General features: G+C 40.1%; 5 protein-coding genes and 1 long non-coding RNA gene across 16 annotated transcripts; 4 read left to right on the forward strand and 2 right to left on the reverse strand.

Annotated features, from left to right (window-relative positions):
* Positions 1-9348: 9348 nt before the first annotated feature.
* On the forward strand, positions 9349-17751 carry SLC24A5 (solute carrier family 24 member 5). The gene is made up of 9 exons (XM_066196745.1): positions 9349-9442; positions 9699-9878; positions 11170-11253; positions 11342-11445; positions 11760-11860; positions 12616-12899; positions 13841-14047; positions 16756-16857; positions 17399-17751. Exons 1-9 carry the CDS (start codon positions 9349-9351, stop codon positions 17719-17721), a joined length of 1479 nt encoding a protein of 492 aa, XP_066052842.1. The 3' UTR covers positions 17722-17751.
* A 321-nt stretch (positions 17752-18072) lies between these two features.
* Positions 18073-35466, reverse strand: MYEF2 (myelin expression factor 2). Of its 2 annotated transcripts, XM_066196743.1 has the most exons (17): positions 35206-35466; positions 30497-30726; positions 29237-29289; positions 27955-27962; positions 27750-27843; positions 26685-26876; positions 25887-26040; positions 25428-25477; positions 25278-25341; positions 25026-25127; positions 24778-24828; positions 24636-24704; positions 24258-24356; positions 21934-22005; positions 20510-20712; positions 20348-20399; positions 18073-18597 (listed from the first exon to the last, which is right to left on the reverse strand). In XM_066196743.1, exons 1-17 carry the CDS (start codon positions 35403-35405, stop codon positions 18434-18436), a joined length of 1857 nt encoding a protein of 618 aa, XP_066052840.1. In that variant the 5' UTR covers positions 35406-35466; the 3' UTR covers positions 18073-18433. The 2 variants fall into 2 exon arrangements, with proteins under 2 accessions (XP_066052840.1, XP_066052841.1); XM_066196744.1 differs by lacking the exon at positions 21934-22005.
* Positions 35467-43661: 8195 nt separating this feature from the next.
* On the forward strand, positions 43662-48901 carry CTXN2 (cortexin 2). Of its 5 annotated transcripts, XM_066196017.1 has the most exons (5): positions 43662-43876; positions 45546-45811; positions 47126-47212; positions 47609-47745; positions 48454-48901. In XM_066196017.1, the coding sequence occupies exon 5, from the start codon at positions 48508-48510 to the stop codon at positions 48754-48756; it is 249 nt and encodes an 82-aa protein (XP_066052114.1). In that variant the 5' UTR covers positions 43662-43876; positions 45546-45811; positions 47126-47212; positions 47609-47745; positions 48454-48507; the 3' UTR covers positions 48757-48901. The 5 variants fall into 5 exon arrangements, with proteins under 5 accessions (XP_066052114.1, XP_066052111.1, XP_066052115.1 ...); XM_066196014.1 differs by lacking the exon at positions 45546-45811; XM_066196018.1 differs by lacking the exons at positions 45546-45811; positions 47609-47745.
* Positions 48902-50880: 1979 nt separating this feature from the next.
* SLC12A1 (solute carrier family 12 member 1) lies at positions 50881-95676 on the forward strand. Of its 5 annotated transcripts, none has more exons than XM_066196009.1 (27): positions 50881-50969; positions 52816-53415; positions 57879-58013; positions 58205-58280; positions 62792-62887; positions 64207-64346; positions 64807-64917; positions 65854-65965; positions 66456-66583; positions 69286-69370; positions 70761-70912; positions 72497-72604; positions 73374-73497; positions 74417-74518; positions 76371-76526; positions 78213-78312; positions 78397-78508; positions 80952-81092; positions 82904-83010; positions 83845-83927; positions 86080-86223; positions 88138-88269; positions 88503-88614; positions 91033-91119; positions 91558-91693; positions 93621-93688; positions 94452-95676. In XM_066196009.1, exons 2-27 carry the CDS (start codon positions 53005-53007, stop codon positions 94585-94587), a joined length of 3294 nt encoding a protein of 1097 aa, XP_066052106.1. In that variant the 5' UTR covers positions 50881-50969; positions 52816-53004; the 3' UTR covers positions 94588-95676. The 5 variants fall into 5 exon arrangements, with proteins under 5 accessions (XP_066052106.1, XP_066052108.1, XP_066052109.1 ...); XM_066196011.1 differs by lacking the exon at positions 62792-62887 and adding an exon at positions 63524-63619; XM_066196010.1 differs by lacking the exon at positions 50881-50969 and adding an exon at positions 51011-51118.
* LOC136296693 (uncharacterized) lies at positions 55907-91656 on the reverse strand. Its single transcript, XR_010722986.1, has 5 exons — positions 91522-91656; positions 66390-66577; positions 65788-65929; positions 64798-64894; positions 55907-55977 (listed from the first exon to the last, which is right to left on the reverse strand). It is a non-coding gene; the product is annotated as an uncharacterized lncRNA (long non-coding RNA).
* A 4829-nt stretch (positions 95677-100505) lies between the features above and the next one.
* Positions 100506-107291, forward strand: DUT (deoxyuridine triphosphatase). Of its 2 annotated transcripts, none has more exons than XM_066196130.1 (7): positions 100506-100607; positions 101232-101394; positions 102878-102969; positions 104046-104090; positions 105454-105528; positions 106454-106524; positions 106947-107291. In XM_066196130.1, exons 2-7 carry the CDS (start codon positions 101234-101236, stop codon positions 107001-107003), a joined length of 501 nt encoding a protein of 166 aa, XP_066052227.1. In that variant the 5' UTR covers positions 100506-100607; positions 101232-101233; the 3' UTR covers positions 107004-107291. The 2 variants fall into 2 exon arrangements, with proteins under 2 accessions (XP_066052227.1, XP_066052228.1); XM_066196131.1 differs by lacking the exon at positions 100506-100607 and adding an exon at positions 100706-100782.
* Positions 107292-111536: the final 4245 nt, after the last annotated feature.

The following is a 111536-nucleotide window of genomic DNA, read 5'->3' on the forward strand; positions in this document are numbered from 1 at the left end:
CCACTAAGAAGATTCAGTATTCAATATCTCAGAGATGATTAACTGGAATATTTTTGAAATCTATTTATGTTTGCATCATTTTCTTTATTACTTCAACATTGAAAGAATATTTAAATTAGAAAGCACTTTAAAAAATCTTTTTTCAAGAAGAGATTTTAGAAGCCTTAAGACCTCTATTGCCAATCGTCTGTCCTATCTTAAAGTTTAGAGATTTTGCTAGGTATCTTACCAAGAGCATCACTCATTAGACAGGACATAAATACAGCCCTCTCCCATAGAATCAAAATAAGCATCATAAAGAATTTTTTAAAAAAGAAAATCAGTTTCCTCTAACTAGAAAATTATGGTTTTGGTTCCAAGGCCAATTCACAGGAAAACCCAAGAACCCATCTAAAGCCATTCCTTATTCCAAGCGCTTTTGACTTGGCTTCAGTGGGTATAAACACCAGAAAAGTACGAGGCTTCACAGAGTCTTAACACAGCCCAAGTTCTTCAAACACTAAAAAAATCAAGATGTATTTCCAGCCAAAAGTGTGGAGACAGTTCACAAAGCTGAAGCTCTCATTACTGTTCCTCTTCAAAGAAATGGGAAAAAATTCTGGAGAAAAAAGTGTCCATTTAACTACAAATTCCTCAGAGTGGCAGGTGAAATCCAGCAGCAACAGACTTAAGAAAGCAAAATATTAGCTCAGCATTTACAAAAACCTCTGAGCCAGCTGCTCTCATTCAAACTGAGTCTGAAGAGGGTCAAGGGTGGGCATAACAGATAAGCGCCAAAGCATCTGAAAGCCAATCCACTGGATTCATGTAGTTGTTACTAACAGAGTATCTATTCAATTTCTACCTGATTTACTTATATCCCCACCATAATTTAGTCCCAGCTGGTGGCTTTCAGTCTGTTGAGCTGAATCAGCTATTCATTCAGGCAAATTCTAGCTCAGAAATCTTTGGCAATGGATGGGAGCATCCAAAAATCATCCAGGAAAAGGTAAGTCATAGTTGTTTGTAAAAAATTATGAGTAAACTAGTCAGTACTAGAAACAGCTTTCTTGGATAGCAGAAAGAACACCAGTGGGAGACCTGGCTGCCATTTCCATCTCCTGCTTACAAGGAAAATATAAGCATGTACAGGAAACTTGCATATACTTATATACGTACTTATATAAACTTGCATATATTGCACACATTGTTTCCATGGTTGTTGATTATGTTGATCAGTGACAAATTGCTACAATGAAATTATGTTTCTAGTGGCCAGGGAACAGATGTGTAAGCTAGAAGCTTTTAGATTTCATGATATGTAAGAATATGAGATTTCCGTTTTAGCAACAGAAGGATATAATAATTGTTGTATCCTGAGGGAAAAAGTTTCAGTTCTATCACATCAGTTCTGTCAGCAGAACATGATTCTTGTGAAAGATACAGTATTATCTATATATTCTGCGCTAGCAATTAAGGCATCAATATGTTCATCTTTTTAAGGTCTGATAGAAACTTAAAAGTTGCCTTAGAACATTGAAAACATTACGCTCCGGCAGATACAGCAATGACAGAATTACTATTAAATGCATGAGGTTTTAAATATTCTCAATTTCACAGTGGAGATTTTTAAAGTTAGCCTTGTGAAGGAATCAGGAGCAACTCAGCAGAAGTTTATGTCAGCTTTAGAGACACTCAGTCCTTTGCCAAAACACAAACGGCATTTCTGGTGGTATCTCATGAGGAAGCAGTGGGGGGCTGCACCAAAGCTCTCTAAAGAGACACTCTCAGAAATTGCAATAATTCTGTCTTTTAGTGGTCTGCACTGCTCAGTTTGAGCAGTAATAGCTCTGTCATCTCTTCTGCAGAAGCACAGAATTGATTTTGTTCCTTTGTCCTCATGTAAAGATTACAGCATTTCCAGAGGAAAGGCAGACATCTGCACATATGTAGAACTTGTATATTAGTCTGGATATAATTTACATTAACTCTATCCAAAATATAAACTGGGAGAACTTATTTACCAAGAAGTTCCAGCTGAATTTCAGCCAGTTTTCATAAACTCCAGGTTCACAGAGCTATCTATCTAGACCATCTTTTTGGCATACAGCCATTCTTTTTTGTTTTACCAGAAGGTTGTTCTCTCCAGTCTGATAACCCAAACACCCCCCTTCATTGCAGCACAGGTTTATGCTTCCCTGTTCCACCAGGTTGCAACACAGGCTTCTGCCCCAGCTCCCGAGAAAACTGCTCTCCACTCTTATTTTCTCCTCCTCAGCAAAAGCATATCTAAAAAGCAACCAAGCTGATTTTTTTCCCTGTCAGCCTCACCTCTAAGGCTGCACAGGAGTGAAGGGAGAAAGAAAGAATTTACAGGACATCTCACAACACACACAAAGTAACACAGGTTTAGCACCACAGTTACTGCACCAAAAACTGAAGGTCCTTTAAAATGAAAGAAGTCTCCTCTCAACTGATGCACAGTAACATATCCCAACACAGGCAAGTAGAATTTTGCAACACACTGCCTTGTAGCAATCCATTTCTGAAACACAGAAACATCCTCAAATCAACAACATCTATTACATTTTAAATAATGTTAGTACATGCTGATGTCACCTGGTGAAATAACTTGGTAGCCTATAAAAGAATTAAATGTGTCCCTTTTCTAGTATGTCATAATTTATTTTTCTAATGCTTGTTCAGTTACAGGAATACATGAAAAGAAGCAATCGCATTGGAGAAAACATGATTTGATGTTGTTTATACAGACACTTATGTACTGAGAGTTTGTTTTATCTCCTGAGAGATCGCTGAGATTACAGAACTTGCAGGCAATAACCATAAGAATAATATTTTAATCATAAGAATAATAATTTCCATTTTATTTATGTAGAATATAAATTCCTAAGCACTTGCAAATTCAAGGTCAGCTGAAAGTTGCCAGAGCAGCTAGATTGTTTCATTAGCAATGTAATGAAAAACAGCAAAACTTCAACAAACCCAGCAGAAGCACTGAGACCACAGAGGATGTGACACACAGCCTTCAACACACATCTTGCTCTCCAAAATGCTTCAAGAGAGGTACACTGAAAGGACAGCAGGTAGCAGATGAAGCCAAGCCTCAAGACAGCCAGAGCAAGAACTGAAGTAAAAAATATCAGAGCAAGCACAGGCTTCAAAGAGTGGAAAAAACAAGCTTACACTCCAGTGTATGTACAAGAACAACAATTGGTTGAAGTGTTTGTATCAACAGGAACAGGAAAGAAAACAAGTGGAAGCAAAAGTCACTGAGAGACCAGAACTCCTTGGTGCACAAAACTGGCACTAAAGAGAAGCTTAGAAATTGCAGGCAAGGAAGGAGTTGTCTGCTCTGTTTCTCTTTTGTCCACAGAAACAAGACTTTGAATAGTTGAGAGAGGGAGGAAAACAAAACACCAGTCAAGAAAAAACCCACCCAAGGTGGTAGCAAAGAAATCCATGACTCACTCATTGTCAGTCTCTACGCCCCTTGACATGTTGTGGTGTATTTACCTGACTCCTTGACATAAGAGTGGAGAAATAGAAGTGGATGTGTATTTGGGCTGTTCATAAACTCCTGGAGGGATGGAACAGAGCAACCTGAAGTGATCATGGGGCAGTATTAGTATTATCCATAGGATGCCCCTCACAAGCCTCCTCATTTTGCTCCATTCTTTGGCCACCCTTCATTCAAACACACTTGCTTGAAAAGCAGGCTGGCCCTAATTTGAAATCTTTTTAGACTGTATGCAATCTTTTGAGCTTCACAGCCTTAAGATATTCTAAAGGCACTATTGAGACACAAAACAATAACTATACAAAGAAGCTCCTCTACAGCATTATTACTGGCTAGCAATAACCCTACTCTCTTGGTATGTATAAGTTTTTATATATAAAGTGTAGCAAGACTTTGTGGCAAGATTTTCTGTTGTGATCAATCTAGTTAACCACCATCAGTTTCATGATAAAACAATTCAGTTTCATATCACAAACACTAACATTCACAATACATTCCAATTGCCTTAATGGGAATTTCTAACCAAAGGAAAGCAGTTAACATGAAGGAGCACTCAAATAATACTGGAGAAGTTCTTACTAACATAATTCTCAAAAACATTTCATCTGAGACATGTTTCATTTTCAGTTTGAGAGATTCCTTCCATGTCCTAAAGAGATGAACAAACTACCTGGTGAGCAAGCTGAGACCATGAGAACTGCTGTAGAACTTTACCACATAGGCAGCAGATGAAGTGATGGAGGTCTTTGGCCTCAAGTCGGAAGGTGCAATTTTGTACACTTAAATTGCTGGGAAAATAGAAATCCCCAGGCACCAAAATGAAGAGATTCAATTTTCTTTGACTAAAAATACTACACCCTCCTTTAAGCAGGCATTCTCTTCAACTTGAATTCACTTGAGAGTCACCAAGCACAAACATTCTGCTAAGGAGTTTTTAGCTTTTTTAACATTGTAGGTACCCATAAGATACACCTTTATCTGGCAATGAGGCACACTGTCACAGATGATGACTGTACTCCACAGCATACATGAAAAATATTCCACAACTGCAATCCCCAGAAGAGCAGTCTCAACAGCCCCTCACCCTCACCTACCTCCCCTTGATTATGTCATCTGAATGCCTCCATGGGCCACATGCCAAAAATAACCATGTTGCTCACTCCTGGTGACTGAAATTCTTCTGAAGGCAGACAGACAGCACTACTGGGAAGCTGGAGGCTCCCTGCATTTAGCTCACATATAATTAATACTGAGGTCTAATAATGGACCACCTAAAAACATAGAGTGTTCACAACTTCACAGCTTAGAGTCAACAAAAACTATTCATCACATGTGCAAGGTCAGAACACAAAGGCCAAGAGACCTAGAACAAATTTCACACCAGCCTAGACCAATTACCACAAATCATTCCTCAGCTCAGCAGCTTTCCTGGTTGTCACCAGGGATTGCAGTTGAGTTCTATCTTCCAGTGGTCTTCAGAAACATTCCCAGCAAGAGCATTTGGATCTTGGAACTAAAGGTCAGAAGTCAAATCCTTCCCTTTGACGTTGCTCTAAAGCCATGAATGAAACTACCACCCCTTTCTTAAGTCGCGAGATTATCTTGAAAATAATGTTGTCTTGTGCTTATTTGCCTCCAGCATAAGATGCTCAGATTCCCATTTTCAAGCTTTCCTTACGACTATTTATTTGAACAAAAAAGAAAGCAAGCTCTGATTCTTGTGTGGCTAATGTACATCAAGCTGATGCTTTAAGAAAAACAGCAGCCATCATGAGAGTTGGCAACTCTCAAATTGGTGGTTATGAAGGAAAGAATATTAAACAGCTATCATCAATCTATCTAGACCCAGGAAGCGAGCCATGAAATGCTGACAAAGGGGAATATCTGATCTGACAGTGACAGTATATTTATCTTTTAAATGAAGAATAATGGAGTTACACTGAAGAGTCTCATTTTAACTTTGCAACAGTATTTATCTCATCACCTTTGGGTAGTATCTGAGCACCTCAGGGTAAGAGACTTTATTCTATCAGCTCTATTAAAGGCCACCATTTTACACTCCAGAGATTCCACAGGAGCTGCACAAACAGAAGAAAAGGAGTGTGGAAACTGACCTTCTGAACAGCCCCAGTGCAGCCAGTCAGTCAGTGCCCTGTCCATCCTCAACTTCTTTTCTGCCAAACAGGGATAACACCAAATCATCACAACAATATTGAGGTTTGGGTATATTTTGAGAATGAAAACATCTTCCCTTATTTTGTTTCCCAGCACATTAGGCCTTATGACTGGGAGCATAAGTGGTGTGTAAGTGCACAGGCAAGAAAAGCACAGCTATGCACAGGTTCTATATCCTGGGGCAGGAGCCATAACACTGAGGGACAGACAACACCAAGCTGCCCTCACACCAGCCCTGGGGCTGTCAAAAAAAAACAAAACAAAACAACAACAACAAAAAAAAAAAAAAAAAAAAAAAAAAAAAAAAAAAAAAAAAAAAAACCAACTCCAAACAAATCCCAAAAACCAAAACCACAAGGCAAGGATGATGCAAACAGTGACCTGTTTTAATCACTGTGATTAAAACAGTAGGTTGCAGCTTGAGTTATAAGAAAGACTGGAAGTACGTTTATAACTAAAGAAGCCAGAGAAACTTAGGTATAGGTGATCATACACAGGTATGATCACCTATACCTAAGTTAACCACAGATTCCTTTCAAGGATCAATACCACCCTTTCCTTCTCCCAAAAAGAATAGACCCCACACCATACAATAATATATTTTTTGCTCTTATTTTAAAGTAGTGATTAATTCATCATGCCACCCCCATATCTCTTTTATCTAAGAACTGATCCTACCAACAAGGACTAATGCCCCCCTTAAGTTCTGATAAACTCACCTGCTTTTCTTCCTCACTATTCATGGTCTGTCTGCTCAAAACGTGAAAAAAGTAGAAGAAAAAAAAACTTTTAAATAATCCTAAGCAAACTGCCTGCTTATAGAAAAACTCCTTGGTATTGTACTGAAGTCTCACTCTCCTCACAAGAAAATGAGTACCTGTTTTGTAGAGATACAACAGCTGATCCCAATTAACATTTTCTCTCCCACCTGCCCCCTAAATTGCACACAGCTGGAGTCACACCTCTAGACAGCCCAACCTCCTTTTGCTTGGTTGGGCAGCTAAGGGACTCCCTGTCCTCAGCTGTGTGGGGCATTCAGAGGCACTGTAGCCAGTTCACCCCGGATTATGATTACTGGGAAAGGAGCTGCAGCTGCTGCAGTTTGAAGCTCCCTTACCCTTTCTGAGGGCTGTGATCAGGTAGCCATAGCAGCCTTTCAGCATGTCCCTAGTGGAGCATTAGTGTTAGCAATCTGACTAGCAGAGAGTCACCCATTTTTCTCCTTCAGAAGCTCTGAAAAATTTATTTGTTCATTATTTTTACTATCAGAGAGTAGAACTTTACCTTAACAGTAGCCAAAAAATGCAGCAGCATGCATTGAATCTGCATTAATGTCTAACTGACCTCAGCTTCACAGAATGCCCTCTCTCACTGCAAGAGCGCAGAGCTGGCAGCAGCAGTGCTGAGGCCAAAGCCCCCTCTGGCCCCCCGTGTCTCTGTGCTGGGTCAAGCATGCAGACAGGCAGCACGTGGTTACTCATGCTGGGACACCGGGGGCTTTTTTTTGTTTCTTGCTCTCTCCAGGGGTGTTCTTGGCAAGGAGGGTGCAAGCACAGCACCCTCACTCGACTTCTCAGCAAACTAAGTAGACTTCAGCCTTCAGTAAAATCAAAGCTCTGGCTTTGCTCCAGCTATGCATGGAGAAGGGGTGCCTACAGAAAGGAATTAGAGCTTGAACACAGAGCAAAAGCAGAGCAGAGCAAAACCTTCAAATCCTGAAATCACATGACTGAGCTTTCCTAACCATGCAGTGAACCTGTTGTTGTACCAGAGAGCTCACTCCCATCAGAGCAGCAGGCGTATTAAGCACTTTAAAGCAATTTTAAAAAGAGCACACCAGCAAAAAATAACTACTATTAAATGAAGGAGCTGATATTAGAAAAGTCTGCTGGAGTTTTAAGAGTAAGCCAGTGATACATTTCAAAGAAGAGAAGCAGTGGCAAAGAAGACACTTACCCTGATAACAAAACCCTTCCTGTTGACCTGTGTAACGGAAGAGCCACGAGTCATTTAGACAGGGAATTTTGCACTGTTTTCTCTGGTGGAAAGTGGGATTCAGAAGAAAATCCTTAAATCTTTCCAGACCAAAATCACCTATCTTCTCCGGTAAAACAAGAGAAGCAGCATCTTCTCTGCTGCAGTCTGATTTTCAGAGAGCACATGGAACTCATTTGTGAAAGTTAGTTGACATCCCTAAAAATCTTGACTATTAAAATAATTCTTGCTCTAGTAAAATGCTGGGCCACAGAGGAACCAGAAATGGGCAACAGCAATTGCTGCAGAAGTTGTTCCAGGGAATTTCTCTCACTGTTCCTACTACAATAGTGGCTGTTTGATTGTTTGATTCAACACAAAAGGAAAATACCCACTTTTTCACCTTATCTCCTGTATCCTAGAGTGGGGTTGATCACATATAAGCCAAACAGCATGGATGCAAGGAACTTGAGGAGTTTAGAGGGATTACATGCAATGAACCAAAACAATCTGTTTCCATTTGAACTTCTTGCTCACAAATTGAGCATCAGCCCTGCTCACACCTCACAAACAAGAAGTAATAAAATGGACACCACAAAACTCCATTTGGTATCACGGGGTTGCAAATGTTTCTGGAGACGTCTGCAAGTGATACAAGGGAAACACAACTCTCCTCCTGAGAAACCACAGACTGGGGAAGGGGCAGGGGTGATGACTTTACAAAGCTTAAAGATTCCATTTTACTCTTTAATCTTCTGTTATACACATGACTTCATTGTAGAAAGGTCACCAGACAAAGGAGTTCAGTGAACTGGGTCTGAAGGGAAGAACTGTGTGTAGGTCTCAGCTTTGCTCTAGCAAACCATTCCCGGAACTGGCATGAACATCTGCCCCGGTGAAGGGCGAGCCTGCTGCTCACACAGCCCGGCACAGAAATCCTGTGCGGGAATAGGTGGGAAAAAGCAAAAAATGTCACAGCAGCAGAAAGGTACTGAGGAGTAAGCTTAAATTCACCTTCTACGCCCCGAAACACCACAGAGCACCTGGGTATCGCGGTCAGCACCTTGCACCAAGGCCGAACTCGCCATGGCCAAAACGTTCTCTCCCAAACACAAGGTAGGACGGGGCAAGGGCCGGAGCGCGGCTCCCTGTGGGCCCGTCGGACGCGGCTCGGAGGCGCTGCCCGCAGCCCCCGGCCCCTCACTGCCGGCGGCGCGCGGGGGAGCGCCGAGACGGGCACGGAGACCCCAGCGGGATGGAGCCGCCCCTGAGGGGCGGTGGAGGAGGGCGGAGGGGGCGCGGCCCCACGCGACGCCCGGGCTCGGAGGCACGGAGCCGCCCTCGCTGGGAGCAGCCCCCCTCCGCCTCCCTCTGAGCCGCCCTCGCTGGGAGCAGCCCCCCTCCGCCTCCCTCTGAGCCGCCCTCGCTGGGAGCAGCCCCCCTCGCCTCCCTCAGAGCCGCCCTCGGTGGGAGCAGCCCTCCCTGCCTCCCTCAGAGCGGCCCTCGCTGGGAGCAGCCCTCCCTGCCTCCCTCTGAGCCGCCCTCGCTGGGAGCAGCCCCCCTCCGCCTCCCTCAGAACCGCCCTCGCTGGGAGCAGCCCCCCTCCGCCTCCCTCTGAGCCGCCCTCGCTGGGAGCAGCCCTCCCTGCCTCCCTCAGAGCGGCCCGCGCTCAGGGCCGGGCGATGCGGGCGGGCGCGCGGCGGCACGCGGCGCTGGTGCTGCTGGCGGCGATCGCGGCCTGGGGAGCGCGGGCGCAGCGCCCCGGGGACCCCGCGGGTACGGGGACACCGGGAGGGCTCCGGGGACACCGGGAGGGCTTCGGGAGGGCACCGGGGGCCGCTCGAGCGCTGCGCGGCCCATCCCGCGGGTGTCTCTGCCCCGCCGCAGGTGTGCGGCGCTCTGGTGGCATCTTTGCAGCGGTCCTTGCTGTGCTAAAGAGGGAAATCCTCCGGAGCTGGAATCCGCAGACGTCCCGCGGCCTGAGGAATAGGAAGGTGTCAGCATGTGTAACACTTTTGCACTCGATTTTCAGAAAACGGGACTAGTTGCGTCCTCTCGTCTTCATCGGAGTTTCCTGAAGGATTCTTCACACCGCAGGAGAGGAAGGATGGAGGAATCGTTATCTACTTCATAATTATACTGTACATGTTTTTGGCCGTGTCCATTGTGTGTGATGATTACTTCCTACCTTCCCTAGAGATCATCAGTGAATGTAAGTGACATCCTAATCTTTTTCCTGTAAATCTGAGCAGCTTGGCATAAAACTTCCTCTCTTAAAAAGCTTCAAAGTTGGAGTGCTCTGTAAGAAAACTGAACAAGTTTCACTTTCCATTCACAGATGTGTCCGTACAATATTTAATTTGATACACCGGATCAATACTTTATTGAAAAAAAACCTACTGATTACACTGCACAGGTGTTAATTTAATATTTGCTTTCTTTCTGCCTGGAGGAAAATCCTAAGAATCCTCAGTATTAACTAAACTGACAATGTAACTTTGAGTTGCACAGTGCTGTGTCCAGGTAACTACTAGTAAAAGAAAACAAAAAAAGGAGGGATGGTGATGTGTGAAACCAAAACTCTTCCTAGGGTTTTTCTTTGAAAGTAGTAAGTATCCGGATGAGCTACTGCTAGCATATTAAAGGTATGACACAGGAGGCAAAGGAATTCTATGGTTACCCACGGTTCTAAGAAATCTAATCAACCTGCAATAATTCCCCTGGCTTCAGCAGACCACTGAAGTAAAGAGATGGTCTTGGCAGGGAGTTCAGCTTTTCACTGCCAAGAATTAACAAAATTCCCTAGGGAAACTCATCCCTGAACTGGAAAACCCTCTCCAAATCAGAACACTTACAGCAAATGTAAGCTTAAACACTGCTGTAAGAGCTGGTGTTTTGTTCATTAATGGTAAGTAAGTATTTGTCAGACTTTTGCCATGATCAGCCATACATCCCTACACTTTGTGTGCAGGACTTGATCCACAGAGTGAATTACATTTCAGAAAGTCAATTTGCTGAACAAAAATCTCATTTCTCTTAAGCAAGATGCAGGCTTTTATACTGTCCATAAAAAATGAAAATTTGATTTTAAGATCACAGCACTGGTTTGAATTTAACTAATGTTTCTGGTATGTAAAGACACAGTAGTACAGATTTCCCTGGAAGATACACAGGCTTGATATGGATCATATAGCAATACCACACTACAGTCCATGGAATTTCCAACAATTATTACCAACAGGAAACACAGTTAAATCCTACATACAAATGCCAATTTTACAAGAGATTTAAAGTAATTTCTGTAATAAAGTTAGAAATAAACTAGTCCAATAGATCAGGCTAATTTTCAATATATTTATGAATCTCATATAAATGCATTGACTGTATGAAAATAAACTTTATTCTGTTAAAGTGTAGAAGTAGCTGACATTGTATACCAATGAGAGTAAAGGCTACTGAAGTATCAAATTTTTTTTAAGTAATTCTTTTTGTTTTATCCTCAGGCCTTGGCCTTTCACAGGATGTTGCTGGAGCAACTTTTATGGCTGCTGGAAGCTCTGCTCCAGAGCTTGTCACTGCTTTTCTAGGTAAGAGATGTGTTTTGTCTCCTTATAAACTTAGAATTCTTTTCCTTGAATGCCAAACTGGAACATACCAGAGTCATTTTCCTTACAGGAGCTTTTGTGACAAAGGGAGATATAGGTGTCAGCACCATCCTTGGATCAGCAATATATAATCTTCTTGGTATATCTGCAGCTTGTGGGCTGTTTTCCAGTGTGGTATGTATCAACTTTGATAGTTCTCCTCCTAAGAGCCAAATAGTTACCTTTCTCATTTGCCAATAAAAGCCGAGAGACTTACTATGACAACTGCCAAGTTTATTATTTAGTAGCAAAACCAGCATGTAATCAGTTTTAAGATAACTTGCTATGAAAGTTTTTAAAAACACTAACTTGTTAAATATCTTACTTAAGTCATTCCTAAGAATCTTTAATTTTTACATAATATAGAAACAACATATTGATGCAGCATTTACAGCACTTAGTGAAAGTATTACAGAGAGGTTTAAGAAAAGTACATGACTGATCTGCAGGTCTCGAGGCTATCCTGCTGGCCGCTGTTCAGAGACTGTCTGGCATACACCATCAGTGCAGCAGCGGTGCTTGCGATGATAGCTGACAACAGAATTTACTGGTAAGAGCACAAGTAGTGTTGAATTCCTGTTGACTGGAGATTTGTGAGACCGTGTTTGGAAAAACAAATGAAAATCCCCAAGCCCCAAACTTCAAGAAGCCTGAACTGCCATTCACTAACAGAAATAAACATCCCGTTGGCTTTTAAAAACTTAAAAAGTCACAATGCTTGTAAAGATTATTACCTAAACATTCAAACTCTGCATATTTATGAAGTTTGATCTGCATAGGTTTGTCTGTACAGACTTCACAGTTTCCATCACAACTGTTCTGGCATAGCAGTTAGTGTTCAACATTTGCTCCTTCTGAGCCCTTCCTTTCACAGCAGCATTGTTCAGAAAAATATCTGTCTGCCAGGAGATCATGAGTTTCTGACATTTTAACTCCTCCATCAACACTGAAACTCCTTTTACCTCAACAAGACAGTCAGGTCCAGCATTAAGTCTCTTGAAGTTTGTAATTTAAGCATCACATGAAGACTCAATTTTGCAAACATCAGGAAAATATTCAATCAGTAAGATCCCCTGAAAAAACATGCAGCTATACAATACACAAACAAGATTCTGCAGGGGAGGAGAGTTAATCAAACTGCTGAAAGACATGGGGACACTCACAGACTTCCATGACAGTAGCCATATGACTGCAAATAGATGCTTTTGTGTGTTCTCCTTTTGCTATTCATGCAAATTTTCTCTCTCTTACGCCAAAAATTGGGTTCTTTTATACACATTATATAAAACTTGTTTTTCATTCCAGGTATGAAAGCGCATCCCTATTATTGATATATGGGTGTTACATTCTGGTACTATGTTTTGATATTAAAATCAACCAATACCTCATGAAAAAGTTCAGTCCCTGCTGTACGTGTTTTACAAAAGCCATGGAGGAGAATGCAGAGCAGCAGCCACTGGTTGGATGGAGGGACGAGAGTGGACCTCTAATTCGTCAACAGTCAAGAACAGACAGTGGAATTTTTCAGGATGAGCTGGACTACTCTCAACTGTCAACAAGCTTACACGGGCTCGATGAGATCTCTGAAGGTACAGGCATTATTATAGTGTCTCTCACACTCTGCATGCCTGTCTGCATCAATTTTGATCAAGAGCAGATTGTATTAGGATTTTGCTCACAAAAGAACTCCAGCCTGGTATTTAAGCAGATCATTACCATAACTTGGAATATAACACAGAGCAAAATCAGTGATGGTTTTCATATGAAGTTAGTTGCTAGAGGAATGCAAGGATAGTTGTTCATTTGTATCGTAGTAGAACTTGTGTCTTTGTTGAGTGTATTTGAAGCTTCTCAGCGACACTGCTTGTAAAATGCACTCTCAGCTGAAAGCCACACAGGTACTGTACTGATATACACTGTTTCCTTATGACAGTGGCAGGTTCATAGCCCAAAACATGCATAATATCAGAAGTAAAGGGATAGCTGTGATGTGGCCACAGGTCATGTTTCCTCTTAGGCAAAAAACAGCAGTTGGTACTTCTCTTGGTAAATGTCATGGGTAAAACCTTATAAAGAAATTCATTTTACATCCAACCTAGTTCTCCCCTGCTGATGTAATAAAAAACATTTTAATCATACAATACCAGGCTGGAAAGGGATCTCAAGGATCATCTGGTCCAACCTTTCCTGGCAAAAGCATGGTCCCAGATGGGCCAGCACCTGTTCAGCTGAATCTTAGAAGAGTCCAACACTGGGGAATCACCACTTCCTGAAGAGATTATTTTACTGATGATTATTCTCATTGTGAAAACACGTTTTTCTTGTGTACAACCAGAATCTCCCCAGAAGTAACTTGATTTCAGACTTTTGCCCAGAGATATGTAGGTACTGGGTCCTACTACCATTGAAACTTGAGGAAGAAGTATTTTTCACCTTTTTTCAGTATTCTCACAAGCAGAGGACAGTAATATAATGTATGCTAGGATTCAAACTTAATGCTACAATTTAAAAGTTACTTTTTCTTCAACAGATCATCCGAATGTCTTCACCATGCCTGAAGCAGATATGAAGAGAATTTTGTGGGTGTTATCCCTTCCTATTATCACACTACTCTATTTAACTATACCAGATTGCAGAAGACAGTTTTGGAGGAACTGGTTCATGGTGACATTTTTAATTTCAGCAGCATGGATTTCTGCAATAACTTATGTTCTTGTATGGATGGTAACAATAGCAGGTAGGTTCCTAAAGTGGTGTTGCTATACCAGTCAAGAATCACTGAAAAACTTGGGAGGTTTCCCTTTAAAAGTCAGTTTAGCAACTCAGACTGTGCTGTAAAAACACCAAACAAAGAAAAACAACAGAAACCTATGTCTGACTGCTTAGTTTGCCACCCTCTTCTATCCAGTGATGGAACACTTTGGAGTTTAGCTGCTTCACACTGCTTACCATCACATAAATGAGAACTTCATGTAGCTACAAAAAAAACCCGGTCTGTTTTTAAAAACACAGTTTCACTAAACTGCTTCATTAAGCAAAACAACTGGACATACAGCAATAAACTTGTCATGCTGAAAACATGACATCCATCAAGACGGGAATTAGAGGTCAAAGTTTTTGGAAAAAAATCAATAATTTCTACATCTGTGTTTTTCACAAATGTTATGGTAAGAGATTGGGCATTAAATTAACTGCCAAAAAACTTGTGTTTATTTAACATTCTCAGAGTGTGCATATGTGGACCTCTTAAAAATCTGCATCATAAGGTGGGGCAGTAAAAGAATTGCGTTTAAGTGAGAGAAGGGGTATGAATTTGTATGTAAAAAACCTTCTCCTAAAAGTACTTTGAGGTATTAAAGGTCTCCTCATTTCATTGTTTCTCCAGTCAGCCTGAAAGACATCCAGTTTTTAATTTTAAGAACAGGCAGAAAACAAAACTAAAACTCTACAGAAATTTTTCAAAGCCTGCCATTTTCACATTATAGCTCACTAATCCTACTCAAGCATTCTACTAGTTCAGATAAGAATAACTCCTTGTTCAGTGCAGAAAAAGACCTACACATTCAGTAAACCTTTGAGAAATTACTAGTAGATCGCTGGATATTATACCCACCGTGTTAACCCCTTGTACCTAAAGAGCAAGGGTTCACTGTCTGGATGCTAGAAGCCTTTGAAACAGGATTCAAGTCAACATTATTGCTGTTCTACAAGACAAAGCATTAATTTATATGAAAGTAGGTACAGTGGAGATTCAGAGTGTATTAGTTCATTTTGAAGAGTCATCACAGGTAGTACTGGGGTCTTTGGCCCACACTTCTAGCAAAATTATATTCTATTTACATGTTAAAACACTACAAGATAAACACACAATATATTCAAGTCCAGGCTCTCATGAAGGTTGACTCAAAGGTTCTGTCATTGCATAATCAGCCTATCAGAATGTCACAAAGGTATCACAGCTGGGCACTAAACTGGAATGGTCAAGAACAAACCTAAGTTAGTACATCTTTTTGTTGCTGGCAAAGAAAATTCAACTACTTACAGCAACACATTGCTACTGATACACAAAATTAACAAGAGTCTAGAAAAATAAGACTATTCTGTCTTTATGGTCAGTTGCCAGGAAAAAAAAATAAACCATTACACATTAAATAGAAGATAAATCTATCTAATAAAAAGAAAAATTAGTTTCTCCTGAGTTTATATTCTGTCTTATAACCTTCAGAGGGCTAGAAACTAATGTTGGGTACATAAAGCTGGTTCATTCATATTTCACCTTGGTTTGAGCCATTATTTTCCAGCCTGGATAGTTTATAAAAGCTGATTTGTTGGTCCCTCATCCTACAAATCCATTAGAAGTGATGGAAGGATAAAGAGAGTACAAATTCTGCAACAGGAGCATGTTAGTCCTTCTGAAACCAACAAACAGTTTCAAACATAAATTTCCTGGGCTGCTCTAGACTAAGCTGGTAAGTAATTGACAAGCATTGCTGACCTAGCTTAGCATACTGCCTCTTATTTAAATAAAATTGCTCTTACTAAATGTGTCAAAATTTTTCAAGTAAGAACTCAATTTTCAACAATAAAAAATACTAAGATACTTTTTAGTGAACAAAACCGTTTAAGAAAAATTAATTACTTCGTAGCTTGACTAGAGGTATCAAATACTTCAGCATATAGATGCTTCTGAATGGTACAACTGCTAAACAGTTTTGAAGAATCTCTGTATTTTAAGTTAGAAATTAATATGCTTACAGGACATTTGGGGCTAAGAAGAATAGAGGTTAGGGAAAAATAAGCTGCCCTTCTAAAAACAGTTTAAAACTATTTTTTATTTGAGTATTTCCCTAAAGGAACTCACACTTCTAAGGGGTTACATGTACTTACAAGTTACATAAAAATTCTGCACTTTGATTCTTCCAAATCACTTTCTAATTGGAGTGAAATGGTAAAGGCATGTAGTTGAGACAGTATTCTCCTAATATCTTAATGACTGTCCTCCTGAAGAAAATTCATGTGCTTTTTCCCCTTTCCCTGAGGGGATCAAAAAGAATAATTGTAAGTTATTGCTTCATAAGACTTCTGAACACTATGAGGGAGATGCCCAAAACTGTAAGAGAAACTGTAGTACTTCCTATAAGTGGAGGGGAAAAAAAAGTAGTAATTTGTTAGATATTTAAACTTCTACTTTATCTGCAAGAAAAAAATCATAATTGCTATTGTCTTGACCACTGCAGACTTGAAGAACAAGAAAAGGATATTTGTTACTCTAACCGCTTTGTGGTTCAGTCATCTCACATGTAGTTAAGTCAGCTGACACATCCCATTTGAAATTACTATAAGATTACTGATTTTTCTCCAGCAAAGAAAGTCCAAAGCACTACCTTTGGATGAACCCTAACTAAAACTGCACTTGCATTTTCTACTGTTACTTCTCAACTGCAGGTGAAACGCTGGGAATCCCAGAGTCAGTAATGGGTCTCACATTACTTGCAGCAGGAACAAGTGTACCAGATACAGTTGCAAGTGTGCTGGTGGCTCGAAAAGGTAAAGATTTTAGTTCTTAGGCTCATGCCAATGGATGTGTTTACAAGGTACTACAAAAAGAAAGAATTCTAATCAACATTTTGATAAATTCAAGGAGTAACCTCAAAATCTGTGCTCCAGATTCTAGAACTTAAGTTTACTAAAAGTAAATAAATAGCTTACCTGAAAAATTTGTGGCTCAGACATTTAAAAACTTCTCAGCATACCTCAGAGAAGTATTCTAGATTGGTTTATTTGTTGTTGATGAAGTATTAAAGTTCAACTGCAGAACACAACTGTAGGTCTTGGTATTTTAAACATAACTGGACTTTATAATAGCCTGTCTAGCTTAATTTTAAGTGCAACTATGCAGATGCTGGTGATTTAGGGAGACTTTTTATGGTGCCCATGTTCTGTAGGATCGTGACTATAGTTCTTCTGATGCAAAATCTGAACAGGGTGCTCTGTGAGAAACTGAGGGCTGGCAGTCTGTTCCTCCAAAACAATTTGGCAGTTTCATGCAATACAATTAAGCCAACTTATTTGTATTTTTTCTTTACAGGAAATGGAGATATGGCTATGTCTAACATTGTAGGATCCAATGTATTTGATATGCTCTGTTTGGGAATACCCTGGTTTATAAAAACTGCCTTCATAACTACATCAGGACCCATAGAAGTGAGCAGCAGTGGTCTGACATACACAGCCATTTCTCTTATCTGTTCTGTTGGTTTTATTTTTCTAGCAGTTCACCTGAATGGCTGGAAAATAGATAAAAAATTGGGAACAATTTGTCTTGTCCTGTACTTAGTATTTACTGTATTATCAATTTTATATGAACTTGGCATCATAGGAAACAATCCTACAAGGGTCTGTGGTAACTAGTTTTAATCAGTGATTATGCTGATGAAAAAAAATAAAAGCAGGAGAAAAAGACCAGTTTCTTCATTTAGTCAAAATAAAATTAAAAAAACCAACTCCAAACTCCCATTGGGCTCTAAATCTTATATACAGAACTAAGTCATGTCATTAAAGTAATATTAAGTAGAACGAAAACATCACAGCCTAATTGGAGCCCTTTCTTTTAGAGTCAAGAATTACAGTATGACTACAACGCACATATAAAACCAAAATTCTGAAAAAGACATCTACTTTTTACATTACAATGTTGATACACACTGGAGGGGAAAAAAAGATCAGAAAACACTAAATAAATCCCACTATGCAATCTGGTGATTAACAGAGAAAATGGCTTATTTTATTAAAAACAGTATAACCATTCATTTAAACTGAATGACTAGAGACACTTGGCCTAATTTTCCAAAGGCACTGAGCATTCAAAGCATCCACGGTCTATAGGGACCTGCAGGTGCTCAGTGCCTCTAAAAAAACAACAAAAATCAGGCAAATTGTCTTTAAAAACCAAACATAGTAAGATTCAGTTAACAAGTATCACAGTATATTAAACACTATACTGTTAAAGGCTGGTGGGATTTAAAAGTTCCTTTTTACAGCTTTTGTAAGCATACAATGTTACTAAAAATGACTAAGAGAAGCTAAACAGACATAGGAATGTTCCTGAACACACAGTTTTAAATTATGCATTGCGATCCAAGCGGACATCAATTTCTCTGCCACTGATTTTTATGCCGTTCATTATCCTACAGGCCTTTTCAGCAGATTCTGGTGAGTCAAATCTGACTGTTCCACAGCCCTTTGATTTTCCATTCTCCATTTTTATTTCTGCAAACATTACATGACCTGAATAAATAAGTTAAACAGCAGTTATTTCAAGTCCTCAGTGTACCAACAACTTAAAGAACTCAGAAATTATTAAAAAAAACCAAACATTTTTAAGCACTATCTAGGAGAACATATGAAATTGGCACTTTCAGGCTGGTGGTGCATTCAAGCAAGGGGACGCAGGACAAAACAGGAAAGAATCCAAATCCAGATCTGCTATCTCAAATCTTTCCTGAAGTATGCCTGTATTTGACCTCGAGTTTGAAATAAAGTGCCCTGTAAGACTCAGGGAAAGGTTTTTGTTTCATACTGACAGAAGTGTGAGTATTGATAGCATTAGTGGAACTGTAGCTTAATCCAGTCCACCATGTTCATCACAAAAACATACCAAGCAATAGTCACAAGCATGCAATTTTGTTAAGTTGCAGAGCAAAATTCAAGCCTTTAAAACAATAAAGTTACCAGGCTGGGAGAGACAGAAAAGTAGCATACACTGTTCAATTTAAGCTGAGCTTCCTTGAGGCTGGACACTCAACTCATATGGAAATATTTTTATAAAGATCTCTTGGTACCTCTGAGAATGTTCAGTTCCCTGGAGCTAATGAGATTTTGCTTATGGTATGCACACCCCTCCTGAGCCCCTGAACGTCACTAGGAACAAAAAACTTTCCCTGAATACAAAGCCTTTTATTTTTAAATATCCTGTAAGGCTGGCCTTTCACTGAAAGAAATTGAACGCTGAGAAACAGTCTTTGTATTTCCTTACTATATTGACATGAACACAATCTGTTTTTTGTAATTTTTAAAAGCAATTGAACATAATTACTACATCCATTAGCTGACAGAGATAATGAAAAAGAAAAATTTGAACTATCTGAAAGTTGCCCAGGAGGTTAAGACTTAAAAAAAAAGAAAGAACCTGTAGCACTCTATCTTCCATCTACCAAAAAAAAAAAACAAAACAAAACAAAACAAAAAAACCTTGTAATTTTTCATACTTGACCTGCGAGGAATAATTTATATCAAATCTGTAAACAGCTGTATGATGTCTTAGGCATCAGTAGTATATTTTAAATTATTTATCTTTTCTGTCTATCCAAAAGAAGAAGCCATCCTGTAATTCAGTTAAAGCTCTCTGTTCTGAAAATGTGTTATCAAAACATGTCATGTATTTCTAAACCCAGGCTTTATTTTTTACTTATTTCTGTGAAAAGACCAACTTTTCTGAAGGAGATAAAAACAATTATTGAATATTTGTAGCAAACCTTTATTTCTTAAGATAAAGGGGAAACATTACAGCCTGCAAATATGCTAATCAGGGTCATCTGCATGTGTAAGAAAACCTGTAATGCTACACTGGCAAAATTACCAACTCTGATTTGATGCAGCACCATTTCTGAAGTAATGCATGACCTGGACAGACCCTGGCTCCTGCATGTATAGGAAACACTACATTATATACTTTTACAGGCCAGAGAGTATGTCAAAAAAGAAAAAATTCAAAAAGTAATTTTATTAACGGAATAGGTTAAAGTTTATACCAAGTGAACACTCAGAGCCAACACAGCCCATAATGTAGCTTGGTCTTGTGTTCTGTTATACCTAAAAATTATTTCTATAAACCAAGAAAGCTGGGTGAAATAAGAAGTATTAAGCCAGCCAGACTCTTCTTCAGAGTCCGACAACGGTCTTCCTGTTGTTATCTAATAAACGCCACATAACACATGAAGTCCATGGAGATGAGCAGGGGTAAGATTCATATACATACCACATTGACTGAATTTCTCCTTTAGCTTCTGCCAGGTCAAGTCAAAAGGAAGCTAGAATAAAAAAGAATTATTGATAACAAAATATTACAATGAGAAAAAGAGCGTGTAATCAAACATACACAAAAGATAAGCTTGTGGTTTCTATATATTTAATTGCTTACATTTCTCACAAATATCTGGTTGCCTTTAGAGCCTAATCTCTCTCTCATGCCACTTCCCATTGGGCCAGGCACAAATCCTCGGTCGATGTCCATGTTCCTGTCCAGGCCTCCACCCATGGCTGGTCCCATTCGATCAAAACCGGAACCCATCCGATCCATTCCCATTCCTCCAGCCATGTTGTTCATACCACCCATTCCACCACCTACACACAGAAAGAAATGGAGGAAAAAATAAAATCTCCTTTTAGTAACAAACACACAAGTATTTAGTATAAAATAAAATTCTTGTATCAGGAGAAGAATAACTTTATTAAAACTCCTGCAATATAAACCATAACTTTTATACATGCACAGTGATTCATCGAGGAGCGTGCCTAGTATAGACAAAGTATTACAGAGTGTCAGTTCTGAAATAACAGTAAAACCAAACTGCATCAAGCTATTGGTCATACCATCTCATGTAGCAAAATGCTGAACACAAGAATTCAAGATTTAAAGTCTGTCTTCTTTAATTAATAAAAACATGATACCCTTTACCAAAAAGATCAAATAAATAACTGTGGCAATACTTAGATACAGATAATTTGACCAGATGCATTACTGTTTATTTGGCTTCCTGCATTTATATTCAGCATTTGTATGCAGCCATACCCACACCTAATTACAAAATCTTCTAGAGAAGGCTTTTTTTTTTTTTGCTGAGAACAGAAAGTTACTGCGAGTAGTGTAAAAAGCATTAACTTTCCTATGTGTCATGGTTTAAACCCCAATAAGAAGTACTTACATGGAATAAATTATATTAATTTTATATAATGAACTAAGAGCAATAGCATTTAAATACTGTAATATTTCTGGATTCATAATTAAAAATTAATGTACAGTAAAACTATCAGGACCATTCATGAGGGACCCTCTCTTTAAGCCTCATGCCTTCTAAGATTGGCACTAGCAAGATTTGAGTTTCTCATCTGCTCTAGCCTGAGGAACTCAGAGTTGCTGCAATGCAAACTCAGTATTGGAGCTTTGCACAAAATTAAACTGAGTGATAATCTGAAATTCAAGGCTGATTTTTTATTTCAGTGATGACAGATTACTGAGGTTCAGCTTCATGAAGTTTACTCTAACTCTGCCTGTCTTTTTTTCTGAAACACAAGTTTACTTTAATCACTTCTCCCTCCAAACTAGAAATTGAAACTATTCCAAATCTAAGATTAAGGGAAAGACTATATTAGCTAGTTTTCCTCTGAACTTTGACCTCGACAGAAAAGCTTTGAAAACTGTTAAGACTTGTGACATGCAACAGAGTTCAACTTCCCTCAACAGCATGACACTACACTACAGCAAGTTCCTCTGATACAAGCAGGTATACACTGTATTGTAACATTGCCTATGCAGTTATGTTCTATTGAAACAAGTTAACCTACTCATTCCAGATCTTACTGGGCCCATGCTAGGTGCTCCCATTCCTCCTGCAAAAACACCAATCATTGCACCACCTAAACAGAGAAAAATAATCAAGTGACATACACTGAAACCACCAGGTAGTGAAAAAAAAACAAACCACACACTAATGAAGTGCACTGTTCTCAATGTTACCTGGCTATATTTTTCTATAAGGGCACTTGAACGTGTGCCTTTACTATACAAACCAAATAGGAACATCTACTAAGTAAAATTAGTTTCTCCTTTTTTACTAGAGGATTTAAGCTACTCTGATTTCTTTCCAGCTTTTCTCCCCTCTGACAGTCTGCCAGCAGCACAAACATGGTAAAACTAAATGGGCCATTTCCCACATCAGGAAGAACAACCTCAAAACTCAAGGCTTCATCCATATGAACTTGATAGTATAAAAAGTCAACAATTCTGCTGCAAATCAAACATCCTCAATTCCACTCTGATACTACAGCCCAATCAAAGACACCTTCCTTGATTTCAAGGTTACTAAAACCAAATGCCTTCACAGTATTTCTTTTTAAGATACCATTATTCTAAATATTGTAACAGGAGTACGTTAGGGCCTTCCCTGATCAAACACAGTATCAATTGAAAGTTCCTACAATTTCCTTCCATTATTCAAGGTTAAGCTGAGTATCTCCAATCTTGGTTCCCATGACACTATTCAAATGGTCAGATCCCTGCCAGATTGTAAACTGAAGCTTGCTGAATCTACTGAATGAAAGACACCCACATCAGTTACTCACAGTGACCTTGTTCACAGATTTCTAAACCAATGTGTTACCAGAAGACTTAGAAGCCTACTGCTTGCAGAAACATTTATAACTGAAGTGGCCTTGTATTTTCACTCAGGAAACAGATATTTATGCAAGCAGCCAGAGTGAAAACATACACTTGATGTCTAACACATTCATTCCAAGGCATCAAGACTAGCTCAAAGGACGAGCTGATCATGTTCTTACCAGTTCTACACAATTATCAGTATCAAAGAGAAGCACACAACAGTTACCCTTTGCTATGACTTGCCTCAACTAATAAAATCTACAAAATACAAAATCAACTTTTACAACAGATGAACCTTATGCTCTTAGTAGATCTTCTCTTTCAAGGAGCTGAATTAAGGGAATGGAAAAGTACAAGAAACAGAGAAGAAGAACAGCTTTTCCCTATAATGCATTTTGTGTTCAGTTTTGGGCCCCTTACAACAAGAAAGAGCGGTGCTGGAGTGTGTCCAGAAAAGGGCAACAAAGCTAATCAAGGCTCTGGAGCACAAGCCTTGTGAAGAATGGCTGAGGGAGCTGAGGTGCTCAGCCTGGAGAGGAGGAGACTCCGGGAGGACCCTTCTGCTCTCTGTAACTACCTGAAAGGAGGTTGCAGAGATATGGGGGTCAGCCTCCTCTACCAAGTAACAAGCAATAGAACAAGAGGAAACAGCCTTGAATTAACCCAGGGAGGTTTAGACTTGATATCAGGAAAAAATGCTTCACATGAAGAGCTGTCAACCACACGAACAGGCTGACCAACAAAGTGGTGGAGTCACCATCCCTGAAGGGATTTAAAGGATGTGTGCACATGGCTCTTGGTGAGCCAGTTCAGTGGTGAACTTGGCAGTGTTGGGTTAAAGGGTGGACTCAGTAATCTTTTCCAGCTTAAGGGATATTGTGATTCATCCAGGTAACAGCATAGTAACCAAGGTCAAGAAGGCTCTACTCTTGAGCTCTTCCACACCTCTGAAGATGGAAGAGTAACTCATTTGAGGGAACCCCACTGCCAACAAGACATCATCTATAAACAAAATAACGCTGGCTCAGTTACAGAAGAGGCCAATAAATACCATTCTGAGCTGTATGAGCTCAGGAGGCAGGACAAAAACCGAGGGCACCAAAATTCAACACTCCTGTCCAGTGCTATGTGATTTGCAGTAAAATCAGTATTACACCATGCATTTGCAAAACAGGCTCATGGAAGTTACTAAGGCTGTACATGGACAGCTTGTTCAGGATTATCAAAAGCATATACTTCAACACCCTAAAGATTTAATACCCCACAAAATAAACAGTATGAAGGTAAATGCTTTCCTCAAATAGTTATTCCATTTATATTTCACAGAGAGAAAAAACCCTCCACACCTGAACCTCTGTCTTACGTGGTGGGTGTAATGAACACTCAGATTACATCCTTACAGTAGTGACATGGGGAGAAGGGACAGAAGATGACCAAATGAAACCAGGTCTCCACTTCTTCTAGCAAAATTCTTCCAATACTATGTCACAGAAAATTTAAGTTACCATACCCATCCTTCCAAAAGACTCTCCAAAGCCACGGTTCAATGCCATGTCACTACGACCAAATTCTCTTTCCATGTTTGCTCCCATTCCACCACGGAACATTTCTGTAAAGAACAAAGCAAAAAAACAGGAATATTCTGTCACTTACATCTAAATTGATGCGCCTACAACACTGGTTTCACAGCTGCTTGTTTAAACAGAAGTGAGTATAATGTACGTGTCAGAGGCACCTACTGCACACTTAACTATCCTGCCAGTTCCTCAGCCTCCAGTCATGAAACTACTTCCTCTGAACTTAGCTGTATTACCCACCCCTAAATGGAGAGCTCTTAATAAACAAATATTAGCAAACTGGTGGGTGTACAGGAACGGTGTTCAACTACCTCCCATTCTGTTGACTCCAAATCCTCCCATGTTAGGCATTCCTTCCATTCCACGAAATCCAGGAAGTCCTGTAAAAAAGGAAAAGTGTTTTCTACACAGCATTAAAGAAATACTTAATGCAAAAAACTTCACTGCACGTACCGCCTCCCATTCTACTCATTCCACCAAATCCTGGGCCGTCTATTCCCATACCTTTAAATCAAAAAGATAAACAACACTTAGTACACCTGAATGGATTTTTTGAAAGTCAGACAGAGTTAAAATCTCAAAAGCACACTACACAAGGCTTGCTTACTCAAAAGTCTGTCATTTTTCCAAACACACAATTTCAAACTTTAAAATTTTTAAACTAGCTCTGCAGAACTTAAAAATGAAGAATATGGATTTACCTCCTGGACCCATGCTCCCCATTCCACCACCCATGCTCAGCTGTGTTGCACTAATGGGCTGTCCACCTGGTCCAAGTCCCATACCAATGCCACCAAGACCACCTCAAAAACAACAACAAAAAAATATGATCAGAAGAGAGATCTTCCTCTGTATCAGAGAGACCACAGTAAGCAAAAGCATTACTAAACTGTGCCAAAACATGGATCACCATATACTAAGTGCAAGGAGTAGAAAACAGAGAGTGCACTCACGAGGCAATTGTGAGTTTTTGCTGTCCACAACACGGAAGTCTTCATGAGGAACTGATTTGTCATCCTGACAGAAAACAAGGATGTTATGCTATGATCCTTTCAGTGTTTTGGCAGAGACATATAAAGTAGAAAGAAACGAAAGCAACTTACCATTTTCACATGCATGGGTCTATCAAACAGGAACTGTCCATTGAACATAGCTGAAGAAATGCAAGTCAAGGAATTTTAAGAAGGCAATTTAACTGTTTCTGAAGAATCAATGAAATAACTTATTATATTTCTGTACAATTACTATAAGACTTATCTTTCCCTATCTTATTGTTAGAAACCCAATTCAAGGGCCAGAAGATGCAATACAAGCTGTTAGGTACATTAAAGTTAGTTCCACACTTGTCACACTGCCAGGTATTTTAATTTTGTTCAACATCATGAGGAACTTTTAGAATTTAGTAGTAAATTCAGTCATTAGAGGTGTAATCTGCACAGTATTACACCCTAGTCCCTACATCGTAGCTACAAGGCACATAAGCACCATTTGCAAAACTAGGCTGTCAGAACCATTGAAAACTGATCAATAGATGATCAATTATTTTTCAAAACCAAGGATACATATTGCTTGAACAGCTTCAATTGCTTGTTCAAAGGTAACTGTTCCCATTCCTCGACTCTTGCCATCTTTATCTTCTTTGATGTCTGCACGCTTCACAGTTCCAGCAATGCTGAATACCTCCTTCAGTTTCTTCCAGCCAACTTTGAAATCAAGCTTAAACACAGAAACACATCAGTGATTTCAGTGCACATCTCTATTCTGCCATTAGATTTGGAAGATATTTTCTGCGTTGCTGTTAACTCTTCATTGAGAAAATGCTTTATAACTGCAAATAGTTGAGATTTTGTAATATCCACACATTGCGTCGAAGTCCAAAAAGTCAACAATTTATTCTATGTACATGTATTTTACTTTAACATATTACCATTGGGGTGGTTCTTGAGAAGAGCAGCTGTAATTCCACAAGACCTCATATAAATACAGTAGTCTTTTGTGCTAATAAAGAACCTGAACCAGTGTATTTGTTGGAACGTTATTGCGTTAGTCTAAAGTAACTAGCAAGATAAACTGAAGTATATATTTAATAAAAAAAGAAATGCAGTTGTAAATAGTGAAAATATGTATAAAATATTTTTGAATCAACAGATGATTGCAATAATTAGAAGTGTGTATCAGTCTCAAGAGTTTAATTTATCTTTCCATGTCCAAAATCTGAAATCATACCCAACATTTTCAATTGAATATACTAACTGTGACCTCTTTCCAAGCTCCCCTTTATATTAAAACTGAACTACACGGGTATAAAATGTCTTACAAAGATCAAACATTGAACTTATAAAACACAGTTTCAAGCTTACATTGGCAACAAAAATCGTGGATCCAAGCCTGCCTGCTTGCAAATTACTGATAACCTCAGGAGGAATGTTTGGATTATTGAGAATAGAAGGTGGTAAATTCATCATTCCAGGCGTTGCATCAGGTCCATGTCCTCCTGGGAACTGCCCTCCTCCCCGCTGGAGTGCCCTACGAGCATGTTCCCCTTCAGGATCCTGAAACATGAGCACAAACAAAGCCAATTAACCATCAACAACTGGACTGGCAACAAACAAAATGGAACGATTTGAAATTCTGCACAAATCCATCACAATTATCAACTAATAAATACACTTGTCCATGTCAGAGGGATCATGAACTGAATTAGCATGGAGACCTAATTCCCTCACCTCTAGAGGTGGGTCCTTTCAGATGAGGGTTGAGGCATATTGGCAAAGCACTTGTTGAGGAAGCGTGCACTGCCACTTCACATGCTGTACCTAGCCTATGGACAAGTAGAAAAGATTTCAAGCTAAAGGACTGTCAGTCTAGCACTTTCCTCTAAGAGCTGAATTAATTGAACTAGGTGGTGGTTTTGTATTATTTATTAATACAATTATTAAAATTGTAACAGGACAGGAGGAACTGCATCAGATACCATCATATACTACAGCACTACAATAGAAATGTTGACATTATCTCACTTTCTAGACAGCACAGCTTCCCTACTTCCAGCCCAGTTTTTGCACATATGTAGTGGTCTAATAAATCAGCTCATTCTGTGCCGTATTTTGAAGCAGGTAAGCAATGGAAACATAGAATTACTTAGGTTGAAAAAGACCTGATGGCACTAAGGTAAGAATATGAAGTAAAGTTGTTTTAACAAAAAACAGCATTAGATTATTTGACTTTAGGACACACTTTTTGACAGTTTACTTGGCATAGTATCCAACCTTCTGCAAGCCAACAGGCAGCTCAGCCCATTAAGAAAATTTCATAAAAATGAAACTGGTAATTACCCATCTAAGATCCTCAAAACACTGTATCATTGTCTCAGCAGCTTTGCTATCTTCAGTATTTCAAATTCAGAACAGCAGCAATAAACATACCTCTTTAATATTCAGGGGTCTTCCACTAAGATCATATTTGTTCATAGTGTCTAATGCCTTCTTAACAAATTCTTCATCTTTGAATTCAACCACACTTAGAAAGAGATCAAAACATTTAGAGTATTAAAATAAAGTTCAACATGCCAAAACTAATAGAATGTTTGAATAGCAGTGTGCTTCTACACACATAAAAAAAGAAACTTACCCACAACCCTATATCCACGAGATTTGTCATCATATGTAAAGAGAAAACAAGCAAAAAAACAAGGAATCAGTCAGCACATATGACAGAGCAATGAAGATTCCAGTTAAAGATCCCAGCTCACTGTTAAGTAACTATAACAAGTTATTTTCCGCTTCAAAATCCGTAATATATGCTCTTTAGTGGTAGCCAATCTGAATTTCTCCTGCTTTCTCAGCATACATACCGTTCAAATGCAAGAGAATACATTGTCTCTTACACTCTTTGAGTCAAACCAGAGTTGGAAAAATGCCACACAGATCCATGTAAGGACAACTGGGACGAGGAGGTGGGAGGGAAAGGGTGGAAAGAAAATAACCCCAAAACATAACCAAAAACCAATCAAGACACTCATCGTGTCATTAAAAGCTGTCCACTAACTACAAGATTCAAATCTACCTACATCAAGTACACCACTACAAGGAAAAAGCAGTCTGCACACCTCTTCAGTACTACAGCAAAATTGAGAAATTACCTTATAAGAAAATAACCTTAATGACTGCACCAGCACCCTTCTAATAAAGCAAAGACTTGAGGATTTCTTTAAGTATAGCAAAGCTGACAGCATGTTTTAGTTTGAACAAGTATTAAAGAAAGTAATTTACAACAATTGATACAACCTCAGTTAAGACTCAAACCTGCATTTCTCACATTCTCACTGCAGGTTTGGAGCTGCTATTGGCCAAACTTTTGACTATTATTAAGACAGAGGAGCTTTAACAATCTTCACTATCAGTGCCTCATTGCAGGCACTCTGTTGGCTACCGACCATCTCCATCCATTTAGGTTTAGGAAAGTAAATACATTAAGACAGTGTTTAAAAGTACCAATCCTGCAAAGCTGTGAAGTCAGGTACTTCACTCCGTGTATTCTTAGCTAACATTTTATACTTATTTGTCGCAAGAAGAGCATACTACACTAACCAAATTTAAATAAAATGAGTGGTTTATTGAACATCCCTTATATGAAACAGATTTGTATCAAGACAAAGTTGTTGGCTAAAAAGAAGAATTCAGTAAATACCATTTGTTAACATTTACAGAAGTACTTTGTCCCTTACAACCAGCTAAGTGTGAGTTGCATGAAGGTGTCAGACTACTTCTAATACAGAATCCTCAAGGCTACCTTAATGAAAATCAGTGTAAAAATGAAACTTACTTTCCAATAACTGGTACAGGTATTATACAAAAATAAAACTGCTGAGGAACTTTTAAACCTCTAGCAGATTGTTGCCCACGGCACTTACCCTTGATTTTCCTTCAGCATCCTTAAACAGCTCCACGTATGTAACCTCACCAACTACATAAGACATACAAAGGGAAAATACCAAGAGACAATGCATTTAAACACCAGTATCTTTCTTTACTGTGCCCCTGTGCACAAGTCTACAGAGAATCACCTATTATTCACCAACAATCAAAACCAGACCAACATACCTCCTGTCAATGGCTATATAATTTAGCTAGTTTTCAGAAATATGCAGCAGCCACATTCTCAAAAGCTAAAAACAAACAACTATATTTAACCTAATTCATACTACAGATCATATTTTGGCCAGTATGATATAGTTGGTGAACAAATTCAGATATACACAGTCCCTTAACCTAACAAATGAAACGTCAACGTTCACTGAAAAGTGTTACATTTATAATCCTACTCACAACACCTGTTTTAAGGTGACTTTCTACCTGAATATCTTCAATCAAAAGTTTGCCTTCAATAATAACCAAATTTACACATCAAATATTTCACAGCAAGCGACTCACTTTCTAAAGTAGGAAGTTTAAGGAAATAAACCAATCAAATAGTCACGTCACCTTACAACAGATAAACCAGCAGTTACAGAAGGGGGGGTCTGGCATTTTTCACAGCCTAAAAGCCAAGTGTGCTTTGCATTACTTTCGAAGAATCAATTTTTCAAGGAAAACACAGAACTAACTTTTTACAAAATCTATATATTATCATTATTTTACCCCAAATATAAAATAAAATTTTTGGGGTAGTCAGATTTCTCTATCAGAACTGCAACAATAGTAACAAGCTTTTAATACAAAGCTCCAGACAAAGTCATGGCAGTAGTGACAATGCAGACAAAGTTAATGCCACAGCCAGATTCCACCAAAGAAATACAAAACAACTTTTGAAAGACATCCCTTATTATTCAGGTTAACACACTTCATGTGTTGCTTAAATACAATAGCCCTTAGAGAAAAAAAAATCTACGAGAACTACAACTAGACAAAACACAATCTCTTTAAGAACTCATGAAGTCATGCATGTACTCTCTACTGTCACACCAGAATGGCAGAAGGTTGTGAGCACTTCATTTACCCAGCCTACCCTGCAATGCAATTGTCTCGGATGAAAGAGGGGGAAGGGAGATAGATGCACCAAGTAAAGGCCAAAATAAAAAAGTCAAATCAAATCTGTGTGGCTCAAAGGACACATCAGTGGCATTTAAGCCCTCTCAGTCTCTGTGTGAAGTGTATTCCAAGGAGTAAGTTACCTTTCTCTCTCATCAGGTCTTTAATAGCTTGCCATTTCATGTCATACGGGATGTTGCTAATAAAGACTCGATTGCGGTTAACGGCCTTCTTGTCTCCAGAGCCTGTGTTCTTCTCCTTGGCATAGGGGTGGAATCTGTTCTTGTTTCCAAGAGAAGGGATTGCCTTCGCTTTTGCAACCAACTTCTCTTTCACAGGTGGTTTCCCTTCTTTTGCTGTCTCATCATTATCCCTACGTTAAAAAACAAAAATCCAAACAAAAACGCTATTAGTCTTATGTTGGATCATTAGACTATCCCACTTCCCAGCTATATAACTGAGTATTCCCTATGCTATTGGAATTCCCAGGATGTCAGCTGCTGCTTCGCAAATTAGGAAAAATAAATTCATGCTACCAGAGTAATTCCAGAATACACTGTTTTATCAAGATGTTACAATATTAAGTAAAGAAAGTACATCTTACTAATTCACTTACAATCCATTTCACAGAATCATAGAATCCTAGAATGGTTTCGGTTGGAAAGGACCCTAAAGATCATCTAATTCCAAGCCCCCTGCCATGGGCAGGGACACCTTTCACTTGATCAACTTACTCAGGGCTCCACTCAACTTTTAACACTTCCAGGGATGGGCATCCACAACTTTGGGCAACCAGTGCCAGCACATCCTGGCTGTCAAGACTCAGAAAGAGAGAACTATGAAACTACTACAAAGACCAAAAGAGGGAGAGTGAAAAAATCAGCTACAGTACCCATGCCTTGGTGCTTTGGAAGTATTCACACCTCACTTGGACAAGCTACACGATATTCACCACAGAAGTGGGAGTAGAAACAGTCTAAGCTTGAGAGTTGAAACAGCTCAGGATACTTCATTCAATGAAATAATAATATATCAAAATCAACTCAAATAGGTTTTATATCAAATTATGTTTTATCTACCCCATAAATAATTTTTATTCACAATTCATGCCAGACTACTGTTAGACAGAAATTAAAATTCAACTAAGAACAACAAATATTTTTTCAGTTTCACTGCTTAACACTAATAGAACTTGAAAACTTGCTAAACGCAGAGGAAACAGCTATATTAAGCCATGCTATGAATCTAAGATTAATTAAGTAACTAGGTATTATCCACAAAAACAACAAAACAGATGCCTGGCCCTCAGTCTTTCACAACTTCACCAATAGCACCAAAATTCTCCTTTTAAAATATTTTTATTTTTTAGATGAAAATGCAAGAAAATTTGCTGTTTCTCTTTTAAGGCAGTCCAAATCTCAACTTCAGTAAGACAATACACTTTTTACAGAATTAGAAGAAATATCTGTAACTCTTCAGCACTCCTGATATTGTTACAATCACAAGGTCATTTAGCTAGCCAACAGAGGCCCAAGGTGCCTGAATTGTTACTTTTAAAAAGGAGAACTGCTGAACTGAAATAATCCACTGAATAAAGCCACACAAATGTGATCCACTAAACAGATGCTACTTAGCATCTTTAACTATACATCACTGTCTACTTAAAGAGAAACTTAAAAAGTACTTTTACACAAATAAATAATTTAAAAAGCCAGAATTAGCATCTTGAGTTAGAGCAATTAGAAGGTGATGTCCGACAGGACTGACAGAAGTGAATGATTGTGAACCCTCCTTAAATTGCATCACGATCTTTACTATATTTGCTGCATTTCAGAAGGCTTAGTTTTTCTCTCATTTAGACGCTGAAAGGTTTCAGGATTTCAGTTTTACAATCACAACATATGGCAAAACCAGTGATTTTGACTAACTGACAGATTTTCAGCTCTCTGCACAGTTAAAAAAACAGTAAGTGGTAGTCCTGCACCCAAAAGCACAGGGAGCTTTTCATGAAGTCAAACGTATCATCTACTCAAGCCTGGGCACTTCTCAGGGAGGAGAACATTCAAATACATCCCTATTTCTCCCACGACTTTTTCCCCAATTTTGAAATACTCCTATGGTATTAACTCCCCAGTCCTTGCGTTTACACGTGGATTAAGAGTGGATTAGCAACTGGGAAATGCATGGATACTCCCCTGGGGCAAGTATTTGTGAAATTTAAAACATCTCAAGTCAACAACATGTTATCTGGTTCAGGCATCCTCCAACGTTCCTCCCTCGGCACGATCCCTCCTCCCCACCACCCTGTCCATGTGACAACACAATCCCTGTGTGGCTGTGCAACGAAGTGAAATGGAGGCAACAAGGCAGGGACTGGAGGGATTCAGGGAGGAGGCAAACAGCAGAGTATCAGCTCTTCCAGTCAGGTCAGTTCCTTCCAGTCCAATGCCATCTGCAAATGCAAAACTAACTCCTGCCCAACGAGATTCCCAGTAAATCTGAGTTCTTCCTTAAGTTTCAGGATTAGAGCAATGGATTCTCTTCAGCCTTTTAAGCTCTTTCCTGCTTAAAGGATTATGAAACAGCCCCTTGGTGCTCAGTGTAGTGCACAGGATGAGACAGGTCTCCAAATATGGAATCCAGAGGCTCTGCAAGTCCTGGCTGTGCAATCAGTAGAGAGCACAGATACAAGCCGGGCATAAACTTCTAAATCTGGGAAACAAAGCAACACTGCACTTGGTCTGGAATCACAGCCAGGCTGCTGAAAATAGAGGATTAATTAAAGAAACAATACTTGCAAAACTCATCTGCCAAAACCAACACAGGCCACTGAACAGGCCAGAGGCAGAGATCCTTTTACAACTCTTACCCTCCTCCTTGAATATTACAAATAATTTCAATCAAATAATACATTCAAAGCAATGTCACATTAGTCACCTACAGACCACAGAAAAGACAGACTCAGAAATTATGAACTGACATTTTCATGGGAGGAAAAACAATAGTAATTTCTAATCTTTACCTTTTGTAGGAGCTACACATCTCAAACACTAAATTAATATTTGCATGTGAAATCACAGACCATCACCATTCCTAAGACTGGAAAAATGATGTGTACTAGTTCTTTTTTTAAAAGTGCATATGCTCATTGATTTGAAAGACCAATTATACCTCTTACAAAAAAAAAAAAAGGCATTTGAAATTTCCATAAAGTTTCGAAGACAAAAGACAAGCTTTCCACATGCAAAACCAGAAGCCTAAAAATAATAAGCCCAAGATCCATCAACATGAAAGTCCTAAAACCTGATTTTTTAAAACAAACTTCTACTCCTCTCCTCCCAATGTCCACAAGAAGATAGGCAGACAGAAATGGAAGAAGTTCACAGCATGTGATTCTAAAGCACATGGATCACTTCAGCTTTGTTGTGCTGAACAGTTCCACTACCCAATACAAAAACCTTAGGGAAGTTCAAACTGAGCCAGGATTCCTCTGCAGTTTAATCAAACCACACTAATGAAATACTTTTTTTTTTTGAAAGTAATACATTTCACCTACAGACTGACAGTTTAATCCTTTGTACACCCGTTTGGGGGAAGATTAGAAACTGCATGTGAAAGAATAAGATTGGTATCTGTTACCAAGAACCCCCCTTTACTTTCAAACTTCAAGTTGTGAATTCTACCACACAGTCTACAAATGACTGAGATTTTTCATTTGCTGTGAGGTTTTGGAGGGAAAAGAAGATATTGTTGACAGGAAGGACACAGAGAAAATACCTCATTTCAACAGTAGCAACCTCAAAAGGCAATAAAATTTATACACCTACAAGGGGCAAAAGGGTGACAATCGTCCGGTGAAAATTCAATTCTAATCTGTGCACCTTGGAAGCTGAGGGCCAGACTAGGGGGGGAAAATCAAATCCACAAATTCTATTTTACAGTAAAGTGGAATTTTTAGCTTGTAAACGAAACTAAATTTTACAGGGAGCCAAGTAAAGGCATGAATCACATCTTTATTCCTCCAACTTTATACTGAAGATGATCCCACATGCATTTTTTTAAACACAACAGTATCAGAGCAGGGCTGCTTAGAACATGTCAAAACTTCACAGACACCAACAGCCTTGATGTACTGTAAGTCTACTGTAAATGTATTTTCCCTCCAAGATGTAAATGAGATTGGAAGAGATACTGCAATTCCAGCGATGTGAGGTCAAAACCTAATTCATGTAAAGAGTGCCAACCCTCAAAGCCTGACATCAAGAACAACCACGCACACAAAGTTATTCATGGTATTGTTCCAGAGAGCTGGTAGTTCCAGCTCCTTTATGTTATATTCCTTTTAGACCTACTATACAATGCACAATTTTACACACTCCGTGTATGAAAATGTTACCGTTTCCAAGAAAACTTCGTGCACATGTGCGGGGTTTGTTTTTAGACAGTAAATTACTACAGGGCTGTCTTACCATTCTCACGTAAACAAAGACTAGTTCACCGGCTTTACAAATAACACTGTTTCGGCATGAAGCGGAAACGCAAACGGCACCAGGAGCGATGCGGAACATTCCTGGCAGAGCATCCCGTGGGAACCGGCCCGCCAGGCACCAGAGCCCGGGGCTCGGAGCGCAGCCCTGCCCGCGGGGCGGCCTCGCACGGCCCAGCCCGGAGCGGCCGCTACCGAGAACCGCCACCGGCCGTGCCCGGGCCGCGGCCTCCCCGAGCCCCGGCCCCGCCGTGCCCCGACCCCGCGGAGGAGGAGCCATGGGGGCGGGGGGGGCCCCGGCCACCTCCTCCCGCCGCACCCCGGCCGCGCTGCCCCCGCCGCCCTCCCGGCCCTGCCCTCACACACATTTTGACGCCATTTGCGCTGCCCGCGCCGCTACCGGGTGCCGCGGCCGCCGCCGCCTCCTCATCCTGCGGCGGCTGTTGCGGCGTCTGTTGTTGCGGTGCCGGCTGCTGCTGTTGCTGCGGCGGCGGCTGTGGCGCCTGGCCGGCCGCCTCCTCGGCTCGGCGCGGCGCGGCCGCCTCCGCCCTGTCGCTCTCCGCCATCTCGTGCCGGGCCGCGGCCCAGCGACCGCCGGTTTGAAACGGGCCCGACCGCCTCGGCCTCGCCGCGCCGCGCCGCGCCAAGTCTCGCGAGAGCGCCGCTCGCGGCCGGGGGAGGGCACGCGCGCCGAGGCTTTGTGCGTTGCCATAGCGACGCGGGGACTGGCTGGCCGCCATGGCCGCCGCTGCGCCTCGGAACAGCCGCCTTCACTGAGTCCCTGGATCACTCAGTCACAGATACAGTTCTGACATTGGGAAATCCCAGATTGAAATGGTTGGGAAAGACCTCTGAGATCATCAAGTCCACCCTTTAATATAGCGCTGCTAAGTACACAACTAAGCCAAGTCCCCAAGTGCCATGTTAACGTCTTTTAAATCTCTCCTCCAATGGTGACATCACCACTTCCCCGCGCAGCCTGTGCCAGTGATTGACAACGCGGTCCGTGAAGCAATTTTTCCTACTATCCAACGTAAACCTCCTCTGGTGAAAGTTCAGGCCATTTCCTATCACCCTATCACTTGTTCATGGGAGAAGAGACCAACTCCCACCCGCCTACACCCTCGTTTCAGGCAGTTGTAGAAAGCAATAATGTCCCTCCTGAGCCTCCTTTTCTCCCAGCTGAACACTCCCTCAGATGCTCCAGACCCTTGACCAGCTCCACTGCCCTTCTCTGGACACACTTCTGCACCTCAATGTCCTCCTTGCTGTGAAGGGCCCAAAGCTGAACACAGGATTCACTGTGCAACCTCACCAGTGTGGGTAGAGGGGGATGATCCCTGCTCTAGTCCTGCTGGCCACAAAATTTCTCATTTAAAAAATCTTATATGATCTTTTGCCAAATATTTCAGTACCCTTCAACATTAAGAAGATCCTGACATTCATTGTGAACTGAAGGCTCCTGAGTTCTGAAGGATTTGGATACAAAATCAACCCTTAACCTGTGTTGAGACAGCTCAGACCAAACACAGAATCACAGACTATGCTGAGTGGGAAAGGACTCATCAGGATCCTCCAGTCCAACTCCTGGCTCTGCACAAAACACCCCAAGAGTCACACCATGTGCTCAAGAGCATTGTCCAAACACTTCTGGAACTTTCTCAGGCTTGGTCCTGTACCACTTCCCCAGGGAGGCTGTTCCAGTGCTCAACCACCCTCTGGGTGGAAAAACCTTCTCCTATCTAACCTAAACCTCTCCTGACTCAGCTTCATGTTCTTTCCTCAAGTCCTGTCACTGGTCACCAGAGAGAAGAGATCAGTGGCTGTATTTCTGCTTCCCCTTGTGACAATGCTGAAGATCCCAGTGAGGTCTCCCCTCCATCTCCTCCAGGCTGACCAAGTGACCTGTCACTCCTCATAAGGCCTCCAGACATTCCACCATCTTTCTTGCCTTCTTTGGACACTCTCTAACAAGCAATATTTTTAAAAGAAAAAAGCATTTATCATTTGGACAAAGTTTAATCATTTTACTAACCACAAGTACAAAAGCATTTCTAAAGGGGTAACCAAATATTATATAAATATCTATTATATAAGGAAAGGCATTCAGTCCTCTGCAATGAATTTAGATTGGTGGCTTCTGGTTGCTGACCCACTGACCGGTGCTAATGTGGTTTTTGGAAGTAAACTCCTTATGAGCTGCTGGGACTCTCTTTTGTCTGTCTTCATGACTGTCATAGCAGGTGTTGGTAATGTGAGATTTTGGAGAAAGCATTCAAAGCTACTGCAAAACACCCCAATAATCTCCATTCCAGATGAAGGTAGAAAGGCATACCCAGAGGTCTGATAAGAGATGTAATTCTGTTCACACATTAACCATAATTAGATAAATATCTTGGTATTTGTGATAATTATCACTGCTGGAATAGTTAATGTTTACTTGATATTGCTGTCATTACATTTTACAGCTCTCACTTCTGCAGGGTGAAGGGGAGTAATTCCCATGTTCCCTGTTTGACTGAGCTTTGCACAGAGCATCTCGAGTATTGGAATCCTGTGCTCCCTAAAGCAGTATTTTGGCACCAAGCAGCTGACACTGAATTCCTGTGCTGATGGGCCTGTGGGTATAACAGGAGCTGCTGACTTTCTTACAGTTTGCCTGCTTGTTCTGAATAATCTACTGCCTGTTTCAATTGCTACCTCCCCAGGTTTGTATGCCTCTTGGCCCCTTGGGTCTGGCTGAGGTGAAGTAGGTTCTCCCCACAGCAGCCCTCAGCACTGTGCTCTGTACTGGTAGCTGGAAAGGAGTTAGTAACACATTGGTGTTTGCTGGGACAGCATCACAGCTGTACCTCCAGCATTCCCCTCTCACCAGTGGGCCGAGGGTGGGCAAGATCTTGGGACAGGGCAAAGCCAGGACAGCTGACCCAAACTATCCAAAGCGATATTCCATACCATATGACATTGCACAGCAACAAAAGCCAAGAAAAAGGAGAGGCAAGGGCGGGGAGAAAGAGTATTTGTTATGACATTTGTCTTCCAGAGCAACTGCTATGTGTACTGCTTCCTGGGAAGTGGCTGGACATCGCCTGCTGATGGGAAACAGAGAGTAAATCTGTTTTCCTTGGCTTCCATTTGCAGTCTTTGCTTTATTCAACTGCCTTTATGTTGATCCATGAGGTTTTTCCATCTTATTTTCTCCCACTCCACCATGCTGAGGAGTGCTAGAGCAACTTGGTGGGCACCTGATGGGCAGCCAAGATCAACCCACCACAGCCCAGTGCACACGGTTTTGTATTGGTAAACTCTGCTGTCACACAATGGGTTTTGCAATAAATTCTCAGAACTGCACAATCCATACACATCCAAAGATAAAGAGGTGTTTTGTATTTAGGCTGCACTGGGGCATAGTCTGGCTAAAAGCCTCGAGGAGTTAGGGTAGCTTTGCCCTCTCTCCCTCACACCACAACTCCAATTTAGAGCATTCTGTTCAGCTCAGTTGCCTGTGTCAGGATTTTTATGCGAGTCTTGCCTCCTTTTCTACAAGTACCACACAAACACTCAGTATTTCTGTCTTCAAAGAACAATAATAAAAAACGGGAGAGCAATGCCACAAAGAGCTGTTAGGGACTTGACGGGGAGAACTGGAATTGAAAAGTAGAATTTCTTTAGTCTACAAAACTGTGTTGAAAAATGTTCAAGGTTTTCCCTAGGAATACTCTTGAGTGTAAAATGGTGGATTTTTTTTTATCTACTTACCATAGCTAAGTGAAAAAAAAAAAAAGAAACCATTGTCTTTCCATGCCATTTCCTGTGCTGAGAAAGTCTGCTTTGTTACACACTACTGGTCCCTCCTGGGAATATTTAAAAATTATCTTTTGATATATGGGCTTCCAACAATTCTTCTGCCTCTCTTCACGTTCTTACAGAAGACAGACAAGATTTTTGAGGAATATTCCTGTTAAAAGGGGATTCTTCATTTAGTATAACACTGTTACAAGTGTTCTTGATCTGCTGTCCTAACAAATTCCTCTAGTCATTCCCTGCTGTAAATAGTTTCACAGTTATAGGTAGCATGTATGGTATAATGGTTCTACATTCTTGGCAAGCAGAGAGTTGACAGCACTCATTTACACACAGAGTTGAGGATAATGGAATATTATTAATGTTCTTGCATATATATGTAAATGTAAGCAACTCTAAAGGAACTCTACTGAAAGTGTCTTGTACAAGTAGTTACTGAGGTAAAATAATTATGTGTATTTTAAGTATCAGCATTCTTTTCAAAACAATAACTCTCCAGTAAATTCAAGTCTCAAGTCCTCAGTGACAAACAAGGCATAGCTCCCAATATGCTAATGAACAAATATGCATCATCCTTTTAGAAAGGACCACTTTAATTTGTCTTTGGTTTATCTCTTTTTTTTTTTTAAATTTTGTTTCTGGTTATGTCATGATCAAAAGCAGTTCATCAATACTTTTATCAGGTGGAACCTGTGAAAAAATTCTATGTTCCTGAAAGTCAGTTTGCACAGAACTTCAGAAAGTGGGAATTTGGAGCCTCATAGCTTTTAACTCCATTTGACTCTTTTTTTTTTTATAATGACTGTTTTCAATTCTCACCTACATGATGCCTGCATGGTGGACATGTCACACATAATTCTTCTTCTTTTGTTTGCTGTGGTACCTAAATGTGTTTAGCAGTTTTTAGACCCCGTCCCTTCTCCAGGAAGCCCCAACTACAGCTGAAGAAGGGTTCCTTTAGCAATATATTTGCTTTGTAAATATTTTTACTTTCATACCTTATTTAAAGGTCCCTTTTTGCACAAGACACAATTTCCAGACCAATCCGCACTGCCTAAGGCTGCAACCAACCTATGCTGCTTTATTTTGTGCTAAATATATATGTATATATATATATAAATAATAACCCTACTCTGCAACTGGCGCCCTCTTTTGCATACTTATAGTGGACCTATAGTGAGGCAAGTATTTCCCCAAAGGCTCTCTTTGCATTTAAGCATCATCTTTCCGGGCTGAGAAACAACATGGTATCAGTCACACAGGAGACCTGCTCTACTTGATCTGCAGGGACATAACTTCTTTCTCCCCCACAGAGGCTTTTATCTCCTTAAGTATCACAATTTTTTTTTCAGTCTTGTGCGACCCTTGACCACAGCTTGAGTCTCAGTCTTAATCACCTATTTTTTACCCCTAAAAGGCTGCATAAGACCAGACTTTTGGAAGTACTTTTACTGTTCCTATATGGAAACAATTCATATTATCCCCTCTTCCCCAGACGTTACTCTAGCTGCTGAATTACAGAAGAAAAAACTGAGCAACCTGCTTTTTGTTGGTCCTTCTTCCACTGTCAGGCTGAGTGCCCCGAACATACCCACCACGTCTGCCTTTCAAGTGAAGCAGCAAACCCCTCCCTCGTGCAGGTCTAAGGGGAACTCCTCTTTCCCTTTGCCCTGTCCCTGGCTAGCCCCAGTGCCGAGCTGGAGGAGCCCGGGACACACCGGGGGCCTTTTGTCTCCTCATGGACGAACTCTCCCGTCCCACCCACACAAGGTGGCACTGTTGGTTTTCACTGTATTCACGCACTCTTCCACCTTCCCCAACACAAAGGGGGTGATTTTCAACCTTCTTCAGTTTCTGAATCCTTAGCTTTTCCTATTTGAAGAGTGGGCCTAGTCAGGCATTTAACATGGGGAGACTGCTTTGTAGGACTTGTTTTTCTGCCTCATTCCCAGCAGTCACCAAAGCAGTGCCCTACAGACCCACAGGGCTGTAGACTCTATCTTGCTGGTGAAGTCAGTGTCTAGTAAAAGCACAGCCTTTGAATAAGCACAAATAGAGATTCAGATCTTTTAAGACCATGTAAAAAAAAAAAATGGTAGAATGAAGATGTTTATTCTTCTGAAAATGCTAAATGCCTTGAATTAAATTATATAAAATAATTCCAAGTTGCAACTGTGATGAATACATAAATTAATATATAATCCACCCACTCATGCTGTGTGCCTCTATTACTACTTTTATCTCCCCTATATACTCTTGCTTTCTGATTATATTCTCAAAAAAACTTGCTTAAATTTGCTTTAGAGGGGAGTTTCAAATTTATCTGTTTCTTCTGTGCACAATACTCTTCACTGACTCTGCCCACTTCAGCCCATTTAAAATTTCTAGCAATTGAAGGGAGAGGTTTTTTTATGTGCAAAGGAGCACTCAAAGAGCTGTTTCAAGCTAAGCTGAAAAGCAAGTTACAAGGGAGTTAGTTATCCCTCAAACCAGTTACATTTTCTTGATACTTACACCATTCCAGTGATCCTTAAACATTAGAAGTATTGACCAGCTAATAGCTCTAAGACTTCCAAGCTGCCTTTCACTCACTGGCACCCACTTGGCTTTCAGTGTCTTGCCCAACCTTAAATTATGCCACTTGAATTTGCTAACTCAACAAATTACTAGATGATTATAAAATCTCTATTTCTGATCAAGGGCTCTCCTTTGAGGAAACACAGCACTCCCTGAATAAGGATCAAATCAACAGCAAATATGATTGAAGTCAGATGAAAGTGATAGTAACAGTCAGTTGAACACAAAAGATAAATGCTGATAAAGAAATTGAAAGCAGAGTAGTGAATGCTCCCTTTGTCCATATACCCAGAATGATTCACAAACACTGCTCTCCCATTTGCCTTACCAAAAAAAATCGATTTTCCCATGCAAAAGCAAAACTTGTCATTTTTAAGTGAAAAAGAAATGAAATGTAGGAAAATATTGTTGTTCCATCACTTTTTCATTTTAAAATATACCATCTTGAACAGAATAGTGCTACTTGTCTGCTGACAACTGGTAGATAAAGGAGACTTATTCCCTGTTGCTAGCTGCCAGTTTCTTTCCCAGTTTCAATTCCAGCAAAGTGGATCTTCAATACATAAAATCAGAACTCCTCAGAGTAGAACATGAGTGTCAGATTCCTAGAAATAAACACATGATTTCAGCAACTTCTGCCATGCCAGAGTACAAGAGGGACAATTATCTCAATGTTAAAAAACCACAATGAATTCTTTAAGTTCAATCCTATAAGAATAACAAGACAAAAGGATAATGTATCTATAAGAAGTAGTATCCCACAAGTAAACCTCTTCCTGGAAAATGGTAGTGAAAGGCCCAGCATCCATACCTGAATTCTGGCAGAAGAGGCAAGATGCACCCCCTCAAAATATGTTTCTATTGTCAATGCTGTCCCTCACTCCCAGCCACAACAGTAAGAGTGGTCCTGGCTACTCCCAAGTCATATTTCCAAAAAGATTCTCCAAGTGTAGCAATGCTCAGCAATTATTAGGAATCCCTGGGCTTCTGTCACTCTCCCTTAACAATTATGCCAAGTTGAGGAGGCACTCTGAAATTCTGCGATCTTGTGTTTGCTCCTCCCAAAATTTCAAACTACAGCTTTCCATCAGGTGAGAGACCTGCATGGGGCCCCCAAGTAAATCAGGGACAGGGCTAAAAAAGAAAACTAGAGCTCCTTAGGAACAGTAGGGGCTCTATATACAAATTCTGAAAGCAGTCTTACACTATTTAAAACTATCTATTTATAAAGTCTTCATGGATCTTTAAATATGACAGGCACTTCAAAAATTAGCTTGACTTACAGACATTGTTTATCACATGACAAATGCTGCAACATTAGAAAATCAAACCAGTAACCATTAGCAAGTACATAGTTAACCATCAGTTTAACCATTAGTTCTAACAGCAGGAGAAAGCTGCATTTTGACTCTGCCCTTTGCTTAGAAGTTCACTGCAGTCACAGCAGAGGAATAGGGCATTAAAATGGCAGGCAAGGCAAACCCCTTTTTTTCCTAGATCATTTCAGGAAGAAGGTTTAATCCATCATAGTGTTATTGCATGTAGCAAGAAACATGATGAGTTTTAAAATTATTTTCTACAGAACAAACTCTGTTAGTAGGTCTACAACAGTTTCAGAAGCCTCATGATGCATGACAGTGTGATACAGTCCTGTTCCACTGACCCACGTGCATCCCTGCAGGAGTGTATTCACCCGGATGATTTACAAATATGGAACCACTATCATTTGAAACAGATTTGCTATTTATTAATGCAATATATACAGATCCAGCTTTGGGAAAATGAATCTTCTTTCCTAATCCAACTTAAACACCTGCTGTTGTGGCAAATAGAAACCTCTCTAATATACAACCAGCATCAGCTAAACGCAGCTAATGAAAGGATAATAAAACGAGGTCTATGCTTTAATCGTTATTACTATTACAGCTGCTGGGAGGACCCGAGGCCACACTGCGGGCACAGGCTAAGAGGCTTTGGGCTCAGCACGCCCCGCTCCGATGAGCGTGTGAAAGCCTGCCCGCTGTTTCACGGCCAGCAGCGGCCCCGCCGCACCCAGCGCGGCTCCACAGGTCCCGCTCGGCGCCGGCGGCGGGGCTGCGCCTCTCGGCCGGTACCGGGGCCCGGGAGGGATGCAGCCCCTCCTGCGGGCACCGCAGCCCCGTCCTCCATCACTGCAGAGACCACCCGGCCTTCGAGGCCCCGGTACCCGGCCTGGGCGGCGGGAGCGGAGCGGAGGAGGGAGGGCTTCTCCCGCCCCGCTCCGCAGCAGCCCCGGCCCGGCCCTTACCGATGCACCGCACGTAGTGTTTTGCAGGAAGTTTCCACGCTCCTGGGTTTAATCCCTGCAAACCGGGGCTGGAGAGGAGCGCGGCTGAATAGCGATGGAAAGGGGCGGGCGAAGAGGTGGAGGAGGAGGCGGTAGCAGCAGCGGCCGTGTTTAATTTTTTAATTAGGGCGGTTTGAGCATCTCCCGGCGGGGTCGCATCGCCGGGCGGCGAGGGGAGCCCGGACGAGCTGCCCCCGCCGCCCCGGGACCACCCCGTGCCCCGAGCCGTCGGGACTCCAACCTGGGCTTTCGACAGCTGGCGAGGCGGGCCGGAGGCGCGGAGAGCCCCGCGCTCCGCCACCATGGGCAGCGCGGGCGCGGAGGACAAGGGTTCGTAGCGCGGGCGGCGCGGCGGGGCCGGCGGGCGGGGCGCGGGGCTGACCTTGCGGCGCCGCCCGGCCCGGCCCGGCCCGGCCCGGCCCGGCCGCACTCCCGGCGAGGGCAGGGAGCAACGGGGGGAGGCAGCCGGGGCGGCGGGGGGAGCAGGGCAGGGTAGGCGCCTAAATCTGCCTCCCCAGGGTGACGGGGCCGGTGGAAGCGAAGGCTGGGCGCGCCATCCTACAGCAACAATTGCTTTGCAGGTGCTCGGTCTCTCTCAGCCTCCATCCCCTGGGAAGCAGGCACCACTTTCCCACATTCCCAAGTTAAGGATGATGCTAGTGAAGGTTTTATTTTCGTGCATCTCTATATTATCCAAATCTAGACGACGTATATGAATTCACAACACAGAAGCTCTCATCCAGTGAAGACTTCAGGTTTATATACTTGCTACAGATAAAATCTTATTTTTGCAATTCATTCCTTGTCGGAAGGCTGGAAGTGTCACTGCTCGGCTACTGCTTCTTTGCAGGGGAATGCTGTTTATGTGGAAAAGTGTTGCTTGCACCCTGAGTTACCATGCTGCAAAAACACTGTGTGGGGCTCTCTTTGCAGAGCTGTGAGCAATGCCTTCATTTGCTGAGCATCCATGTCCTGGCCTTCCTACCTTCACCTCCCTGAATGTCTTAGAACCCGTACCCTGAAGAGAAAAGGTTCTCCCCAGCAACTGAGAGAATACAGGCAAGCAGTGAGCACATGAGTATGACAGGTCGGCTGTGTGGTCACAGTGCTTCTTTTGCAGCATTTCTGGCCGTATGTTGTTAACTCAGTTAGCTCAGACTTTTCAGAGAATTCCATATTCGTGCTGATTTCTATTTCTAGTCTGTTTTATAGGACTTCTCCATTGTTAATCTTTTCATCTTGCCATCTTCTATGACCAATTTCTGTAATAGCATTTCTGGAATACAGTTTTGTTTCCCTGAACAGATAATTAAGGGCAAATGAGGTGCTTCCAAAGCTCTGAGAGAATGCCTATTTATAAGTCCCTTTTCAAGTTAGGTTTGCTGTTACTCAAGCACAAGCTCAGGACTGAAGCTATTCAAAGTACTTTCAGAATGACCACAGCCATGAACCAGCAGCTGGGCTGTAGACATCCAAAAAGAGATGACCACTGTTATGTTGTTACAAACTGTCATTTAGGAAGTGAGTTTTTAGGCACCTAAGGCTTAGTCATGCCAAAAGGATGAATGCTCCCAGCTTGAGTTCGTGTAAAGGTACTAATTTCCTGAGTACTGAGCCATTAGAAAAAAAATCCTATAAGGGGGTTCTGTGAGAGAAGGACTGAAATCCAGAACACCAGGAAGATTATCCTGGTTACTTTCCTGATCTTCTTAAGTGTCTCCGTAAACCTAAGAATAAAGGCTAGGTCTGGAAAAAAATGACACCCTGTCACCCCAAAGCACCAAATAGCTGGAGCTGGGATCTTCAATCCACACCAAACACTGGCAGAGTGGGGCTGATGATTCTGCTAGAATAAGAATTTTGACCTCTTCCTTCCAGCTGCCTCACCATACCTAGTACCCATGGTGTTCCCCCACAGGTGCAGCCAGGACCCCCAGCTCATACCTCTGTTTTTCTTAGCTCAGTATTAAGCTGTTTTCCTCATTCCTATTTTCTTTAGGACTCTGATTGTTTCTTCTGGCCTCAGATGGACTTCCAGTGGCCTTTTATTTCACAGCAGGATGTTAAGGAGCCTTTCTTTTTGACAGTGTTAATACTGGTAACGAATCAAAGGAGGAGAAGAATCCTGACCTGTAAAAAAAAAAGATCGAGCTCTGTCTGGGGCCAGCCCCGAAAAAATGGCTCTGCAGATTATAAATGACACAATGCCTGTCCCCATGATGCTGTCCTAAGGGCTATCTTTGAGGATTTTGGGATCCAGGCCAGGTTAGTTAGCATTCACAGTCCTCTGACTCAATACACTGCAGCAAATGAAAAGGTATCTGACTAACTGGGAGAGGACATCTAACCTGTGTGCAGCACTAAAATGTGAAAGCAATAAAAGGTACTCAAGGTGCCACGAGTTTGGGGATACATAATTAGAACAAAATTTCCTGTGAACTTTAAGGCTTCAATTACAATTTCTGAAATTCAGAACAAGGAACAGAAGAATACAAAGCTGCACATTAGAGTTTCCCAGATCCAGTCCCCCCAGGCAAAATACAGAGTTTTCTGATGCAGCTTTTTCATGCAAACTTTCGTTAAGTAAGACTAAGATATCAATTTCTCCACGTTTCAGCATCAATCAAGCTTTGCACAGAGATTTGTCCCATAATGTCTCCTGACAAGTACATAATGTACAAACAAATCCCATCTAATTCCAGTGTGTAAGCTGCAAAATTAGTAAGACTGGAAGTCATATTCTTGGAAAACTACTCTCTGTAGTGAAGAAATGTTACGTCAAACACAAACATATTTGTCTGGACTCAGCTCAAATTCAGGGTTCTCCATACCCCTAACATTTTTCTCAATGTCTCTCAAGAGAACGGCTGGGGGTTTTTTGGGTCTGGCTTTTCCAGGTAGTGACTATGTATCATTTTCCTGTATAACTCTTGTTTTTAATCGTTATAACCTAGTATCCTAGGACTTTTGGAAAGTATTTTTTTACTGGCTTTTGCTCAAATCAACTGACTTCTAACATAAATTTGTGATATTGATATTTTTGTATTTTTTTTTTCCTGCAGAAGGTCAAACTTAAAAGAAAAATTGGAAGTATGCCCAATGAAAATCCATATAGCAGGCGGGCTTTACCTATGATGAATTTTCAGAAAATAAATATTGCTTGTTGTTGACATTATTTCTAATTCCTATAGGCTGTATCTGGATCTTTCTTCCAGCTTAACAGGGATAAAACAGCATGACACAAAGAGCAGAATATAATTCAAAACAAGGAAGGATCTCATACACAGGTCTATAGAATAAACAGAACATTTGCTGTTAAGCTCTGGCAAATGTGTAAAGACTATCAGGAAACATTATTTAATATCTACTACACTGAAATTTATTGCAAAAAAGAGAAATACTAGTGTTTTGCCCTTTTGATCTTTGTTCTAAAATTTTTGTTCTTTAGGATGGTAGTCAAAAAACCTAAAATTTTGAAGTGAGAAAGGAGACACCAAACAGGATAAAAGTTCTGTCCATTTCTGTGTGCTCAGGAATACCAGAAGTTATTTGTACTCTTTCTGTTGTTTTTTCTTGTAGGCTGACTCAGAGTATGGCTCCTCTAGCCATGGCTGCAGTACAGAGAACAGATACTGGCACTCCCTTTAACCTGGCTTAGCCGTGCAGGTACCTGAAGCAGTGTAGCCATGGCAGCACAGAGCGCTAAGTGGCCTAATTATTCTACCTAGAAATAAATGGATACTGGCAATTCCCTGGGGAAAAAGAGGTTGAATTGTTAACAAAAAGAGTTTCCCCTGAGGCATGTTCGTTAAATAGGTGTTAGCAAGAGCCAGAAAACCTCAAGTTCTAGCCTTAGAATAAAAGTCTTTGTCCTTTGGCACTTTTGATGTCCCAGCCTTCCAATTCTCCTGCTGTCCATAGATACAAAAGAAAGATGTGATTCCAATATCTGATGGAAAACCTAAAAAAAAAGCAATTTATTCCCACCCGCAACTAAAATCTATAGGTAAGATCTCCTTAAAAGGCAAAGATAAGAAGTTTCTCCTTTCTGGAAACATGCAGAGCTCTCCTGGTGGCAGCAGCAGTGTGGAGTTGCTTGAGCATCCTGCTTCCCTAGGACACGCGTCAGGGTCAGTCCCCTGAGCAACGCAAGGAGCACGGGCACATCTCCTGTTTACTGTGCCTGTAAAAATGGCAGGGTATGTATGGGGAAGAACAAGGAGAAGAAATAAATGAGAGCAAGATTCAGGGGAAGGGAATTTAATTCTGCTATCTCTTCTTCCACCAATCTCTGCTCCTACACAACAGTGGACATGTATAGAGAAAGGTGAAGGATTCTTATACAAGCTCAAAATACACAAATAATTTTTTTTTATGAAACTGGAGCCCAAGACTTCACTAAAATTGCACACACAGTCTTTTATTTTACAAGTTGGATCTATTTATGTAGACTCTGAGCTAAATCAAATGAGTAAAATCCACATTGTTTAGCTGAAATTGCCTTTGAGGTCAATGCAAGTTTAACAAGTTTAAGCACAGAGATGTAAAGTCATTTCAGGGAACATACCAGGTTTCTGCATGTGGAGACCTTAGAGAGTATTGCCAAATCACAGTCTGGAGTCTTGTGCCCAGTCTGACAAAATGTTGTTTGCAACAACTGAAATTTCTGTTTTGAGGAGACAGAAAGCCAGAAAATTGTGAGTCTGCTGTCTCAAAACAGAGGCCAGTAAGTGAATGGTGTGTAGAGGCTAATAGTTGCAATTTTATCACATTAATTTAAACGTGAAAAAACAACTGGACACTTCTAAAATCCAAGCTGGTTTTCATTTTCAAATGTTCATATGCTACAGCTCAGATGCATGCTGCCCATTTTGAGCTAACCACACTGATTTGATGTTTCTATGCAGGCAAAGAAGCAAGAGAGGTGAAAATCCCACAGAGCCACCAGGATGTGATGCCCAATGATGAGCAGTAATTACTGCAGCAACACTTCAGCCAGCATGAGTGTCAACGAAATGTCTGCCTTCCCTCTGACTTTAGAGCAAAAAACTGGCTTTGCCTTTGTGGGGATTTTGTGTGTTTTCTTGGGACTTCTAATTATCAGATGCTTCAAAATCTTGCTAGACCCCTACAGCAGTATGCCTTCTTCCACGTGGGAAGATGAAGTTGAGGGGTTGGATAAAGGAACATTTGAATATGCCCTTGCATGAAAACTCACAGAATATCCTGCCTTAAATTTGATGTTGATTTCATTTTGGAAACCAACTGTTGTTACATTTGTTATACATGCCTGCATTTTGGAGATATGTTGGTGGCATCCATTTTGTTAAATAAATATTTGTTGCAAACTCAAAAGGTACGTCATGTTGCTTTTATTTGATGAACAGTGGAATGGTAGATAAGAAAAGGCTAACAGCAAACAAATACACAAAAAATCACTAGAAAGTTGCCATGGCCAGTATTTTAAGGATCGGATGGTACCTGGCTCTTCATGTCTACTGTGTGTCATGACAGGCTGAAGAAAAAGACAGGCTCATGTATGGTGAATGTTTAAGTGGTAGCCCCCTGCGCTCCTCATCCAATACAATTCTCTGAAACTCAGTGTCTGTACTTGGACACTGAGGATGCAAAAGTGGAGGACAACAAATGGTTGTGGCTTAGAGGAGGTGCCTGCAGGAGGTGTGCCCCATGTTTTTATTCCACTTGGTTACAGAAGATAATTCTCTTTAAAGTGGAACTTAAACTCTACTGCTGGTCAACAGCTCCCAGCAATAATTACACCAGCCTGGCATGGCCAGAGCAGACACAATCATGCTGCTGACCCACTTTTACCCAGCCCCCAAGGAGAGATGGGGTCCAGAGCTCTGTACACTCCAGCACTCTCCAGAGCCAGTTCTTCTGTTTGTGCCCCTGCTGTTGTGCACAGTGTATGATCTGGACTGTCACTGATGAACTGATCATGGGAGATCCTATCAAAGCCGAAGTGAAAGAGCAGAAGCAGAGACTCAAATCTGGATATTCAAGGTCACCCTCATACACACAGCTGTTCAGCAAGTGTGACAGTACTTGACAGAAATTCAATTCCGTTTTTAAGAAGGCTGGCATTAGAATTTTAGGCACTGTCACTTTTGCTAAACAGATCTGTTTGCAATGAGGAGCTAAGACAAGGAGATCAGTTACAGCAGTTGTTTTCTTTTTCATGTATTCTGAAAAATACATGTTACTCCTTTTGCCCTATATACTAGGCAGAGGCAGACAGTGGAACAGCAGACCTCAAGTGCCATTTGGAACATAAAATACTCAATTGAACAGAGAAGGACATGAATCTCCTGTCTGAAAAATACAAGAGAGGAACAGACAATATTAATCCACACTGACCCAAGTAAATTATAAAACAAACAATTTTGTGAATGTAAGGGCTTTCAACTGCTTCAGATTATACATAAGAAAAATTTCCAGACCCTCAGAGATTCAGTATACTGCATTTATCATAGTTAATTTAGCCATAAAATCCAAGGTAGATATCTCTACAATGTTTCATGTGATCTGTTATTGCTGGATTGGATCATCACTGCAGAGATCTGACACTTCCATTATTTTTATGTCCATCTAATCAGCACAGCTGAGCTCTGGGCTGTCAGGTTAGAGTGCTGAAGGTACTTAAGTTATCTGGGTTAAATATAGTTCAGTTATCTCTAAACTACACAGCAAACACATCCAAAGAACCCCAATATTGTCTTATTACTTTTGTTCTTGACACAATCTATTGCTGGAAGCAATTATCTAATTCCCTTCTAATTACAAAGCTTCATAATTTCCTGCCTGCTCTTTTCTTCATCCCAAAAAGACTAGGAAGTGAGCCTTCCCAGAAACAATACAGAGAACATAATTTTTCAAAGGCTTTTTAAATATACAGAGTAAAACTTTAAATAGGGTCAGGAGTAAATGGTTTAAAACCGCATGTAGGACAAGAGGACCCCCCAAAGAATGATCCCACTGACTTCACTGAATTTTCCGCATAAAATGCACTGAGCAGATCCTGTCCTGAACTCTTGTTATCTGCATGACTACATATGCAGAACTGAAAGATAGAGTATGATCTGTGCAGAATCAGGCATAGCTGGGAGGGAAATGGAGATAACAAAAGTATTTTCAGGCCCCTTAGAAATTTCGCAATGCCATAAACCCAGTAATTGTAATGGATAGGAACATTTACTGGTTAAAAGTTAACAAGCTAGAATGCCTTTCTAAATCACCATCTAGAAATGTTTTGAAAGAGAGGGATTGGATGGTCAATTCAGTATATTAAACAGGAGAAAAGTCTGGCCAATAAGACAGAGTCTGCAATGCCTCAAAGAGAGGGTCACACTATATGCTTGAATAAGAGGCAGACTGTCCTTCCCTAAAAACACAGGATTGAATGGTAAGTTAAATTACCCTGAATAAGGGAAACTTGATTATTTATGCATAATGCTAGAAAACTAAACACAAAGTTAATGGCAAATAACAGTTCAGAGATCTCTGGAAATACATTGTGAAAACCAAAGTGTTATTTTCAAGAACAGCAGAAAGGTAAGAGACTTTACTTTTCCTAGCAAAACACTTATATGGAAATATGACAGTGAAATGACAGAATCATTTTACTTGGTAGCAAAAGTTTCCTTGTCATCAAAGAATGAGGATTTCATTCAGTCATGGAGATGGAAACAAACATAATTTCACTCACCTCAATGACAGAAGATTTGTTTTTGCTCCTTCATGCCTGAAGATGAAACATTTCCTTGCAACTTTAAAAGGCTGACGGAAGCAGAATACTATGATCATAAATGTGTAGTAATAGTAATAATAATAATAATAATAATAATAATAATAATAGTAGTACAAAGCCAGTAAAAGTAAAATAAACTAAATAAATGTAGTATGTTGTTAGGCTGACACAACATTAAGCAGGAAAACTAACATAAATGTGTGAGGTGACAAAGTGGTATCTTAGCAGAGAAGTGACAGCAGAATATTACCCATAGCTGATGGAAGAAATAAGAAAATATGCTTTTGTTGTATCTTATACTGAAGATGGAGAACATTTGATTATCAGCTCTTCAAATTTGGATATGTGATTTTAGAGAAAATCTACATTGCTGAGCTATAAATATTGATGTCATATTTTATCTTTTAGTGCCAAAGGGCCAAATGCATTTCACAAAATCATTGAGAAATTTAAATTGAAAAAATCTTTGGAGTTCATTTAGTCCAACCTCTTGCAAAAATATGAAGCTTTAAAACAATGTCTGTAATGGGCTTATTTACCCAGATTTTCAGGTCATATATTTGTTTATAAGATAGATTTTGTCTCTAAAACTTTCTGCTTTTACAAATGCTTGCAGAGTTTCAATGTCTAAGCATGTTCTGGTTTAGTGCCTTTGAACAAACGGGGCTCCTACTGAATTATACAGGTCTATAAAACCACACTCCCTAATCTCCTTAGAAATATGTTTCAAGACATATGATTGCCATCATTTCAATAGCTCATTTCAGGGCTTTCTAAGCCATACTTTAAATTGCTGCAAGGGTACTTAAGCCACTAAAAGCCTTAAATATACATGCCCCTTCTTCTCTAGGGAGTTTTCGGTTGCTCCTTTGTTTTCTTTGAGGAGATCTGTGTGGGAAAGAGGAGGTGAGAAGCAGATTATACAGCTGCGTGTTCACCTCTCTATGGGCTGCCATTCAGGGGGACCTAGACAGGCCACAGGAATGGGCCAGCAGGAATCTCATGACATTCAACAAGGACAAATGCAAATCCTGTACCTCAAACAGATTTAACATCTGCACCATACAGGGAGCAACTGTCCTGGAAGGGATTGGGGAAGCAGGCTACAGAGGAGTGAGCCCCATGCGATCCATGTGTTAATTGCATGATCATGTTCCATGGTTGTGTACATGGATGCTCACCACATCACCCTGCTCTTCTGTGGGTTTTCATAAAACAGATTGAAACTAGAGGAGTTCTTGGCCCAGTTACAGCTCAGGCCTTTACCTCCTCTGGAGCTTGTACCAAAATGCTGCTGGTTTGGTTAGAGGGCCAAGTGCATCCATCACAGATGGAACATCTCCACAAGCTCTATCTCTCCTTCAGCTATGTTTTTACTCAACAAGTCATAGGAAGACAGTCTCGTGGATACTTCTTGAGGCAGAGGAGAGGAGAAAGCTTGTGGTGGGAAACTTACCTAACCATGCAAGATAATAGAAATAGTTTATTTATATCTTTTTAGCACAAAACCGGCAGCCAACATCAGGAAGACTGCTTAGATATTCAAGAGAAAATTCTCAGCCCTTCATTATTTGAGAAGCAAAGATCTGATATGCAACAGCACTAAACCCTTTGCCGTATCTGCACCTGAGTGGCTGCAGCCACAGAAGAGTACACGGATCAGTGACCTAAGTCTGTAGCATCCCTGAAGATGTCAATGAACAATGCACCAAATGTATTCTTGGATCCAAACGCAAATCGGTTTCAAGTTAACATAATTAATGAAGACCATGACAACAATGAAACAACCCAAGAGGATGTGGGCTCTGACCCACCACATTATGAAGAAACATCTTTTACTGATGAAACACATAACAGACTCAGAATTAGTTACAGACCAGGAAAAAGAGAATTATATGACAATTTCCGTCAAAATGGGGAGAAAACAGAAGCTAGCTTACATCCCTATGATACTCACAGTAAAATGTATTATCTACAAACTTTTGGCCATAACACAATGGACCCAGTTCCCAAAATTGATTATTACAGAAACACTGGCAGCGTCAGTGGGAATAAGCTCAACAGACCAAGCTTATTAGAAATTCATGAACAACTGGCAAAGGTAAGTAAAAAGGAAAAATAGAATTTTTCTCCATTCCATTTCCAGACTGCTAATTCTGTTTATTAATATGAGAAAGTCTTTAAATTCATGGACCTTGCCCAAGAGAAGAAGTACTACTTACCATATCTCCTTTGGTAGCTGCAGTTTGTTCTCTGCTCTGTACCCTGCTCAAAGAAAATGTTTTTATTAAAAGGTGATTGTAATGTACTTGATAAGCAGAAAAACATAGCTTAATCTTGTCTAAAAGTATGCATCTACCAAATCTCTTCTGTTTCACAAAAGAGTAAGGATGGCAGATGGTAAATGTCAATTCATAACTTAACCAAGCCACACAATTCACATTTACTCTAAACTTGAATTTTACACCAATGCATAACTAATTTTGACAGATTCCTCCATTGTACCCATTAACAAATATAAGTATTATAAAAAATATTATGTGAAACAAATGCAATTTCAGTTAATCAGATATCCAGAGCGCTACCTATTTGTTGCTGTAACAAACCCAAACAGCAAGAAAGAATCAAGAACAAGGGTGTTGAGGGGGTAGCAGACAGCACTTACCAGGTGCTGATTCAGTGAACAAATTTGAGGTTAGTTGTGCACTTATCAGGGCAGGGCTCGAATGAAAACTACCAGTGCTATAGTTAAACTGAGACTACAGGTGTTAATATGCAGGAAAGAACTCCTGTTCTTTTTTTTTTGAGTTAGACAATTGTGAAATGACAAAACTTGAGACAAAACAGGCTCTCATCCCCATTCTATTCAGTTTTTCATACTTCTGAAGTCTGAATAATTTGGACAAGTTTCTGATTTTTGAATGCTGGTCCAGATCTTGTTCAGACTTCTGTTCTTTGAAGATTCCTCTTTCCTATGGAGACTTAATATAAAGTATGAAATCAAGAAAAAACATAGCCATTAGTAAATTAGGACCTGATTCTTTAGGAGCTTTTTAGGGCAGCTTCCTAGTTTTGGCCTGACTTAAATAAAGCTGTCCACAGACCTGTGTAAAATGGCTTAAAAGGAGAAATATTTCCAAAGAGGAAAACAAAGCAGATAGGAAAAGGGAAACATACTAATTTAGTATCCCTGCTAATTTGCAGATGTACAAACTTATACTCAAAAGACTAAACACATTTCCATGCCCAGAAGAAATTTCCTTTTATAGAAATAATTTACTTCAGTAGTGGCCAGATTTGAGTAAAACTGTATCTTGGCTTTCAACATAATGCTGAATGAATATGTACTGAACAGCAGCATATTAAAGGATTTTCAGTTTTGATGGTAACCAGAAAATTCTGGGGTTTTTTATGTTGTATCTCTCAATGGTTTTTATATTTTAAACAAAATTAGATGATTTTTTAGGGTTTTTTTAAGGCTTTCACTTAAAGACTATTAAGAAAAAGGAAGATTACATCACAGAATAAAATGAAGAGAAAATTGTTTCACATGTTGGGCCTCTTAGAAAAAAGAGAAAAGAGTATAATCTAACTTGGAGATTTCCAGACTTTTTCCAGTATCCAGTATCCAGTATCCATCTTACAGGAAGATAATCTTATGCTTCTCAAAATAGGAAGGTGAATGTCATAGGTAATGGGATTTTTGTTACACTGGCAACCTGCTGTGCCTTTCTGTGGGTTGTGGCCCTGGTGTGGGAGCACAGCCACAGCTCTGGAACAAACGATGCCCCATTAGCATGGCTGGAGCCCATTCCTGGCTGTCCCATGATCTCACTTGGTGACCTTGGACAAATCACTTTGCTCTGCAGAGCTTTTGCTGAAGAATAAACAAACACGAGGTCACCAAATAGGAGCTAACTAGGAAAGGGAATTGAGATGTCTGAAAAGGCAGAGCTCCTCTCCGGAGGCACAGGCTGTACGTGCGCTGGATGGGGCTCCAGCCCCTGGCAGGAGGGGAGGAGATGCCACACTGAGCATGGACAGGAGTTACAGGAATAGCCCAAGGTGCACTTCTGAAGCAGATGCTTTATTCCTTTTTTACCTAACCACTAAAATCTGGTTTACCACACCATACCCCATGGCAATCCCACCCCCCTCTCCCCCTATTTGAAACTCAAATTTTTGAAGACAACTGTTCTGTCAGAGCCCATTGCAAGATTCTGATAAGAAGTGGCATATGTTTGACTTCAGATTGCTAAACATCATATAAGCATTCCCATTGTGCTTTGATGCTGGGCTTAACATCAGAAGATAAATATTAATATTTAATACAGTTTTTTAATATGTAATTTTTCAAATGTCACAATGCAAGACAGCCTGAAAGGAACTTCAAATATCTAGTTTTCACACTGCTGGAGCCAAATATGTGTCATCTTTTAGCAAGATGTGTCAGTTTTTGCACACATTAAGCCAATTAAATCCCTAAAAAATAGTCTAAGGGCTATTTCACAGCTGATGGCTGGTGATAATTACTTGGGTTTAATATTTACCCTACATAAAAAATAATCTAACCTTTCTTCCTCTTGGCTATTCTCCACACTTGTTCTGGAGATTTGATGAGCTCATCATCTTTAGCCCCAGGAGAGATGAAGACTAAACCATTCTGAAACAAGGAAAGGAAAATGGTTGGGTTAGTTCTCTTTTTTTTTTTTCTTTTTTTTTTTTTTTTTTTTTTTAGTTAACTTTTTATTTTAGTAGTTTTTCAAAATGTTCTGTCACTTTTATTCCACATCCTTAATGCATGAGTAGCACAGGTACAGCTTCTTGGTAAATAACCAATCATTCACTAAAGCACACCAATTTAAAATGCATTTATGGAAGGTTTAAGACCATAATTTATGATAATGGCATAGAGAGCACAAATTAATTCAAAGTACAGAGGAAACAACTTGTTTCAAGTACAGAGACCAAACCCTTTTAATTTTATTCTTTGAAATTCTAGCCACCGTAGCAAAAAGCCCATCATATTATTCTACTGATCTTCCTTCATTAGCTTCAATCATTTACTGTATTTTGAGCAAACACAGACATTATTATTTCAGGGTAAGAATTGTCAAAATTATCTAAGTATCTCAAAGGAGCTCAAAGTCACAGGCTTTCAACAGATCTTGTATTCCCACTTTTCTATGGGCCAGCAGGGCAATAGGCACCAAGTTTAGCCCATGTCAAGACATATTATCCAGTCACTTATTTTTCATTTGTGAGCACAGCTGGGATTTACCTTGTCAAAGGCATTCTAAAACCTTACACCATTTTGGCTACAGTCCCCATTCTTGAGGGGCAAGTCCAAACATTAGTATAAGAGGCATACACAGTTGGTCTTTTTGTCTGTTTCGGGTTTGTGTGTTTGCTATTTTTAAATTTATGGACAAAATATAGAAACAACCTTGAAGTTAACCATGATTTAAAATCTCATGTTTCACAGAATCACAGATGTCTTTCCTCCTTGACCTGCTTAGTTAATCTGGAAATATCTTCATCACCCTCAAAAGCCTAAAAGCATCTAAGTTCCTCTCCAGGAGTGGTACCTAATACTGACTCTGCCAGACTATGGCAATGTGCAGGCTCCTTCCTGAAGGCCTTTGAGAAGGACCCAGAAAAATCAGGCAATTGCTAACCTAATGCCAATTCCTCACAGAAACAGTGAGAGCTCTGAACAAAAATTTTAAAAAAAAAAAAAAAATTAAAAAACCCACCAAAACCCAATTAAATCAAAAGACAATTACAATGAGTATAAATCTCAGCAGTATGACTAATTTCTATACAAGCCACAAGAAACATATCATGGGGCTAAATTGCCTCAAAGATTCTGGGGCAAGAGAGCTGAAGAGATAAAATACACATTTATGTCTGTAACTGATGTGAGCAATCTAAAATTCTGGGTTACTTAGTCTGGTTACACCATAAATAGGGCAATTCCTAATCCTATCTGCTATGGTAATACCAGTGGTGGCTAAGCCACAGAAAAGATTATTCAATTTCTACATTTCACTGGCATTTCTCTGTTTTCAGGAATATGTTACCCATCTGCTGCTGCAGTTATGTTTGTACTTCATTCAATGGGAAACTCTAGATTTAATCACAGAACTGAACCATGCAGCACTCAGTTAGGTCTCTTTTCACTGTTTGAAATTATCCCTGTTTCTACACTTAGCATTATTCATAAATTGTTGCAAGAGTTTGCAGAGGCTAACCACAAAAGCCTCATTATGTCAGATGCTCTACTAACATGTCAACACAACATATATGTGGAATAGCTTACAATAAGAACAGGTTAGTGTCAGATCAGGTAATAATGTATTTACTCTGCTTAAGTGATTCTTTCATCTCCTCCCCTTGTTAGCAAGTCCACCTGCTGATGCCTGGTGTGAGCACAAAACTGCTCTTTACTCCAGTGACTGTAAAACCTGATCTTTGGAATCTTTTCTATTATGTCTCCCTTATGCAGCCAGGTGTCCTCTGCCTGGCCCAAAAAATGTATTTGTTTTCTGTGTGATCCTCCAGAACATTGCCGTGAGCACCGGCTCTGTCGAGAGAGTGGCAAATGGAGAAAGCTCGGCTGGAGATGAGACAGCAGTCAGCAAGGAAGAAGAAAACAAAACAGGATTTGTCAAATTCGGATGGGTGAAGGGTGTGCTGGTGAGAAACTTACCTGCGTTTCTGAAAAATTAATTAAAAGAAAATAAAATCAGTTCTGTTACATTTAAGTCTCTGAAGAGAGGAAGGCAGACATCAGGGCTGTTTGGGATGAAATGCACTGTATCACCCTTCTGGTTTTAAACATTACTTTCAACATTGAACTAATGCAGTAATTTTTCTTTAAAACCTAGGTAAGATGCATGCTTAATATTTGGGGTGTGATGCTCTTTATTCGACTTTCCTGGATTGTAGGTCAAGCAGGAATTGGTATGTATCTTATTTAATATCATTTTCAGCAGTGATAGGGATAAAGAGGATAAACTATACATGATCATGATTAATATATAATCTGAGATGTGCATTTGCATGTTGAACTAAATAATGATTTCAAATGCTTGCCAGGGTAAAAGACATTAATCCTCCAAACTATTGGAATTTTCCAGACTCACAGCCAAATTACTGCTTAGAGGCATAGATCTGTTAACTATGCATATGATCATCACATTTGAATATTTCTGAGCTTTAGTGAAATTTGTATTTAGATCCTGTAACAGATGTAAACTTTATGACTCGGGCCAATTTCTAATATGTGCGTACAGAGTTAACCTTTAAGAGTTCACACTTTGCTTATCTGTGAAACCCAAACCTTGCCATCTACATATTATAAACAACACTTCTTCACACTTCTCTGCCAAGATGAAAACAGAACTGGAGGGAGGTCTCAGCTCATCAGGATTTTGTTATTTTTAACCACGGAACAGCATTTGATAGTAGTGTACTATGAAAGACTAAGTTTTAAAAACTTTGCTACAGCTTTCATATAAATGAAATAAGTACAATTCATTGTGTGCTCTATCTTTGCTTCTTCATAGTGCAATTTAATTAATACAAATTCCAGATCCCAGATCCCTGGAGACTGGGCATCGAGGCCTCCCTCCAGGATATTGCAGAGTGTTCAGTGAAACCAGTGAGAGAGGGAAGTGCTCCCAACACTGCAAGTGTCCAGCACTGCAAGAGCAGCCCAGTGAGGTGCACTGTCCCACAGCTGGGAGCTACAACTCCCCTTTTAGAGCTACTGCTCTGGGGAAGCACAGAAGCCTGAGCTACCATGGCAGTGTCCCTCTGTGATCCATGATCATACAATTAGAGCAATGGGACCCTGATCTTTGACAGGCACCCAGATGCCATAAAAAACCAGCAAAGGCAGGATGGCCAGTAGTCCAGTTTGGATGATCGCAGAATGGACATATTCAATTTTTCAGCTCTGCTGGGCTTGGATAAAAGCCAGTGCTCAAAATCAGATTGAATATAACTATCATTCACATCCCTGTCAATGGAAGTGAAATGAAACATCTCCAAAATTTTGCATGGTTGAAGTCTCATTTCCAATAAAAAGCAGTAACTTCATAGAAATTTCACTTGAGCAAGACTGAGCTTTTAATAAAAAAAAAAATAATAAATGAAATGCTTATTAAGAAAAGAAAATCACAAACTTAAAGAGACACAAATAGGAAAAGAAAAACCAACCTAACGGTAAAAGACCCAGAACTAAGCGGAAGAACTTTACTACTTCTGCAGTGTTCCATATATGGTTCCAGCACTGTGCCTGACAAAAGGGTGCTTTCTGATTTTATGATGCATACCAAATGAGCACATACAGCCCAGGGCACTCATAACTATATGCCTTGCCATGAAAATTCTGCATCTTAATATTGCCAAGACTTTGCTCTGGGGTTTCATGCAAAATTAGTTTTTAAGGGCAGTTTAGTAACTTATTGAGATCATCAAGAAGTATTACTTTGTTTTGAGGTGTGAGAATAGCCATAGGCAAGAGTAATTTATTTTGGAACAACTTACTTAGGAGCCATATGCCTGGTTTTCAATCTAAACTTTAATCAGATTTTAACATTAATTTGCACCAACATCAGTTACAACCTTTCTGCTTTCATTTTTAATTTTACCATTTTAACTTATTGATAAGCAGGCTCTTCTTTCTTATGGTTTATTGCTCTGCTGTTGCTTTTTTTAATTGCATGTGTTATGAAAGGGGGTTACTTTTACTTTTGAAAATGAGACATCAAATTCTATTTGAATAATTTCTCAATGCATTTTTGGAATGCCTTATAAGCAATAAGCTTTAAGTCCCCAGCCAAGCTGCTTAAGGAGAACAGTGATGGAAGCTCATCATCACCAAGGCTCAGGGATTTCACTGGGTACTGCTACTAACATGGAAATTAAATGAGACAGTTAAAGCACCATCTGGGCACCATTTACGTCCCCATCATTAGAGGGCCAAAGAGAGACATCCCGATTATTTCCATACCCTGATAGGCTGTCTTGGGCAAAAGCTCTTACAGGGGAAAAAATAGGATTCTGCAAGGTTCTCTGGCTGTCATCAGCTAGGAGAAAAGGGACAGTATGGTTCTGACAAGATTCCCCGTCCAAAACTAGTCTGCTATTTCCACCTAATATCTGGGGACTCTCTAAAATGTGTATTTGTACCTGTACATGGAATGGTTAAACAAAGGCAGGGAAAACCACCAAGTTTATGCTACCTGCAAATCTGGCCCCAAGTACTAAAATTATGTTACATTACATTATATTACAATGATGCTTTTGTTGAGTCACTTCATTTTATGCACTTTTCTTCTTAAATGCTAAAATATTTTATTTTTAAATTATCATTAAAGCTTTCCCATGAAGATATTACTATCAGATTAGCAAAATATCTGACCCTATATATCATATACATGTTAACAATATGAATTTTGAAATGCAATAGAACATCCTTGAAAAGTATCCCTAGGATGCACATACACTTAGCAAATAATTTTAAAACTGCTTTGAGAATTATGTGTCTCACTTCCTCAGTTGAAGAGTTAACAGCTCTTAAAGTCATATCCAGCCACTTCTCAGACATGAAATTTGCATGGTTGAACAATATCCTTCTATGTAATGGTAGCTGACCAAAAGGAATGACCATTTGAATTTTTTTTTTTCAGACCTGCACATAAAACACTTGCATGACTAGTTATAGTAAGGGTTCAGAAATCAGTAAGATAAACATGATTTATTAGAGGCTCAAATCACTTCAAATATCCTCCACGATGTTACATATATCATTTATGGCTCACATATTACACTGCTCTGTCTTAAAGGATTGTGATAACATGGCTATAATTTAAGCAGCAAAGAACATTAATTCAGGGACTGGATGTCTATAACCATCCAGTATGAACTGAACTCAGGAATCTGATCTGTAAGTCAGATGGTAGAAATACAGCAGATAAATCAATGAGTTTGTAATACTTCTAGCTCAGTGTCAATTGTAGGATCTAAGTTTCAATCTGGATGAGCCCTGGTCAATAAACACAGCAACAAGCAATGTGTATTCTCCAGTTCCACACTGAATGCCTATGGAAACCCTATGGAAACAAGACAGATATTGCATAAGCCTTAGTAAGTTCAGATAAAACTAAGAACTGCAATTCCTTTTTTTTTTTTTCCTCCTAGTTTTGTCACTCCCTTCTCATAGATAGAAATGAGAATAAAAGCAATAAAGTTGAGAGAAAAACATTGTATTATTTCTTCACCTGACTTGAAAAAAAGGAGATCTGGAACTACAGTGACAAATTCCTCTAGGTAGTGCCAGAAATGTAACAGCAGTGGCTGCAATTGTACCTTGGGAGGTGCAGTTTGTACACAAACGAAAGCTCTTTTATTGGGCAGGTAATCTAGCCCTAGAACATGTAATCCAAAGAGGCTGTGGGATCTTTATCCACAGAGGTTTTCAAGAGCCAGCTAGCCAAGTTCATCACTGATTTAATCCTGTGCTGGCAGTAGTTCTGCTATGACTGGGAGGCTGAGCAACAGACCTTCAGAAGTCACTCCAAACCAATGCTTCTATGATTCTAAATCATGCACAGCACATCCTGCTCATATAACTTCCAGCAGTTTCACAAAGTTAACAGAAACCTAGCCATATAGCCAAAGACTGGAAATATTCTCAGATTTCAGTCTTACACTGAAACCCAGTTACTTATAACTAATCACCTGTAACTGATATTCTGATGTTTGATTATCATTGTGATACCAGCTATATAAAAGAAAAATATTCTAAGTTCTCTATGACTATCCATTATAGCAGGTCACCTGTTAAAGTAAATGGCATCTAAAAAGCAGTATTTCCATTTTCAAGTGTTTGTTTTGTGTTAAGAGTAAGACCACTTTTTGCAGGGAAAGAGGCAGATGAGCAGAGAGTGGGAAAGCCCAGCACCTGATAGCTTATCAAGTGAGGATGTAGGAGGGTCCCACTCAGGCCCTGAACCTCTGCCTGACAGACTCTTTGTCCTCATGCACTGTGAATCTATACAGTCGGTCTTCATCTGATTCAACATTTATTTAAATGATGAAAGACAATAGCATTGTTACAAGAGCTCTGGTTATTGTGTCTCTATTTAAACAGCCAGGGTGTGTGTTAAAGGTAGATATAAGCATCCATGTCAAGGGACACCTGTTTATTTTCTCCATCCTTTGGAAATCATAAGAATTCCTGGACAGGGTACTCCTATCAGAAAGAATCAGTGCTTGAAGACTGATGGGAATAATTTACTATCGTGACACAGACTTCATGAAAGTGTTCTGCAAGCTGCAAGGGGCCAACAAACCATCTTTTCAGTTTATTGCTGATTCTGGCCTGAAAATTCAATTCAAAGAAAGAATGATTTGTAGGAAACATGGAACATGAGTAAAATATTTTATCTTCTTATTACTAACAGGTCTTGGAGTAATCATAATTCTTCTCGCCACGATGGTAACCTCAATTACTGGGTTGTCAACTTCTGCAATAGCAACTAATGGGTTTGTCCGTGGAGGTAAAAATCTTAGGGTTACTAATGCTTTCAAGCCCCAGAAGGTATTTATGTATCATTTTTGCATGAGACAAACCAGAGGGACCATAAACCACAGGGCACATCTAATGGAACTGTAAGGTAACAATTCTAGCCACCTCTCATCACAATTTAAGGTGTGTTTGAGCTGTCACTTCTAATTAACCATGGATTTCAGTTCAGTCCGAGAAGTACATTTCAGATGTTCCTGCCAACTGCTGAGCAAGGGACGGTTCTGGCTTTTCACAGAGTTCTTTCACCTTTCAGCCAGTCTTTCCTATTCAGAGCATTCCAGGTTGGACATTCTTCAACAAACTGAGCATGAGACATCTCTTCCTGTCATTTTGAGGACTGATGCAGATCAGAGGATATCTTCAGTTTAACGCCTTCTTTATGACACTCCTTACATTTCAGCCCCTCCTTGGAAGACGGGTCAATAACTTGGCTGTAAATGTCCACGTCAGGTATTTTGTGAAACAAAGTTTTGGTGCATTTCAGAGCCTTTAAGTTATAACTGGTCTGGTCTAAGCCCTGTGGAAAATGGAAAGTTCTCCCTACATCACTAAAGCAGAGCAGGTACTGGAATGCACTTGCATATACTTTCTTTTTCCGATCTTTCAGGTCTTGGAATCATAGTTATTGCTCTGAGTGTAGTAGTAACAACATTGACAGGTATCTCCATGTCTGCCATTTGCACTAATGGAGTAGTAAGAGGAGGTAAGTGAATATGATCTCATGAAAAATCCAAAAATCTGCAAATTTGAATTAGAAAAGTAAATGAAATTGAGATAACTGTGTTATAAGCAAAGATATAATGTGTGTATTTGCAGTGATTTCTCCCAGTGGATCAACAGCAAACGGAATTGCGTACAGATTTAATGCAAAAACCATGTAAGATTCACTGCATCACTATGATGCAGGAACTTAAACAATGTACCACAGAATGTGTCGTCATGTTAACATTGGGATAGATCCATGTAAGTTAGGACCCTTTTGGTGTGAAGTTCACTCTCCTTTGTGTTACTATATCATTCATCATGAAAAATTGTAACAAAGTCCACTTTTGCATGCTAATATGCACTAAAAAGATTTCTGGAATAAAGGGGCATACTGAAAAGTCTGAATGCAGAACCAGTATAAAGCACATTGCTTTTTTGCAGTGTCCCCTATTAATGTAGGGCAAAGACTGATTATATTTATGAGATTCAAAGCACAGATTTCTCCAGTAACAATTATGTGGGGGGAAAAAAATGTAAAACCTGAGTGTTTAGTTGTGCTGAAATAACAATCATTTCTGTCTGCAGGTGGAGCATACTATCTTATCTCTAGAAGTCTGGGCCCAGAGTTTGGTGGATCTATAGGACTTATCTTTGCCTTTGCAAATGCAGTGGCAGTTGCCATGTATGTAGTTGGATTTGCTGAAACAGTTGTAGAACTTCTTAAGGTAAATATAGATGTTTCATGCATGTGATGAAATTGGTTCAGTTTTGTTTAGTGTGGCTTTTCTTTTTTTTAGGGGGGGGGAGGGGTGGTGATGGTGGTGTTTGTTGTACATAATGTCTTTGCCTAAGTACTGATATATTTTAGATAAAGTTTGAGAGGCATCTTTAGCAGGGAAGAAGCTGGTGTGTCTAAACATGCCACAGAATGCTTCTTCATTATTTCTGCCTTTTGAATATATTTCATACATTTCGTGACAAGAATCTCAAATAGGAACAGACATCCTATTAGATAGCCAAATAACCCCAACTGCAAAAAGCCAGCTGGAACATGACATAGAAACACTTAGTCTCACAAATCTCTGAAACTTTGACAGCTCACTGCTTTCTATTTCACCTTGTTACTTGATCCCACCAGCTGGGCAGAGAAAGACTGGTTCTCATAACATTTCTCACCCCTTTCAGGAGAGCGATACACTGATGGTAGATGAGTCCAACGACATCAGAATCATAGGGACCATCACTGTGGTGTGTCTTCTTGGCATCTCTGTTGCTGGCATGGAATGGGAAGCAAAGGTAAACTTTTAAAAAAATATAAAAGCAAGCAGTATATTAACCTGCTGTACAGCATTAGTATGTGAGGAATGCTATTCAACAGATGGAATTTTCAAAAGCACTCAGTTTCAGTTTATGCTTAATCTTTCTAAAAGCAATAGCAGTTTAATCATTACATTCAATGAAAGCACAATTACTCTAAACTCTTCCTTGAACATACAGTTAAAAGCAAAGAGGCAGTTTGGGTTTTGCAGACAACTTGGTTATATTCGTTTTTATAATTCATGGCATCATTCAGAGCCTTAGCTATGTGCCCCTTTTGCCCTTATTTTTGATGCAGCTTGATAGAATAAACAGCAGCAAAAAACAACATATGGTTTTATCACTGTACTTTCTTAAGCCCTACTCAGCAGAAGAGCTCTATTTGTTACCCATTCCTTAATCTCTAACGATTTCTGCTATTCCTTCACCTGTAAAAAAGGTCAGAATGCAAATTCAAATGGAAATACTTTAAAGAGTAGAATACAGCTACCAAAATCAGGTTCAACAGCACCCTTGTTTTTGCAGTGATGGAGAGTAGAACAACTTGTAAAAGAGATCAGAAAACAATTTGATACTATAATCTTTGAAGTGACACCCCCTGCAACTAAAACAAAAATTATAACAATATAAAAATGTCTTATACTTGATACTAATTCATTAGCAGTTCCATTTTGCCTTTTATTGTAAGGAAGCTAACCTAAAATTAAATTATAACACTATATTTCATTACTCCCTTAGTAAAAAGCATCTGCTGTTGTCATTAGCTGATTCAGCTATCTTGATTCCTGGTATTTTCAAAAACTATAGAAATTAATAACCTGTTATAGGGAACAGATACAGATAACTTACTGTATAGCCATCTCCACAGCAATGAAGTTAAAAACAACAGGAGAATCTTTTTGTTTCTATTAAAAGGCTCAAGTTATTCTTCTGATTGTTCTCCTTGTCGCCATTGCAAATTTCTTTATTGGGACAGTCATTCCTACCAACACTGAAAAGAAGGCAAGAGGCTTTTTTAATTACCAAGGTAAGCAACCTTGCTATCTATCATAGAATTATGTTTTTATTCCTTTGACTTAATAGTAAGCTAAGGATTCCACTGGAAAAGGTCACAAGATCAGAATCTTCTGCCCAAGTTTAAGTGAGCTTGCAAACAAAGGGAATGGATTTCATCTCTAATTTTCAGTCTGTCTGTGCTGCTGCAGCTGACAGCACAGTAAGATGCAGCTTGAGTCAGTTTTACATCAGTAGAACACAGACAAATTTTTAGCACAGAGGTAAGAGCAAGTGCTGCAGTGACACTTCTGTCACTTCTACAGGGATCTGTAGCTCTGAGACCCAGACAAGCACATCCTTCTGCGGAGCAGACTAAGGAAATCAAACTCACTTTGCTTGTGATGTGAGACAGATTCAAATCCACTTGTCCAGATGTGAAAGACTGGCTTACTCACCTCCTTCATTAAGTAACTTTGGAATCAAATCCTGTTGTTATATTTCATTCTCACTTATATTTGCAGGATCAATATTTGCAGAAAACTTTGGACCAGATTTCAGAAGTGGAGAAGGATTTTTTTCCGTGTTTGCCATTTTTTTCCCAGCTGCCACTGGCATTCTTGCAGGAGCCAATATCTCAGGAGATCTGAAAGTATGTATTGCATGAACTTCATAATACTAGCCATAGGTTGGAAAAATAATAAGAAAACCAATAATGAATCAACACTGTATTCAGTTTTAAATCATATCTTAATTTGGGCACCAAAGCTCTCTCTTTTAAGTAGCTGCTTTATTATTTAAAAACATCAATTCACAAATTCTCTCATAATGCATTATGGGTATTTACAGAAATTACTGTAGCTAGATTTGGGTTGCTATATCATTTAAAAACATGTTTCAGTAGCCTGTAATAATATATCATTAACGGTCCATTAGCAGCACACGCTATAAGACAAATACACATGTATCTCTTGGAGCTCATCTTTTGTAAACATCAATTCAAGCATCATCCTGAAAAGCACACCTGGAAAGCTCATTTTTGTACTCACAAGTATCAGTGGAGATCAGCTTTTCGTATTCAGGGTCATAGCAAGGGTAGAGCAAACAGAGCATTTAATGAAAGCAAGTATGTCCCAATCCCATGTCAGTATTGCTGCTCAAAGGAAAAGCTGCAAGCTTGCAGCTGTGACCAAAACAAAGAGTCTGAAGAGAAAGGGAAAGGAGGTCCAAGAGTGCCCAGTTGTCTTGCTGTGGCCATTCTGTCAGTTCCCCATTCTTCTCCTGCAATCTAGCAGTTATAGGAGATGGAATTTCCAGTATTTAAACATACAGGTAAATTAGAGACAGGAATTTAGTTTTGAGTGCCCTCTAGTTTTCATGACAAAAACACTCAAAATCACCAACAGGAGATGGCTCACAGCTTGATAACCCCAGCATGTCAAATGAAACTATTTTGCCTTATCCTATAAATCCATTGCCTTGCAGACCTTAAAGGATTCAACCAAAGGTCTCCTATTTCTGTAATGGCACAACAGTCACAAATTCACCAGATCCTGGACCCCTGAGAGCCAATTCTCTCTCCCTTCCTCACCCTGAGCTGCATGCCTCAGCTCCTTTGTTTTCAGAGGACTGCTTTTCAAGCCAAGCACAGAGAAAATACGTGGAAACTGAGCCACTGATAGCGTCAATGAGATTCCATTTTTAATTAAAAAACCAAAAACCATTGTACTTCTGCCCAGTGAGACTGCACCAGCCTCACACAATCTCCATCCTTTTATCAAACAAAAATAATTCTTTTGCCATATATGGTGCTCTGTCTGCATGGCAGACTCCCAAAGCAGCAGCACTTCTTTCATCAGCTGTTTGAAACAACCCGAGCAGACCTAGGGAAGCAGTTCTCCCCTTGGATCTCTGCAGTTGTTTCAGTCTCACAATAAGTGGACTTCTGTAACCAAGTCCTCCAGCCAGCAGATTCCCCACTGAGCATGTTTAGATGAATTAGACAAGTCTAATTAAATTAACCAGCCTCTCCACAATCTACAAGACAAGCTAAGGAGTGTTTAGAAAGTGTAAAATTTAGCAATTAAACTTTCTTTAGAATTCGTTGCAAACACCTTTGTTTGTGCTCCTGCAGCCACTACTCACTAAAGTTGTGTCCTACTCCAGAGCCTACTTATAGGGACAGATTCCTGGTGACTTCCTACTGACTTCAGTGGGGTTTAGCCCCTAAAGTGCTAAGAGCATAGTAAATATGGGTTTAAATTTTAAAAACATAAAAGTCGTTCAGTTGTAAGAAGCTTTGACCTTAAGATGTAATGTTACAGAGTTTAAGATAACCACAAGATTCCACAAAAAAAAATTACCTAAAACATGCACATCAGAACTGCATAAAGTTACCGTGGTCTGAGTGCAAATGCTCTTTTGCAGCAGAAGTGACTCCACAATTATTTTCCAGCTCAATAAATCTTTACCTTGTTTAAAAATCATATTAATTACCAATCCAGTTAAGCAATTCATGTATGCTTCACAGTAAACTCCAACTTTGTATTTTGGTTTTTTACTCTGCAACAAGCATAGTAATAAAAAAGTCTGTGACTTAAAATGCATTCAAAAAACCTTTGATTTAAGAAACCATGCTAAACCAACTTAAGAAGAAAATTCATTAAAAATTCTTCCTAGTATAAACAAACACACCCTAAATTGTAAGGTTATCTAGCATTAAAAATCCCTTTAAAATGAACAGTGCGGATCTTTAGACTCTTACTTAGAGTTGCATTATCAAACCTGATACTGTTGTGAGCCACTCTGTAAGCATTATAATCCAGCCTCATTAAATTATCTAAATTAAGTCAATACAATAAAAGAAAGTAGCTGTTTTGAAGACCCAACTAACAATTGCTGCTTGCAAAGCACAGAAGTACTGTATTCTGTACAGGGTGACTACATCTGTCTTACCAATTAACCAAAAATGGTCCCATCTTGTCATCCACAAGAGTCTGATGGTTCAGTAACTATTTACCCACTACATCATTAAACATTAAAATAAAGCCAATTGTAATGTAAAGAGAATTTGGAGTTCAAGTAATGCAGACCTCAGGACCCTTGTGTTGCTATAAAAGTGAGCTCTGCTCCTGCAGAATATCCTTCACTACGTGCAGGGTAGGAGTGCTGCACCACAGGAACACTGCTGTGTCTGCATGCTGGGACCAGAAATGTTGGCCCAGGTCAGAGTGATAAAAATCTGCTCTCGAGGGTATCTTCATACCACAGTGTGGCACAACTCCCAGCATGCAAATGCAATCAGGCTGCAGCACACAAACTCACAGTGTTTCTCATGTCGCTGCTTTGTTTAAGGACCCACAAAGTGCCATACCCCAGGGAACAATGCTGGCCATCCTGATCACCACAATTGCTTACATTGCTGTTGCAATATGTGCAGGTAAGTACAGAACCTCTGCTTCACTTGTACAGTTAAGTTTGAAAGCTTGGCATGCAAATGAATGATAAGCCTCACTGCTTTTTCATGCCATGGATTTATTATGTAGAGAGACTGTAGTTTTGATTTTACTGTATGTCAAAACAGTGGTTTAAAATAAGCAGCAATCAGTAGAAACAAAAGTCCCCATCTGGCAGCTGGACCTTCAAGTAACTTGTACGGTTATTTTTGCACAAGATTCAGTGATATGACCACCAGCATACAGCATCCATGAGCATAATAAAGATCAAAGGAACCTCTGATCAATCTGCTGATCTTTTGTTCCTGGTTCACACTGAAATTTCACATGGCTTCTGCTTATCTTCTTACTGAACACATGAGAATCACAGGAACAGGGTAACACACACATTTTATACATTATATGTCAAAGACAGTAATCAGTTGCCTGTCTGAAAGGAACTACACAACTACATGTTCTACAGTAGTAGAATGCAAGGTAACAAAATGGGCATGAGTGAAAAGGAGGCCTGCCCTGAAGCCATGAACTGTGTTGGAGGATTATGCAGTTAAATTCTCATTACAAGCATACAGTAAACCTCTGGTCAAGAAAAATAATTTTCTGTTTGCATTTAACAGTATTGTAAGAAAAAGAGTTGTAAGCAACACTTTCTTATGAGCAAATACCTCAATACCACAAGAAAGCCCTGCAGAGAACTCCCTTTTCTGGGAGATGACTCTCAAGTCTTCTTAACTTCTGTGGTTCTTTGACTTCATGCATAAGGCAGAATACTTGACTCAAGCCTCAGCTCAGGTCATTGCGTTATTTGGATAAAGTCACACTAGGACATAGGCAAAAGAAGAGACAGTATAAATATCAATAAACACAAAAAGATCATAGGTAATCTCTCCTGTTCAAAGTTTTTCTCATCATACTGATCAGTAGGGCTGTGACAATGTGAACAGGATTGAGGATCTGGGTCTCTAAAGTAATTTTGTACACAGATAAAAGGGTATGCCTAGACCTAAAAACCTCACTGACCTGCTTGCTCTGAACAAACTGCTGTTTAAAAGTGGTAACAGGAAGACAAAAGACTTCTGAATTAGTCAAATCATTGTTGATCTCTGTCTGGGTCTCTAATCTCAGAAATATGCTAATCCTTATTAGTTTAAGTGGCTGACTATTTTAAAAGTAACAGAAGCAAATATTTTCTTACAGGCACCATGAGAAACTCAGTACAGGGAAGTAATCCCAGTCCAACACGAAATGTTGCTCTTTGGGATGAGTCTGAGGCAGCAGTTGTATAAAAAGTGCAGTCTAGGAGTCAAAGTGTGGCAAGAACATTCTTTCAATGTCACAAGAAAGCAAAATAAAAATATATCATTGATTCCACAGGCTCCTGTGTTGTACGAGATGCTACTGGAAACGTCAATGATACAATTGTACCTGGAATGAGCTGCAATGGATCATCTGCCTGTGGCCTGGGCTATGATTTTTCCAGATGTGCAAGTCAGCCATGTGATTATGGGCTGATGAATAATTTTCAGGTTTCAATTAGATAATATGTATTAGCATATAAGCATATATTAACATAATAAGCAATACATGAATACATAAGTACAAACATGCAAAACCATTATTTGCAGACAACTACAACAGGACAACAGGTTTTATCTAGAAAAGTAAACTATAGGAATGATGAAAGGCAAAAAATCCCCTGCATTGCACGTTTACCTTCCCCGGCCCATCACCAGCCTTCCTAACACTCTGGTAAGGCCTTTATCTCCTCTTTTAACAAGTACCATGCAGCAGTATATGTTGTAACATCTTCAGACTGAAAGCCCTGACTTAACAGAGACCTCAGGAGCTCCTGTTAGATGAGGAATTCACCTCACTGCTCTTGACACATGGATGTGATTTTACCTCAGGGGTGCTGTGGTCACAGTTAAAGGGTTGTGTCACAGTACAAAAACCAGAGTTCTGACGTCTTAAAAAAAGTGTCCAAAAATAGTAGAGCAAAAAATCAAGTGAAAAGTAATGGAATCTTTCTCCTAGGCCAGAAAGAGACTGCCATTTTTATTCTTCAAAATAAAGCTTAGGCAAAGCATCAAAGTAAAGCAGTTCTGCAGCCTGACAACCACAGGTCCCAGATCTCTGTTCAGCCCCTGTGCTTCATGGCCAGCGAGAGGAATTCACCACCCACCTGCACATGCTTTTCAACGAGTCATTTGTAGCTTTTAAAGTCACTCACTTTTTTCCCAGCTGGCTCTGCTAAATGACAGGGCTGGGTAACCACCTTGAAAGGGATGTGCTGTCCCTTTCATAGACTACTTTCCCTTCCTTCCTTGATCATTTACTATCCTTACTCCCACCTCAGTTCAGCTGCCCACGCTCCGGGCAAAAATCAGTGACCTCCCTGCAGCCAGACAAACTTTCACTTCTTGCATTCACCCCTGCCAGACTAGAGCCAGAAAACAGTATGACTGCTTCTGACAAATCTTCAGCAATCCCTGGTTTCTTTCCTGAAGTACTGCCCACACATCACCAATCACATCTGTCCATCTTTTGGTTTCCTTGTCTAGTGCTTCCCAACAACCCTGTCACTTCAGCAGTCACAAAGGCCAGCCCAGTGCTCCTGGGAGGGCTGAGGGAGGCCTGACAGTGCCCACCATTACTGTTTGCAGCACTGCAGTTATGTCAGCACCACCAGGCATTTTCTCTCATTTTGAGCCATATCAAATAGTCAAGGGAAAAAACCCCACAAACAAAATAAAGTGCCTCCAAACACATTTCATACATTGGTGCTTTTTCCTGCCATTTCCATTTTCTTGTCCATAAGCTGACTATTTACTCATCAAGTAGAGGCTGTTACTTATAGCAATCAGTTAGTTAAGTCAGTGAGGAAATCTCACAGAGTACTCATCTGTCCCAGCAGACAGCTGCATATTTGAATAAAAATTTGGCTTTGCCTCCATTCCTTTTAACTAAACCAGAAATAATAGCACTGTTTTTAGTGGATTAAATTTAGAACCATGAAAAGCAGAGACACATAGAGCACTTAAATGGGTTTGTCATTAAAAAGTGCATCCAAATGCAAGCCTATTCCTTTTACCTTCATTTTTTCCCTAAAGGTGATGAGCATGGTGTCTGGCTTTGGTCCTCTCATCACAGCTGGCATCTTCTCAGCTACTCTGTCATCAGCTCTAGCATCTCTTGTCAGCGCACCCAAAGTTTTCCAGGTAAAATTAAACTATGCATTTCCTTATCCTTGGGTTTACTTCAGAGACAAAACTGAACTCTGTGTGCCAAATGTAATGTATACTTAAGCAACACTGACACGTGTCTGGAAGAGGCAAGGAAAACAATATGTAGAATGTTTTTCAGCAGAAAAAGACAGGTCTTATCATCATGCAAGGGTGATAATGTTCCTTTGGTCAGAGCTAAGCTTTGCTGCAGGAGCAGGGGATACTCATGTGCCTGTCATAAATAGCTTCAAGGGTACTTTCAGGACCACTTCTATCTTCTTACAAAAAGTCACCCTGTAAGCACAGGAGCAGCAGGAGCCCTCAGGTCCGTAAGATTCAGGGGCTGTCAGGTGTGCTCTTAACAGGCTGTCCAGAGGCTGTCTGGGCAGCAGCAATGCGGACAGGCTGGGAGCAGAGGGCATGGGAGAGAGAAGCTGTACAAATTACATCAAACCACTGATTTATGCTTCAACTTCTCCCAATTTAGACTCTATTTAGCTATTTAATTACCTTTTTTTAAAAAAAGCACTGAATAAGCATTAAATGCCTGTGATTCTATTTCCCACGATATAATAACATAGTTGCACATTGTCTTATCACCTTATTTAAATGTTCACATGCCACAGCAGTTGATGTACTTGAAGCACTAAGACAGATTTAACTTTTGTTTAGCAAAAGCCTAGCAAGCTGCCACTCACAGACATTGACTTCTGGTGCAAGAAAGTGCTGCTTTAATAGAATTATGTGCTGATTTTCTTACCAGGCTCTTTGCAAGGACAACGTCTACAAAGGGCTTGAATTCTTTGCCAAAGGATATGGAAAAAACAACGAGCCTATCAGGGGATATGTCCTCACTTTTGTGATCGCCATGGCATTCATTTTGATTGGTTTGTATAATGTTACACAGCTGCTATAATGTCATGTTCTGAAATTATACAAACTGATACTCTAATACAATTAGTAGCTGCGGTTTGCAAAATTTCCAGTCGGGTAAGCTCTGACATCAGCACACTACAAGTCCTGGTAGCAATTCCATTATTCCTAATGAAGGCAAAAAGAAACCAGCAGGGATTCCAGTGACTTAGCACCACCACCACAGCCTCATTTTCCAAGATGCAGAGTAGCTGCAATTCCTGTTCACTCTGCTGGAAGAGGGCAGTGCTTAGAACTCTATCAGATAAGGCAAAGTCACAATCTTTGAAAATGGTTTTCCAGTTTATATTGCACATAGGCCTGAGGTAATTTTGAGATAATTAGGAAGTCTATTCTGGCCAAGTGTTTCCCACAGTCAGCTCCAAAGCAAATCCCAGTTTACCAGCACTGGTGAAAGAAAATCCCAGCTACCACTTTTAGGGGTGCAGGGATTGTTACATCAGTTTTTCCAAGATTTGAAAGTCAATCTGTCTTACACTAAGTAAACAGGATGTCTAGTAGAGATTTCATATTCCTACTAAGTTGTAACTACAAATATTTTTTTCAAATGCATCCATCCTGTCAATTATGTATTTAAAATTCTGAACTTTACATCAGATCTACATCATTAACAGACAGTATGCTGAATCACAGTATCAAGTATACCACTGCACAGCACATAATGTTATTAAAATCAGGATTAGCAGACATAAGTCATATGAATGAAGGTAGATCAATTTAAGGTGGCCTTAAATTAGTAAGACAGGAAAATACCCAAGCTCTCTCTGGATGATAAATGCAGACAATGTTCAGTTTTAATGCATCATTAGGAAACAGCTAGCCAACAGTCCAGGAAACTGATGCCTCTGTCTGACTTGTGTATGTGTCTTGCAGCTGAACTGAATACCATTGCTCCCATCATCTCCAATTTCTTCCTGGCTTCATATGCTTTGATTAATTTCTCCTGCTTTCATGCCTCATATGCAAAATCTCCAGGTGAGTCTGCATTCAGCAGTGATTTAAATATGGGCTTTATAGTCTGATCTCTGGAAGCTCTAGGCTGTATGTCAAAGAAAACCGTAGAATGTGTGAAGTATCTAAGTTATGTGATCTGATGTCTTATTGAATATGATGGCATTTTATTTATCTCCAGAAGATAATGACAGCTCTAGTCTTTACAATGCCTACAGTTGTACAGGATGAGAAAGGCTTTGGTGCATCCCACTGGAGAAAAAACAATTCTCCTCAGGGTGGTATTTTTTCCCTTCACTATTAAAAAACATGTGTGGGTAAAAGCTTATGCCAACTCTGGCAATGAAGCAAGCAGGGTGTAGTGGGGAGTCATCACTCCCTTCTCCAAACCTACAGCAAAATGAACAGGGAGATTCCTAAGCACAGTAACAGTGCTACAAGTGATGCTGCCTGGAGGGGAACATGTGGAGCAAGAGCAGGCCCATCAAACAGCACCAGCACAGCTCTGCAGTGTCTAGAAGCAGAATTGTAAAGCACAACTGTGAAGCACAACGAGGTCCTGTTCAAGGGTAACCTGAGATCCTCCCTCTACATTTGCAGCAAAGGAACATTCTGGCTGTCAGATTTGTGCATTGCCACAGCAGAATGATTCTCACAATCTCATGAATGAAGGGGTGACACCTTCAGGAATAAAGTCAATCAGCTGAGAAACACTGGTTTGGCACACAGGAAAGACAATTTCCTGCTTCTATGAATTAATTATTCAGCTCAAGGAGGAATACATTTTTGATTTCCAGTGTGAAGAAACTGCAGTATTGACATAAATGCCTGCATCAACTTCCTTCCTATAGATCTGCACAGTGCCATTTGTTTAGAGGGCAGAAAAGATGAGCACTTCTGCTAATAACCTGCACAGCTGAACAAACGCAGATCTGCTCCATACAGCCTTGGAGCTGAGGGACAATTACCTCTATAGATTTCATCTGCGTACATCTGACTCTACTCTGCCACTACTTAACATTTCAGACAGAACTGCAGCCATTTTTCTTTTCTCATTTCCTCCAGTTAATTTCTGCCAATTCACAATGATAGATTATAATAATTGCAAGGCTGCAGGACAGAAAATTTCTTCACAGCAGGTCCTTCCCATTCCCTCATTATAAAGATGATCCAGGATATGGTTGCTCAGCCTCTTGTATCTTCTGTGTTTTTTCCCTCTCCAAAGTCTGCTCTGTAGAACACCTGGCAGAGACCTGCAAACCGTGAAGGCTTAGTGCTTGCCTCATCATTTTAATTGGTAGCAGGGGATGGAATCAGTACTGCAGCTGAAGAGCAGCAGGAATAATATCTTTTTAAAGTCAATAGCAGATGAATTTATTTTTCTGCCATAAGATCAGGCAATTTCCAAGTTTAAGACAGGTGCACTTACAGTACTGGGATAAATATTCCTCTCAGCAAGTGTTTAGCTACCAATAATAAATTCCATGTATATGCATCAAAAGTACACAGTCATCAGTTATCTGGAGTTACAGGTAATCTCCTTCTGATGTTCTGAAATATTCTGAACCAGTAAACTTTAATTTTGCAAAAATACATATAAACAGAATAGCTACTCAAAGCCAGGCTGAACAAAGCAGTAGGAAAGAGAGTAAGTGAAGGCCTGTGAGACCCAGTATTGTAAAAATTGAAACATACATCGGCCAACACCTGAAAGTATCCGTACATATGGTGCCTAAGAATTTACAGATATCTCTCCCATCCCTTTTGACAGAGCCTGAAACAAACTGTACTTGGGATTTCATGCACAAAAATCATGGATCACAATTTTATCAATATATTTTATGCACTTCCAATTTCCTCAATTCTTTTCAAACAGGTTGGAGACCTGCATTCAGATATTATAACATGTGGGTGTCACTTTTTGGAGCCTTGCTGTGCTGCGGGGTGATGTTTGTCATCAACTGGTGGGCAGCTCTCATTACTTATGCCATTGAGCTCTTCCTATACATTTATGTAACATATAAGAAGCCAGGTAAGGCCAAACCCCACCATTATTACATGTATATGTTGTGCTGCTAGACTGGATTTTAAAGGAATTAATTCTGCTAACAGAATTAGAAATTATTTGTCTGTGTTATCTTTATTTAGAGGGAAGTCTGAAGCATCCCATTAAACTCCACTTTATATAATATAGATTAAGTTGATAGTCTGGTGGAGTCTGGTGGCTGCCTGTTTAACAAGCAGTTCAAGTGTGGTTCAGTGTTTTCTGTAAACATTCCAGCAGACTGGTTTATTCCCACCATATCTTTATGACATTTGGGCTTTTACCTGAGTATCACTCATAATTTTTTTCCACCCACGCACAAAACCTTACCTGAGTTTTGCAGTGCTCTTAGCTGACTCATGCAGGGTCCTCATTCAAAATGTAAACCTGCTGCCCATTATACAATAAAAATGCAAGCTGAATTACTTATGAAGTGATCATCCTCCAGCACCTCCCTATAATTCCCCCATAAATCAAGACAGATGGGCCCACTTTTACTGCTGGAAAACAACACTTACTAGCTCAGCAAATCACAGGAGCTGTCCTCAAAAACCTATGTGCTGTCCAAGACTAGACAGTCTGGCTATTCATATCCAGGACAAAACTAACCCAGGTCCAGATTTCAGTGCTAACCACCTGAGTTACTTCTGTAGCAGAAAACATAAAACAAAACCAACAAATAAAAGAGGCATGGTTCCCAGCAACAGAGGTGCTTTTATTGGAGTTAGCCTGTGACAGCAACACCTGGTCTGAGACTGTGTTTTGTTGCTGTTGCCTGTCCTCCTGTTGCCTGTGCTCTCTCACACCCACTGGGATGGTCTGTGCTTCTTTCCCTGTAAATATATTATCAGCTGCACACCCATCTCAAGCCAGTTGTCAAAAACATTTCAGGATTTCTACCCTTTCCTTAGATACTGCCTGATGTAAAGTAGCACCTTAAAGCTTGGTTAAATTCACTGAAGCCACTGTACAAAAGCCCTCTGTCTCCTGCTCAGAGAGTGACTTTTGTTCAGTAGTAATTTACCAGCAACTGGAGGGTTCAGACAAAACTAATATTCCTTAGAAAAGGCAACTTTACACAAACCTCCACTTAGTTGCATTTAAAATTAGCTTTGTATCTTGGCATAACAGGACTTGATCTGCATTCATATAGATCTCAAAGTGTAGAAAGACATTTCTTACATGTCTCCACTGACCAAACAGCTGCACAGTAATGAGAAAAGATGTATATGACAAAATGGGGTTTGGAGAACAATTTCTGGCCTATACAGTAGAACAGCAAACTGGCACTAGCAGTGTTCCTTCCTACTGGTTTCATTTGCACTTCCTGAAATTTCACACCACATACATAACTCAGGGCTGTCCATTTTCTAAATGGGAGAAGGACACAAAGTTAATGGAACAAATAAGAAAATAGTTTGTAAGAAGGGAAGAACAAATGTTTAAATAACATTTAAATAAGAATGAAGCTGTTTACATGCATGGGGTTTTCTGCATCATACAAGCAAAACCAATTCATTCTATTATGAAGCACAAAGAACAACAGGTCTGTATCAATGAAGTACAAGAGAATATACTCTGCTTTTCATAGATAACACCACTGCTGATTTTTGCAACAGAATATAGGGAAAAGCCTGTGGTTTAATATGCATTATTTATCTTTATTATATGCAGAAGTAAACTGGGGCTCCTCTACGCAGGCTCTTTACTTTGTTAATGCCTTAGACAGCGCTCTGGCATTAACGACAGTGGAAGACCACGTGAAAAACTTCAGGTAAGATTTCCAGCGAACAGTAGAATGGCTTGCCATGAATCTGTACATCAACCAATTATCCACAACCTCTTTTTTCTCTACCAGACCCCAGTGCCTAGCATTAACAGGAGCTCCTATGGTCAGGCCTGCTCTGCTAGACATCACCCACACCTTCACAAAGAACAATGGGCTGTGTATCTGCTGCGAAGTGTACACGGTAAGGGAACTCACCCAAATCTGCACACCCAGCACCAGTGGGGGCTGCAGGTCTCCCTTACACATCCCACTCTCGCTCAGCACACAGTGTTCCCACCGGTGCTGATTGGCAGCTCTGCATACCACCAAAGAGATTTGCACTGAGAATGAATTGCATAATTCCTGACACAAAGCTATCAGCTGATGCAAAGCCTGCTGCTAAATGCCTCACTGAGATGCATTTCAAAGTTCATAGTAGGTGAACCAAAAAATGGTTTGGAAGAAAAAAAAAAATTAAAAGAAAGATTTTAGGCTTAGAAAACAGAAAACCCCCAAGCCGCACAAAAGACAAAATTTGAAGGGTTATTGTGTGAGAGTCAAATCACCCAGGTTCTATTTTCAGCTTTGTCACTGATTTGCAGAGTTGAGGTTTGGCAAGTAATTCAGCTCTCTTTGCAGTGGTTCCTCCAAAACTGTTACAATGCTAATTTTGAGGATAAACATGCTCTTCTGAGATCTAAAGAGAGGAGCAAAGTGTATTTCTAGATATAAATACACAGCAAATTATGTCTCTTAGAGGATGAAGATCTAGTCTCTCATTAGGACAGAACAAAAACAGATAGGTTTGTAGTGTAGGGAGAAAATGTATTTTAAATATTACAGTGCCCTTTAAATTTTGAGAGCTGAAAAAACCACCAAAAAAACCCCAGCTCATGGCACTAAATGGGGCCACAGAATCAGGATAATAGAGTCAGTCCAGCCAAGATAATGTATTCCTCTACAGCAGTGTGGGAATAATTCATTTGATGCTGCCACATTGCAGAAGCAGAGTATGGAAGATCCACATCTGATTTTTCCCAAATCAAATTGATCTGTAAAGAATGAATGGTCCTAATTCTTCCCTACTGTAATTATTTCTAGATTTCCCACTGCATTCAGTAAGTGTACAACCAACCCCAACAAGATCCTGAGACTATGCAGCTTCCTAAAGTTGAGTTTCAGCAAGTTTTCTGAATTCTTAATCATGTTTCTCTAATATTAGTACTTTCTAAGGAGAACTGAGATTTCATTCCTGCCTATACAAAAAAACCCCAAAGACTATTTTGTTAGTATAAGCTTTGTAATTGTTTAGGGGGGCTTTCTAATTATTTCTTCAGCAACTTAAGTGAAATTCAATTTCCTTGGTAATAAAAGTGTGACAAAATGAACCTTTGTGAATTGCAAAATTGTGGTAAAGAGCAGATGATAAAATTCCTAGCAATCACATTGAAGAGCAGCCTGCATTATATATCCAAACAAATACAGCAAGACTATTCAGCCATAAATGTAACACCCAGCACATTCTGCCTCAAAAGCTGACGTGCTCTTAGCGATGCACAAAGTTTTGAAACACCATGCCAGAGAGCACAGCTTCCATTCTTTTCTTCCAAAAGGTAGCAAGAAACTTTCCAGGAACATGGTGATACATAGCTCAGTAAGAGACAAAATAACAATCAGAACAGAACACAGAGATGATTTCAAGTTTACTTGTCTCTGAGGTTATGGCTGCATGTTGGCTTGAACAGTCTGAGTTTCTAGTAAAAGGGACTACTTCTGCTTTTACTCCCTGCCCTTTACGTAAAATATTTTTTCAGAGTTAGTCCTCAGTCTGCAAATTCACTGGACTCCTTGTACAATTGCACAAACATTGCACAGGTGCAAAGGAAGAGCAGGGGAGGACACAGACAGGCTGGGACCTCAGAGAGGGGTGGGTCTGGCCCCTCGGCCAGCAGAAACATATTGTGCAAGCCAGTTGCAAAACCACCTTCAGGTGCTTTCCCTTGAGAAACACGGAAGAAGGGCAAAACTTGTTTGTTTCCTCTCCCTGCTCACAATGAAACTTCAAGCTTATTGTTCATGTTATTACTCCCAGCTCTTCATACACCCAGGATCAATTTCTTCTTAAGTTATATCGATGTCTTGTGACTTGGATATGCACATGGATTTTTTCCCATTAAATTACCAGATGACCACTGAAAGAAAACCGTCAACAAAGGCATTTGCATCTTTAATTGCATTGCATCAACTCCTTTCTCTTATGTCAGTAGACAGGAACTTAATCATATATATTTAGATCTGCTGAGACTCTCTTACATAGTCAAGTTAGGGAGAGACTTTATTCGCTCTGAGATGCTTTATCATACCTTAGATGTTTTTTTAAGACGTTACAATCCATAGTAGTCTTTCTTTCTGTCAGAATCACTGCATTTAAGTAGCATTAACAGCCTCAGCCCTCTCAAACAGAATGTGAATTATGTTTGCAGCACAGTTCTTTTCAAAGGGCTGAATCTCTGTGGACCCTTTTTGGTAAGGTATTTTTCTGACTCTCTCCATTTGCTCCCACAGCAGACTAGGTAACTCCTTCAAAATCACTGTGTGATGTACAATACAAAGCCTTTGTAATAATAGTTTACTGTATCATGCAGGGACCACGCAAGCTGTGTGTTAAGGAGATGAACAGTGGCATGGAAAAAAAGCAGGCCTGGCTCACAAAGAACAAAAGAAAAGCCTTTTATGCAGCAGTGGCAGCTGACAGCTTCAGAGATGGAGTCAAAAGTCTACTTCAAGTAAGCTTTTTGTTTACAGAACATTCAGGAGAGTGTACATCAAAGAATCCCTTTATGTGAGATATTACTATTAGCTTCTGAAGAAGCTCTACATATATATGGGTAATGGTATAGACAGAAAGGGCATTCTGGGGCTACATGTGCATTATTTCATAAAGATCTAGTTCTGGGCTATGGAATTATGAGACAAGGCAGACTGATTCTCTCCTAAATGAACAAGACACTATTATGACAAAAGAGAAGCATCTACAGGGCAACATATGAATGTCTATGCAGCTGACACTTGATACACTTCAAACCAATTCTATTGTTTGGTATTACACAGCACATTAAATATTTGAGAATGTTTTGGCAATAAATGAAAACTGAAAATGCGTAATATACATTTTCTGCAAATAGCGAGAAGGTAATTTAAATAAAAGTCTGCAATATTTTTCTATTACTCTAAGAATGCAGATCATTTCCAACAGTCCATTTAAAATGGCCATAATGAAGGCACAGAGATGCTGTTTTCATTTTTCCCATCACCTTTCCTCTCTCACATATATGAATATTTAAACATATAGGCACTGAGGCAAAATGTAGAGAAAATTCATATCCTTTGCACAAAATACACTGCTGAAAAGACATCAGTGCCAACTGAGACAGCAGGGAACCAACTAAAATACTCTGGGTAAGTCACCCACTGGTGTCCTACCAGGGCTCTTTGTACACTTGCTGAATGGACTGTACAATTGAGCAAGATGAAATGCTATTAATAAAGATCCCTTTGTTCTGTAAAAGCCTCACAAAGACACTTCATCTTGGGCTTACACATTGTCTCAGTAGGAGACCTTTCTGATGTTTTTGAGAACTGCTATGGTCTGATGATCTCTTCCTTTCCATTACTACTTAAGCACTATTGCCAAAGTCAACTACTGGACCCCAAATAATTCTCTTCCAGCAAACAGAAGGATAACCATATCATGATTATTGCAACCTAAAAACATCAGAAACAATTACTGATTTCAACATAAACAGTGCTACTGAAAAAACCCAACAAGGTTCCAACAGTTTTTACCTATTTTCTGCTTGCTAGCAGTAAAAAGTGTAACAACTTTAGAAGCTGGTGTTTTGTGTGTCTCCTCCTAAGGTTCCCAATACACCGAATATTTAGATTTCTATAAGCACTAGGTTAGCTGACTTCCCTTACTTGTCCAGGTCTTAGCATCCAGAACCAGTTTTGAAGGCAAAAAAATATCTTGACATACCATTTCTTTTTCCTGTTGATAAACAATAATTTTATCTACAAAGCACGCTCAGCTGATTTTGGATAATCTTTTGAAAAGAAAACAGCAGATGAAACAGCAACAGTTTCCAAATTCAAGGGAAAAAATATTCTTAGGAGCCTCTGCCTTCTCTGTGTATCTCAGATATTTTAAGAGACTTCAGAGCCACTTCATCTACTGAGTATTCCGAAGCTGATAAAAGCTTTATGCCATTATGTTAGAATGAGCATACAAACAGTTCTTGAACTCTCTCTTGATTCCAAGTTATTGAACCATTTTAATGAGAGCATGTCAGAAGAAATGCAAATGAATGCTAATTTAGCAAAACTACACTTCTGTCATCTAAAATCATTTATAGTTGGAATGATTTAAAGCTAATCTTTCTGCTTTCTGCATGGATATGAGCATGAAGGGCATTTATGAAATGCAATCTAGTTGTAAGTGTCTCCAGAACATTACTTCAGTTATCTTTTGCCATTACTTTTCATTTACAGTAAAAGCATGTATGTGTACCTCTCTCAAGCAGTGTTTTAATATTGGTAGGCCTCGGGCTTGGGTAGAATGAAACCAAATACCTTGGTGATCGGATTTAAGAAGGACTGGAGAAGTGCACCTGCCACTCAAGTTGAGAACTATGTGGGCATTATACAGTAAGTCAGCTCAGTACCTCCTGTTTCACTCCTCTTAGGCTAGATTAATGCAGCATTTCCATACAGAATTTGATGTGTAGAAACAATGCAAGGACATAACACACAAACCTGGGCTCACACATCCTAGCTCTGCGGCTGAAGTTACTGCCCATCAAAAAAAGCTCATTGGCTTCCCACACCTCATAGGATCTGCTTAGCAAACACCTAGCACCATCAGAGCTGAGGTAGATTGACAATGTAAAGAAGCTCCACAGCTGTCAGCAGTGCTTTTGCAGAACTGTATTTTCCCATTTTCAGTGGCCAGGAGCTCAGAGAAAAACAACCCTAATGTGCATACTAAGGGAATAACAGAACATCATGGAATTCCTCTTTTAAGCCTAGGAGACAGAGAAAGAGCTTTGCTTCAAATCTCATGTGTGCCTAAGGCTCAGCAGCTCTGTGGGTTGAGATTTAGCTAGGAAACAGTCTTCTCATAGATGCTTGCTCAAAATTCACTTGTAAAGCTGAAGCAAGTTACAGAGCAACAAACCCCACCTCGGCTTTGTTATTTCCTCAGAGAAGGGAGAAAAAAATTGCCCTATGGCAACCCAGTTCCTTAAAAAGTGCTGTCTGAAAGACCCATTTCAGGAAAAGATGATCCGTTCCCATGCCCAATCAAACTTTTTTTTTTAAATGAGGGAAGATAAGTACTACAAATTTATCTGGGGCAATTCCTTCTGCAATTTTACCTAGTCTGTCCTCCCTGTGAACATTTTCACTGATCTTTTCAAAATAGTTTTCCTCATCAACATACATGATGTAAAATCGTTTACTCTTCTTTTTCTTTCTTTCCAGTGACGCCTTTGATTTTGAGCTCGGCGTAATTATCATCAGAATTAGCCAAGGATTTGATATATCTCAGGTCCTTCAGGTTCAAGGTATGCAGTGACTCGACAGCTGAATATCTCTGCTGGTTAGATGCACAGCATAAGAAGGACTCTGACACTCATAAGAGTCACCATCTGCTTTCTAGAATAGTTCCTACACTCACAATGTCCACAGTTCGTCCTTGTTTGTGCAGGTTAAATCCTGCCTGGAATCCTTGCTGATCACATGCAGCGACAGGAGTCCAAGCCTCACACATTAAGGGGCTCTGCACACCAGAGAATTCAGCTCCCAACGCAGCTCCAGCACAGGCACAGACTAAAGCAATGCAATATTGTGCCACAGCAACCAGCTGTTACTCTGCTGCATGTTTCCCTCCTGGTCTTGGTACACCCTCGTCTGCCTGCCTTCCTGATATCTCTGCGGCAGAGAGGAAAAGGGAAGCTGCACGTTTGGTATCACCTCTGTGGAACTACGAGTCCCACAGAGTTCCCACCCATCCAGAAATCCGAGAGCTGCAGGAAACACCAGTTCTCTCACTCCCCTTTTCGTTCATTCTTCCTGAGGCCAGCAGTGCGCCTCTCGGGGGGAAAGGGAAAACCTTTCGCCGTCTCAGAGCCATTTCGGGAGACATGCCCTCGGGGTGGCAAAGGCGGATCGGCTGCCCAGGTTCCCGCAGGACAGCCGGGCCCGCGGCTCTCTGCTGCCGCCTGCTGCCCGCCCGCCGCCTCACGGCAGCCCGGCCACCGCCCGGCCCGGCAGCGCCGCGATCCGCCGTGAGGGGAAGGAGAAACCCCCGGAAACAAACCGCCCCGGAATTAAAGGGCGCCAGAGGCTCCTTCAAGGAGCGAGGGTAGGTGAACACTCGCTCAGGACTGGCAGCCTGATGTGCTTGGAGACCCCACGGGGCAAAACTACAGGGACTCAGAAAAGATTCCAAAATAATCAAGCTTTTCTTCTCCCCCTGGTGATTTCTGAGAGATATCTGCCTATATCTGATTGATGCGAGTCAGAAATTGAGTGCTCAAAATATACAGTCATTGGGACACCCGTAAAAATACAGTGAGAAACAACTCTGCAGTCTTACAAATGAGCAAATGTTCTCCGAGCGTTAAGACACGAGGAGTCAGAAAGAATTAAGGGAGGGAGCCTCAAATACAAAGAAATACTTTGAAGCAGATACAGAGTAATTGTAGTGGAAAACAATGATCATTGTGTTCTCTTATATTTGGTACAGCATTCTGTTCAATAGAAACACTGAAATTTTAGTTTTGAGTAACCAATAAGTTTGTGGCTATCACCATGTATAAAAATCAGAAGTATGTGACGGTCATTGATTAAAAAGTAAAAGAAAGTATAATCTTTCTGTTGGCAACCGAGAGTGCTAATAGAGCTAATAGTGTCTACTTAGTGAGGGTTTATTCTACTTTTTTAATACAATGTCTTGAACTTACCTCATATTTAGTTAATGTATTACTCAAATAGAACATTTCCTTATGAAAAAAGTTTTCTGCAGGCAAATGCCTGGATCATATTAATTAGTGCCTCACCATAACATATTCCACAATTACACCTGGTACCTTTTTCTCAGCAAAAGTCTAATATTGCTAAGATGAAATTGTTCTTCTGTATTACTAAGTTTACAGAATTGATTAGCTAAATCTTACATCTTTGCAGCTAATGCTCAAAAAACTAAAACTTGAAAAATATTTCTGCATGGAGAATGATTGTATATTCAGGATCCTTACGTATTTCTGAGAATCTCAAAGTACAAACCATGAGAGTTTGTTCTCAGAAAAGAGACCCACAGGCTAGAACTAAATACTTCATCTTCCTCAGTGTAGAAAAGCAACTTTCCTAATGTCTTTCCAAATTCTTGGCTAAAGAAACCAACTAGACATCCACAAACATAACTCAATAAATAATATCTCATGTAACTATAAAATGTCATAATACTGAATTTTATTTGGAAGAGACAACCTGAGAGCAGCTGGCACACCACAGTGCTGTAGGCACAGGCACCCCAAGCTAGGGCTTCCAGAGGTGAACTCAGCTTTCTTCTCCCTACTGGTTTGCAAAGAAAAAGCATTTTAAAAGAAATTTTCATACCAAACACCAATTACGTCATCACTATTAGTTCAATGAGGGATTTAATGTAAAAGACAGCAATGTGTTACCAGTTGTCTTACTTTTTCCAATATACAGAGGAATTAGAGAAGCTGGAGCAAGAGAGATTGGCACTGGAAGCCACCATTAAAGAAAATGATTTTGAAGAAGGAAAAAGGGGCATCTGTGGATTCTTCAAAAAAGCCAGCTCATTGAATATCTCAAAACACGAAACAAAGAAGGGTAAGTTCCAAAATGACAACTTACCCCCAACCCTTCAATGCATCACACTTTCACCAATATGCAAACTGGATTTTACATCAAGCCACAAACACCTGAGCTACACAGAAGCCCCTGGGACAGAATCTCTCTTGTGCAAACCACAACCCTGTAACACAACCCTGTAATGCAGCACAGTGGCATCCTCTGCTCGTAGGACATGCTGTCTACAACACAACCATTTCCCCTCATTTGCTAGATAAACTTCTCAGCTCAGCTGATGTTCAATTCTACTTGCCAAAAATAGAACATTGTTATTAAAGTTTGAGGAATACAGAACAAGTTGGTTGGGGGGGGGTTGGGGTTGGTTTTTTTTTTCCTTTTTAATAGGGTGTTTTAAACTTTTAAACAGAGACCTTTTTTTCTCCTCTCTAAGGAAAATAGGAACATATGCAGCACAATATGCAGGGAATAAGCAATCTCACTTAACATACACAAACTCAGGTTACAGCTGAAAACCAGGTAAAAATAGCACAGCTGCTCTATATTCTAAGCATAATTTCATAAAAATCCACAAGTGAAGGTGGTAAAAGTACTGAAAGTACATACACAGCATACTGTCAAATAACTAATTAAGACATAACTTAAATGTGTAGGTGATGAAGTCAATATTACATTTCAGATATAGTAAAATGATATAGTCCCAATTTGTCTCATTTCCCAACTGCTAGGTTGTAATGATAATGACCCACCTGAAGCCATGCTTCAGACATGTACTTTGAGAGTTTTCACCTGCAGAGACTATTACATCTGGCTGTGCATGCAACTCCCACAGGTGCCAGGAAGATCTACAGACTGGGAACATAAAATGCCATTATTCTTCAGCTGGCAGGCTTCAGCTGATTTTGTTTCAGTAGAATGTATTTTTAATGACAATTCCACCAAGAGCGTGTACCCCTGTTTCAACTTCCCTTTTTGATTTAGTTGAGAAATGCATAAAGTAAATACATACTACACATTTTGGCTCTCTGTATTAGATTGTGTTAATAAGTAGTTTTGCCTCTCTGTTTTGTTTTTATGTTCATTCTCCCTGGAGTTGTTCCATCTTCCAGCAGAGATGCTAGAACTGTAGAGGAAAGCAAATAACTGCTTTGGAACTATCCTGTACACACTCCAGAAACACAGGAAAACCAAACAAAGCACTTTCAGAACCTAGCAGATCACAGTAAAACCTCTAGAGAAGCCTGTTTGTTCCACTTTGAATACTGCTCTGACACCATCTCTTTGAAATCATTGAAAGAGAAGCAGTAATAAAGCCACAGGCCTCAAAAGGTGGAATGAGAGACGGTATTGTTAGTATAGAGTCAAGACTGCATCTTTTAAAGCCAGCCAAGCAAACAGCAAGAACCAACATTTATTTCCAATTAGCAGTAACCATGTCAGCATAGGGAAACAGCCATATGTGCTTATGTTTTCTAACTTCCAGCTTCACCTGTCCTACCCCTGCACCCCATCAGCTCATTTCATCCACTGTGACTGTGCCTTTCAGGGAGCTTGTATTTTACAAGACAGCTGAGCTTGTAAATGATGCAAAATGACACATTTACTTCTAAAATCGATCAGATATTTCCCAGTTGCTTTTTAAGGCCCCAGTGCATTTTACATTAACTAAAGAGAGACAGAGAACAAATAATCACGTAACCTTTTTCAAAATGTTATAATCTAGTAACAATGTGTAACACAAGTTTTGGTTTCTGTGTGTATGAGAAAATTAAAAGTCCAAAGCATCTACTCTGTACCTTTTTGCAGATTTAAAGGATAGAAATTATGTCAGAAACAGTTCATTTTCCTGAAGCTTTCCCTCCACTGGGCTCCCTAAAGCTACTTATTGCCTCACTTATCAGATATCCTTCCACATTTTTTTCTTTCTCATTACAGAGAGCACCATTAACACCATACAGTCAATGCATGTGGGTGAATTCAATCAGAGACTGCTAGAAGCCAGCACTCAATTTAAAAAGAAGCAAGGAAAAGGTACAATTGACATTTGGTGGCTGTTCGATGATGGAGGTAAGGAATTTGAGTAAGAATCACAGGGAGAGAGATTTCTCTGTTAACCAAATATAAAAACAGACTTGGGAAGTTGCCTAAAACTGGTTTTTAGTAAGCTTACATAATCAATTTTATGTCAGGCTCAAATGTTTTAAAATTAATTTATATCTAACACCGCTGAAGTGAAAGATGAATTTTTTACCATACAATGTACTAATGTGATATTCCTCCAATTTTCTATTTTCTTCCAGGTCTAACAATCCTAATTCCTTACATTCTAACTCTCAGGAAGAAGTGGAAGAATTGTAAATTAAGGATCTTCACTGGAGGAAAGGTCAATAGGATTGAAGAAGAAAAACTAGTGTAAATATAATTTTATTTGTCTCACTTGTTTAAAGAGTCTGAATTGATGCTGAATATAATGCATATACAGCAGGAAGGTGGGAATTTTTCAGCACAACTGGTTTGTTGTACTGTGGGCAGCATGAAGAAAAAATGTACTTGATTGAAAGGTGTTAAGCTTTTGGCATAGCCCTTAAGGCTTTGCAAATGGTGATTACCAAAGGAAACTCACATTCAGCACTTTTTCCCACTAATAGCTCATATTCCCTTCTCTGAGAAGAGCAGTCTGCACTCTGTAATGAGAATATAATTACTTTTATGGGATTTACATGAGATTGTCCAAGTAACAGAAAGTGAAATTGCACATGAAGCTCTCACATGCAAATAGCATAGACAGATAACTCACATAAATGTGATTAACTGTGTAAAATATAAAGAAGTTAAAGAGCAAGTTAATCAACTTTAAGGCCAAGTTGATTTTACTCAATGTTTAAAGAAAGTCTAGATTTCATAATCATCATTTGCCTTTGAGCAAATGAAAATTACTAATACGAACTTATTTTTATCACCACTGCATATAGGACCTTTCCTTCCTAAGCACTTCACACATTACAGGCACAGCCATTTCACCACCAGCGGAAGCAGCTCAATTTGAGATGGAAGTCAGCGACTGCTTAACAAAGAGCAGAAGCACCACGTAGAGAATTAAAAACATCTCCAGCCAAAACTTCAGTGGCAAACAAGTGAGAAGGGTGCAAGGATATGAGTTAGAATCACCAGTTTCACTAGGATTACAATACAGTGCCCTGCAAAGACAGCTCCCACAGGAAGTTCCCTTAAAGCCAAAGAGAACACATAAATCAAACTACTCCACTGTGGTTCCATCAGTTTTAAACAGCACCCTAAAGTTAATGTACTTCTGCAGAAGACATTCACAAGTGTTTGTACAAACTATCCTTATAATTGGGTAAAAAAAAAAAACAACCAAAAAAACACCACCCTAGAACTGCTCAAGGACCTGCTGGGAAGTGTTCTCGGCTCCCTGTCCACAGTCTGCCTGGTCTTGGCCGTTCAGGACTGCAAACAGGCTCCTGAACCTAGACCCTCTAGTCACCTGATTTTGCTGGATGTACAAAGTTTTGACACCAAATGAGATTTTTTCAAAACATGACAGATTCCACACAGGCAGTTCTGGCACCTGCATACACTGCTTGTCCCACAAAGGCCAGAGTAAATAGCATGATCAGGACAGCTGAGCATGACCCAGGACAGACCCACTTTGTCCCCAAGAAAAGAGTATGTGTCTGTATTGCTACCTTAACACCAGCATTCCTCAAAACATAACCTACCTGCCACATGCAAAAGCCTTCAAAGAGACAAATCTAGGCTGGGTGATTCCTCCATTCCCTAGGCAGATCTAATGCAAAATCATCCAAGCACAATTTCAGCCATGTATTTTGAATTCAGAAGTCAAATTTAACTGGAGTTTTACTAGCATGTAATTCCCCAAATATTAAAACTTTTCCACAGAAGTTGAGATTTTGCTCTTTATCATGTTCAAAACAGGGGATGCCACAAGGGACATCAAGATTTATACAAGCAGTATGTTCTTTTTATATAAATAGGTTAAAAAGTAAGAGTAAACTCTCAGGTCATAAACAAATATGTATTTCTACTGTGGTGTTCTCCTAGGAAGTCTCTGACCTTTTCAAAATCCAAAGCTTACATGCCAAAAATATAAACAAAAAAGAAGGTGGGAGAAGGAGGTGTGGGGAAGAACACCACAAGATCCCAACCATGGTTCAAACAGAGGCAAAAAGGACCTAATTAAACCTTTCTATCCTCAGCACAAACACACAAAAAACTATAAATTATTCCTTCTGCCACCTGGCAACAAAGCAAAGTATTTTCTTTTATGAATATGTGTAAAGACAACACGTGAGTAGATCAATAAAAATTCATAAATGGAAAAGATGAAGAAGATTCTTTATGTATTGGACATCAACCTTCTGGACCAAATTTTCACCAACACATGCACTACCAGTATTGTAAAACTCCATCCACAGCATTCTGACAGTAACAAAAGCCTTTTGTAAGTGTTGGAGAATTCTGACCCACTGTATATTGAATATTCTTTGTAACTCAAGCCTTTTGGAATACTTAAAAGTACCATTGTTTTCCCAAAATGTAAACACCTGCCCTCTGTCTGCTATTAATTTCTTTTTATTTTGTGATTTTCATCAGTTAAATGAATTATGCTACAGCAATCACACTAATCTAGTTCTGTAACTGGAAATTGAAACACTAAAGCATTTAAAGTAATTTGTCATATAGTTAAAGATAAGATATAAAATGCAGTTGTCTGGCTCATTTACAAGTGTTCTTTGATATAAGGCACTCAGAAGTACAGTGATAAAACATTCTCTCTCTTGTTTTCAGCATGGCTTCTCTCCTAAGCAAATTCAGAATAAAATTTGCTGATGTTAATATAATTTGTGATATCAATATAAAGCCCAACAAAGAGAGGTAAGAAGCATTAACAAAATCTACTATTTAGAAGCCAGCCTTTATCTAGAGTTTACTTCTTTCATGTTGAAAATAAAAAAAAAAACCCACCACAGAAAACAAAACTGTCACTTCATTATAATAATTTATAATATAAAATATAAATACTATAAAAGTCATTCCAGTATTTTTGCTAGAACCAGGACAATGCAGAAAATTCTCCCCTAAATGCAGTGTTTAATTATCCTCAAATAACCCTTTAATTATCCTCAAATAACCCAAACATACAGAAGTGGCGCAGATATAACTTGGGGCACAATGTAGCAAAGAATAGTTAAAGATTTTGCATGTTTTTCAGCTATAATTATTATCAGGGAGCCCCGTCATACACAATGACTGTGAAATAAGTTAGTGAGTTCATACCCTGCAGCAAGGCCTCCTTTGTAATCCCCGTTTCAGCTGGAAATTCTTTGAAGAGATGATTGAACCATATCGCCTCCATGAAAGCTGCAAAGATATAACAACTGCTGAGAAATTAAAGCGAGAGGCTCCATGGAAAATTACAGATGCAGAGCTGGAAGCATTCAAGGAGAAGGTAAAGCCTCACCTACCTTTTTACATCTGTGCCTTTTTTTGCCCTCCAGATGTTTGAAGCAATTAGTAAGAAAAAGTGAAATACCAGATATGGCATTAGAAACACGACATGTACAAACCTGTATTTGATATTTACAGATTGGATTTATATTGTAAACACTGCAGAGGTGTGTCACGATTGCATTATTGAGCTCTCTCAGACCTTAGCATGTTTACACAGTATTTTCCAGGCTGATGAGAAGCTCTGCCCACATTAAAGCCAGCCAGATGAAAACCACCTCTGAATCAGGAGCCACACAGTTTCTGCACTGAGCCTGAGCTAATTGGGTCTGCTGAGGTTTATTAAATGGTTCCACTGTTTTGGAGCTTGAATCTCTTAAAGGGTGCAGTTCCAAACACCACTTTGGGCAATTTAGAACTGAATCCAGACACTTCAACTAAGGCTAGAAATTTCTCCAAAGGCAGGACTGAGCATGAATTCTCACCTCAATGGCTGAGTGAAGACTAAACCAGTCTACCATACAGAAGCTCTCCTACAGTTCAGAGGAACTTCAAGGCTGATGCTGTTTTATCCACTGGGTGAATTACAGCCCAGTCTGCTCTTTAAATTTGTTGGAAAAATACCTTTTTACCAATGAACCACCAGGCTTCATCAGGCCAGTGACAAAAGGATGCAAACTCTTTCACCCTTAAGAGACAAGTTCTCCTGTAACTTACAGAGAATTAATCTAGCAATTTTAGTTATGGTTCCTGTGGAATTAACTTGAGTACACTGGGAGTTTAGTTATCTCCACTTTATGGTGCTGGTAAATTCCTCAGCAGAGCAAGGATTGCAACTCTGAGCTCAGAGCTGCCAGAAGTCACAGCCTGACATATTAACATAAGCAGAAATCAATGATGATTTAAGATAACACACTACACTGCAGCAGCTGGGAAGCAGACTGACTGCTCACTGTATTACCCTCTTCATAGAGCTGATAACCAGCATAGGTTATAGCAGTCAGCTATGGGCAGAAAACCTTGGAATTATTCTCACCTTAAATTATCAAAAATTGAGAGTCGGAGCCCTTGTAACACCTCAGTATAAAAGACAACAGGAATATAATCACAGACACATGCCTGCAGAACCAAGAGGGTACAACAGAAAAAAATGTGATTAAGCTTGGTCCTGTCTAGGTGACTAATTAAGGAACCAGAAAAATTCCTCAAAAGTTGAAAAGAGTCAGCAATATGAAAGTGCCGAATTACTCTGTAAAACAATAACAGCAACAAAAAGTTTAGCTTACACATTTGGAAAGACATGCCCCTTATCTTCGGAAGAAGGGCAGTTCTGGGAATTTTACAGAGGACATTAGAACACATTTACAATTCAACAGAGAAAAAACTGGCAGCACAGATAAAGGGTGATGTTACAGGATGATACTCATGAGGTAACAGCTGGCTAAATTATGAGTGTTCTTACCTATATAACTTGCACAAGAACACTGACATTTCTGTAGAGAAGGAAAATTTAAGGTCTGAATTGAGGAAAAACCTGCTTTTTACTTTCTCCAGGGAAAGAGAAAATAATTTACAAAATCAGTTAAGGTACATCTATCTTACACAAACCTGTCCTGGTTTTTTGTTCCCTGCGACTTGTTAAGTTCTAAAAATTTTGAGGGCTTGAGCTTGACCATAAAGTAAGTTCAGTACAAAAATAATCCCTATCCCCAGGAAACCTTACACAGGGGTGAACCATTAGAGTGGCCCTAATGTAACTATACTAATCAAGATGTGTGGCTTAGCCTCATACTTTGCAATTGCTGAGACTCTGGACCCCAGAGCAGCAGAAAATCTTGCAGGCAAGGGGGAGTGTAGAAGTCCGTAAGACACCAGGACTGAGGATCACTGACCTAACCGTTTTGTTTTCCCTGTTGTGCTTTAATCAGAGTTACCGCCAAGTCCGTCTGAATGAACTCTTACAAGAGCACTCGAGAGCAGCCAACCTCATTGTCCTGTGAGTTGCAAGATTTTTGATTCTAAGAATAATGTGTAATGGGATTCTGAACTCGAGCTACAGAAACACTTGTGTTAATTCACTGAGCACAAAAGTAATCTTTTACGTACATTCTGGAGGACTTACAATGGGACTGATAGTTCTCTGGGACTGCACTGAATATGAATCTTTCTTGGTGATGAAGCAATTGTATAAACAGAAAGAGGCCATCAATAAAATTACCAAAAAAACCCACCTTTCCAGAATCGATTTTTATTTACAGACACATTTTTTATACACAGCTTTAATAAATTACCTTGCACTTGTGATGCACAGATAAACCTCTGCAGTTCTATCAAGTCAGTCTCAAAAAGAAGGGGTAGTCATGTAATGCTTACCATAAATTGATTCATATTTTAAAACTCCCATCTCACAGTAACTGCCGATCAGGAAACAGGCTGATGAACTACAAAACTGTGCATGTGTAGCATTTTTATCCTTTTTTAAAAAAACATACTATGTGTGAGTTTTTATGACCCCAAAAATATTCTTTACCAGTTTAAGGCTGCATTCAGATGCAGTTCATGTCCAGTACAATCAGGTGAGCAAGGGTTTGCAAATAAAGGCCTTATGATATTAAAAGAATCATGTAGTCTAATTATATCAGTTGTATATGAACATACATATACATGTACAGTGATGTTTTCTGCTTAGGATTTAATGAGAAGCCTGGGCTACCCCTGCCTTCATAACAATAATTTTATTTTTCCCTCTGCCCAAACAGGAGCCTCCCTGTGGCAAGAAAAGGAGCAGTGTCTGATTACCTGTACATGGCTTGGCTAGAAATTCTCTCCAAGAACCTTCCTCCAGTCTTAATGGTCAGAGGCAACCACAAAAATGTACTGACTTTCTATTCTTAGAAAAACATCAGTGGCTGGAATATGCCTTGCGCAATTCCAACAGCTACATTTTTAATGGCAATAGTTCATCAAAGACACACTCATATAATACAAATCTTAAGAAATTTTTTAAAAAATACAAAGCAACACAGCAAAGAATTAGACAAAAAATGTAAACGGTCCCTGCTGGTGTTACATTCCAGTGCAGGCAAAAGAAGGAAAATCTACCTATATGTCATGAGACAGCAAATATTTTGAGCACACAAAGAAGAAATTCTTCTGATTTTATAAGGTATTGAAAAAGTTTTTGATATTTATCCTAGGAAGCAAAATTAACTGTGATAATACAGAAAACATTAAATCTCTAAATAATTATTTCAAATTGCACTATCATAGTTACTAAGTTACATGGGCACACAGTAGGATTAAAATGAAATGCACCAACTTTTGAGACAAAAAACCTGTATGGCATCCATCAGGTGTAAGTCATGAACTGATAGAATGCAAGTAGAATACATGCAATGCTTTTTGATTGTAATATTGCCAAATTAAGACCTATGCTTACAGCATAATGTTCTGCTAATTTAATTCAAACACTTCTAATTTAGTGAAAAAAAAATAGAAATATAAAAATATGGACTCCGTTAGAAGACTTGATAATGCATTTTTGAGATCTGACATGCAATGGAATGTGTGATTGAAATAATTAAATGTGGTGTGTAAATTTCACCAAAAAATTAGTAAAACGCTAAATATTCTGATAATTTTTGCTCTGAATGTTGGGGTTAATACAATCTGACATTATACATTGGGATAACATGTACAGTGATTTATGTGATTAGAAAACAAGAAAAACTCATTAGCTGAGTTGAATGCCTTATTTTTGATTTATATAAAAGATTTCTCTCTTTTTTGACTTTCTAAATAATATTAATTATACACTAACTTAAAATAAAGGCAATTCATTAAGTTGTGTAATTTTTCTATTTTCTACTCTGCAATGTTGTGGTACTTTATAATTTCAGCTGTCAAGAAAAGCAGCTTCTCTTTTTAATGGGTAAAGCTATATCCTATGTGTAAGCATTATTTAAATTAAAGACCATCAAGGAACATGGCTAATTTATTTTCTGTAGTCCTGCAACTCCTTTGCAGAGACCAACCAACATCTAAGCCTCATGAAAGCCAGGGAAAGCTGAATTTCATTAAATGTATATTTTAAAGCGGGCCTCAGCTTCCATCTTGCTTGAATTATTAGAATTTAACTTGTAGTGGATTTAGCACTCCATCTCCAAAAATGACAAATATTTAATGTTCATATTTTTTCTGAGTTCCACAGCAGCAATTCAGCAGAACATGGTAATGTAGCCCCAGTAATCCATGCTTTATTTTCTCCATCTATTAAAGGCAGGATATTAAATATTGATATTTTCTCATAATATCCTTCCTTTGCTTCTTACACATTTACAATCAGGCTGAAGAACCATTTTACAATCTAACTGCATTACACAGAAGTTTCCTCCATATACCAGACTTCCTGCACAACTCTGAGCAAACCAAAGCTCCCATTCTGCACCTGCAAAACAAGGAGATTATTCTCTCCTTCACAGTGATGTCAGCAGTGATACTGGAGCTTGTCACATGCTGCCAGGTCCTTGCAGTTCCTTGCAGGGTCACCATCCCCTCCACCTCACCTCACCTCACACAGCCACAATGTGAATGGCACGCAGCCAAAGCGAAGCTTCCCGGGAGGCTCCACCTGGGCTTTGTGTGTTTCTTCTCACAAACTACACAAGGACCTGGAGGAATTATACACCTCTCTTAAGTCCTTTAATTATGTACCTGACTGGGGATTGTTCCCTAAATATTCCCAAGTACTGTAATTCTCAATCTACAGGGAACATTGACCCAAACTGTTCTGGGGGACCTAAGCAGATACAAATGAACCAGCAATGGCACTTTCAAAACTATTCACACTTCTCTCTCACAAACACACTGCTGTGGGCATTGCAAAAATAAATCCCAAGAGATACCTGTCTAAATAAATAGTCATCAAAAACTAAGTACTAACACACATTCCTATAAAATTTCTTGCTTGCACTACAGTGATTAATTAGAAGATGTACCCACACAACAGTGTAATGGTATAAACTCGGTATGCAACAGCACTCAACTACCTGAAGGTCCTATTTCCACAAATTCACAGGTAATTTAAACAAAGCATTTTCCTAGCAGCTTCTATTTCCTGTTCTTCACCATGATTTCTGAATGTGTGTGGGCCCATTTGGAGAGTATACTAATTGTGAACTATCTTAAATTGCAACTTAGATGGCAAAATTTTGTTAGTCCACCTACCTCATTCCAACTCTGTAAGACACACTTCTTTATACAAGTTATGCCCAAAACAACTGCTGAATTTTAATCATCAAGTTAGTAACTAAACTCCAACTACATGTTTGACATCTCTAGGAAAAAAATATAGCTCTAATGCTGCCTAGCACATTTTTAGCTTATATTACACTACCAATTCCACAAGTTTATATCATTTAGGCTGGATTTGGTGAGCCACAACAAAAGCAAGTATAGGTAAAGTGACCAGGGACATTTAAGTGTGAAAATACCATTGCTATGAACCAAGGACAAAGGTTATTTTGAATTTTGTTCAAAAGCCTAGGCATCCTGCACAGCTAAGCTTGTGCCTAAGGGCCTGTTAAAATGATCCACTATCATTCATTCCTCTCATCAGTGAATCTTACCTTTCCCTCCCAATGTGGTGCTCCAACAGGTGTTACAGAAGGCATTTCATCATAGTTCAGAGACTACACTTCCCTTAAATCTTTTTACAACCACTGGCAAGGTGCTCATCTTGATCCCATACTCCTCTAGCACAGTCCAGATTATGCTGTCCAGAATAGCATTCTTCAAATGTGTCTTTCACTAGATGTTTCAGTCCCCAACAGAGATTCTTTTTTGAGAGGATTGTTTCTTTATTTCATTTTTAAATCAGCTACCCAACTGATTGGTGCCTTTTGGGTTAGGTAGAAAAAGCTACCTAACCAAAAAAGCACTGCATTGTGAGGATAAACAACTGCAGCTACACTGCAAAAAGCACGCTTCACACTCAAAGGAGTTTCCACTCAACCATCATCATCACAAAGTACAATGCTCCCACCACCAGCATAGGAAATTTCATCAGTCTTAAACCTCTGCAATTTTCATTACATCTTTGAAAAGTCCTACCAAAAGCCTTCCTGACTAAGCAATACTAATCCTCAGAAAACCTAGACATTTTTTCCTCTCATTTTCTCTAATTCCATGTGGGATTTCAAGATCTTTTAGACAAAAGCAGTTTCAGCAACTGATCAGTAGCTTCCAAGCAAGAGATGTCAACAGGTAAGAAGAATCAGCACTTCAGCTGTACATATGGGGCAAACAGCTACAAGCAGTCTTAGCTACTACTGAACCATTTAACTTCCCTTAGCTGTTTGTTTTCCTTTAACCTCCCCCCAGGCAGAGGTCCCTGACCTATCAGCAAAGCTGGGGGAACAGAATGTGAGTAACCCTCAATATTTTCATCCTGAATTTCAGGGGTCTCCCTAAAACTTCTTCCTCTGATGGTTTGGCTGTCATTGGACTTCAATGAAGTGAGTGTGGATCATTCCAGGATCCTGCTCTCTCTCCCTTGTTACCTATCTAACTCTTGGCAGCAGAGCAAAAACCTTCTGTGCTGCAGCTCTTTGCTAAATAAGTGACTCATCCCTCAACTTACAGATGAGAGGGAAGTCAAGGTTTTGCAAGCGTTGTGCTTCAGCAGAGGTCAGGCCAGTGTTTAAACATCTCTTCGTGCTGGTACCTAGGGCACAGCCCCCTGGCAGCTGTACAGACCATCGAGACCACCGTGGCCAGCACTGCTGAGGTTGAACACCTCACACTGGCTTTGACTCTGCAAGGAAAAATGGAAACAAACAAATACAGCGAGTTGCAGCTCACATTCTCCACAAACAAGTGCAACAACCCACAGACATGCCACTGCTGGAATTTCTTCAGAGGAAATTAAGTCTCAAACAAAATCAAACACACTAAGATTGTCTGGAACAGAGTAAAAAGCAATGGCAAAATTCCACAACCCCCACACTGTACTGCAAACATGCAATCAAAAATAGGGTTTCATTATAAACAGACAACATCATAACAGCCTTTTTAAATTACAAACCTTAATCATTGTGAAAGAGACAGCTGTGCTAAGAATGGGGTGGGAAGTCACTCTTTTAAAGCCACGTTTTACTTCTAATAAAAATCCTCGTTTTAACACCAAAACTTCAGTGGGGAGAATTCTGTGGCTATTATCCCTGAGAGAGGCTCTGTTTCTTTCTGTGTACAACAAAGCAGCCTCCACTCCTGCTCTCAGTCCAGGCAAAAAGGCAGATGATTTCAGTTTCTCTCAGTATTGTTTTTCAAAGTCAAAGTGATGTTTCAAAAGGAGGAAATGCCTGATAGAGAGCAGTAGCAATCAGCGATGAGGAATGCAGGAAGCTTTACTTTACCGAGCAACACCTTCCCAGAACCAAGGTAAACTTGGTTTTAGACTTCCAGCATAAGGTTGGGGGGGGTTCCCCTTGTTAAGATGTGGGAAAAAAACAAGTGTCACTCAGCTGAGTCCTTAATAATATTTTTGGATGAGTCCTCCTCTTTATTATTCATGGGCTTCCAGGCTACCTCAAGCACAATTTAGAACCCAGACTGCCTCACCAAGCTTGGCCATTCATAAAATTGGTCCTTATCTAGACTATAAAGCAGGATGCAGTCACAAACCCTATATAAAGTCCTGCTTGTATAAATAAACATTTACAATTAAATATTAGTTTGATACCACTTCAATTCCTATAAACTTCAATTTTTGGATAGCTTACATCAGAAGCCATAAAACATTTTAAGTAGTTTTTTCACATGGGTCTGTGTTACATATATGTTCCCCTTCAAACAGTGCATACTATTTCGACTGAAAATACTGAACAGGAAAAAAACAAAGCCCAAATTGGGACATTCTTAAAAATACCTTTCACATCTGAACTGCAAAGTGTATTAAAGGTTTCACTGCCATCTGGCTGCATTTAGAAAATGTAACATAGAAAGGAGACAATCACATACACCTAAGAGTTTAAAACAAGAATCACAAAACTAGTTGTTTCACAAAATCTAGACCAGCAAGAAGAATCCAAAGGTCTGTAGCTATTTTGCAGAGAGTCAAATACCTCCATTAGCCTCACCAGGGACAGTTTTGAAACTATGAATCCAATGGAGAGTCTTTTCAGCCCACAGCAGAGAGCCATGGGGGAATTCAGGAAATTTCCTATTCCTAGGGATATAGATATGTCCTGTAGAAAATCCCCATATATCCTACATATAGATAGATAGACATGAAGATACAGACGAAGGAAAAATAGGGGGGGGAGGGGGGGAAATTACATCATTAATGGAACGGCAAGAGGGCAGAGTATTAAAGACAAAAAAATCATAAGTCTTCTGTTCCAAGACAGAAGAACAGGGCAGGCCGAGCATTGAAAGGTTTTCCCATCCACCGCATCGTCAAGAATTGTTCTCCTTTCGTAAGGCAAACGTTTCCGTCATGGCCTGACCATTCCTGAAGGAGTCTCTTTCTGCCTCTACTCTGCAACGTGTTTTAAGATTTGCTTTAATAGCAGGATTCCACTGGATGCTCTCCAGAGATCCCCCCAGCCGCAGCCACCCGGCTACTGTTGGAGAAGAGCGGCTGCTTGCAGGCCCTGGGGCAGCGCGCTGTGCTCGGGCACCCCGCCGGTGCCATGCGGGAACGAGAACGGCCCCGCGGCTCCCTGAGGGCGCCGTCACCTCCCGCGGCCCCCACGCCGGCCCCGGCCCCGCCCGCCCGCCCGTGCAGCCGCAATCGAGTCCCCCGGCAACGCCGCGCGGCCCGCGGGGTCCGCCCGCCAGCCCGCGGCAGCGCCGCCGCCGCGTCCTGAGCAGCGCCGCGGGCCGGGCTGCTGCCCGAGGGGCCGCGCCGGCAGGTAGAGCCCGGGCACGGGGAGAACGGGGCACCGGCGCCTCCGCCCGCGCCCCACGAGCCGTGCGGACCGCGGCGGGGAGCGCCGGGCGAGCGGTCCATGGCGCGCTTCCCTTACGGCGGCCGCGGCGCAATGCTGGCCCGGTGCGTCCGGTGGCTCCGGCACCTCGGCGGGCGCTGTAAGGAGGGGTGGGGGAGATGCGGGGAAGTATACACTGCGCAGCCCTCGGGGCCTTTGGGGAGCATACACTGCGCAGCCCTCGGGGCCTTTGGGGAGCATACACTGCGCAGCCCTCGGGGCCTTTGGGGAGCATACACGCTGCCCAGCCGCACCACGGGCCCGCTCTGCGCCGCTCGGAGGCCGCCGGGCTGCGCCGCAGCGGCCGCGATTCGGGGCGATGGGCGAGCCCCGCCTGACACGCGGGGCGGGACCCTCCGTGCCGGGTGCCCAGGAGGTTCTGGGCGAAGCCATTCTCTCCGAGGGGCGAATGGGGTTGCGCCGCGAGCGGAGAGGCCGCGGACGGGCCGGTTTCCCCCCCTGCTCCCGCCCCAATAGGCCGCGCCGGGTTTTGGCGGGTTTTTGGCGGGCGGGCGGCCGGCCCTCACAGCGTCTCTCCCGCTCCCTCAGCCATGCCCGCCTCCGAGGCCGTGCCGCAGCCGTCCCCCAGCAAGAGGCAGAAGGGCTCGGGGCCTGGAGAGGTCTCCGCGCGGCTCCGCTTCACCAAGCTGTCCGAGAACGCCTTCGCCCCTTCCAGGGGCTCCGCGCGGGCTGCGGGCTACGATCTGTACAGGTGAGGGAGGGTGAGGGTAGGGCACCCCGGGCGGGAGCCCGCGCCCAAAGCCGCCCCGCTCGGCGAGCCCTGGGCACGGGGCTCCGGCGGCTGAGAGGGCCATCGTGGCCTTGTGCCGGGCTGAGGCCCCGGACAGTCTCGCTGGCCATGCAGGAGAGGAGGCCAGGGCTGACCTAGTCGTAGCTCCCTTGCTCCTCCATCCCTGACCGTTTTCGGGTATCTTTGGTCCAGCCATGATACTCTATTGATTTCATCAGGCATTAGATGCAGTCGTTGGCTAAAAGTCAGGCTTGACAGGGCATCCAGAATTGCTATTGGTGCTCAGACCAGGTTGTATTCTTGTTGAAAGGAAAAAATGGTAGCGCACATGGGCCCTCCTTGCCGACAATTGTTCTTTTCTGCTTTCCTCTTGGCTCCGGGGTTGCCGCCTGCCAAAGGGCGTTGTAGCAGTTTGATAGTGCTCCTGGCTGGAAACCACGTGGGTTTCTGTACAGACTTAGATTTGGGGTTGTTTGAATGAATAATAGCCCTATTCAATGGCTTTCACTATGTTCAGGAATATCTGTAACTAGACTTGTGGTTGTTTGCATAGTGGTTCTGTGATCAACTCACTAATTTTAACGAGTGAACTTTGCTGCCACCACTTCTAACTTACCTTTTTAGTATTACGTAGAATAACCAGCCTTTTTCTTCCTTCACCTCTCTGACTTCTTTCGTGAAGATTTACTGCACCACACTTTACCCTTTTTTCTTTTTATCCCTTTCATTTCACAAGGTTTGTTTTTGTTCTTGTTCCAGTGTTGCACTGTACACCTGGAAAAAGTCTGTTTCACAGAAAACCTTTCAGTGCTTCCCAGTATTTAAGAAATAGTTCTTTGTCAAGGTCAAGATATGGCAAGTTTTCTCACCACTCCTTTTCATTAGGCCTCCAGTTGGGTAGCTTCAGCAAGTTCTTAAAATCTCTAGTTCAGAGTTCCCAGGAGAATCATGTGAATCATGAACTGTCAGACTGCTCAGAAAAAAAAAAAAACAAACATCGTTGCCTAGAAGTTAACTTAATAGATTATTAATTTTGATTACAGCTAGTCCATCTGCTGTAGAAAGCTTAATCAGACTGTATCGTCCATAAAGTTTCTGCTTTTGCACAAAAAATGCTCAGCCACATTCACCTAATGGTTACTTGAAAGTTAAACTTGGGGTTTTTTGTCTATCTTACCAATTAAAAAAACATTTCAAACTGGCAATTGCAGGAGTACGATGTTCAAATGACACTTCTGGAATCTTAAACTAGCACTGTCAGAATGGCAACATCTTGTGTTGAAGGATCTGCATTACATTTTGCAAATCTGTAAATATTTGTTGTTTAAATTTCATGGTGCAAATTCCCAGGCAGAATAATTCTGGGTAATTTCGTACCTTAAGTTACAGTAAAGAAACTTTAAAAAACATTCTATATAAACTAGTGTTTCTTTCTTCAATGCAGTGCCTATGACTGTGTGATTCCCCCCATGGAAAAGGCTGTGGTCAAAACAGATATTCAAATAGCACTTCCCTCTGGGTGCTACGGCCGAGTAGGTGAGTACACAGCTGTCAAAAGGCTGCGGAGTCATTCTAGAACAGGTTTGAGGCCGTCTTCACACACTGCCTAAAGGTTTCAGAATTACTGTGCACAAAAAAAGCGTTGCCACGTGGCTGTGTGATTTGCTAAATCTTGTAGTAGAGGTTTTCTTTTTACCCGTTGTCAGGTACATTTGAGGTTTGGTGCACGCCAAGGGACGAAAGGAAGATCAGCAGAAATGCCTGTACTCTAAATACAGCCTTAAAGGCTCTGCAGTAGTTTGTTATTTCTCTGCACTTTCAGAATTCAAATCACCCAGACTAATAGGTAATGGGCATACAGAGGATGCACCCCTGCATGTTTAAAAATTACCCCAGAGTACCAGTGTAGTGGAATTTGATTACATATTGTGACAGAATAGTTGAGAGAACCTGTACAAGATATTCTCTTTATTTTGTGCATTCTTTATCTGAATTACCTATAAATTCTTAAAGTAAAAAAGCAATAGCCACTCCAGGGGAAAAGCATGATCAGAGTTTGCCATGCACTTTTATGTAAAGGAACACATGCATTTCTCTTACCCAAAGAAAATTTTGAAGATAATATCATTTTTAGCTCCTCATCACAGTAGGCTGAGGTAGGTAGAAACCCAAATCCCCACACATAATTTACCTGTATAATACTGCTTAGGAGATTGCCTGCCAAATATTGTTTTCCTTCGTAACTTAAATGGATTGACCTAATACTCTCCTGAGATGATGCTGAACCAGTGGTAGGCATCAGAAATAAACCAAGATTAGACAGTCTTTGTCTGCTCCAGCTGCCTTCCTTGGAGAAACCTACTCTGCAATTGCAGGTCAAATAAAGATACATTTCCATCACTTAAAGACTGCAGTTTTATTGTAGCCTGTTGCAGCTGTTACTCTGTTTATTATATATGTAAACTCCTACAGTAATTCCTGTAATATATGTATTTTTAAAAGACTGTGGAAACAATTGTCATTGCCAAGACTGTGTGCAAACACCCTGTATAACCTATAAATACTGTCCTTTTAAAGAAATAAATTGTAATACTTAAAGAATTCTTTTCTAGCACCACGTTCTGGTTTAGCTGCAAAGCACTTCATAGATGTTGGAGGTAAGCTTTTTGTTCTTTTTATTAACACTTGGTAAATAATGATCACAGAAGTGCCTTGGTTTCACACTGCAAAGTGCAAATAAATGATGGCTTCTTGGGTAGCCTGGCAAAAGGAGATACCTGGGTAACATCTGAGAGACACAGGTCATCATCATTATGTTAAAACTTCCTTAATTATAAAAAGATAACTGATTTTTAAAATAATAACTGTATCATACTTCTGGAGGCAGTGCCTGCCATAGAAGTTGTTTTTTGGCTTAGACATTAAAGATGACTTCTCATATGCTGGTTTCTCCATTTTTTTTAACCAGCAAGTTAACTTGAGAACTGCATGTTTTTCTAAATTTTCAAAACTCAGGGGCTACTCCCAGTGTTATTAGCACCTTAATTAGGAAGCTGTTCAGAAATGCCATTGGATTAACCCACAACATTACATAAGAGAGCTGTGTAAATACCTTTTCCACACTGGAGCTAGTGCAGAGATTGCATGGTAACTGTGGATCATGTGCACTAGAATTTTTTCAAAAGCTGAAGGAACTACTCTAAAAACCAGGTTTTTATTCTTAAATGTGCATTTTGTGGTTCAACATTAAAACTTCAAGGTACACTCATACTACAGTTTCTTCTGGTGTTAGCAATCTCTAATGGTAGTACTTTGTATTAGCTGGGGAATGTCTTGGAATGGCATTTATTTTCAGTATTTAAATTATTTCTGCAAGTAGACTTCAAAATATGTACTTGGGACCACAGGGAGGCCCAAACTCATGTTTTCTACTGGAAATACGTTTCCTCTATCTGAGGGAAATACTAAAGAAGCAGAATATAATTATTTTGATGTGCACTGGTAGCTAATCTTCTGAACTATGTAGTTAATAGAGTCATACAAAATGCAAAAGTAAAGTAGTTTTATAGTTTTGGTACTGGAATATAGCTGTGTGACAATCATTTCCTTACAGCTCTGATTCTGTTACCTTGCCAGAGGTACAGGATTTGGATCTGTGCAAATCCAGAGCTCTCAAATGAAATGAGAGAGTTAAGAACAGATTTCTGCTTGATGCTGGAAGAGCTGAAGTTAGCAGAACAAATGGAGCCTGAATTTGGTCCAGCTGCCTTGATTTCAGTTAGGGTATTGCTACTAAAATTAGTACTACAGTAGTAAAGTATTTCTTGACATGAGATGGTGTTTTCCAGTTCCTTTTGCAAGACTGATAGGCAATTTTAGATGTATTTATATCTCAGTATTTGCATATATATTGTTAGTTATCAGAAGTATAAAGGATGTCATTATGAGCTACTGTAATCACTTATCTAGTTATCTCATTCACTGACATTTACTAACTGGGTATCAAAATTCTCATGGCAGCTGGTGTTATTGATGAGGATTACAGGGGAAATGTTGGTGTGGTACTGTTCAATTTTGGCAAGGAGACATTTGAAGGTAAGTGTTAAGCCTGGCAGAGCCTATTTTCAACCATCTGACTAGGAAGAAAAACTAATTTTTTCTTTAAAAGTTTATGCAGAGGTAGAACTAGCTGGGAGCATTTTTCTTCTCTCAGTTAACAAAAACATACTTTATAATGTCCTGTCAAGGGAACATGAAAAGATTCTAGTCATAGCAAATTAAGCAGCAGGCAAAAAAAAACACCCCCAAAATCACCACACCACCACAAAAGCAACCCAAAACATCCCTACTTATCTAAGTTTTAGATTCACAAGCTGTACTGAAATGCAACTTTGTATTTAGTTACTCTCTTTCTCTGAGAAAAAAAAAATTAGCTGAGCAGTATTTGAGACAAAACTTCTGCAGAGTCCTGGGAAACATGAGAAACAAAGACAGGATTTTCACTTTATTATGCTGTCTTTCTGCAAAAAGTCAGTTTTAAGTTTCAGTGCCCAGGATATGTGCTTTTGTGGCCTCTCCTGCATTCTCACACAAGCTGCTTATGGAAGTTCTGTGACCCAGACTGGTTACTACTAGTGAGAAACTCTGTTTTCCTGTGATCAGTTTGCCTTTCCCCCTCCTAATTCCTGGGTCTAGTTCAGAAAAGGAGTTACATTATCCATACAGGTGTCTCTCCATCTCTGCAGTACTTCTGCATAATGAACTTTAGATGCCAGAGTGTGGCAGCAGGAATGAATGGAGCCTTGAGCTGGTACAGCTGCTGATGTTCACCTTAGAAGGACCAAACAAAAGTTTATCTTAACCTGTATTCTTCTGGGTGTGATAAAATCTGTTTAGCTAAGTTTCAAATAAGTGTTTTCACTTTTACCAAATCCTGATATTCTTGAAAGGAGATTTTCTAAGGTCTGTATTCATTGTTCACTGTTTTGAAGGAACTAATAATATTTTAATTTCTCTGCAGTTAAAAGGGGGGATAGAATTGCCCAGCTCATCTGTGAACGCATTTATTATCCCGAGCTAGAAGAAGTTGAAGTAAGTTACCAAAAGAAAATATTTCTATTTTCTCAATGATTATTAGTTTAGGATACTTGTATATAAGATGAGACTTATTATATAGATAAATACTCGGCTGAAATTACTTTCAGTGGTAAAACTGCATAGCAGCAGTGCTACCTGAAACAAAGTCTTGATTCTTTGTACATACTTATTTGGATTTTTTTCTTTTTTGGTAAGTTTTCAGAGTTTTTGAGAAACGGTTCAGTATATACTAGAAATGGTTGTCTCACAGGCATTCGTTTAAGCTTGTACAAAAGACATTCTAAAATGTCTCACATACATTTTTTGGTTCTTAATTGTAGCTCTTGTTACAAGTAAATGATAGGCAGTATCACTTGTATCGAAACAAAAGGCAAGTCAAGGCACTCAACCAGCTCATCATAATTGATGTCTTTCAGGCTCTGGATGATACAGAACGTGGTGAAGGTGGCTTTGGCTCTACTGGGAAGAACTGAAAATTATTTGAATACACTTTTTTTTTTTTTTTTTCCTGTTATACTATTTCTAAATTTTCATCTGAATTAGAAGTAGGATTTTTGGTGTACATAAAAATATTTCAAGTTTTATTGAGTCTTCTCTGTATCTCTCCTCCAGTGAATTTGTCTGCATAGAGAGGAAATGTGCATGACTGGCTTGACTTACTAGTTGATGTATTACTTTTTCTTTCAAGATGTTTGGTCCTTGGCAATAAGAATGCATTGTTTAAGTGGCAGTTATATTGTAATAAATGAAAAAATAACTTAGTGGGTTTTTTTATTTTACTCACCTAAACTACAACAGCCAATTGTTCCCTTGCCAGTTTTTGTTAGACTTCTGAAAGCTGTCTTCACATGGCTCAGGATTTCATACTGAGAGCCTATTTCATACATACAGCAGTGACAGTATCAACAGGACTTCCCACTCTGACCCCTAAATGAGAATAAGACTAAGCTATTTAATATTGCATCCTCTACAACCTGTCCAAATACTTGGACAAGTAAAGTTCTGACTATGATCCTCAGCTGATCGCCCAGTGGCCAGTTTTTCAGCTCTCTTACATTAAAAGAATAAGCAATACAGTGTTTGAGTTAAATAACACAACTCATCTAGAAATACCTTCTATGTCGTAAGTAAGAACTATGAAATGTGCTGTTGAAATAATTGTTACGCATTTATTAATATGTTACTGTATGTGTGGAAGAAAAAATTCTGAATTATTGAAGCAGTGCACCATTTGGTTTTTTGACTTTTGTTCAGTTAACAGAGAATTCTTTTGCAATCTGTCCTAAACCTGATCCAGTAAGTGTGTGGAATTTCTCAAATGACTCTAACTTTTAGGTGAAAGAACATGCAGAGAAGAGAAGAAACGAAAAAGGAAAGTGACTATTTTTCCACTTTACATAAAAGAATTAGTGAAAGCTCTGAAGCTCTCAAACGCTTTTTTTCCCTGCAGCTGTCTGTACTTAAAGATTTTCTTATCTGGAAGATCACAGGTAGGAAATACTGTGCTTGAAGTTTTAGCAGTGGAAAGGTGTGCCCTTTGCAGGCTGATATTCATACTGCTCTTCTGCTTGGTAGTTTCAGCTCAGGAGAATCCTATCAGTATTATATGATACATGCTCTTCTCTAGGACTATTTTTAGTGAGGCAGCCCCAAAACACTACACAATTTATACATTTTATCCTGCCCACCCCTGCAAGGAGCTGGAAAATAAAGAGCAGTGTGACAGCATTCAGATCCCTTCAGCCCTGGGATAGGCATTGCACTGGCTTGGCAGGGTAATCAAGAAGCAGATTCATCTTTGTCTAGGGTGGAGGCCTTTTCCTCTGAGTGCATGATAGGCTGATCAGTCATTTTGCTCTCTTTGTCCTTACTCCTCATCAAAACCCTGTACTTGCATCCTGCTATCTGGCAAGAGAGAGGGGACTGGGAAACAATTCTTTTCATTACTTTATCTGAGATCGCTCCTACCTACATTGCCTAGTTGTAAATTAGTTTTGTAATTGAGTGACAAACTGCCTAAGTGTGTCATTGAGTGCATGTGCTTCAGCTCCAGCAAGTAACTTCAGAAGTTGCCCAGCAGTGTGCACAGTGCTCACTTCTGTGCCTGCCACTGGGCTGTGAGCCCCAGGGCTCACTGCAGGTACCAAACTGAAGAGAGGCAAAGCTATTTCCAAAGTAACAAAATGAAAACCCCTTTAACTAAAAATTACATTGGGCTGTTCTCAACTATCACTAACCAGATCCAGGCAAAGCTACTCTTTAATTCAGCTGTCCTCATCTGCAGGAGGAGGTGCCTAAAGCTTGAAGAACAATCTTGTGGAACCTTCTCTGTGTAAACAAAACATGAAGCTTTTATAAATGAAAAGTAATTTGTTGGGAATTCTTACCTACAGCAGAAAAGAGCATTTTCCAGCAAGGAAAGGAAAAGGACATTGCTGGCTAATAATCTCCTTCCTTTTTTTTTAAGAAATGGATTTGACTCATTACAGGGATAGAGAAAATCTGGCCTTCCACCCTGGGTGAATTTGGAAGAAAGTTGAGGTGCTTGGCCCCAGATTCAGCTCCATGGTCTGAGTTCTAGTTTTAGATCTGAGAGGGTTCTATTTTTTGGTTTCAACTGTGACATTTACGATAACCTCTGTGTCCTTAGAAAGGCAGAGGATCATAAGCTGATGAGGGTTTTGAAGAAACATGGGATTCCTATACAATTCCTACCACTTGAACTCTCCACTTTTAAAGATGAAAATCTTAAAACAAAAATTATGGCAGTAATACCACTGCTACCATTGATCTTTATGAGCTTCCCCCAGAGTGTTAACCTGGTGTTTAGTAGTGGAGAATTTAGGCACAGCTTTCTCAGCTCAGCTACTGCTATATTACTCTATGGCATGTTAGGAATTTTTTTTTAATCTATTTAATGTTTTTTAGATCAGCCACTAGATGGCACTTAAAGTTTGCTTTCTTTTCCACTTCTTTTTCTGAGGTATTTTTCAAAGATCTGTTCATCTATAATTAAGAGTTGATGACTCCCACTGGGACTATGTTGGTGGAAAGCAAGATGCAATATTTGAGTGAAAGCAGGCAAAAGTATAACCATTAAAGGGGGAACAATGACTATAATTTAAATAAGATTTGGGTGGTTGCAGTGTTTGCATAATCCCTCCTGGCATGCAAGAGCGGTAGAGAAGCCTGTGGCTTTTCTCTCCTGCTGTGTTTCAACAAAAATGGAAAATTGTAATGAACAGCAACATTTTTCCTGTCTTTCGTATTCACTGTGTTCTTACTCTCTCTTCCTCCATTCCTTTAAGTGGATTGCAGTCTACTTAAGGATTGCATTATAATGAAAGTAATGTATAGCCTGGTAAGCTCTGCATTGGATTTTCCAAATCAGATGCCTCTGGCTGCAAGTTCAGGATATAAATTAAAACTTACTAAATACATGTTAACTCAGTGAGGGTGGATGATGCATAGTAACCTGAATTCTGTAAATTAAGGTTCCCTACTAATTTCCGTATTGGTTGCTACTCCTGTAATAACACAGTTTGGAGCTCTGGTATTTGTCTTCCTCCTCACCTTTTGTTGTTGTTGTTGTTAGATGAATATCATTGTATTTTGGCTTAAAGATGGTTAAGTAAGTTTTGGTATTAAGTAAACTTCTATGACCCTGCCTATTTCCTGTCCTGTCAAACCTTTCCTTGTAAGAATAACAGTGTCCCTTTATTTGGTGGAGTGTAGCATGATGTTTTTGGCAGGCCCAACATTTTTGACTTGCATAAATTTGTGACCTCAAGTGCAAGAAAAGTGAATGCTTGCTTCAGTACCTCATGGTTTCTGCTTAAAAAGAAAAGTGTCTCCATCGTTAACCATTACAATTTCTGGAGGAAATTATCAGCACACTTATTCCACCTGATTGCACATGACTGCACTTCCAAAGAAAAGAACCAGAAATAAAAATAAGTATTTTGCACATAGTTATGTAAGTTACCGAAAGCCTGAAAATATAGGGCAGGCTGTACTGCCTTCCTGGCAGTACACATGGCACACATGGCACTTCCCTCACTAACAGCTATTTGGCAGTCTCTGCCTCAGTAAGGATGTGATTCTGCAAAGTGTAAACTCGGGGCTGCTGCTGGGCAAAGGAAGTCATTGCATGGTTAAAGGTTGCAGGATCAGGTCTGAGGTGAATTTACGTAATTATTTTCCTAAACTTTCCCTCCGTTAACTGTGTGGTTATTTAGCTCTTTACCACTGAAGTGATGCTTTTCCCCTACTCAGAACACAGCAAGAAAGCCTTTTGCCCAGCCAAGTCTGAAAAAGTGACAGATTAATTTTATAATTGGAGAGCTCTCATCCAGAAAGTAGCGACTGTATTTTAACGTGTAAAGTATGTTTAAATAAACACATATGAGCTGTGTATGCCTGCTTACTTGCTTCCCCTTAGATTTTGATGGGGTTTTTTTCATTGTCACAAAGATTTTATATTAACTTCTGGTGTTTTAGAGAACATTTGTGTAGTATAATTGGTAACAAATATGAGTTTTGTATCAATACTGCTCATAGCCTTGAACTGAGGAAAGTTATCTTTTGCCTAGTAGTGATTGTAGCAAAGGAATTCGTTTGCTTTCATTTTGTAAAAGGAAAAAGGAAAAACAAACAGACCTGAATGTAGCATCTTTGGCCAGATTCTTTTAACATGAGTATTCTTGTGGTTTATGGATTCCTACTCTGAAAGGTTCTCTCCAAGTGTCCAAGACAAAATAACTATGTGTCGTAGTTGGAAGGAAACATGTTTCCTTTGCAGCTAAATTGATTGTGCCATGTCTGGCAAGCATGGTAGTTATCCAGTGCTGTCTTGCTAACATACCTCAGTCCTGATGACAACCTTCCCACCTGCTTAGCTTACACTCTGTTCGCTGCCAGATTCCAAGCACGCTTCCTTAGGGGGCAGGACAGCATTAAGGAATCCCACTTGTCAATTTTTCACAGCAGCAAACACAAAAACATCA

Source organism: Chamaea fasciata, unplaced genomic scaffold (genome assembly GCF_029207755.1).
Source record: "Chamaea fasciata isolate MVZ Bird 193981 ecotype frontalis unplaced genomic scaffold, bChaFas1.0.hap1 SCAF_14, whole genome shotgun sequence".
Classification (NCBI taxonomy): domain Eukaryota; kingdom Metazoa; phylum Chordata; class Aves; order Passeriformes; family Sylviidae; genus Chamaea; species Chamaea fasciata.

Bases quoted from the DNA above. Each gene is read 5' to 3' on its own strand.
- SLC24A5 (XM_066196745.1), top strand. From the start codon at position 9,349: ATGCGGGCGGGCGCGCGGCGGCACGCGGCGCTGGTGCTGCTGGCGGCG. The intron at 9,443-9,698 runs GTACGGGGACAC...CTCGATTTTCAG, and splicing joins GCGCCCCGGGGACCCCGCGG to AAAACGGGACTAGTTGCGTC. The intron at 16,858-17,398 runs GTAAAGATTTTA...TTTTCTTTACAG, and splicing joins TGTGCTGGTGGCTCGAAAAG to GAAATGGAGATATGGCTATG.
- MYEF2 (XM_066196743.1), bottom strand. From the start codon at position 35,405: ATGGCGGAGAGCGACAGGGCGGAGGCGGCCGCGCCGCGCCGAGCCGAG. The intron at 30,727-35,205 runs GTGTGTGAGGGC...TTTTTAACGTAG, and splicing joins AGCGCAAATGGCGTCAAAAT to GGATAATGATGAGACAGCAA. The intron at 25,478-25,886 runs GTATCCTTGGTT...GCATTTCTTCAG, and splicing joins TGAAGCTGTTCAAGCAATAT to CTATGTTCAATGGACAGTTC.
- CTXN2 (XM_066196017.1), top strand. From the start codon at position 48,508: ATGATGAGCAGTAATTACTGCAGCAACACTTCAGCCAGCATGAGTGTC.
- SLC12A1 (XM_066196009.1), top strand. From the start codon at position 53,005: ATGTCAATGAACAATGCACCAAATGTATTCTTGGATCCAAACGCAAAT. The intron at 74,519-76,370 runs GTGAGTCTGCAT...CTTTTCAAACAG, and splicing joins CTCATATGCAAAATCTCCAG to GTTGGAGACCTGCATTCAGA. The intron at 78,509-80,951 runs GTAAGGGAACTC...TGTATCATGCAG, and splicing joins TCTGCTGCGAAGTGTACACG to GGACCACGCAAGCTGTGTGT.
- DUT (XM_066196131.1), top strand. From the start codon at position 100,737: ATGCTGGCCCGGTGCGTCCGGTGGCTCCGGCACCTCGGCGGGCGCT. The intron at 100,783-101,231 runs GTAAGGAGGGGT...CCGCTCCCTCAG, and splicing joins CCGGCACCTCGGCGGGCGCT to CCATGCCCGCCTCCGAGGCC. The intron at 104,091-105,453 runs GTAAGCTTTTTG...TTCTCATGGCAG, and splicing joins GCACTTCATAGATGTTGGAG to CTGGTGTTATTGATGAGGAT.